The sequence below is a fragment of the Nyctereutes procyonoides genome, unplaced genomic scaffold (assembly GCF_905146905.1).
Source record: "Nyctereutes procyonoides isolate TBG_1078 unplaced genomic scaffold, NYPRO_anot_genome, whole genome shotgun sequence".
Taxonomy (NCBI): Eukaryota; Metazoa; Chordata; class Mammalia; order Carnivora; family Canidae; genus Nyctereutes; species Nyctereutes procyonoides.
Window position 1 is genome coordinate 21,961,329 of NW_026575117.1, and position 112,084 is coordinate 22,073,412.

Consider the following 112,084-nt stretch of genomic DNA (forward strand, 5'->3'; position numbering starts at 1 on the left):
TGTTTTGCAAAAGCCATAGAAGGCAAATGGTCACCATGGGGTGGCTCCTGGGATCATAGGCTCTGGAGTCAGACTCCCTTTGGAAACTACCCCTCTTGCCCCACCTCAGTGCCTGTGCAGTTGTTCTGGGCATCAGTTCACCCATCTGAATGCAGATGGGGCATTAGTGATCCTAGCTGCAAGGACTAAACTAGAGTGTGTGTGACAGACTCCGCAGTATGTCCAGCACCGAAGGCCTTGCCTGTGACAGGATCGTGATCATTTCCATCCTTCCCCAGGAGGTTGGTCCCCTTCCCCACAGCCCCTTGGGGCCCCAGCCTCTGGCTCATCACTACTTGTCCTTCCTGCAGGCATCGGTCCAGTGCTGGGCCTTGTCTCGGTCCCACTCCTGGGCTCAGCCAGTGACCACTGGCGTGGGCGCTATGGTCGCCGGAGGCCCTTCATCTGGGTGCTGTCCCTGGGCGTCCTGCTGAGCCTCTTCCTCATCCCGAGGGCCGGCTGGCTGGCGGGGCTGCTGTGCCCAGATACCAGGCCCCTGGAGCTGGCGCTGCTGATCCTGGGTGTGGGGCTGCTGGACTTCTGTGGCCAGGTATGCTTCACTCCGCTGGAGGCCCTGCTCTCTGACCTCTTCCGGGACCCAGACCACTGCCGCCAGGCCTTCTCCGTCTATGCCTTCATGATCAGCCTTGGGGGCTGCCTGGGCTACCTTCTGCCCGCCATCGACTGGGACACCAGCGCCCTGGCCCCCTACCTGGGCACTCAGGAGGAGTGCCTCTTTGGCCTGCTCACCCTCATCTTCCTCACCTGCGTGACAGCCACACTGTTTGTGGCCGAGGAGGCAGCGCTGGGTCCGACCGAGCCCACGGAGGGGCTGGCGGTCCCCCCAGTGCCACACTGCTGCCCCTGCCATGCCCGCCCGGCTTTCCGGAACCTGGGTGCCCTGTTTCCCCGGCTGCACCAGCTGTGTTGCCGTGTGCCCCGCACCCTGCGCAGACTCTTTGTGGCCGAGCTGTGCAGCTGGATGGCATTCATGACCTTCACGCTCTTCTACACGGACTTTGTGGGCGAGGGGCTGTACCAGGGTGTGCCCAGGGCTGAGCCGGGGACCGAGGCCCGGAGACACTATGATGAGGGTAAGGCTGCAGCGCTGGAGGGCAGGGAGGAGGCTGCGGGGGGAGATCCCTCCAGCCCAGGGGAGGCCTGCAGTTGGGGCGGGCTGGTAGCTGTGTGCCTGGGCTCGGGTCCGTGCACAAGGTCCCCAGGGTGCCGGCCGCTCTGCCTGCCGTAGCAATAGCACCTTGGGCGGCTGCAGGGCGTTTACTCAGAGTCATTGCCCCAGTTTGACAGCAAAAGGCGAAGCTTCGGAAGCTTCGGTAAGGTCCAGGGGGAGTAGAGGAGCTGAGGCCGGGTGTCCGGTCTGCCTGGCCGAGCTTCGGTGCGCCCTCTGCTCCCCCCGCTGACTTTCCGCGGTCCCTGGCCCCAGACCTTCCACTCGGCTCACGGAGCTCGCGCGCGGCGCGGACACGGACCGATGGCGGAGCCGTCTGTGTTTCCCCTCACGCCCCTCGCCCCTCGGTGGCTGAGCACCGGCTGAGGCCCCCCACACCCCGGAGAACACCTTCCTCTGTCCTTAGCCGAAGGCTTGGCCGTGTTGTCTAAGGGCCGCGTTAGAGCACAGGCTTGGGTTGCTAAGGGCGAGCGGGTGTGGACCGCGCGGGAACCAGGTGCGGTTCGCAGCAGTTTCAGACGGCAGGTGGCAGGTGCCCGGCAGGTGGCAGGTGCCCGCAGGCCTGAGCCTTTCCCAGGCTGCACAGGCCTCCTCCTGCTTGGGGCCTGACTCCCCCCTCTGCCCCACCCACAGGGGTCCGGATGGGCAGCCTGGGGCTGTTCCTGCAGTGCGCCGTCTCCCTGCTCTTCTCTCTGGTCATGGACCGGCTGGTGCAGCGATTCGGCACCCGGGCCGTCTATCTGGCCAGCGTGGTGGCCTTCCCTGTGGCTGCCGGCACCATGTGCCTGTCCCGCAGCGTGGCCGTGGTGACCGCGTCGGCCGCCCTCACCGGGTTCACCTTCTCCGCCCTGCAGATCCTGCCCTACACGCTGGCGTCCCTCTACCACCGCGAGAAGCAGGTACTCGTGCCGGCCGCTGGGTGGAGCGGGGCGGGGGGCAGATGCAGCAGCCCAGGCCCAGCCCCGGGCCCAGGCCAGGCCCGTCGGAGCCGAGCCGCTGGCTAGTCCTTCTTGGATTGGAGAGGAAGCCCGTGTAGCCCAGGGCCGGAGACGTGGGCTGCGGAAGGAGGGTGTGGATTAGCTTCTGGCAATGACTTCCTGGTGTCAGGACTCTAGAGCACTTGAGTGGATGATTGCAGGAAATGCCCAATCCTTCCTTGGGCATCCTGCAGAGGCAGGCCGGCGGAGGCCCTCAGTCGGGCTGGGTTGCCCTACGGGCCGAGGCAGGGGCTGCGCCAGTGACCTCTGGGCACCTAGCCTCAGCGGCCGGAGTGGGGTGGAGTGGGGGCTGTTTGGTGTCGGCAGCAGCTCTCTGTTCAGGGAGGGGCATTGCGACTGACCCATGCCCTGCCTTGGTCTCCAAGATGGGGAAGGCTCCACACTACCCCTTCTCTTTCTGGTTCATCTTCTTTTTCTACCTAATTCTCTCTTTTCTTTTCCTGCCTCACATCTTTGTCTCCGTCCCCTTCCCCTGCCCCCACGGTGGATCTCTGAGCCTGGCATACCTGACACCGCTCTCCTGGCTGCTGTAAGTTGGGGGGCCTCCTTCCTGCTTGGCCCCACACTAACCAGCTCCTCCAGGGGCCCTGTTCCATGGGAAGTCTCCTGACCAAAGCTGTGTGGTCACCTGCGTCCCCTTCACTGGCCTCAGCCAGCTACAGCCCTGGGTGCAGAGCTCTGCCCAGTGGGTAAGAAGCTGGGGTGTCCTGAGGGAGGAGATGCAGGCCTGCCCTCATGGAGCTTCCAGATCGTAGGGAAGATGTATGTCTGCCCCTTGTAGGACGTGAATGATGTAGCAGAGATATGCCTAGCTAGGAAGGTGGTTAATTGAATAGGTAGCTGCAGGGGTGGGGTGTGTGGAGGGAGAGGCCAGGGTTTTGGTTGGGGTGGCCTGGTCCCTGAGACCCCTGTCAGCCCACTGATAACCTTCGTCAGCTTCTATTCTTCTGCTGCCCCAGTTGGGGCCTGCGGCCTGGGGGCTGGTGTCTGGAGGCCAGGCTGGGTCATATAGACTCGTGCCAGGGAACATGCTGGGGCTGGTCCTCCCCTCCGACAGAGGAGCATGTGTATCCCTAGGGGCCTCTTGAGGCTCCAGCCTCACTGGTCTTTCCGGGGGTGGCAGGCAGGGAGGACAGGTCCCATAGGCCCATTCCAAGCAGCAGTTGATGGCACCCTTGGCCCTATACACTGTCTGTACTTGCCTTGCCTCCTGGCTGTACCAAGAGCCGTCGGCTTCCCTTTTGAGCTCTGCCATGGGTCCCGGCTCTAGTGCAGCAAACTCGAGAATCTTTCTGTGTAAGGCACTAGCTGGCCCAGGGACAGTGGGGGATGAATTCTGGCCCCGTCCTTAAGCAGGAGGTTCTGGGCAGGGGCAGGCTACCCTGGTCTAAGGCGCACGGTGCATAGGAAGAAGGGCTTCAGCATTAGCATGGCTGGGCGATAGGAGTCTGGGAGATTCCTCTTGTTCCTCTCGTCCTGCAGGCTGAGTCTGCTGGACCTTCCCTGCCCTCATCTGGGACCACGGACCTCACAGTAGGCCTGGGACCCCGTGGGAGCAGAGCCTCTCTCTGCGAGGTCCAGAAGGATTTCCCAAGGCAAAATGGTGGGGGGCAGGAAGTAGGAGGCTTAGGAGAGCCTGTGTGTGGGTTCAGGTCACCAGGGGCCCCGCCTTTGGGTTTTGTTCCTCTGTTCTGACACGTCTCTCTCACTCGTCACCTGTCCTCATTCTGGCTTTTTTCTTTACCCCGGGTCCTGTTCCTGTTCTCTTTCTGACTTGTAGTAGGAGCTTGCCTGCCACTTCTGGTTCCAGGAGAGGCTAGAGGAGATCTAGACTCTTGGTTTCAGATTTGTCCCCTCCTCATCCCCTGCCCCTGCGGAGAGCCCTAACTAGACCAAGGAGGGTCTGCTTGGCTTTCTTGGCTTTCACCTGCTGCACAGGTGTCATTAAGGCCGGTTGCCTGGTTTCTCCCAAGCCGGGATCTGTTCTCGGAGCTGGGATCCTAATGCTTGGGTACCTACCTATCCTTGTTGCCATTTTTCTGCCCCATTCCCCAGGTTTTCCTGCCCAAATACCGAGGAGATGCTGGAAGCAGTGCCAGCGAGGACAGCCTGATGACCAGCTTTCCATCGGGCCCCAAGACCGGATCGCCCTTCCCCAATGGACACATGGGTGCTGGAGGCAGCAGCCTCCTCCCACCTCCACCTGTGCTGTGCGGGGCCTCTGCCTGCGATGTCTCCATGCGTGTGGTGGTGGGCGAGCCGCCCGAGGCCAGAGGCATTCCGGGCCGGGGCATCTGCCTGGACCTTGCCATCCTGGACAGTGCCTTCCTGCTGTCCCAGGTGGCTCCGTCCTTGTTTATGGGCTCCATCGTTCAGCTCAGCCAGTCTGTCACTGCCTACATGGTGTCGGCTGCGGGCCTTGGTTTGGTGGCCATTTATTTTGCTACACAGGTAGTATTTGACAAGAGCGACTTGGCCAAATACTCAGTGTAGAGTACTTCTGACCCACTGAGGACGGGCCTGCCTCCCCGGGTCCTGGCCTGCCCCCCCCCCCCAGCGCATCCCCAGGTAGCCTCCCAGGGCCAGGCCTGCACCCCTGCTCCCCCACCTGCCAGGGTCTGTGGCTGCCAATGTGGCATGGCTCTCTGCTGCCACCCCGTGGTGACAAGGTGCCGAGGGGCACAGGTGGGGGCCTGGGGCTTCCCCGTCTTCAGGGCCGGCTGAGTGTTGGTGGGCACAGGCTTCAGTCTGGACTTCTACAGGCGGGCCAGAAGGGTGGGGCATTTCACTGGCTCCGTGCACTGGAATGCCAGACTCTAGGGGGATTACCCAGGCCCTTAAGGCTCACAGCCAGTGTCAAGACATACCCAGTGAAGGGATTTGGAGAGCTGAGTAAACCACCTGGGGTCTCTCCCCTCCAAACCCCTTATCCCTTAGATTCCCTCGATGTTGCTCTTGCGTGGAAGTTTCTAGTGTGAAATTCCTCTGCAGGATGTGAGAAGGAAGTTATTTGTGGGTAAAAGTCAAGTCTGGTGGGGAGAAAGGAAGCCACCTGGCTGCCTAGCACTGCCTTTCTACTCTTCCCCCACTGCCACATTTTATCAGGACGTGGCTTGTTGGCTCCTGTGTTGCCATCATAGGGACACAGGCCTTTAAATATTTAACTTATTTATTTAACTAAGTAGAGAGGAATCAATTCCCAGCTCTGCCATCTTGGTTTCTGAGAGGTGATTTCCCCAGTGGGCCTGAGAGATGGCTGGTTTATTAGGCTGAGCATTGCCAGAATTGTCTTCCCCTGGATGATTGGTCTGGCCCCAGAACTGCCTAACCCGGGAACTTGGAAGCCCTGTTTACCCAGTGGATATCCCAAATCTCGTTACCCAAGGCTGGGGGAGCTGGGGACATAGGTGGAGGTGGGGCTCCAGGTCTCAGCTGCCTCCCTAGCCTCCTCTCCCCTCTTGGCTCAGCCTGCCTCCCACCCTCTACTCCCCTCTGCTCTCTAGGGCTAGGCTGATGAAGGAGCCGCCCACCCCTTTCCCCCACTGGCTCCACACCCCTCTTTGGGGCTGTTGCAGGACCAGACACACAGAGCGTGGCTCTGGCTCAAGCTTTTATTCGTCTCAGCCCCCAGGGCATATCTGTGCTTGGGGAATCTCGCACAGAAACTCAGGAGTACCCCCTGCCTAGGCTAAGGAGGTCTTATCTCTTGGGGGTTTAAGTGCCGTTTGCAATAATGTTATGTCTTATTTATTTAGTGGAGTAAATATTTTATACTGTATGTGAGCAATCAGAGTCTAATGTTTATGGTGATGAAATTAAAGGCTTCTTATATGTTTCACTGCCCCGTGTTTCTCTTTCCTGAGGGGGAAGGCCCAGATCCCTCAACCTATCCCTTAGCTTCCTTCTCAGTAAGGATCCTGTCTGGGCAGCCTCAGTTCCCAGGATCAGCAGCAGATGGAGCCATAGACCAGTACTCGTCCAACGCCTGGGGCTGGGCTTGGATGTGCCACCCCTTGGATTGGGAGGTTTGTTTGAGAACTGGGGCGAGGTCAGGCAAGACACAATGCTGGGGAGTGGGGACATTTTACTTCTCAAAGGACTCACAACGTGGCCAAAAAAATGGAACAAGCACCCTCTCTCAATAACAGCTATAGGAAGTAGGAAGGAAACTGGCAGGTGCCAGCGAGGATTTCAACATCACCGAGCCTTGGTTCCTATCTACTTCACCCTTCCTGCCAGGCTTAGGTTAGGTTCAGAGTCTTCCCTGCCATGCCACCTCCCTCCCCCTTCCACACTTGGCTGGCCTTCCTGTCCCCAGTTCTGGTGTGTAAAGTTAACACCTTGTGCAAGGACCAGCTTTATTGGGGGTGCCTGGCTGGCTGGCTCGGTGGTTATAGCATGTGACTCTTGATCTTGGGGTTGAGAGTTTGAGCCTCACACTGGGTGCAGAGATTACTTAATTTTATTTTTATTTTTTTTAGATATTTATTTATTGAAAATTTTATTTATTTATTCATGAGAGAGACACACAGAGAGAGGCAGAGACACAGGCAGAGGGAGAAGCAGGCTCCCTGCGGGGAGCCCAATGTGGGACTTGATTCCAGGGCCGAAGGCACTTAACCGCTGAGCCACCCATGCATCCCTAATTTTTTTTTTTTAAAAAGGACTAGCTTTATTTACTTTTAAGATGTTCTATATTCTAAATAGATAAAATCTTTCAAAAAGGAGGGGTGGTGCCTGGTGGCTCAGTCAGCTGGACATCTGACTTCAGCTCAGTTAAGGATCTCAGGGTCCTGGGATGGAGTCGGGCTCCCTGCCCCGGGGTTGGCAGGGGGGAGGCTGCTTCTCCCTCTCCCTCTGCGCCTCCCCTCTGCTCATGCTCTCTCTCTCAAATAAATAAATCTTTAAAATGTTCTATATTTTACTTTTATTATGGAAGATTTCAAGCACACATGAATAATGAGCCTGGTACAATCAACTCAATTTTAAACATTAACATCCTGCCAAGTTAATTTTCTCTACTCTCCTCCCCGACCCATTTGGGGGAGGTATTGTTAAAGCACACGGCAGACACAATTTCATTTCACCTGTGAATACTTCAGCATGTGTTTTAAGAAATAGGACTTTTTAGCAGCTTAATCATAACGCCATGAACATAGCCAACAAACAGCAATTCCTTATTATCACTGGTTACTCGACCCATGTAGAATTTTCTCCAATTGCTCAAAAATGGTGTTTCACAGTTGGTTCGTTCAAATCAAGATCCAACCAAGATAAATTGTGCCTGGTGGCTATGTCTCCAGTTCCTTTTCAACTGTAACAATTTCCCTCTTTTTATTTTATTTTTGTGCCATGCACTTGTGAAGAAATAGCCCTGCCGTCCTCCAGAATTGCCCATATCATATATTGGGTTACTGTATCCTCAGTGTTCTTGAACATGTTCCTCTTTCCCTCCTTTTTTTGCCTTTGAGCTGGTAACAAGATCCAGAGGCTTGATTAGATTCAGATTTGATCGTCTCATAGGGGCACAGGCCTTTAAATATTTAACGAACTTAAAAATGCCTCTGTATACTCGTCCTACATAATTTTGAAGCAATTTCAGACCTCCTACTTCATTCCGAAGTATTTCAGAATGTTTTTCTACAAGGTAAGGACTTTCAAACAAAAGAGGCATAGCCACATTACTATGATCAGACCAAAAAATAATTTTGTAGTATAATCAAATATCTGGTGTTCACATTTCCCTGTCTCACAATTTTGTATAGTTTTTGCTCAAATTGGAACCTAAATAAGTACCAGATGTCACAGTTGGTTGATGGGTCTCCTAGATCTCTTGTGATCCATAGATACCTCCACAGTTTTGTTTTGTTTTTGTAATTTATTAAAGAAACTGCATTGTTTTCCTATAGATCATCTGGATTTTGCTGCTAACATTCCCAAGGTGACATTTCACACGTTATTGCCTTTGTCTTTCCTATAAATTGGTAATTAAAGTTAGAGACCAGATCAGATTTGATTTTTTTTTTGTAAGAATACCTAATAGGTTTCTGTACTTTCATAGAAAGGAGCACATATTGCTTGGTTGTCTTTCTTTTTTGATGTTAGTAGTCACTGATAGCCTTACTTACAGCCATTATTTCATAAGCATGGGAAAACCAAAAAGTTCCTGACTCTTTCTTCATATTTACCAGTTTTTAAAATAATCAATTGATTCTCAAACATCCCTTATGATGACAGAGAGGTCTTTTCCCTCAGAGTCATTATGTGTTCTCGGATTTAAACATATTTGATGTGTTTCAGCCCTTTGCAGCTGTCCTCTGTTCATATTCCTCCTCCTACTGGCCAGTGGGAGCCTCTTCAAGTAGATTTTTTAAAAAGATTTTATTTATTTATTCATGAGAGACACACACAGAGAGAGAGAGAGAGAGAGAGAGAGAGAGAGGCAGAGACACAGGCAGAGACACAGGCAGAGGGAGAGGCAGGCTCCATGCAGGGAGCCCGATGTGGGACTCGATCCCGGGTCTCCAGGACCACATCCTGGACTGAAGGCGGCGCTAAACCGCTGAGCCACCCGGGCTGCCCTTCAGGTAGATTTCTGAGTCCTTCTGACACTATCATTTTTGGTTCTTGGAAGCTTCTTTGCTTTTGGCCACAACTAGATGGCCAGGCTCATCTTGCATATTTCCTGCCACAGACTTGGAACGAGTTATTTCTTCTAAGGCTCTCTGATTGCTGTTTGTGGGATAAGGTTTGTAGAGACCATAATCTCTGCATCAGGTGTGCCCGTTCCTGGGTACGTCATCAGTTTTCGGCCTTTCCAGTGGACAAAACTGAGAAATGTTTTAAAGGTAAACACATTGAGAGTTTACACTGATACTTCCGATTCAAGTTCAAGACTGTACACACACACACTTCTCATCTCTAATTTCTCCCAGACTGAAATAGGCCTGGTCCAGAGGCTTGTAGTGTGTGCATGTGAGATGTGAGAAGAAGCAAAAAAGAACTACCAGTTAAGCATCGATGTGGGCCTGTCTACCCTGGGAACATGAAACCTGGCCCACTGGACAGGTGGCCCTCCCCCTGACGTGTACCAGCTGTTTTAGAGTACACGGGAGGAGACAGGGAGGAGGAAGTTGGGGCTCGACGGGGCTCTTTTAGCACAAGCTTTCAATATTTGGGACCAGCTACATCAACTCACAGACACTGGGGCCTTGTACTGGTATCTCCTCAGTTTTTAAACTACATTCCTCTTGGAAACACCACCAATTTGCTAAGACAGGGGAGGAGAGAAGGGAAGAAAGGGGACTCTGGAGTGTAGGAGGAGATGCAAGTGGCCTCAAAGATCTCACAACTAACATTCCTGAGTCCTCTCCACATGACGTCTCAGACAACTGCAGCCTGGCTCGTGCCCTTAAAGACCGCTGAATGTGAGAGGATTTAAGTGAACCAAATGTACAGATATGTATGAGGCAGGGTAGGAGTGGAAAATGCAGAGCAGAAACTAGAGAGTTTAGAGGAGAGAAAAATAAGATTTTTCTGTGGCGGAGAGAGGAAGGGTCGGACTATTCTGCAGCCTGCTCTGGCCCCATCATGCAGGGCCCTGCCCATCTTCCAGAGACAGATAGAGCCCTGGGTCCTAGCCCATGGTCTGAGCCTAGGAATGGGGAAAAGGGGGGCTAAGGGGGATTCCTGAGGGGTGCTCCATCCTTTGTATCTTCTCGGGTCTTCTCTCTGGCCTGGGTTGCCTGTGGTTGCAGGGCCAGTTACAGTGGGATGGGGAGCAGGAGGTGTAGAGGGGGGATTAGCTGGTGGGCAGCTTGGATCTCGGGTTACTTCTTGTGCTGTTGGGGAAAAACCCCTTGGTTTCCAGGGTCCTATTTGATTACAGCAACCTGGCCAGTCTTATCAACACTGGCTGGAGGCCTGTTGGAGGCAGGGACCTTCTGACACCCAACACTGTCACTGGACCTCTGCACACATTGGGAGGCAGCTTGGCATGCCCTGGTGACCGGGTCACTTGACCCCAGTCTGCCCCTTACCTGCATGTGACTTCTCCATCCTTCTGTGCCTGGTGCCCCCTCTCCCCCATAAACCACTGAGCACTTTACGGTCCCCAGGTAACGTTCTCTCCTCCTTTTCATCAAATAGTGTTTGTCTACCTTCCCATGTACTGGAGTCTATGTTAGCCCTGGGTCTGTGCTGATGAAAAGCATGATGGCAGCTGGGATGGGGCTGTGAGGAGGCACACTGGGCGCTGCCCTCTGGCTGCCAGGAGCCCTGGGTCTTGGGGAGGCAGCAGGCCAGACCCACGGGCCACCCCACGGGCTGGCCTCATCCCAGCGACTTTATTCCAGTGACATGGGGACAGTGTTGGGGGCAGGCACTGTTAGCCCTCTTTCAGCAGCAGCAGAAGCCTACTGAGAGGGGGTGACTTGTCCAAGGGCACACTGATTCAGGGCCAGTTTTGTTGTACTATCACTGATTGCAAAAGGTGGAAGTGAGGCGTATACAAGAAGCCTTTGCACTATCCCTGAAGCTTTCCTGTAAATCTAATAGTATTTCAAAATAAAAAGGTTATTATTATTATTATTTTTAATGTGGAGGACTTTTGATCAGTCTTATCACCTCCTGATATGCACCAACCAGCCAGCTAATTAACCATGCCTGTTACCTGACAGATACACCTGGGAAGGAGAAGGCACCACAGTGTATACAATGAAGGCGGGGGGACCTGAAGGTGTATGAAGTGTGCTCCTTGCTCTCCGAGTTCTCCAATTTCCCTATGGGAAAATGAGACAGGTTCGGGCAAAAGTTACTTCTAACAGTACGAACAGCCTGACAACTACCAGCCAGACACAGGAGTGTAAAGGGGAGGCGGAGAAAGCACCACCAGGAGAATGTGGTTTTTTTTTTTTAAGATTGTATTTATTTATTTCAGAGAGAAAGAGAGAGAGAAAGTGTGCACAGGCAGGGGGAGAGGAAGGCAGAGGGAGGGAGAGAGGGAGACAGAGGAATAGGGAGAAGCAGGACCCCTGCTGAGCAGGGAGCCCGATGCGGGGCTCAATCTCGGGACGCTGGGATCATGACCCGAGCTGAAGGCAGATGCTTAACCTGCTGAGCCACCCAGGCGCCCCAGGAGAACGTTTTTCAAAAAACGACAAAGATCATTTCCTTCTTTGAAACATGTTCAATATGGTGTTGGCCCAATGAACACCTGAAATACATGAGCATTTTAATCACTTATATATACCGTCGCTCGGTCTTCACGCAGTAGTCATAAAACCACGGAGTCTTCTTGATTCTGCATCCGTACTATGCCTCATGTCGACTGCCTCATTGCTCACCTCACCGCCACTGTCCCGTCACCTCCCTGGGGGACTGAGACATTAACCACGCCCACCCCCCTCTCTTCCACTGCAGCCTGAATTGATCCCAGTGCACTGGACCACTGCCCACACCTGAGGGACACAGCAGCCTTGGGTGACTCACCTGCACGTGGCAGGGAAGCTCCTTCACGGGTGGCCCCGTCCACCTCTTCACCCCCTTCATGACTGCCCCAGCCTCTCAAACCTGCTCCGCTGCAGTGAGCTTCTTCCCACTGCTCAGCCAACCTTGGCTCCTTGCAGCCTGAGTCCCCTTGCCCCGCTACCCTCTCTTCATGGAAAGCCTCTTCTCTGCTACCGAAATTGTACTGCTTCTCCAACCCTCAGCGTTAAACATCTCCTTTCCTGGTCCCCGGAGCTTGATCACTTCCTCCTCTGGCTTCCCATTGCACACTACTCCTATGGCACTCATGCACGCTGGACAAAAGCTTATGTGACATATTCACCTGCTAATTCCTTCTACTAACATCTATTAAGCAACTAGCATGGGCCAGGGCTGTGGCAGGGTGAGAGATAGGAGCAGTCCCTACCGTTGGAGGTCCCCGACCAGTGAGAGGCTCGGAGAGACATGCAGAGGCAATCACAGTGTGTGTGACAGTGCTGTGTGGAGGGGACAGGGCCAAGGGAGTCACGGTGGGGTCCTAGCCCTGTCCGGGAGGAGGCCTGGTGCTGGGGATCAGAGAGGCTTCCCAGGAGAAGTGGAGTTAGATGAGAGCTGAAGTCAAAGTAGGGATCTGTTACCTACCACGTTCTTCCAGGTAGAAGGCTGTGTCTTATTGCCTTGTTGTGTCACCCCAAATCTAGATGGGTACCACACAGTAGGAGCTCAATACATTTGCTTGCTTGATTAAATGAATAACTGAACAAACAAAATGAATTGGCAAATGAAAACCATCTTACTTTTAAGCAAGTGGACAACCTCACCTTACTCTTGCTTCTGCTGGGTATAGCAAGAGGCCAGGCTGAAGACCAAGGCTGTGTTCTGGCTCTATGGATCATGTGGTTTATTGTTGCACTTTCTGTTGGTCTTTATTCATTTTTAAAATTTTTATTTATTCCTGAGAGACACAGAGAGAAGCAGAGACATAGGCAGAGGGAGAAGCAGGCTCCCTGTGGGGGAGTCCGATGTGGGACTCCCGATCCCAGGACCCCAGGGATCATGACCTGAGCTGAAGGAAGACACTCAACCACTGAGCCACCTAGGTGCCCCAACCTTTTTTTTTTTTAAAGCTTTTATTTATTTGAGAGAGTGTGTGTGAAAGAGAGAACACGAGCAGGGTAAAGGGGTAGAGGGAGAAGCAGACTCCCCATTGAGCAGGGAGCCGGACGTGGGGCTCCATCCCAGGACCCTAGGATCATGACCTGAGCTGAAGGCAGACACCTGACTGAGCCACGCAGGGACCCCCATTGATCTTTAGAGTCAACTTAGTAACACTGTGTGAGTGGTGACGAACTTTCCACAATTTTGAATGAATTTGTGGTTTTTGTTGCAGTATGCTACAGAAAGAAGTATTTCACTTAACTTATTAAGTCTAGGGATTTCATGAACAATATTTTTCTTAAAATGCTTTTAAGAACTTCTTAGTGGGAAAAAAGAATAAAAGGGGCACCTGGCTGGCACCTGGTCAGGAGAACATGTGACTTTTTGGTCATGAGTTTGAGCCCCATACTGGGCGTAGAGTTTACTTAAAAAATAAAAAGTCGTGAAGTGGAAGTGGAAAGAAGTTGTGGTGGTGACAGATGGAGGGTCAGGGGAAAGGTGGAGTTAAATACCAAGGATGGCCCTGCCTTCATGTCCAAAAGGTCAAAAAACTTTCCCATCTGATGTCTCTTATCACAACCAGGGCCAGGGCTCTTGGGTGACCATTATCTACTTCCACAATTAATTTTATGTGTCAATTTGGTGAGGCCTTGGGATACCCAGGTGCTTGGTCAAACATTATTCTGGGTGTGTTTGTGAGGGTGTTTTTGGATGAGATTAGCATTTAAATTTGAAGACCGAGTAAAGTAAATGTGGGTGGGCCCTGTCCAATCAGTTGAAGGCCTGAACAGAACAAAAGAACTGGCCTTCATCTGAGCAGAACAGAGTTCTTCTTCTGGACTGCATCATATTTGGGACATCAGTATTTTCCTACCTTTGGACCCAAACTAAAATATCGGCTTTTCCTGGTCCCTGAGTCTGCTGGCCTCCAGACTGGAGCCATACCACGGTTCTGGTTCTCAGGCCCTCAGACTTGGGCTGGAACCACCCGCTGGCTCTCTCCATCTCTAGCTCACCGATTCCACCTGCACATGGTGGGAATAGTCAGTCTCTGCAGTGGTGGGGGCCAGTTCCTTGTAACAAGTCTTCCTCTCTATATACATCCTACTGGTCGTGTTTCTCTGGAGAAAGATAACTAATACAAGGAGGTTTTACTAACACCAGACAAATCAGCGACTCATAGATACCAGAGCTGGAAACCTGGCACCCCCCGGCTGAGTGGCGTTCAGAATGGTTCAGCGTTTGACATACTGTCGTAGGCTGTCCTACAATACAGCCTCTAACGAAACTAGGCTGTCCCGAACTCCTGGCAATAGAATCGTTTACCTTTATACCAAGAAGGTTGGGAAAGCGCCAAAGTCTGCATGTGGCGTGTGTCCTGGCCGACTTCGAGGAGTTCGTGCGGTGAGACCTAAAGTCCTTATGAAATTGTCTAAAACGAAAAAACACGGCAGCAGGGCCTACGGTGGTTCCATGTGTGCCAAGTGTGTTCGTGACAGGATCAAGCGTGCTTTCCTTATTGAGGAGCAGAAAATCGTTGTGAAAGTGTTGAAGGCACAAGCACAGAGTCAGAAAGCTAAATAAAAAAATGAGGATTTTTTTTTGAGTGATAAAAATCAAAAAGCTTGAAAAAAAATCCACATACCCCCCCACCTATAGGTGACAACACAGAAGCGGCAGAAGGAAGGTTCTTCCCACTGCACATTTTACCAATCACGTTCACTTCCAAAATCCCTTTAACTGGAGACCATAATTAGAAATAAGACTTACGCAGCACCTGTGGGTGGCTCAGTCGGTTAAGCACCTGCCTTCAGCTCAGGTCAGGATCTCAGGGTCCTGGGATCCAGCCCTGCATCCATCAGGCTCCCTGCTCAGCGGGGAGTCTGCTTCTTCCTTTCCCTCTGCTGCTCTCCCTGCTGTGTGTGTCCTCTTTTTCTCTCAAATAAATAAGTAAAATATTTAAAATTTTTTTAAAATTTAAAAAAGAAATAAGACCTAAGATGCAAATATCCCTGGGAAGATAAGGTACTGACATGAGTTCATAATGGAACGTAAGTGCCTCGCAATGTTTTCTGAAGAGCACTTTTTCAAGGGGGAGTGCAGGGGTACAGGGTGAAAAGAACAGAGTTCCTGCCCTTTGGGAGGCCCTTGACCAGTGAGAGCTTCGGAGACGTGCCAAAGAGAGCTACGCAGAGTCAGAGGGGTTTGGTCCTCAAAAGTGAGAGGAGGAGGCACTCAGGACAATGGGAGACAAGGTCCAGGGAGGACAGGGCAGGACCACAGACCACACCTCCTTATTCCTTCGTTGAGGGCTGGCTCAGAGCAGCGCTGGCTCGGCTATCCTGGGAGGCTGAGACCGGACACATTTGGGGGATGCATGCATGGAGCTGGGCACATCTGGGGGATGCATGCATGCAGCTGGCCCCATCCTTAATGTCAGTGAGCTCACATAAAACTTCTGAAAATATGGATTTCTAGCAGTAGCCCTTGCATCTCTACCGAGATAACATTTTTAGGCGTACCGTCTGCCTTCGTAGTTACATCGGGATGTGTGGTGGGTAGAGTGGGTGGCAGGGAGTTTGGAGCAGTGAGGCAACCAGCAGCCTACTTTCAAACCTTATGTGCAATGTTTTTGCGTTCTTCCTTGTATGATACTTAGGATTGATTTTCTCTTTGGGTCAAGAGCTTGAAAGACAAAGCCCTTGTTCCACCCAGTCTGGCCAGTACAGTGACTGCTCCTCCTATTTAGAGCAAGGGCAGGGGGCGAGATGGGGAGGCTGCTTGCAGTCCCATCATGGGCGGGAGGGGTGAGCGAAAGGAGGGTGTGAGCAGCTTGGCGGGGAGGCCCCTGGGGAGGCAGGAGAGGAGGCTCCCGGAAGGGCTGCCCGGAGAGGCCGGGAATGGGGTCGTACCAAGTCCTACACAGGGCAGGGCTGGGAAGGGCTCTGGGAACACAGACTTGGAAAGTTAGAGGGGAAGTGGGTCACTGCGGAGGTCGGGGTTCCCTGCAGTGGAAGTACTGGAACACCAGCTGGACGAGCGAACGGTTGGGATCAGGGAGGAGAGTCACGCACACAGAGTGGTTGATCCACGCTACTCTGAAGCGCCTCTAACCCTGGGATTCTCTGACGTGAGGCTCTAGAGGATGGTCAGTCGCCACGAAGCGCGGGGTCTGAAGGGGTGAAAGCATGACCATCCATCCAACCAAACCTGTTGGCAGTAAGGAAAATGGGACATCATAGAGGCTATGAACGGGTGCACAGTCTTCTTCTTCCTCTGTTCCATACAGAACTAGGGTAAGGTGGCAGGGTTTGGCTAGAACCTGGGAGATTGTTCTCAGGCAGCTAAGGGGAATGTCTCAGCAGGAGGGAGACGGTGGGTAGGACAGGCTGAGGGGACTAGATGAAGAAGATGCTGGGAGTGAAGGGGCCTATGTTGTTGGTGGGGGGGGGGGGAGGAAGGGACTCCCGTGCCTCCTGCAGGTGCAGCCAGCACAGGAGTCATCTCATGCTATGGTCCAAATGTTGGCACCCCTCCCTCCTCAATGCATATTGCAAATCTTAATCCCTAAAGATGATAGTATTAGGATGTGGGGCCTTTGAAAACACTTAAGTGAGTGAGGCTGGAACCTTCCAGGATGGGATTAGTGCCCATGTAAAAGCAACTCCACAGAGTTTTCTCACTCCTTCCACCATGTGAGGACGCAGAGAGAGAGAGAGAGAGAGAGCTGTCAGCTATGAACCAAGAGGGAGGCTCTCACCAGAATTCAACCATACCGGTGCCTTGTTCTTGGGCTTCCCAGCCTTCAGAACTGCGAGAAATAATAATCCTGTGGTTTAGAAGCTACGCTGTCCATGGTACATTGTTATAGTAGCCTGAATGGAGTGAGATATTATGGAACATTTGATTCATGCAACTCCTCCCCCTCCTCCAACTCTGCCCAGACACCATGCTCACCAATTAGCATGATGGTCATATTTTGGCTTTTCATATTAAATTCTCTACAGGAAAGGTATGTGACAGCTTACCCCATCTTAGCACTTCTCTCGGGGTTAGAATTGTTTACTTGACAGTCTATTGCCCTTGAATGAATTTTCTTGTATCCCCCCCCTCTTAGCACAGTGCCTGGGACGGAGCAGGAACTCATGAAATACTAAGTGAATAAAGCCCGAAGAAACAATCACATCTCTTTGGGATGGAACATGGGAAGTGGTCAGGAGCAGCAGTGAAGTAGTGACATCTGAGAACTGAGAGCTCTTCATTCAGTATTTTACTAGGTCCCTGTTATGTGGCAGGCACAAGGCTAGGTAGGAGACACCAGTTTGTGCAAAGAGGACCAACACAGTGCCTTCAAGGAATTCCATGACATTCCAGGTGGAGAGAGCCACATTAACCAAAGGTGGCAGTGCTGGATGTGTCCGTGAGGCTGGAGGTCAGGCAGAAAAGGGGCCAGACTGGAAAGGGTCACTAATGAAAACGGGGAACACCAAAGGGTGATACGGTCTTTAAACTTTGCCCTTCACAGGTCTGCCAGGTTAGAGTTTGGACTTTATCTTGGAAGCAGCCAAGAAATCAGTTGTTGAACACTCTAAAACAGACGAGTGACACCGTCAAGTGCGTGTTTCTGAAAGCTTCCTTGTGGAGATGGGCTGGGATGCCTGGATCTGGGGAAAGAAAGCAGAAGACCACTGCAAGAGTCCTGGTGAGAGACAGTGAGAGCCTTGGGGACAGCCATGAAGAGGGGATGGGTGTGAGATATTCTGGAGATTAGACACAGATCATGGTGACCAGTTGTGTTGGAGGATGAGAAGGAAGGCATTGCTAGAGATGACAGAGGTGCCCAGGTGATGCTTCCGACTGCAGGTGGGAAGGAGGATTTGGTTCAGGTGGCAGGTATAGGTAATGAGTTCAAGTTGTATGTTCCGAGATGGAGGGGTTATGAGGACATCCAGGAGGAGAAACCCTTTAGGAAATTGGAGATAGGGATCCAGAGGTCAGGGGAGAATTCTGGGTCAGAGATAAAAGTTTGGGGCAGCCCCGGTGGCACAGCAGTTTAGCGCCGCCTGCAGCCTGGGGTGTGATCCTGGAGACCCGGGATCGAGTCCCACGTCAGGCTTCCTGTATGGAGCCTGCCCCTCCCTCTCTGTCTCTATGAATAAATTAAATCTTTTTTTTAAAAAAAAGAAATAAAAGTTTGGGGCTTTAACATTTGGATAGTGAACAAAGTCTTGGAGAGAATAAGGCCCCTCATGGGGAGTTCATTGAGGAATCATAATCCAGGGAGAAAAGCCCAAGGCAAGGATAGGACCTATTCTTCTGAGCTGGTGAAACAGAAGCCCAGAAAGAGACCAAAAACAGAGAGGGAAAATCACAGAAGCCAAGGGAGGCCAGCATTTTGGGGAAGGGACAGAGAAGGGACATCCGAGCCTGCTTTGGAGGCCAGGGGATGTTTACCTGAAGCGGGAGGTCTAAGCTGGGCTTGAGGAGGACTAGGGGAGGGTGGGTGGGATGATGCCTGAGGGAGCCACCCGTGGGGACAGCAGACAGATTCTAGAGACTGGAGAGTGAGAGGGAGCTGAGTGGAAGCAGCAAAGAAAAAACATTATTTTTTGAAGTTTGATACTAAAGGGAAAGACAGGGGTGCCTGGGTGGCTCAGTGGTTGGGCGTCTGTCTTTGGCTCACGGTGTGATCCTGGAGTCCTGGCATCGAGTCCTGCATCGGGCTCCCTGCAGGGAGCCTGCTTCTCCCTCTGCCTGTGTCTCTGCCTCTCTCTGTGTCTCTCATGAATAAATAAATAAAATCTTTTTAAAAAATAAAGTGAAGGATAGGATAGGCTGATGGTTGAAGAGGAAACTTTTCTTAGGATGGGTGAGACTGAACATGTTGACTGGCTGGATGGAGAGGTGACAGGCCAGAGGGGATGAAGCGATAGGAGGCGAAGGGGGCAGGCTCAAGCTTTGGGCACCCCTGCACCTCCCATCTGCACCTCTGAGCTGTGCTGGGTGCCCCTCTTGGCCTCGCTGATCTAGCCACTTGAGCACTTACTGAGCAGCTCCTGGTGAGGGACTGTCCTGGGAGCTGGGCTGTGATGGGGACTGCGACGTAGGCTCTCCTCTCAAGGCCTCAGTCTGACAGATGGAAAAGACAGAAGAAGAAACTGGAGGTGAGCATGGTGAACGCCACAAGCAGGGTCAGTGCTGGTCATGATGGAGACGGTGGGGTTCACCAAGCAGAGCAGGTGACACTGGAGCTGAGACCTGAAGTCAGAGCTGCTCAAGGCAGGGGAGCAGGAATATCCCAAACCCCCTCTGCTCTCCTCCAAGGCCTTATGCGCTCTGTGGAACCAGAGGATCCTCTCCCCTCTTTCCCTTCCCCCAGCACCGTCCTCACCGATATTTAACTAAATATTTAACTAACACCCTCTCCCATGTCAGAGTGGGTTTTAGCCCTTCATCTTTTAGAAAACTTCTCAGGGCAGCCCAGGTGGATCAGCGGTTTAGTGCTGCCTTCAGCCCAGGTCGTGATCCTGGAGATTCAGGATCCAATCCCACATCAGGCTCCCTGCATGGAGCCTGCTTCTCCCTCTGCCTGTGTCTCTGCCTCTCTCTCTCTCTCTCTCTCTCTCTCTCTCTCTGTCTCTGTCTCTCTTGAATAAATAAATAAAATCTTAAAAAAAAAAAAAGAAAAAAGAAAACTTCTCAGGAGAGAAAACTGATCTTGGGTCATCTTTGCATCTCCTGAAGTATCCAGTGCAGTGCTCAGCACCAGCTTAATGCTTAAAACTTATATATATTTTTTATGAAGCATAGCTTAATTCTTTTTTTTTTTTTGAAGTAAACATTACCCCCAATGTGGGGCTTGAACTCACAACCCTGAGATGGAGAGTTACACGTTCCTCTGACTAAACCAGCCAGGCACTCCCCAGACTATATTTTTTGCTAGGAAATTTTCTCGGGCTTGAGGACCACAATCTCTTAGTAAATTCTCCAGGGGGCCACTGGCAGAGTTAAAAGGGAAAAGGAAAGTAAGCATAGAGAGAAAAAGAAGGATGAGGGAGAAGGCTGGGGTGGCAGGCAGGCAGGCAGGAAGAAAACAAGTGTACACACTGTGGGAAGGGAGGCAGATCCGAACAAAAGCTAACCAGAGCTCTCTGCGCTCTGTGCAACCTTGTCGCCGGATTCTTCTTCGTGGGAGGAACCCCTTATCTCCCTTCACTCCAGGGCTCTCCCACTGGAGTCTGATTTCTTTTTTTTTTATTTTTATTTTATTTTATTTTATTTTATTTATTTATTTATTTTTATTTATTTATTTATTATTTATTTTATTTTTATTTATTTATTTTTTTGGAGTCTGATTTCTAGACATTTTCAATCAGTGACATGCATCACACTGCATTTACTGAGGAGCAGGGAGAGGCTGAGACAAGAGGTGGGGGAAAGCCCTACAGACCCAACGATTTCCCCATTTTCGAGGTGAGCCTCGACAGAATTTAAATTCCCTTGCCCTGAGAGTCTGGGAGAGGGAAGCAGGTGGCTGAGCCACACTTATGAATTGGGTCTGCCACTCTCCAGCTACGTGGTCTTTAGCATGGCAAAATTCATTTCGTTTCGCGGTTGGACAGATAAAGGGAGGCAGGAAAAAGCTGGCATTACGTGTTTCTGAATTAGCACCACGTCTTTAAAACTCCACCTCTCTCAGGAAATGTTCCTGAATGGGGTGGGAGGGGGTCATACTTCCCTCCTGCTCCCTGTCCCTTCTTGCCACAACACTGCAAGGCTGTAAGAGCCGCACTTAACCCCTTCAATTTGTCAGCCTGACTTTTCCTTCCGCATCATCTCTGGATCCTTAGCTGAAATTTTTTTTTTTGTCTATGTCAATAGGATCAAAAGAAATAATGGGTGAGAACTGGAAAATTGATGGAAGTCGTGGAGAGTAATGATGGTCTCTGAGGTGTCAGTGCCTCTGGTCCATGACTGAAAATACCTTAAAAAAAAAAAAAAAAAAAAAGAACAAAGCCTTTTTGGTGGTGCTTCCTCAATTAATCTTTTTTTGTTGTTCCTGAATTAATTTTAAGTGGAAAAAAATTCCAGCCAGTTATCATAAAATGGAAGCAAACTTCCAGCTTAAAATTTAGAGAAATACATATCCTACAATGAGTTAGTCAAACCCCCCCAGAATCTTACATGGTTACCCACAAGGTGGATTTTCAATCAAGTTACATCTTTTCCAAAGGGCAGTTAGGAAAGAAGTATTCAGTTCTGTTCTCTTTCTCTAACACGTATTCTGCATGGATGTGAAGAAAAGTACATGTATGGAAGATCAATAAATTGTTTTAGGTTAAAAAATATTACTGGAGGGACCTTGGGTGGATCAATTAAGATCCAACTCTTTTTATTTTTTTAATCTTTTTTTTAAAATTTTTATTTATTTATGATAGTCACACAGAGAGAGAGGAGGGAGAGACACAGGCAGAGGGAGAAGCAGGCTCCATGCACCGGGAGCCCGATGTGGGACTCGATCCCGGGTCTCCAGGATCGCGCCCTGGGCCAAAGGCAGGCGCTAAACCGCTGCGCCACCCAGGGATCCCTCTTTTTATTTTTTTAAACGATTCTATTTGACACAGAGAGAGAGCACAAGCAAGAAGAGCAGCAGATGGAGAGGGAGAAGCAAGCTCTCTGCTGAGCCGGAAGCCCAATGTGGGGCTTGATCCCAGAACCCTGGGATCCTGACCTGAGCTGAAGCCAGTTGCTTAACTGACTGAGCCACCCAGGTACCCCACAGCCCAACCCTTGTTTTCGGCTCAGATCATGATCTCAGGGTTGAGAGCCTGAAACCCACGTCTGGCTCCTTGCTAAACGTGGAGTCTGCGTGAATATTCTCTCTCTCCTTTTGCCGCCTCCCCCATAAAGAAAATCTTAAAAAAAAAAAAATTAGTGGAGGAGAAAAGAAGTAGATTGGGTGTAGATTCCAAAGAAGAACAGTATATGAAGTTATTTCTTAGGTGTATTTGAAACAGGTCATGAAATGTGTTAGATCAGTATATGCCCCAGGCAGGTAACTGCAATAAGTCATGTCTTGTCAGGTCCTCTCTGGGAAAACAGGGTGTTGTGTGAAGTTTACAGCTAGGGCTGAATGATGTTTCCATGAGCTTTTCTCATGGTCTAGAGGCCACACATACATTGTTCAAAGACTTTTTCATGAGTTTTTCTCTGGACCTTGAATACACTCTGATTATAAGTCTTATTTTTGGGGATGAAACTTCTTTGCCCAGAATAATAGTCTTGGTGTAGAGATATTTCTAACCATCATGCCACTGGTTGTCTTAGGTGAATTTTAGGGTCTTAACAAGTAATGGGGTTAGGAAATGCCGCCAGATTCAGGATCCAGCTAGCCTGCATTTTATTTTCAAAGGTAACTTTTCCTTTAACATTTCAAGTCCCACAAACATAGTAACTATTGGGCCATTCAACAAGAACCCAAAGCCCACTTTGATCAACTATCTTTTTCTTTTCCTCCATCCACCACAGACTACAAGTGAAAGGTACGAACAGCTTTTATTTTCAAAGATATTGAAAGTGAGGCCCAGAAGAGATAAATCGGAAGGATTTTCCCAGGAGGATCAAGCTTGGAGTTTAGGGAAATTGAGAGGCTAGAATTCAGAAATCTCCGAGTTTTATTCCTTCATGTCAGACATGCTGCAGTCTGCTTCTCATCTGTCCTGATCTGGAGCTGTTGATGTTTCCTCCGACTTCGTTATTTCTTCTTTACTTCATTTCTCTGTAAGATACTGCCTGGAAGACAGAACAGCCGATGGATGGTTCCACGCTTGCTCAGAATCTACGAAATATTTCTTTAGGAAAAAGGGACACAAATTTGGGGTAATGATGAGGCAGCAGCACTGAAGAGAGGCAAGGGGAAGTTGCTTCAAGAAGAAATAATCCTAAGTAGGTGTTACTGGGTTAGGAAATGTAATTACAGGGGCGCCTGGGTGGCTCAGCGGTTGAACGTCTGCCTTTGGCTCAGGGCGTGATCCCCCTGGGATCGAGTCCCACATCAGGCTGCAGGGAGCCTGCTTCTCCCTCTGCCTGTGTCTCTGCCTCTCTCTATCTCTTATGAATAAATAAAATCTTAAAAAAAAAAAAAAAGGAAAGAAAGGAAATGTAATTACATGAGGGGAATAAGGGTGGCAGGGTTGGGATAACCAAAACGGTCGGAAAAACACAATCGAGAGCCAGGTCAGGCAGAAAAACATGTATTAAAGTTAGATAAAATCCGCAAATTTCATTTGAGACAGCCCCGAGTCGCTAAGACTAGGATTCGAAATCTATCAAGTAAGAAAGTGACCAAACAAGGTAACAAAAAAGCAACACAGCCACCCGTGGCGGTTGCAAAAAAACCACCATCTGTTGTGTGATGGAAGGCGGAGAGAGAGGTTCTATATTTTAAGAATCTTGAGTGGGAAAACCAGGCACGTCAATAAACTTTTTTCCCCAGTTCACTAATCTGAAACTGACTTTCCTTTTAGTGTCTCTGCTGTCAACATGTCCTGTGTGTGTGTGTGCGCGCGTGTGCGTGTTTTAAAGTCAATCTATTTTTTTTGTTTTGTTTTTTTTTGTTTTTTTTGCTTTTTTTTTTGTTTTTATCTTTTTTAAAAGTCAACTTAAAAACACAGGCTCGCTATGACTAATTCAAGAACTCCCGAAGTAGGCTCTTTCCCCAAAAATAAACTGCAATCGGCAAGACTGTCAACTCCTCTAAAGCAGCGGGGATGCCTCCGTGGACCCTGGGGCCGCATCCGAGGTCTCCTGCCAGTTTGGGCGGAGCAGGGCAGCCTAGCGGAGCTCCGCAACCCTTAACCTGCGTCTGGCCTGAGGCTTAGGAGGAAATATCCCTATAAACAAACGTTTCCAAGGGTGCATCTTAAACAGCCTACCTTGATCCTTCTTCCTGTCTCTGAAACGGAAACCTTTCACACCGGAGGCCGAGGGCGCCGGAGTCTTGCAGATAAAAAGCAATGACGTCACCACTTACCGGGGGTGCCAGGAAGCGCCCGAAGCACGCTGCGGGCTTTATCTCGTTCCAGCGGCGCTGAACGAACGTGGTCCCCTTCCCCTTGGCACGAGGCACTGAGGTGCAGAGAGGGGCAGCGACTGCCTGCGGGTCGTACAGGGACTAAATGGCCCCAGTACGGGAGACCCACACCCCGGCCCTTCCGTCTCCTGCAGGCGGCGACCGGGAAGCCAGTTCTCGGAGGCGTCGCTCAGCGCTCCGGGCCCCGGCCGGCCGCGCACCCCTCTGCTGCTAACCTACCCCCGCAGTCTTCGGTACCCCGTGTGCCCCCTCCTGAGGGCCCCCATCTAGAGCCTGGGTGCGCCGCAGACCCTGCTGGGTGACTTCGGCACCGGGTCCGCTCCAATCCTCGCAACCCTGAGCCTCCGGCTTCTCTCCGTTTTACAGATGATGGAACTTCTGGGCAGTCAAGAAAGCTGAGGCCTCCCAGACGGTGAGGCGCAAAGCCGCGGCTGGGCTCCAGGTCTGACGGCTCCCGTCACTGCCCGGGCCAGGGCGCTAAGGGACCATTGACCGACGTTCATGGGGGAGGGGCGCGGGGGCGGGTTCGTGGCGTCCCGGGGGCTGGCGCTCGGGATGAGCAGGCTGCGGAGGAACCGGCGGCTTCGGGCACTCGGCCGCGGAAGAGCCGGGACTGGTGGCCCAGGACAGAGAAGCCCTCGGGCGACGACTGAGCGCCCACGGAGGCGGTTCCCGGGCCCCCGCCCCGCGGACGGCAGCCTGGGCGCTGGGGCACCGCCGCGCCCACGCCCGCCCCGGGAGGCCCCGACTGGCGGCCCCGCCCCGCCCCGCCCCGCCCCGCCCCCGGAAGTGACGCGAAGCGGCCGCGCCGCCGGGAGGGGCCCCGACGTCGCCGGGGGGTTTGAGAGTGGCGGCGGCCGCGGAGCGACTGGCAGGCCGGGCCCGGCGAGGAACGCCCCGAGCGCGCGCCCGGCGGGTAGCGGCCCTAAGACCCGCGCCGCCGCTGCCGCTGCCGCTGCCGCTGCCGCCGCCGCCGCCGCCGCCGCCGCCGCGTGCGGGGGCGGGGAGGGCGGGGCGCGAGGAGCCGCGGCGGGCGCGGCGGCGGCTGGCGATGCGGGCGGCTGCGGGCACCCGGCGGGCTCGGCTTGGCCGCCGCCGCCTTCTCCGGCTCCGCCGCGGGGGTCGCAGCGGCCGCCGCGCCGCCCTCGAGGTCCCAGCGTGAGGAGGCGGCGGGCGGAGAGAAGCATCGCGCTCGAGGCAGAGACCCAGAGGGAGCCCCGCGCGCGGCCTCGGTGAGCGGCCGGCCTCGCGCGCCTGTGCACCCCGCGTCCCCGCGGACTCTCGCGGCCGCCGCCCCGCCCCGCCCCGCCCCCGCCGCGAGGAGCTGGGGGGCCTCGGGCCGGGCCGGGTGGGGGGAGCAGGCGGCACAACAGGAAGTGAGCGTGGCGGCGGGGGCGGGGCGGGGCAGGGGGCGGGGCAGGGGGCGGGGCGGGCGCGCTCCCCGGGGACCCGGCCCCGCCCCCGGCCCCGCCCCCCGGCCCCGCGGCGCGCAGGTGGACGGCAGAGCGCGCGGGCCCGGCCTCGCCGCTGCTTACGCCCCGCGACGTCCCGAGGGGCACCGGGGCGGGGGGGGGGAGGGGGGACGACTTCTGATTCTCTGTAGTGACAGGAAGTCGGCAAACGGAAGTACAGTAACTCGGGGCTCGCCGAGGCCGCAGGAGGTCCGGCTCCTCCCCGGACTTCGATCTGCTTCTGCTCGCGGCGCGCGGGCGCCGGGTTTCTTGCGCCCCCCACGCTCGCTGTTCATCCGGTGTCGAGTTTCGTTTCGTGTCCTCCTCCTCGCCCGCGAGCCCCCCCCGGCTTTTGGCTTATATCGCACAGCTGCGGCGAGGCTCGATCGAAGCCGCTGTAGGGGGCGGCACCGTAGCTGGCCTCGGCCGGAGACGCGGGGTGTTGCTCCTTGGCTGAAGTAGTCGGAAAATACACGGTTGGCTTTTCCCCAGGCTGTTGCTCTCTGCAGTGCAGGGCATTGCCGGGAGGGCTGCAGTCGCTGGCGCGTCTCGCCGGTGGATCAGGATCAGGGCCTCTCCCCCCCCCCCCACCCCCCGCCGGCTCCCAGCCGCCGCCCCACTGTGCGGAAAACTTGGTGCTTTCGTAGTTAGTGATGTCTTCATCGAGGAGACCTATGATTCAGCCCCCCCCCCCCCCCGCTCCCCCCGCCCCACCACCTCCCCATCAGGAATTCCCTGCTCTTTGGTTTTATTTGAACACCAACATGCTAAAGTGAGGGCACCTGGATGGCCCAGGTCACGACCCCAGGCATCCCAGGGCCCTCGGGCTCCCTGCTCAGCGGGAAGCCTGCTTCTCCCTCTCCCTCTGCTGCTCCCCACCCCCACCCCACCCCCAGCCAGTTGTGCTCTCTGACGCTCTATCTGTCAAATAAATAAATAAAATCTTTTTTTTTTTTTTTTGATTTTTTATTTATTTATGATAGTCACACACAGAGAGAGAGAGGCAGAGACACAGGCAGAGGGAGAAGCAGGCTCCACGCACTGGGAGCCCGACGTGGGATTCGATCCCGGGTCTCCAGGATCGCGCCCTGGGCCAAAGGCAGGCGCTAAACTGCTGCGCCACCCAGGGATCCCAAAATCTTTTTTTTTTTAAAAAAAAAAAACCTGCACAAGTGAAATCTGTTACACTCTTAGGGAAACGTTGTCTTCAAGTTTTCCTGCCATGTGGCTGTACTTTCAATATTTTCTTGACGTAGGGTACTGTACAGTTAAGAGACTCCTGGTCGCTTTTTGAGAACGTCGATGATTTTGTTGTTTTTATTTCTGAAAGATTTTATTCATGAGAGAGAGACACGGGCAGAGGGACAGAGGCAGAGGGAGAAGCAGGCTCCCTGCAGGGAGCCCCCTGTGGGACTGAATCCCAGGACCCCGAGGTCACGCCCTGGGCTCAATGCAGAGGCTCGTCCACTGAGCCACCCGGGTGCCCCGAGAACGAAGATGATCTTAATTCAAAACTAGGCTTGATCTATAATTTGGTTTTGTCTTATTGAAGCAGCACACTGAATTTGGAGACATAGTATTTTGGTCTTAGCTGCTGTTTCTGAAAAAACAGTTGGGCTCTGTGGGTCACCACAGCAACTGGACTATGTGTGTTATAAACATGTTCAGGGTGGAAAAAGTTTCATTTACTAGAGACTTCCTTTCCCTAATAGCTTATTTCAACATACTTTCTTTCAGTTTACCTCTGGGACTGGTCTACCTTTGAAGGATTAAGGTAGGATCAGTTAGGTTTTCAACATTTAACTCTTCAATCACATTCTTACGTTTGCAACAGTTAAGTATTTCCCTCATTACACTTCTGAAAAGTTCTTCTAAAAGCATGCTTTTAGAAAACTTGAGTTTCTCTGTGAAGGAAAGTAAGGGTTTTTATTAATAAGTAGCTAGAATAAAAGTTTCTGTGTTTTTTTGATTCATCATCTTTTTAATAGTTGTGCTCTGGAATTTATTCTTTGATTCTCTTTTATGCCTGAGGAAATAATTGAGTTTTGTATTAATAGCACACTTTTAGGAACTGAAAGGAAGAGATTCAACTTGACTGTATACCCAGAGATTCACCAACTTTTCAGAGTATGGCCTGATACCAAAATTGAATGAATAAAATATTCCTTTATACTACCCATTGAAGATGTCCACTTTATATCTTTCTGTGAAGTGTTTTTTTTTTTTTTTTTTTTTTTTTGCAAAAGAACATTCTTTTCCAGTGCTTCATTCCAAAACCACAATGCCCTTTGATTCTAAACAACCTTCTATCCCAGCGGCACTGTAAAGTACAAAAAAAGCATCAGTATTTTCCACAACAGTTAGGTTTTGCCCTGAAGTATCAGCAGCAGCTCACCAGCATTTGACTCCATAGGCTCCCCTAATAACCAGAAGGGAAAATAGAAGCTGAAAGGTGAAATCTGAACCCCTATGGGAGCACACATTCTTTGGGGACCCTCCCCTTTGCCCAGTGTGGCACTTGTGTGCTCGTTGTGGAGATGTGTGCTCGATGTTGATGTGTGTTTCTGTCTTCACACGTATACCTTAGCCACATGTATACCTAAACCTGTGGGACTCAAGCATTATCTACATGATAGGTATTAAGACCCTAGGAATTTTTCCCAAAAAGAAATGGAATTACGGGTTCCACATTTGTGGTCGTTTTGAGATTTCAGTTCTTTGTCCTTTCTCTTTTCCCCTCCCTCTCTCTCTCCCCAACCTCTTGGTTTCCCCTTTTTTCTTTCTCCCTCTCTCTCTCTTACACACACTGATACCCTGATCTCTGTAAGCTTTTTTTTTTTTTTTTTAAAGTAGGCTCCATACCCTGCATGAAGCCCGATTTGGCGCTTGAACTCAGGATTCTGAGATCAAGAGTTGGTCACTTAACCAATAAGCCACCCAGGTGCCCCCCCCCCATGCATTCTTGATATGAAGATGATGTCTGGACACAGGGAGATACTTCTTCGGTTAAGCTAAAATTTACTAGGGAGTAGTTTTGACATGTGTAGACCAAAAAAGAATAATCATTTAGATGGAAAATATATGTAATGAAAAGGAACTAGGCATGAACAGATATCATTAGAAGACAAGGTCTCTGGTAAATTGAGATAAATGGATCCCTTCCCATACTTGATGGATCATAACATAAAACTACTCTTTTTATTTAAGTAAGCCCTGTGCTCAATGTGGGGCTTGAACTCACAATCCCAAGACCAAGAGTCACGGGTAGCCAGCTACTGAGTCAGCCAGGTAACCCCTAAAACTATTCTTTTAACTCAGTTTAAGTGAGGCTGTGGGAAAGATTAGTGGGCACTGTTATGTCGTATTACAGTAACACCTTATTTGTAGGCCATTATCACTTAGTATCTAATTGTAATACTTTTTTTTTGCAACCAGCTGGTAATGTGATTGCAGTTATCCACCTAGGGAGTGGTTCTCCTGGTGAAAGGAGTACATGACTGTGACGAAAGAGACTTGGCTTATTTATTTATTTATTTTAAAGATTTTATTTATTCACTCATGACAGACACACAGAGAGAGAGACACAGGCAGAGGGAGACGCAGGCTCCACGCAGGGAGCCTGATGCAGGACTCGATCCCAGGTCTCCAGGATCACACCCTGGGCTGAAGGTGGCGCTAAACCGCTGAGCCACCCCGGCTGCCTGTTAGTTTGTTTTTAATGATAAAAGTCATCTACTTAAGTTGTACAATACAGTGGTTTTAGTATAATCAAAGAGTTGTCTAGCCACCTCCACAGTCTTTTTTTTTTTTTTTTTAATTTTATTTAATTGAGAGAGAGTGAGCAGGAGCAGGGGGAGGACAGAGAGAAAGGGAGAAGCAGACTCTCCATTGAGCAGGCAGCGCAACATGGAGCTCAATCCCAGAATGCTGGGATCATGACCTGAGCCAAAAGCAGACACTTAACCTACTGAACCACTCAGGCGCCCCTCCTCCACAGCAATGTTAAGTTTAGAATATATACATCACCCCATAAGCATTCACTCCCCATTCTTCTTCTCTCTACCCAGCCCCTAGCAATCACTGATCTAATGTGTCTAATACATCTGTCTGTTTTGGACATTTCATGTAAACAAGTACAATATGTGGTCTTTTGTGGCTGGCATTTTTCACTTAATTTTTTTTTTCTAGGATTTTACTTATTTATTCATGAGAGACAGAGAGAGAGGCAGAGACACAGGCAGAGGGAGAAGCAGGCCCCATGCAGGGAGCCCAGTGCTGGACTCAATCCAGGGACTCCAGGATCAGGCCCTGGGCCGAAGGCAGGCGCTAAACTGCTGAGCCCCAGCGATCCCCTCACTTAGAGTTGTTGAGGTCTGTCCATGGTGTAGCGTGTACCAGTATTTTAGTCCTATTTCTGGCTGAATAATATTCTGTGTAGTTATACCATATTTTGCTTGTCCATTCATCGGTTGGTGGACATTTAGTTTCTACTTTTTGGATATTACTATGGAATAATGCTTCTGTGAACATTTCTGTACAGGTGTCTGTGTAGACATGTATTTTCAATTCTTTTGGGTATATACCTAGGAGTGGAATTGCTGGCTCATATGGTAACTCATATGCTGGTTAGCTTCTTGAGGAACTGTCACACTGTTTTCCAAAGTGGCTATACCATTTTATATTCCCACCAACAATGCATGAGGGATTCACTTTCTTTACATCCTAACCAACGCTTGTTGCTACTGTCTGTCTTTTTGTTTATAGCCATCCTAGTAAGCTTGAAGTGCTATTTTACGTGGTTTTACTTTTTTAGTTCCCTAATAATTAATGTTGAGTATCTTTTCATGAGCTTATTGTCAGTTTGTGTATCTTCTTTGAAGAAATGTCTTTGTACATTCTTTTCCTATTTTCTAGTTATAAGAATTATTTTTAAGATTTTATTTTTAAGGAATCTCTACACCATCATGGGGTTTGAACTCATAACCCTAAGATCAAGAGTTGCATGCTCCGCTGACTGAGCCAGGCCAGGCATCCCTAATTATAAGAATTCTTGGGGCACCTGGGTGGCTCAGTCAGTTGAGTGTGTCCAACTCTTGATTTCGGCTCAGGTTACGATCTCAGGGTCCTGGGATTGAGTCCTATGTGGGGCTCTGCATGCAGTGGGGAGTCTGCTTGAAGATTTTTCTTCCTCTTCCCCTCCCCTGGCTCACCCACCCCCCTCTCTCTCTCAAATAAATCTTTTTTTTTTTTTTAAAGATTTTATTTATTTACTCATTCACAAGAGACCCAGAGAGAGACAGACAGAGACATAGATAGAGAAGCAGGCTCCCTGCAGGGACCCCGATGCAGGAATCGATATCTCCACCTGGATCACGACCTGGATCATGTCCTGAGCCGAAGGCAGACACTTAACTGCTGAGCTACCCAGGCGTCCCAATAAATAAATATTTAAAAAAACTCCTTCATGTATTTCTGATACCAGTCTCATAATTGAAAATATTTTCTTGGGTAGCTGGGGTGGCTCAAAGGTTTAGCGGTTGCCTTCGGCCCAGGGCGTGATCCTGGAGACCTGGGATCTAGTCCCACGTTGGGCTCCCTGCATGGAGCCTGATTCTCCCTCTGCCTGTCTCTCTGCCTCTGCTCTTGGCTCTCTGGCGCTCTCTCTCTCTCTCTCTCTCTCTCTCTCTCTGTGTGTGTGTCTCTCTCATGAATAAATAAAATGTTGTGTTAAAAAAAAAGAAACTATTTTCTCCCATTCTAAATATTGCTTCTCACTTAATGATATTATTACAGCAGAAAAGTTTAAAATTTTGATGTAGCCCAACTTACCTATTTTTATAGTATTTTAATGGAATTGATTTAATTTGTTTACAAGTCCTATTCTGGTCCATTGAGATCTCATTCCTAGATAAGAAAAGGAAGGTTTTTTGCTCTTGTGTGTGTGTATAGTTCATTTATGGGCTTCTTAGGATGTTTATATATATGTTTGGCCAGAGTTTTTGCCCTAAATAATTCTTCCTAATAAATGGGGTATGGTTTTGAAGTTTTATGAGGAAAATAACTTTGTGAGAGCATTTCTTTGCTACCCTGTTCCCTAAACCAGTGGTTATCAATGGGGATGATTTTGTCTCCCAGAACATTTGACAATGTCTAGAGACGTGTTTGATTGTCACAATGGGGCAGGAGGTGCTACTGGCATCTGGTGGGTCAAAGCAAGTAAAATACACGGGACAGCTTCCAAGAACCAAGAATTTTCTGGCCCAAAATATCAATAGAGCCAAAACTGAGAAACTCTGGCCTAAACAGGGAGAGCCTAAAACCTGAGATATTGAATGATTTTTTCATTTCATATCTTGATAATCAAAGGCCACTCATCAAATAAAGGAGGATCTCTAGGGGCACCTGGCTTGGCTCAGTTGGTAGAGCATGCGACTATTGATCTCAGTGTCCTGAGTTCAAGCCCCACATTGGGCAGAGGAGCCTCCTTAAAAAAAAAAAAAAAAAAAATGTATCTAGGCAGATGGAATCCCTGTGGGCAGAATGGTGACAGAACTTGTAAATTAAATCAGGGAGCATTTTACTGAATTTTCAGTGCTGCCAATTTAAATGTAAATTAATTTATGAGAACGGAAACTATTTGGAGGAGAAATGCCAGTGGAGCAGAAGTAAATTATTCCCTGTATCTTCGGGCCACCGTGAGACACACACATACTCCTGGCAAATAAACCAAGTTGGTTGATTTAAATAAATACTAAAATGGTGATCTCAGGGGACAGGACAACGAGCTTTTCAGATAAAACTCAGTAGCAGTGGTACTCTGGTGATCGGCAATCATCAGACTGCTCCTGTGACTTATGGAACGAACTTTATCTCCCCACGAGACTTTTCTTAAGCACTGGACTTGCCTAAGGATTTGGACTCTGGGTCCAGATTGCCTGGGTTTAAATGTCAGCCCCACCATTTACTTGCTCAGCCTCAGACAAGTGGCTTACCTCTTTTCTGATCAGTTTTTTCAAATGCAAAATGAGGCTGCAACAGTTACCTATTTTGTAGGATTGTCTGGGAATGAAAAGAAGTAATACTGTTTGGAGTACAGTGCCTGGCATGTGGTGTTCCATAAGTGCTGGCTGTTAATATTATTGTGTGTCTTATCTGTGTGCCTCTTTCAGCTCATTGCTATGGACAGTGCTATCACCCTGTGGCAGTTCCTCCTTCAGCTCCTGCAGGAGCCTCAGAACAAGCACATGATCAGCTGGACCTCTAACGATGGGGAGTTCAAGCTTTTGCAGGCAGAAGAGGTGGCTCGTCTCTGGGGGATTCGGAAGAACAAGCCTAATATGAATTACGACAAACTCAGCCGAGCCCTCAGATACTATTATGTAAAGGTAATTCACATCCACCTCAAAACAAGAATTCTCTCTTCTGTTGAGGTTATGACGTACTAATGTTCTGGTTTATTTTTAAGCCTTTTTAAATTGAGGCATAGTTGACATATAACATTATATTAGTTTCAGGTGTACAGCATAATGATTTGAGATTCGTATACATTGCAAAATGATCACTGTCCTGGTTCATTCTGATCTAGTTTATTTTATAACTTCAGCAGTTTGGAATTAGGATGAAACATGTAAATTGTTCCAGCTCTATTTCTGCAATCCCACTCCTCATCCTATTTTATAATTCCTAATTGCTGTTGTCTTTAAAGAAAAAATGAGTATAGTGTTGGAATAAGGAAAAGAAAATTTGAGATTGTTGAGGATAAAATAAACATTCTTGTGTCTATCATAATTTAAAAATTGTCACATGTATGCTTGTTTTTTAGCTTTACTTAATTTTTACTTTTGAGGTTAACCCAGAGAACACAAATTAATACTTTATTATTATTATTCTTATTTTTAAAGATTTTATTCATTCATTCATGAGAGACACAAAGAGAGGCAGAGACACAGGCAGAGGGAGAAGCAGGCTCGCTGTGGGGAGCCCAGTGTAGGACTCTGTCCCACGGACCTCGGGATCATGACCTGAGCCAAAGTCAGGTGCTCAACCACTGAGCCACCCAGGCGCCCCCAAATTAATACTTCGAAGAATAGCTGTTAGTACACAGATTTGATTGCTTGGTTCAAATTTATTTTTTGTTTAATTTCTCATTATTTTGGATATGTTCTTGGGCTCTGAGGTGAAAGGAATGGTTCAAATGGATAGAATTAGAATGAGAAGCTGAGATCTTAATTTCTTTAACCTTTACCAGCTTTCCAGAATGGGGGTGGGGGGGTGGGGGGGTGGTGTGAAGTAAGAAACAGCTGGAACTCCGGGAGGAAGTAGAAGCCCCAGCAGAAGTAGTATTCTCTTCCTTTGTGCTTACCCAGGATGTGCATGGCTGGTACCTTTGGAACTGTTTGAGACCGCAGTTCGGTGATTTTTGACTTCCTACAGATAATGTGATTGGGCGAGTTAGGCAATCGAAATTTGTCTTACGTAACATCATTTCAGCTACTTGTGAGACAGTTAAATGTTCTCAGCTTATGCTCCAGGGCGCTAGGACCTGGGTTTGGTCTGGCTAGATAAATGGAGGTGATTCTGAAGCTCTTAAGTGAACTCCTTGCCAAATCGAGACCCCCTATTAGCTCAGCTTGTTTGTGAGCTGTGGGCGCGCGTTTACCAGAAGGTATAACGTGCTTGTTTCGTTCATCTACAGAATATCATTAAAAAAGTGAATGGTCAGAAGTTTGTGTACAAGTTTGTGTCGTACCCAGAGATCTTGAAAATGGACCCCCTGACCGTGGGCCGGGCCGAGGGAGACTGCGAAGCCCTGAGCTGCGGCGAGGTGGGCGGCGGCGCCAGGGACCCCGAGAGTGGGGGCCGGGAGAAGCCCCCCCAGCCCGGCGCCAGGGCCTCCAGCCGCAACGACTATATACACTCCGGCTTGTATTCTTCCTTCACTCTCAACTCTTTGAACTCCTCCAACAAGAAGCTTTTCAGACCCATAAAGATCGAGAGTCCAGCTGAGAAGCTGGCAGAGAAGAAGCCGCCTCCGGAGCCAACTCCGTCGGTCATCAGATTCGTAACGACCCCTTCCAAAAAGCTGCCGGGCGAACCTCTTGCTGCCGCCACGTCCGGCGGCCCCAGCATCTCTCCATCTTCAGAAGAAACCCTCCAGGCCTTGGAGACTTTGGCTTCCCCCAAACTGCCCTCCCTGGAAGCCCCGGCCTCTGCAGCCAGTGTCACCGCCGCCGCGTTCGCCGCCCCGCCCCTCTCCGCCGCTTCCCCCTCTGTGCCGGAGCCGCCCAGGACCCCCACGCCGCCGCTGAGTCCTAATCCTGACGTTGACACGGACATCGATTCCGTGGCTTCGCAGCCCATGGAGCTTCCAGAGAATTTGTCACTGGAGCCTAAAGACCAGGATGCGGCCTTGCTGGAAAAGGACAAAACAAGCAATTCTTCAAGATCCAAGAAACCCAAGGGGTTAGAGCTGGCGCCCATCCTCGTGATCACCGGTAGTGACCCAAGCCCACTGGGAATACTGAGCCCCTCTCTCCCCACGGCTTCTCTTACACCAGCGCTTTTCTCACAGGTAACTGACTCTTTTTAGTGCCACCGATGTTTGCATTGACTCACCTTTTAAAACATCCAGAATTTGTAACCTCACGTTCTCATGCTGTTACCTGGGTCTGTCTTAGAAAAGTGGGCTGGGACCCGGTTCCCTGCGTAATCAGTGAGAGGTTTGGAGTAGCATCGTAGAAGAATCTGTTGTCTCTACAAGCAAATAAATATTTTTCAACTTCCTCCTAAAGCCAGCTATTCTCTCTCTCTTTTTGGTCTTATAAAACTCATTGGTATCTTATAAAAAAATAGTGATAACATCAAAAGCTAGAAAACAATAAATCCCAGGAACCTAAGAAAACCTCCTGGTGTGATGTTGAGTAACAAGTTTGTAGAGTTATATTAGTTATTTCTGAACTTACTCATCTCCTATAATATTTATATGTATTTATTTATTTATTTAATTTATTTAAGAGAGTGGGAGAAGGGGTGGGGAGGGAGAGAAAGAATCTTTTTTTTTTTTTTTAAGATTTTATTTATTTATTTGACAGAGAGCAAAAGCAGAGGGAGCAGCAGGCAGAGGGAGAGGGAGAAGCAGGTTCCCTGCTAAGCAGAGAGCCTGATGCAAGCAGAGAGCCTGATGCGGGGGATGCAGGGCTTGATTCCAGACCCCCCCCCCGCCCCCCATCATGACCCAAGTTGAAGGCAGGCACTTAACTGACTGAGTCAACTAAGGTGTGCACTCCCTTTTTAAAAAGTGAGCAGAGTCCAAAGTGCTGAGCACAGAGTCCAGCATGGAGCTCAATCCCAGGACCCTGAGGTCATGACCTGAGCTGAAATCAAGAGTCGGATGCTTAATTGACTGAGCCATGTAGGCTCCTCCCCGTAGCATTTTTTTTTTTTAAGATTTTATTTATTTATTCATGAGAGACCCAAAGAAGCAGAGACACAGGCAGAGGGAAAAGCAGGCTCCATGCAGGGAGCCTGATGTGGGACTCAGTGCCAGGACTCCAGGGTCACGCCCTGAACTGAAGGCAGACACCCAGACTCTCAACCGCTGAGCCACTCAGGTGTTCCCCCTCACCCCAATAACATTTAAATAGACCTCCCATTACTAAGGAGAACTGCGTTTGTGAGTTAGTTACCAGTTCTTTTTTTTTAATTTTTTTAAATTTAATTTTTATTTATTTTTGATAGTCACACACACAGAGAGAGAGAGAGAGAGGTAGAGACACAGGCAGAGGGAGAAGCAGGCTCCATGCACCGGGAGCCCGACGTGGGATTCGATCCCGGGTCTCCAGGATCGCGCCCTGGGCCAAAGGCAGGCACCAAACCGCTGCGCCACCCAGGGATCCCACCAGTTCTTTCTCTGCACTTGACCAGATTGGTTTCTCTATTTGGGAAAGACCCTACAAAACACAAATTACAAATATTGTGCCATTTATATTTCTTAGGTTGTAAAAATAATTTCTGAACTTTTCCTCATGATAAAATTTCAGAGATCCTTAGTGGAGAAGAGGACAGTATTTGGGTTTAGGGCTATGGATATATTATTATGAGGTTGAAATGTAAAACTGGCGAGTCACCTAGTGATCATTTTTGTTTTGCATATTGCAGACTCCCATCTTACTGACGCCGAGCCCCCTGCTATCCAGCATCCACTTCTGGAGTACTCTTAGCCCTGTTGCTCCCCTGAGTCCAGCCAGACTGCAAGGTGCTAACACACTTTTCCAGGTAAATCACCTCTAAGTTTACCTCTTGCAGTTGGGGCCTGACACATGAAGAAAGAGGCCAAAAGGCAGTGTGTCTTCACTCTTTAGTCTAATCATTATAAAACTTGCGTTTAATAAATATGCTTTCCAAGGGTTAGTTGGTTAGTTTTCCAGTCAGCAGACGGTTCCAAAGATATTCACAGCAAGGCTTCCTTTTCCTTTTTTTTTTTTTTGAGATTTTATTTATTCATGAGAAACAGAGAGAGAGAGAGAGAGAGAGGCAGAGACACAGGCAGAGGGAGAAGCAGGCTCCATGCAGGGAGCCCGATGTGAGACTCAATCCTGGACCCCAGGATCATGCTCTGAGCCCAAGGCAGGTGCCAAACCACCGAGCCACCCAGGGATCCCGGCTTCCTTTTCATTCTTTACTGTTACATACATTTCAGTTAGACCAAGAATTGTTCAGTACTATAGTAGATTTTGAAACCACCTGATTTCTTTGTCATTTTAAACGCTAGAAATTCTTCTTTTTTGAAAAAAAAATACATATATGTGTGTGAAAATTTGTGCATATAAGTCTCTTTTATAAGTCTCTTTTACATGAGGATTTTTTTTTTAATTTTTTTTAATTTACTTATGATAGTCACAGAGAGAGAGAAAGAGAGAGAGGCAGAGACCTAGGCAGAGGGAGAAGCAGGCTCCATGCACCGGGAGCCCGATGTGGGATTCGATCCCGGGTCTCCAGGATCGTGCCCCGGGCCAAAGACAGGCGCCAAACCGCTGCGCCACCCAGGGATCCCACATGAGGATTTTTGAAAATGAAAACTTTTGAGAATGGCATATCAAATACTCTGTTTCTCACTCATTTAGAATTGATGTTTATTAACATTTTATTTATTTATTTATTTTTAAAGATTTTATTTATTTATTCATAGAGACACAGAGAGAGAGAGAGGCAGAGACACAGACAGAGGGAGAAGCAGGCTCCATGCAGGGAGCCCGACATGGGACTCGATCCCGGGTCCCCAGGATCACACCCTGGGCTGCAGGCGGCGCTAAACCGCTGTGCCACCGGGGCTGCCCTTATCAACATTTTAAATATGTATTTAAAAAAGGATATTGTATACCCTTTAACCGAGATCATAGGGAAGGTCTTACAGCTTTTAACCAGTGTTTTGGCCCAAGCATCTAGACTTTAGAACTTGTAGAGTTTGTTTTGTTGATTCATTCACTTACTGGTAGACTTCCTTGTATTTTGCAATTTAACTTTTTATTTGTTCTTTTGGAAAAAAAAATAAAAAAATTAAAAATCTTTCTACTTCTACATTTTTTTTCCAAAAAGTGTTGAGAATGTCTCATAGTTTATTTTTTACATTTTTCCTTGCTTCTCACAGATAATTGAGTTCTAGAGTGATCTGAGACCTTAAACTGCACAGTGCTCGTGCAGTTTCAGCGTGGACTCTCCCTATAGAATTGATCTTAGAACACATGATGGGGGTTCTGTTCTAGCAGAGCATTTATGCATCAGTTATAAATAGAGTTAATTAATGGGCATCTCTTTCTGGACCTCTTTTTGACAGTCTGATTTGCTTTGTAATTGAATTATACTCTATAGTGCATGAACTTTCTAGATATTTGTGTGAAGTTAAACGTAAAGCTGTATACCTTAGGCTCTGAGGGAAAGTTTGGTTTGTTCTTTCCATCAAGGTAGGCCAGAGAGTTAATATTTAACATGTAGGACAGTTTTTTTCTTTAAAGTTTTTGTTGTGACATCACATTTTCCCCTGATAAATGGTTACTACCTTTGTACCATGAGCCATTGCATGCAGCTTTCATGTTCTGCCGCAGGGACAGAAAGTGAAAGTTGGGGTTGAGTAATAGGATGATAATGTGTTTTATTTTCTTTCTCAGTTTCCTTCTGTACTGAACAGTCATGGACCGTTCACTGTGTCTGGCCTGGATGGACCACCCACCCCTGGCCCATTTTCCCCAGATCTGCAGAAAACATAACCTATGCACTTACGGAATGAGAGAACCAAGAAATAAAGAAAGAGACATTCAACGTGATTACATTGAAAGTGAGCGGTTAATAGTTCTACAATGCTAGTGATAGACTATTGTGATTTTTGCCATTCCCCATTGAAATGCCTTTTTAAGATTCCCTTTGAATATGACTCAAGTTGGACTGTATATAAAAATGCCTTAATTGGAGTCCAAACTCCACCTCCCTCTTCCTTCCTACCTTCACTCCTTCCTTCCTTCCTTTCTAAGTATTTTGAGCTTCATGTTAAAGAAATTTTTGGTGGGGTTTTGCAGCCAGCTATGCTTTGCAAGAGCAGTTAAGAACAAAGTTAGTCCTTCTGCCTTATTCAGACCCTTTGGCCAGGAAAACAGTTCTGCTTTAAGCATATTATTTGAAGAAGTGTTAAATACAGTGGCCATATCTTCAGGACCCAAGTGTGTTCTGTGGAATAATGAAAAGTGAGCTGTGTATAAGCAGTGAAGGAAAAGGAGTCATTCCTATTTACACAAAGTAAGATTGGAGCAATATTACTAGATTCTATTTTGCTGTGAGCCTAACATAGGTAAGCAACTCCACAAAAAGGCATCTTATTTACCTTTATCACGGTGGATCTCTTAGCTCTCTGTGTGATCTTGTCTGAACCTGTGAATGGAGCATGGAGCCTAGTCTGTTTCAACATAGGAAGATTTTTTAAACCTGGGGTTTCAGACAGTGTTTGCAACAAGCAGTGAATAGGGGACCTCATCTCCAGCACAGAAGTGTTATCTGCTCTCTGGGCTACTGCCTAGATTATAACCCCATGGTACACAGCATGGTAAGTGATAGCTTTTAGGATGAATCTGGGTTTTGAAGTCTGGAGGCATCTCTGAGTAAAACATTCAACTGAATGACTTGAAACAACATGTGGGGCTTTCCCAGTTAGAAGAGACTTTTTCTTCTCTGTTCGTTTTACCCTGTTTTCCACCGCACACTTACCTTCTTTTAAATTTAAGGTTGTTAGTGGTTGTGACTGTTTTAAAGATGTAATTAGGAAAATGAAAAGCAAAGTGAAACCTCCAAATCTACGGTGAGGTAAAGATGTGCTTATTTCTTTGAAAAAAAAATTTTTTTTAAATTAGCAACAGAATTTGTTTGGAAGTGCTCATACACAGGGATTGGATTGTTCACATCAGTAGTGAGAAGTGTAGGCCTTCATCTCTTCATCACGTTTATAAAATATGATCATATGGTAATCAGTGGTAGATACAGATGGATTTGTGATTGATACCAACATCGCAGTGGAATCTTCTGAAAAACTTGGCTTTTAGAGTCTAGGATTAGATTATATACCACCACCACAACACTGCCCATTTCTTACCTTTTAACTCTAGAAACATTTCTATAATCAAGTCACATAAACTAAATGGAATGAAGGAGTAAGGATTTGAGGGCTCAAAATGACACCGAGACAAACCAGCTTCTTTTAGATGTATAATACTCACTTTATGTTTCTGTACAGTGTAGAGAAGCTGTAGCATGAGACATCCATGCTAGGTTAGTAGCCTTGGAGGAACGATATTCAGGGAGCTGTCTTTATGTTTGTAGTGTTGGAGACCTGTTAACGGTTCATTTGTGGTTATCAGCTGAGAAATCTGTTGTTGAGGTGCGCAGTAGCAGTGATGAGGGCAGTGTTCCGTAGTGATGGGGAACGGATGATGGCCCTTGTCTCCCACACTGTGTCATTTACTTTGCATGCTTGTTTGAAATCAGACCTCTCAGCAGCATTTTGGGATAGTTTTATTAGGTTATTAGGTTAATGAATATTTTGTACTTCAAATGTAAGTATCGATGGCTTGATTTAACTAGATATTTAAAATTTTGAAAGCACAAAAGTATTTTATCTTTTTGAAGTAAAGGAGCAAAGCCATTGGTTGTTTTCATAGACAATATCTTTGAAGATTAACTGTCTCAGCACAGGTGCCTAGGGACCAAGGACACCATTAAAACTCAGTACTGGCAACTTCCTAGGAACCAGTGTTACCGAGTCCTCTGTCTGTAAACCTACCCTGGAAGCCTCCGAGAGGTGTGGGCCTCAGGATATTGATGATCTGCTTTCTCTTCGAGATCAATTGACATTGAGACGTGTGTTGTGTGTGTGTGTGTGTGTCTGTGTGTGTGTGTATGTATTTACTTTTTTAAATGAAAGTTTACAACCTTAGCTCAAGTGTATGAGGCAGACCGTTCTGTTTGTAAACTACCTCTTTCCTGGAAAAGTCTCAGCTTCATGTTTTTTGGAACATCCAGAGTTGTTCTTAGCATCAAAAGGTGACATACCACTTAAGATCAATATTCACTGGAGACTTCTGTTTGCTATTAGCTGTTATCTATCACGAATCACTTTGCCAGGATGACTGCTGGTAGGTAAAAGCAATCTAACTTAAGGTAAGGGAGCGGTTGAATGAGTTTTTGAGACATCTGTGATTGTCTTAGTTTTTCATCTGCTCTGGCTCATATCTACTTGTTTGTATGTTGGGGAATGTTTAACAACCAGGCTCTCTGAAGGGGGGAAAAAAAAAGTCCTCAAATTGTAGGATTTGCTGATTTCCATGATGTAAATGACCAACCCTCCTACCGCACCTGATTATAAGCCACTTCCTTAGAGTTGAGAAGGAACGAACACAGGGCCGCACACTCAGCCGGCAGCCGCCACATTCTTCCATCCTAGGGTGGATCTTCACATAATTTCTAAAATAATTTTTTTCTTGTTCATATGCTGATTTTTTAAGATACAAAATTAAAATCACATGTCTAGCCTCAGTAATTTTTTTTTTAATGGTTTGTCAGTGCTTTTGTGATGTGATACTCCTCATGGTGTATTTTGTGTGTTCTAACAAAGGTAAAAACTTCCATTAATTAAAAGAAAACACATCCATAGGGGAATAATCCATAAACCCTTAAAAAGTCAACATAAGCTTTTAGGGTTAAAATATAGTTTTAATTTTTCCACATTTTGATGGCTAAAATATGAGTATAAATTTTTTCTTCAGATTTTGATGGGAAAAGTAAGCCCATGAGCCTGTGTATACATAAACATATGTATATATGGTGAAAGGGTACTGGATTTTTATTAACTGGAAGAATTCCTTGATGATATACATACTGTAATAGAGATCCAAAAAGTCAAGTCTGAAACAAACAAACAAACCAAAAAGTCAAGTCTGTTGAATCTATTCACCTGGCACAATTTCTAGTTTTCTTCATACTGTGTGTCACTCAGGCTTGGAGGGGAAAGGACATCAGAGGTTTGGGAGGCAGTGGCCGCCACAGCAGGCTGTTGGTAGTACCCCTGCAGGCCCATTCGTAGCTGGCATTTGTGAGGTCTGGCCTTAATAACCTTGTTTCATTCTGATCTCAGAATGTGTGTCAGGACTATGAAGTTCTAAAGGCAATGTTGTATGTTCCTAAGGAGCATAAGCACCTGGAAGCACCCACTGGCATTTTAGAAAAGCAGTCTCCAGCCTTTCTGAACACACACCTTACTCAGTAGAAGTTTTTCAGCACCAGTTTCCTATTGTAAAATCATACATGTATAAATTAAGTTGTAAACCATTGTGTGAAAGTCCTTCATACATTATAAGACATACACAGAAATAGGAATTAAGAATGATATAAAAAGGAAATCCTGACTGGAAGTTCTGTCTTTTCTTCTTGGCCCAGGGCACTGTCTTGTGCACCCTCTGGCAGCATGGCCTCTCTACCTTAAAGACCACTGACTCAGGATACTGTTCGCGGTCTGATCTTGAAAACAAAATGTGGATGCTTTTGTTATAACATTTAGAAAATTCCTTTACATGTTTGATCTGATTTTCATGTAAAATCTCTAGAAGTTCAGTTTGGAAATTTTCAGGAAAGGTTGTCTTCAACTTCCTGAAATTCTATATTCTTTTTTTAAAAAAAGATTTTATTTATTTATTCATGAGAGACACACAGAGGCAGAGACACAGGCAGAGGGAGAAGCAGGCCCCATGCAGTAAGCCCGATGTGGGACTTGATCCCTGGGCCTGGGATCACACCCTGAGCCAAAAGCAGACGCTCAACCACTGAGCCACCCAGGCGTCCCTATTAATTCTTTTTTCCCATTACCCAAATGTTTGCCAGAGGTTTGTGCATATTATTTTTGACAGCCTACTGTCTCTTTTCTCTCCAAATTAGGTATGACCCTATAATTGACTTTTATTTTGCTACTCTGCTTATAAACTTCTTTTGGCCTTATTAATGTTATATTTTACCAACAAATTCTGAATTAAGTTGCTTTATCCTAAAATATATAACCACCTTTGTTTTCTTGCTGTATTTTTAAGTTTTGATTTTTTATTTGTTGGAACATTTCAGCATCTGAAGAAATACTTTCCTTGGTGGGTCAGTGCTACTTACCACTTCACTTACATGTATGTATTTTAGTTATCCATGCCAGAAATCTAGAATTGTGCTCAGGTGCCGCTCTCAGGTGTGTAGACCAGTGTGGAGACAAGTGCAGGTGTCTCGGTGCAGAAACGTGGAGCTCTGAATGAATCACCAAACCAATGGGAAAATGAAAAACACTAGTCACCATGTTATCTGAGGGAATGATAGAACATGTTATTTCTAAGTGGAGCTTAGAAGTTAATTGTTCGCCCCACAGTAGGGAAATGGAGGTCAACATTAATTATCTTTCTTTAGCAGGTACCCTGACCAGAGAATGGGTTCTATGGAAAACATTTTACTAATTATCTTCTTGGTTTGGGGTCAAAAAATAATTGTTACTGTTTTTAATGCTGTAGGCATTACCTGAAACAAGGTGCCCTGTTATTCCTCTTAGGTCATCAGAATTCTGCTTACTGAAGTTTAAGTTTTAATCTTAGAATCTAGAATTCTTGTGGGCGGTAGTGTATTAAGCAAGAAAAGAAGGTGGTTTGATTTCATTTCTCGTACTTGGTGGAACCTGTTAGCACAAAAGTCATGTTTTGACCTGTAAACAGAGCAGTCTGAAAGGTGAGTTGTTGATGTGGTTTAAATGTTCCATTTGAAGCTGCCAGTTTCTTCAGGCTTTTCTGAAAAAAAAAAAAAAAAAAAAAATTGTGATAGATAGAGAGCCTGCCAGAAAATGGCAGTCGCTGGGATACTGCCATTTATCCTGAAAGCTGGAAGCCCGGAGTGGCTTGTGTGAGTGGGGAAGTGTTGGCTTTCAGGCTTTCTGCAGAAACCAGGACATTCAAGCCTTTGTTAACATCATTTTAAATGAACCACCTAACAAAACTCATGAGGGATACAACCAAACATAGTAAGACTCTTGAACTCTGTTTTTTTTTTTTTTTTTTTTTTTTTTTTTTTAGTATAATACACATCAGAAAGTTTTGTAAGGTTTAAAATTTTAAGTATGTAATTGGGAGACTAGAGCATTACCTTCCAAGTCATTCTGGTGTATCAGCTGAGTACCTGTATATGTGTGGCTATGCTGATGTACTGAGTGTGTGCATGTGTGTGAGTGTGTGTGTGTAAATAGATCTTTCAGAGGGAACATACAGTTTTCATCCTCTAGGATGGCTCATAGACTATTTTATACTAAAACTTAAAAAAAAAAGGCCGCACTTTGCAGTTGCCACTTTTAAAAAATTAATGCCTTGCACATTTCATTTTTTTAAATCCCTAGAAGCATAAACCTTAAAGACTAAGTTGCTTGCCACCATTTTAGAACTAGAAGGCTGCACATGACACGTGCTTGAACAAAGCCGTGTTGACTTGCTCTCCCACACATACATCCCTGCGCAAGTGAGGAGTTCATTTCCTAACATTTCTACACTTGCACTTTTGTGTAAAATCCTCATTATGTTGAGGTCTAACTTTCAGAGACAGAGTTTTATACTAAGAGTAGTATTTCTAAAGTACAGATTTGGCCGTGAATTGATGAAATGGTGGGGGAGTTCTGGCACTGTAGCCTAGTTTATCCTTCTTAAATTGTACATAAGAAGCATTAGCAGAAACCTCAGAATCTTCTCAGCTTTGCCTTGTTTCCCATCTCATAAGGGCCCATTCTGACTCTTGTCCCTCTTAAGGATTATGAGCCGTGCTAGGACAGGCTTGGGATCTTCTGGACAGGGGTGATTGTGCCCTGTGGCCGGGCCAAAGTTCTAGCCAGTAGAATCACTCAAGTATGCCTAGAATAGAGTTCAGGGGTGGGAATGCCACAGACTGGTATTAAATCACTTGGCACTTTTGGGGGGCACCATTATTAGCACTGTTTTGTTATTAATAACTGGAAGCACTTAATGATTATTTTGTTTAATTTTGACCTAAGGCTATTGAGGGTCAGAGAAGTAATGTTTATTTCTCGTTTATGTTTTCTGGAATTAAGACTCTTTGGAGAAGAGATAAATGGATTACCTAATGAGCCATTGCTTCAGGCTCTCTGTAAGGTGTGCTCTATTGGCTAGGATGTTTTAAAATCATTTACAAGCTTTGAATACTGTGCTTTGTAGAAATGTATGGCTTTTTAAGTGGCTTGCAGTTGAATGGAGTACACTTAGCTTTGTAAACTCTCCACTTTTCTGTTTCTTTTCTGTTTACTCCTTGTTGCCTATTAAGTCTGTTAGGCCAGGGACATGGTCCCTTCTAAGACATGTCATACTTTCTGTTTTCAAGGGCAGTATTACCAAGGCCTTTATATGTACATTACATTCAGTGCTTATGTGAGAAGTAGCAATGTGTTATGAACTTCCCTGTTCACAATTAGTGAAATTAACTGATGCGCATATATGTAAAGATAGAAATTAATACAATTACATTTTTTGATCACTCGCGGCCTATTTATTTGGTCTGGCCATTTGATTTTCCTAATCACAGTCATACTGGTTTCTGCACTCTTGCCTTCATGTAGTTTCACTGACCTCTGTGGGTAGGGAAGACTAAATATGAAACACTCAGTCCAGTCATTCCGCTACTGGTAGCTTTGGTTTGAGGTGAATACAATTTTTGACTAAAATTAGAATTTTACACTTAATTGACCAGATAATCTAGTTGGCTTAAAAAAAAAAAGCATAAATTTGCATCTTGAAGAACAAACCAATAATTTTCTATGAGCCCTACTGGATCTTCAGGTGTGGCTATCACTTGAAAGTTGAATGTTATTAAATAGTAAACATTTGGTTTTCATCCACCCCGTGTCTGATGCAGAAGAAAAGCATAGTCCGCTGTGGCATTAACACCAGAGATGAGTATTCTTTTATGTCTGTGTCTTAGTTCAGGGTATATGGTAATAAGATCTTGTCAGGGTGTTTTCCTCCAGCCTGTATCAACCTGACTGAGAAGACGGTTCCTTCATTGTTTATTTTTCCCCTTGTTTGTTGAACTCTCTCTCTCACAATGTCCAGTATCCACCGCTCCTGTGTATGTGGAACGCTTCTGTGTAATGCAGATGCACACTTGCCCAAAGGAATGAAGGACAGGTAACGTGTCACTAATAACCTGTCTTAGGTTCGGTGTAATTTACATTAAGGAGACCTTCAAAGTATTAAAATCACTTTTTTTCTTCTTTTTCCCAAAACCACAACTAAAATGATGGTAGCTGCTAACATTTATTAAAATCGTACTGATTGGTGTTGCAGCCGGAGAGAAGCTGCTGTGTCTTCTAGCTCAGCCATCTGACCTAGCCTATCCGGGGAACAAAGGGGTGCTGTTTTAAGGTCCATTAGGATTGACTATAGCCAGAGTCTCGGATTCTGTTTGAATGCAGCCGAGAACCTTCACACAGAGCATAGGGAGGTGAGGAGGAGGATGTGCTAGCACTTTGAGGGCTTTGTGATATGCTGCTTTTAAAAGAGAAAAGTGTAGCTAATACTCAGTGCATCTCCAGATATAGTGAGGGGTTGCTCTGATGACCAATCAGGTGATAGTTTTTTGTATCCCTTCAAGTTTTATGCAAAAATTTTGTTAAATTCTGTATTGGTGATGTGCGTCTTTTTAGAAAGATGATATGTTAAAAACAACTATTTTTATGCAGAAACTGACAGAGGAATTTGCTTTGTATAATGGCAAGCCAGCTTTAAGAAAGCACTGTAGCAAATTTACTGAAGTCCAAAACTCTATAGATAATGTTAATAGATATATGTGCAACTAGATATGGACAACAATTGTATTTTTTTAAATAAATATTTTTAACAAAATGACTTTTGGAATTGATTATTCTTCTCACATCCATTGAGGTGGCCTCTGGATTCTGTGTTCATCCGTGCTAAATAGATAAATGTAAGGTAAAAGTTGAGTTTCCCAGTGGTTATCATTAAAACCCAGCCTTCAACAATTTGATACATCTCTACATTACAATATTTAAATACTGAGTTGGGGGGGAACCCTGGGTGGCGCAGCAGTTTGGCGCCTGCCTTTGGCCCAGGGCGTGATCCTGGAGACCCGGGATCGAATCCCACGTCGGGCTCCCGGTGCGTGGAGCCTGCTTTTCCCTCCGCCTGTGTCTCTGCCTCTCTCTCTCTCTGTGACTATCATAAATAAATAATAAAAAAATAAAAATAAATAAAATAAGTTTTAAAAATAAATAAAGACTGAGTTGGGATATAGGTGGTGGAAAGGGGAGACTGTAAAATGATTGTTGACATAAAAAGGAATTTATGGGAAAAAATCTTGGGAAATAGGAAATCTCTTATTTTACTTTTGAATTTTAAAAAATATAATCAGATTCATTCTAGCCCTTGTGAGAAGCATGCTTTGCCTATTTCTGCTCTAAGCATTGTTTCTTTGTGTAGTTTTCAACATAAGGAACCGGAGACTTGAGTTCATGAAGTAAATGGAATGAGGTACTTTGAGAACTGAGTTGATACAATCTCCATGGGGAAAGTGGGGTTAACAGGTGGCACACATGACATCACAGAGGTCTGTCTCCCATCTCCAGGTGTGGATGACAAGATAGAGTCAGTGTTCTCTGAGGACAGCAGTGAAGCGTCCCTTCAGGTGGTGGGGAAGCTGTGTTCAGGTGGTTGAGTAGGAACCACTTCGGATGACTGCTGGATCCTCCTAAACCACTGTGGTCAAAATAATATTACCTGAAACAATAGTCTCATGAGATTGATTAAGTTTGGGAAATGGGGTCACCACCTCTTGGAGATTCAAAATGCATATTAGAATATTAAAGCTCGGGGGATCCCTGGGTGGCTCAGAGGTTTAGCGCCTGCCTTCGGTCCAGGGCGTGATCCTGGAGACCTGGGATCGAGTCCCACATCGGGTTCCCTGCATGGAGCCTGTTTCTCCCTCTGCCTGTGTCTCTGCCCCTCTCTCTCTGTCTGTGTCTCTCATGAATAAATAAACAAAATCTTAAAAAAAAAAATATTAAAGCTCTCAGAAATCCTTCAGTAGGGGATCCCTGGGTGGCTCAGTGGTTTAGCACCTGCCTTCAGCCCAGGGTGTGATCCTGGGGTCCTGGGATCGAGTTCCCCATCAGGCTCCCTGCATGGAGCCTGCTTCTCCCGCTGCCTGTGTCTCTGCCTCTCTCTCTCTCTCTCTCTCTCATGAATAAATAAAATCTTTTTTAAAAAATCCTTCAGTAAAAAAGCTTGTCTGATCTACCATTTTCTAACTTTTCTGATTGTTGACACATCCTCCTGAGGGGCATAATGTCCATTTTTTAATGACTTTCTGTATTTCATAGATGCATCTAATGACAAAATAATAGCCTAACATTGGGTAATTTCCCAGGACTTGTGTTACCAGTTGTGAGCTCTCACAATGATGGTCCCTAGAAAGCCGTGTGCTCAGGGCAATGTGCCCTGTTACTGGAGTCCCTGAGGGTGACTTCCTTTGGGATAATCTTAAGAGGATGGTGTATAATGAAAAATGAAACAGGAAAGATAATTTCTGCCAGATGGAGAGCATTGGTGTCAAGGTTGTTGCTGGAGCATCACAGCTGATGGGATTCCCATGTGCTTTGAAGACGTCATCGCTGCCAGAAACCCTGCTCTTATCAAGGTCACTGTCCATGCTGCCCAGTCCAGTGGTTGATGTTTAGCCCTCACGGTGGCATTGGCTACTTCTTCCTCCTTGAGATGCTCTTCATGAGGCCTTCCAGGAGACCACACCCCTCCCGAACTTCCTCCTACTTCGTGGCTTCTCTCACGTGCTCTGCTGGGATCATATTCTTTTTTCAAACCTTGGTTTGAAGGTTGGCAAGGCCCAAACTTCTAGTCTCCCTACGTTCTCTCTCTAGGCAGTCTTCTTCTTCAGTCTCAGGGCTTTAAGTGCTAAGTGTATGTGACTGTGAAATTTATTGTTGGGCTTGACTTTTAAGCTCTAAACTCTTGCACTTACCAGCCTTCTTGATATCCAGGATAGCATCAAAAAATGAACATGTCCGAAACAACTCTTGAGCACCACCCCCTCCATCTGCCAGTGGACAATGGAGTAACTCAGGCCACATGCCTTGGGTCATCCTGGATTCCCGTGTTTCTCACACCCATGCCCAATCCATCAGCAAATTTGGACTTCTCAAAATATAGCTTGAATCTGATCACATTCGCTATTTCTGACGCTACCAACATTGTCCAAGCCACCGTCCTGTCCTACGAGGTCTAGGCAGTCGTGCCCTTGCTGGTGTCCCGGTCTCACGTCTGTCCTACGGTTTCTCCTCCACACATCGGCCATAGTATTACTTTGTGTAAATGAGACCACGCACCCTGCCTGCTCGTAACTCCTGGTGATCTCATAAAAACCACAGAATCTGTGCTCCTGCCCTGGCTTGTATGATCTGGCCCCTGGCTGCCACTCCCACCTGTTTCCGACTCCTGACCCACCTTCCTCACCACACTGAAGCCCCACTGGTCCCCTTGCTGCTCCTCAGGGACAGCACGCGCTGCTCTCGCCCTGGTCCCTGCCCAGTTGGCTCTTTCTCTGGTCCTTGGGAGTTGCTGTTTCTGCATTGTATAGGTCCCAGCACAAATGGTGCCTCCTTATGAAGGCTTTCCAGAACATCTCTGGACAGTCCTCTTCCCACCCCCTTCCCCTGCTGTATTTCCTCGGTGGCATTCAATTATCCTTCATCCTGTGGCATGTAGTTCTTACCGTCCATCTGTTTTCTACTGCGGTGTAATCTCTGCGAGGCAGGGACTTCTAGCTCATTCTCTGCTGTATCTCTGCACCTAATCAGAACACAGCCTTGAACACAGCGGGTACTCAATACGTCTTTTTAAAATGAATAAACGAATCCTCTGAATGACCTCGAAGTCACTCTGTCTTCCTTTAGTGAGTCTGGCATCCAGATGGATTAGATTCCAAGCTGGGGATAGAAGGCTCCTGCCGCACTCTGAAACGTCAACACTCTTAGCAGAAGGAGATCAGGTGAAAAGCCCTACTTGCCCTGTAACTGATTCTGAAGCGTCGCATTAAAACCTACCTGCCTTCTCCTATTCTGATTATATTTAAGAGGGAATAGTGATTCTTAGTCCTGAGAGTTGTTTCTCCTAAAATATCGGCCGCGTGAACCTAGACTTTGAGAGAGCCCACTCTTTGGGAAATATCTGATCATTTGTTTCTGAGCTTCATATGAAAGCTCAATTGTCCATAATGGATAACACACTTATTAAATTTAAAATATTTTATTTCAGGAAAGATACACTTAGATTTGTTTCAATCTTGTTTTCCTATAGTCTTAAATTAATCATGACATCTTAGATTAAGCCAATGATTCTTCTTTGTAAATCTGTATAAAAAGGATGGTGTGTGTGTGTGTGTGTGTGTGTGTGTGTGTGTGTGTGTTTTAATTTTGAAAAACCACAGGAAAAATACAACCACTTTCTTTTTGTCCAGGTCAGTCACTCACTCCGGTTAGATTGAACATTTAAGTCTGCAGCCATCAAATACTTTTAAGTATTTACAAATATAGTTAAAACTACACCCCTAGACCATCGGCTTTCAAAAGAATTTGGATCTGCTTGACTTACAATAAATATGTACCAAACATATGAGCCATTTTGAAGTTGCTAATGAGGTCTTAAAAATAAAGATTGCTAACATTTACTAAGCAGTTTCTGTGTCAGGCAAATGAGAATTGCTTCAAACAAAGTTACTTAATTCTTTCAGAATTCCTTTGAGGTAGGGTCAGTTCCTTTAGAAATGTCACTTGGATTTAAAAACAACAGCAACAACCAGGCCGGAAGAGCATCAGTGATCTATCTGCCCAGGGCCATGCAGCTAGAGGGAGAGGCCAGGGCTCACACCAGGGCTGCCGGAGTCCCTTGGGCACACATGGTGCTGGCAGGTGGAGCGGCTTACAGGACAATGCTACTGATCTGCGAGACCGCTGAGACCAGCTCCTGAGAACCTTGATCCTCTTTTTCTGTTTGACCACGTACATTTGTACATACACAGGAAAACTGCAGGTAAATGCATGTGCTGTCACTGTGATAGCCACTTCACTGCTTCCGGACCCCTCAGCGCTCTTACCCTCTCCAAGCGGCAGCTCTGGACTCTCTCTGTGCTGCTGGGGGATTTGCCCTGGGCAGGAGCCTGTCCTCCTCAGGATCACTAGGCAGTCCCAGCTTTTTGTTAAAGAAAACAACTTGACGTGGTATAAAGAGCTTTGTGCCCTTCTATAAAAGATGTCGAGTTTAAATTAGATATTTTGGAGAAATTCTTAGTGCCGTTTCTACACCTTTTATAAGCACTGTCAGCGTCAGTAAAGAAGAACAGAATCTTCGTCCCGTTCTCCCAGATGACTTCGGGGCCGGTTAGCACTGTTGTTAGCAGTGGTATGCCGGTAGATGTTTCCACCCCCGGCTCTCTGGCGGCTGGAGGTGGGAGGAAGCCAGGATGGACAGCTTTTGCCAGGTCCTGTGGGGGGAATACCCCACCCCCAGGGCTTATCTCAAGCCACCAAACACATGATCGCTGAAAGTGCTGCTGGGAAGAGATGCACAGAAGCATACCTTTCCGCCACGCAGATGCAACACACATAAATGACTTTAAGGAAGTGATGGGTTTTGAGTGGTCACTACCTTCGTCTTTAATGTAATTAATTGTAAGTTTCTATAATTTGATTTTGAACAACGGCCGTGTTTCACAGCCAGTTCTCAAAATGAAATTTTACCAATCTGCTGTTGATAGTCTGAGCTAGCCCAGCATACCACTGAATTAGGGTCCCAAAGACAGCAAGAGTCAACTTTTCCTTTTGATGCTATAGATTTTAAATGAACTATTGATATCAGCGACAGGAATTTGCAGGACTTTGGACTCTCAAAAGGTAAAAAGCAACATCAATCCTTTGAGCATGCCAGGGCATAAACTTGGGGTTTGTTTTTGACTAATTTAAAATATATCTACATCTAGCAATGATCATTGAACTTTACAATTTCAACCTATTCTTCCAAACTTCAATGAAAAGTGATTTTTAAACCCAGGCAGGGTGTGGTCCATGCAAGAGGTGGCCAACGGAGTGAAGCGTATGGCTGTCTTCTTCCTTCCCATCTGGGTATCCTGGACAGTTGTGACCAAAGGTCCGAACCAGGGAAGAGGAAGGGAACTTGAACACCCATCCAGTAGACGTCTAATGATTTGCCCTGGGAGGATCCAGGTACCAGAAGTCAATTTAATCTCTTCTACCCAAGCAAGGATTAGCGGAGAAGATCCAAGCCAAGGCGTGGAGAGATGGCCTCCACCGCCACCCCCAAGCATCTTGAACACTTCAGTCCTGGGCGGGTGTGCTCAAAAGGCCGGAAGTCTTCGCCGGCCCCCTTCACCCAGCTTTACCTCTGGTAGCACTCCAGGCTTTCTATTCCTAGGGCTTTGTCCTGGGTAGGAACTACAACAGGAAAAACAGGTAGCGTGTTGTAGCGGCGTTTATGAGCTGTAGCAAGTATTCATCTGAGAGCTTACCCAGGCTTTTGTTTCTCTGCCATTCTATGGCTCCTCAGGGAGCCAAGCAGAAAGTCAGACTTACTAGTTCTGGCAAACCATCCGTTGGTGGAGGAAGTTTGTTGAAACTAGTGTCTAGGACTTGGGGTATAGAGGTTTCTTTCTGTCTCCCACGAATAGGGAACTCATTAGGTGTTACTCATTGCATATTTAACAAACGCTTCTGGAACCTAAGTGAAGCCTCCATGCTGAGTGCCAGGCTAGGTACCTGCCCCCCGAGAGGGGCGCAGGGTAAGGGTACAGTGTGTGCTAACTACGGGGCCCCCATTATTCTTCTGGGCCTTTACACTGAGTGGCCGCCTGAGAGATAGGATTACAGATGCCTGTCCCTTCCACTCTTTTTTGTGATATTTTTTTTGCGTTTATGGAGAGGATGAGGGCTCTGCCTGGCTCCTTAAGAACTGGCTCCATGCACAGCTGATATACTTGCTGGGACTTTGGGATCTTTGGGCAAAGGCAGGGAGGCTCAGGGTTATGAAAACAGCTTTGGGACTCCCCCTCCCTGGGGTCTCCAGGAATGAGACTATTCTTAGGAGGCGCCTCTGCCCTGAAAGAGCTTTCCTTTGCCACTTGGCCTAAAGGATTTCTTTTTGAAAAAGAAATCTGGACCGGAGTCAAAATCCTAAACTGCAAAGAGGTGGCCAATTAGGCTTCTGGGCTGCATTCCAGCCAAGGAGGCAGACTCTGCCCTTCAGGGCCCCACATGGGCTGGAAAGAGATTCTTGGCCCGTGGTCCCATGGCTTGGTGGGATGCAGGAAGCCAAGCTCACAATCCATGCCCCTCTCCTAACGGAGAAGCCATGAGTCAGCCTATCCCATTCCCTCCTGCCCTCAGAGTCCAGCCCGGACAATTGCATGGCACAGCAGGAAGAGAGGGAAAGGAAGCTGTAGAAAAATAAACATTTCCTTGCATTTTACTTGGAACATAATGGCATTTGTGGCGTGCTAAGATCTATGGCATCTCCCACAGCCTCACCCCACTCTGTTTTCCTCCTCTGTGGGGAAACAGATTCTTTCCTTACCTGATGAGAGTCCAGGGTGCATCCTGTGGAAAAACAGGAGCAAGATATAGAAGGTAAAAGCCAAGCAACCAAAGATCACGCCACAGACCAGGAAACTATAGCTGCCCTGAGCCTGGAATATCTGCCAAAGGGGAAAACACAAATACAGACCATCAAAACCTCACATGAAGGTGTACTGGAGGAAGCAGCTTTCTCTGACCTCTGGCAGGTTTTTCAGTCAGGTGGAGGGCCATCACGCCGATAGGCAGGATCATGGGTAGGTAGGGGGGCTGTCTTGGCAGGAGTCCTGCTCTGAGGCAGGGGTGAGACCTCATGACCCCTGCAGTCCCTGGAACCTTCTGAAAATCTCCATATTTTTCTTTAAATTCTGATCATACTGTTTCTGTGCCTACAAGGCCTAACCAGAACTTTGCAAAGGATTTTGTATATGTATCTTTTTTTTTTTTTACCGTGGAAATTTTTTTTTAAAGAATTCATTTATTTATTCATGAGAGACACACAGAGAGAGGCAGAGACATAGGCAGAGGAGCCCTGTGAGGTGCCCAATATGGAACTCGATCCCAGGACCCTGGGATCATGCCCTGAGCTGAAGGCAGACACTCAACCACTGAGCCACCCAGGTGCTCTGGAAAATTTAAAGCACAGGCCAAAGTAGTTTATGGAACTCCCATGGACCCATCAACTGACGTTAGTGATTAGCACCAATTTCCTCTGTACCCCTACACTGAAGCAAACCCCAGACATCACATCATTTCAGTGCAGCTCTTCCCCCTCCTGGCAGGGCCCCAGAAGAGGGAAGGAGGTTTGTGATGAGGGACATTTGGGAGAGACCGACAGACCTAGGTTTGTATGTCCCATCACTTATTAGAAGCATGACCCGCCAAGGGCAAGTTGCTTGTTTATCTGACTTTCAGCATCCTCCTTTATAAAAGGGGGATAACAATATATGCCTTAGAGTCTTCAATAAAAAGCAGATGTATTTTTTTTTCCTGGTGAACAGAGGAGACGTGGGGATGTCTGAAGAGAAGTGGGTGAGCTGGCTGTTGATCAGGGCAGACTTGGGCAGGACGGCGGGCCCCGTGGAGGACGGCCAAGGCTGGGGGAGGTGGGGTGGGGACGGCAGGTTGAGAAGGGGTGGGAAATGAACTCCCGACTCCACTGAATCCCGTCCCAGGCTCTGGGAGCGAAGTGACATTCCCATGGGGCCCTGCTGGCCCCACTCCCAGACAGGCCTTGTGTTTGCATTGGACTGTACCCCACATCCCTTCACATCTCCAGGTCCCACATTCGGAAGTTCAGTGTGCAAGGCTGGCTCAGAAGCAGAAACAGGTAACAGACGGAGGGGGCCCTGCCTGCTGAGTGGGACCCTCGGGGAAGGGATAGGGTGGGCTCGGAAGGTGGCTGGCCGCTTCTTCCCACCTGCTCAGAGGGGGGCTCCCCAAATACCGGCCCCTTCCTCTAGGGTCTCCCACATACCGAACCAACCAGCATCTGGAGGACCATCTCACCAATTCCTGCCCCCGTCACCAGCACCGTGGTCGCACAGCCTAACCAAAAGAGAAGGATTTGGGTTAGTAAAAGCAAGGTAAGGAGCCAGAAGTCGGCTGGTATGAGCCCAGTTATTTCTGGGAAGACTCTGGAAAATGGTATGACTGCCTAAGAGGACTACTTCGAGTTCCTTAGATTTCTCAGACTTTAGTCCTTAACTTTGCTTTGGGGATGGTAGGTCCTGCCGTCACTATGCTTTCACTGTCCCAGGACCTTCAAGTACTCAGGGTTGTCTTCAGGGTAAATTCCAAGTTGCTCGGCCTGGCATTAGGAAGGGTCCTTCCCAATCTGACTGCAACTGACCTTTCCAGAAAGCTTTTCTGACCTCCTCTGGCCAGCCCTCGGCTCTGGGCAGACCTGCGTCCTCACTGCCCTGGCGCTGCACTGACCGGCCACACCTCTGCTTGCTCCGGCAACGTGGCACAGACCCTCCGAGTCCAAGCTTCAGGGTCAGACTAGGGTCTGGGGTCCCGAGCCCAGCTGTGTTAGCTACTAGCCATGAGATTAGGCCACTTGTCCCTCTTTCTGTAAAATGGGCATGAACTCCTCCACAGGGTGGCCCTGCAGGAAGTGCCATGTGGTACCCATGTGGTTCTTGTGTGGGCACACGGGAAACTGCCTTGGGGAGAAAGTCCACACCCATTCAAGTAGTTTGCAGGGCCCTTTATACCCCATCCCTGCTGAGAGCTCAGACGCCTCTGAACCTGCTCACAATCTACCCTCCATACCCTCCAGCGCCGAGAAACCAGCTTGCTTCCTGCCAGGTTCTGACACGTGCGTTCCCTGCCTTCTGAGCATTACTCCTCCTCCTCTCCATCTGCCAAGCTCCTGTTCACCTTTTAAGTTCCTCCTTTAGACCTCCCCCAGGCCCTAAACCTGCATGAAGTTGCTCTTTGTCTGTCTCCCTCGGCCCCTCCAACCTTTTCCTCCTTACCCGGCTGCCTGTTTGCAAGGCAGCCTTCCCCGAGGGGCTGCAAGCCCATGAGAGCACACCGAGCCTTGAATTTTCGTTCAGTGGCTACACACTATTAGCCCAGTGGCCAACCTATGGTAGGTGCTTGTGTTTTTTGAATAAAACAGGATCATCATTGCCTACTTTGTGCTTCAAGTTCCTCTCTTGGTCTGGCTTATATTTATACCTAGCGCTGTCTCTGCTGTCACAGTGTCCCCTGCCCCTGCCCCTGCCCTGCCCTGCCCTGGAGCACCTTTCCTTTTTCCTTTTGCCTTTCCAAATCCTGAGCCAGTTCACGTCCTATCTCCTCTGTGAAGCTACATGGGGATTGAACACTGGTCGTTCCCTTCTCTGAGTTCCAGGAGCACCCGTGCCTAGTCCACTCATTCATTCAAAAACCCGCCAGTACTTTCTGTGCACGGGCATGAAGCTAAATGCCAAGAGTACTCAGGTGATCTGAGCTGACATGTCTGCTGAGCACCTGTGAGTCCACTAAGCCGCTAAGCCAAGTGTTCTATATCTCCCCCTCAAATGCACACACAATCCGATAGGTGGGTATGTGCATCCCCATTTTGTAGGTGAGAAAACCGAGGCTAAGAAAGGGGAACAAAATGGAATCGTACAAGGTCACAAAGCCAGAAAGTGTGCAGGCAGGACTGGCGTTCGGGTCTGCCAACGACCTCAGAGCGCACGCTCTTGCCTTTGTCCCCTGCTGGTGCCCACAGGGAACACGTCATCGAGGAGAGGACACAGATAACAGGTACAAAAGTCGTGAGGCTGGTCAAACACGAGAGGCAAGTACAAAGGGGAGGGGCACATCTTTCCAGGGGAGATTAGAGAAGCTTCCAGAAGGGGTGGAGAGAGAGACTGGAGTAGGCAGGCAGGTGCAGGGGCGGGTGGCGTAGAGCGGGCGCTGCAGGCAGGGAACGGCAGTAATTCACAAGGCCAGGATGCAGGCCCTGGGTGGGAGCAGGGTGAGCGGAGGTGTGACAAGTGCTCCAGGGGATTCTAATGTGGCACCGGCACTGAGAACCACCAAGGCAGGCAAACGTGAAGGGGACAGGTGGGCACCTGCCGAGGCAGGGAAGTCGGTGATTAGAAGCTGGGCACCGTGAAGTGTTCCAAGCAGGCACGGGACGGGGAAGGCTGAACGAAGGCCGAGATGGTGAGAGAGGAGAAGTGGATGGATCTGAGTGATCACCTGCGAGCAGAATCAACCAATCCCAATTATTGTTATTACACTCTAACATTTGGCTTAGCTAATTAATTAATTTTTCAGTAGGCTCCACACCCAAGGTGGGACTTGAGCTCACAACCCCAGGGTCAGGAGTTGCATCCTCTCCTGACTGAGCAGCCAGTAGCTCTATCCTCCAACACGGGCCGACTGCTTAAAACGCGGGGATCTTCTGTGTGACGTGTGACGCTTAATTGATGATTAATTCACTGCTTCACTTAGGCGCTTGGGGTTTGGAGATCATCCTTAGGTTTCAAGGATTCAGGCTCCCACCTCTCCTAGTGGGTTTAGCTCTAATTGCTCTGGCCACCCCCACGCCGCCGCCTACACCCATTTCCGCCACCCCCTCCTCCCCTAGAGAAATCACTCCTCTTAGCGTTGGTTTTCCTTCACCCTAGGGCACTCTAGTTACTTCTAAGGGTAATGCTAAATGTTCACAACATAATTATTTTTAATTAACTCACTTTTTAAAAAGGCCTTTGCTATATGAAGTTGGGAAGCTACAGAAAGCGGAGGGAGATTCGTGGAGAGAATCTGAGGCTTCCGACATCAAAGAACCCCACTGTCACAACCCCAAACCCAGGGTGGAGACGCTGCCCTACTCCTTCGGCCTCCAAACATATCCACAAGAAGAGCAAAGCAAGGAGGTCCTCTTGCTGATAAGTTATAAACCCCTTTCCTAGACCATAACTCTCCCTGTGCAACCTGCTGGTCTTTGAACTTGGAATTTTTGTCACACAAAATGCCAGCTGTGGGCCAGCAGACATCGCCACCCGGAAACGAAAACAGGAAAGAGAAGTGTACTGCTTCTGCGTGGCCTGACGTCACATGACACAGGTACGGTGTTGAATGGGGAAAGCCACGTGGGATAGAATGAGCCCACTCATGAACCGGGAACCGGTTCCCACCAGTCAGGAGGGGAAGCACGCCTTGCTGGGAGGAGGGGGGCAGCGGCAGAGCTGGGATACCACGGAGAGATGGGGCGTGGTGGGAGCAAGTGGTTCGGGGGTGGGGGTAGCTCTCCGCTCTGCGCACCTGCACACCTGGGCACCTGCACACCTGCACACCTGCACACCTACCTTTGTACTGCAGGATGTCCTCGGTGTAGGCCAGCATGCTGGGGAAGGTGCTGCTGAGGAACAGGCCCAGGCTGGCTGTCCCCACGAACAGGAAGGCGACGTTGTAGGAGAAAACAAGAAGCACCAGGAAGGTCACCACCACGCCCACCTGTAACCGCGGGGATGGAGGAGATTAGCAAGGAAGGGGTTGCGGGGCGAGGGGGATCGCCGGGCTTCAGGCTCCAGACTCGGCAAGGTCCTCCCTGACCCCAGGGCAGCGCTGCGTGACCAGGACGCCTCCCTGTGGGCTCCACGGGCACTGCGCCTCGCAGCCTCGCTGCCTGGTGCCGCCAAGGAAGCCCTGGGAACTAGGACAGCTCCAGGAGGAGCCACCCAGACCGCGGGGCACATGGCCTGCCATCCACGCCGAGGAGCGGAGGAGCGTGGCGAGGGGCACCGCCTGGCCCAAGGCCCTATCTGGGAGCACGGGGAGTTCCAGCCAAGGCACCAGCTCTCTGCCCTCCACTCTCATGGAGAGGAGCTGCTTTTCTTGCCCTAAAAGCCATGAGTTCCCAGAGGAAGCCCAGGGGTAGCAGGAGAGGCTGGCGGGGCTGGGGGTGGTAGGGAGGGTGGGTGGTGGGGTCCCCACCGTCAGAGAATCCAGGCACACCGCCCAGAGGGAGGGTCAGTGGCTGTGGCAGCCTCCCCCAGGTCCAGCTCAGACGGCCCTGAGCAGATTCCACCCCCTGGTTAGAGGCGCCTGGGATGAGCTCAGGGACCAGAGATCTTTCTAGTTCAGCAAGGGTCTCTGTCACAGGGGAATATTTTTGTTTGATCATGCTTTTCCTAAATTCTTTAAAAATGTTTTTATGTTAACATTGAATAATTTCTTTTTTTAAAGATCTTATTTATTTGACACAGAGAGAGAGAGAGAGAGAGAGAGAGAGAGAGAGAGACAGCACAAGTGCGGGGGTGGGGGGCAGACAGCAGAGAGAGAGGGAGAAGCAGACACACAACTGAGCAGGGAGCCTGATGTGGGGCTCGATCCCAGGATCCTGAGATCATGACCTCAGGTGCCCCAATATTGAATAATTTCTATGCAAAATGCCTTTGGGAAGAAAGTCAGGCAGCTCGGCACTGGAGGCAGAAGACTTAGGTGCAAGTACCAAGTCTGGGGCTTGAAGTCCTAGATCTCTCTGACTCCAGCCCCCAAGTCTGCAAAGTGGGTTACCAAAGCTCCACTGAAGAGTCGTGGAGAAATGAAGCAACGCAGGGGCCATGACCCTAGGCAACTATCAGTCTTGAATTTGTGTGTGTGAGCCTTCTCTAATGTCTCCAATCATAAGGGTCCGGAAGGCCATGGAAAATCATGGCTTTCAGATAAAAATCTCATGGCTGAGTATCTCTGTTTCTAGAAACAAATAAGATAAAATTATAGAGCAGAGGGCCTGAAGGTGTGTCAGAAACCACCTCCAGCCCCAGCTGCACCCTGGCTGAGCCAGAGGACTGAAGGGACCATCACCCCCCCCCCCCGGGTAGATCCCAGGGACCCGCTGCAGCTAGAGGAAGAGCCAAGCAATTGCAACCCCGGGGCCCCCTACGCTTCACCCGTCTTCATGGGCCCTTCAGTCTCCGCTGCGAGATCTCTGTCTGAGACGGGGACTCAGGGCTTGCCGGCAGAACGCTGCCCAAGGCGGGGTACGCTGGAGGGAACTCTCCTGCCCATGGAGAAGCAAAGCGAAAGATATCTCTTGCGCGATAAAAATGTGAGAACAAGTAGACAGAGCTGAGGTTCCAAATATAACGTATTTCTTTGGCACAGAAAACGGCCCCATTGCCTCGCTGCTCTTTCTTCCTCCTCTGCTCAATCTTTACATGTTGGCGCCGCCCCAGCCTCTTCTGGCTCTTCTTTCTCTGCATTCCCTTTTGGCCCAGCGCCATGGTTTCAAATATCTCTACGCCCAACCTCTTAAATCCATCCTTCCAGCCACGACCTGTCTCCGAGCTCCAGACTTGCACATCCTCCTGCCCCTCCGACAGGTGACTGGCTGACTAGCAACGTAGTCTCGACGGAACGTGGCTTTTCCTCCCCCCAAATCTCCTCTTGCCCACGTCCATGAATGGCCTGCCCATCCGCCCAGTGGCCAAAAGCCCGGTAACTACAGGAGTCCTCAATGCCTTATTCCCTCCCCGCCTCCATTCAGGCCAAGGGCAAGTCCCATCAACTCCACCCAAGAAATGCTGTAGACTCTTGTGCCTCTCCAAACCCATCCTGACCACCCTCATCCAGCTGCCACCACCTGGACTGCAAGAGGGGCTCCTCGCTGTCTCCGTGATTCACTCTTGCCCCTCCTAGATCTCTTCTCGCACACGACAGGGGGGGTGTGCTTTTATTTTTTTATTTATTTTTAATTTTTAAAAAACATTATTTATGAATGTATGTATTTATTTGATAGAGAGAGAGAGAGAGAGAGAGAGAGAGCGCACAAGCAGCGGGGGTGGCAGGCAGAGGGAGAGGGAGAAGCAGGCTCCCCACTGAGCAGGGAGCCCAGTGCAGGGCTCAATCCTGACCTAACAGACTGAGCCACCCAGGCCCTCCCCCTGGAGTGTGCTCTTAAAATACAAAGCAGATCATGTCCATTCCCTGTTTAACACTGTCTACAGGCCTTTCTCCCACTTTGAATAAAACCCCAAACAAGACCTTACAGGATCTAGCTCATGTCTGCTTCCCCAACCGGCTCTCTCTCTCTGCATCCTATCGCCGGCCCTGCCCACCACAATCCCACCCAGCTAGCTCCCCCCTTGGGACCTTTCAATCAGCAGTGCCCTCTGCCCAGAACACTCACCTCTCCACCCCTCATGGTGCTGGCACCTTCTTGATTGTCAGCTCGCAATGGGTGTGCCTGGGGTGGGACCAGTGCTTTGACGGTGGTGCTCTTGCTCCCCCTCCTGCTGCCTGGCCACCCCACTTACAAACCATACATTTCCAGGCAAGCCTTGAAGAGTCACCCTGAAAATCTCTAGGCCTGGGGGAATTTTAAGAACACCTCTCTTATTTTTATTTAGCCTGGGTGACAGAAGACAGAGCCTGCCCAAGGCCAACTAGCAAACTCCACCAACCAGCTCTCCTCCCCGTCAGTGGAGCTCTCCCATCTGGGCCAGTGGCACTCAGCCTGCTTCCCACCTGCCGGCCAACCTCATCGTGACCCTCCAGGCCAGGGCACACTCACACCCTCCCCTGCCCATCTTCTTCCCTAGCTGACTGTAAGCATCCCCAAGGCAGAGACCCATTGCCTGCAACTCAGCACGCCTGCAGTTCCCCACAGACCCTGCACAAACTGCATATTCATTCACCAGGAAGTGATTGTGGAGACCCAGGAGAACACAGAGCAGGGTGACCATTAATTTAAAAATGACAGGAATGCTCGGAAGAAGTCAAGGAAGTACTTTTTGACAGTGGGTTGGGCTACACAGAAAGGGAGCGACTGCCCAGTCACTGGAGATGTTTAAATAGACCGTGGACTCCCTGGAGGGGATGTTAGAGAGGTGATTGGAGCTCTGGAGGGAGTCTGGGCTAGATGGCCTTACAGGAATCTATAATCTAGACCCTTTGTCATTGACGGTGACCTGGACGCATCTCAGGACAATAGTCTAACCCTACCCCTTGCCTGGACCCCTGCCTTCCAGGCAGGCCAATTCCCTGCCTGCCATCCTACATTCCAGTGTGGCTACTTAAGAAGCACCTGGAAAAAGAAGAAGAAGAAGAAGAAGAAGAAGAAGAAGAAGAAGAAGAAGAAGAAGAAGCAGCACCTGGGAGAGTTTCAAAATGCTGCCCAGAGACGGTGATTTCTGAAGGACGGGGGCGTCCCTGGTCTCCACTGGCCAGAGGGCTCTGACCCACGGAGCCTCAAGGTGACACAGGAGGACCCAAGTCAGCACATGTTTTGCCTGTACTCTTGGTTGTCCACTGGGATCTGTTCCACTCACAGTAGTAATCACCTCCTGCAGCCCCTTTCTTGATGGTACAAAATCAGAGACCCACAGGGGGAAAGGGACTTTCTTTCCCAAGGTCACACAGATAGGCTCCACCTTCTGGATTTCTGTTCCCTCCTCACCAGTGTCTCTCTCTTCTGCTCTCTTCCCTCTACTACCTTCCCATCCTGCTGGCAGACTCTAGTCCCGATCAAATGTCCTGGGGCTGTGGTGGGGCCAGGACAGAATGGTCCTCCTGCGTCTCCAAGAAGTAAAAGGAGGCCACTTACCACATTGATGAAAACCATGGTGGCTGGCTTCACTTTGGAAGAGATGGGAATAGAGATGAGCCGACCCAGGGTGATGAAGCCCCAGAAGAGGCTGGGGAGGTAACCAGCCACCTTGTGCCCCACAGAGAGCGGTTTCTCCACTGCATAGCTGTACACAAATGCTGAATACTCCCCCTGTGGAGAGACGGGCCCTGCTGAGCACACCTGCAGGGCATCCGGACCCTCCAAAAAGGAAACCTAGGTAGGGGGCAGGTGTGCTGAGGGCTGAGGGAGGACAGGTCCTGCTTCTAGAGGTTCAATAAAAGAAAGATGGACTTGAAGCCAGGACACCCGCAGGCCGGAGCTGAGGCTAGGACCTATGGTGCCACAGCTTACAGACTGCACCTGCCCAGGGGGTCAGGCCTGGGGATGTGGGGGGTAGGGAGGTGGGTGTCTCCAGGTCTCCACAGGGGGTCCTGAGAGGTCAGGGCCTACAGGGCACTGCTCCCACCCCTCAACCAGAGCAGAGTTCCACCGCAGGCCTGATTTAGGAGGATCCCACAGAAAGTTTATTGTCGAAGGAAGGGTACCACAGCTGAAAATAAGGTGTGTAAGAGTGTCTCATCTCACAGCTGAGCAGTGAGCGGGCAGAGAGAAGTGAGCTGCCCAAGGTCACACAGCGTTGAAAGTCAACCAGTACTGGCACGAGTATTTTCCACTGGGTCATCTCTTTCTTAGGACCTTCTCTCTGGAGAGTCCCTGATACGGCCATCAATTAATCAGTCAGCCATTCAAAGGTATCTGCTCTAATTCTAAGAGACTTCTGGAGAAAGACACTAAATCGTCTAACAGAGGTCACTAATAAAATACATAGCTGGGCCCAGAGCCTGCCTGTAGCTTGTTTACAACATGGCTTGAGAAGTCCAGGTTTGGAATGTGTTCCAGGAAGCAGAGTGCCTTCAAGTTTACATGGCATGACCTCTACCTGGAGGAACAGGGCTCTGCTCCTTTATTTGTTTATTTTTTTAAAGACTTAATTATTTAATTGAGAGAGCTAGAGCACATGCATGAGCAGGGGTGGGGTGGGGGGGTGTGTGGGGAGGGCAGAGGGGGAGGGAGAAGCAGACTCCCCGCTGAGCAGAGAGCCAGACTCGAGGCTCCATCCCAGGACCCTGGGATCCTGACCAACGCCGAAGTCAGACACACTCAACCAACACTAGCCATGCAGGTGCCCCTGGGCTCTGCCCCTTTTAAAAAAGGTGGGTAGCCCGCACTTGGCAGCAAACCAGAGAAGCCCCTATCCAGAGAGTTAAGGAAAACTTTATTTCCTGTCTTTAACAGAGGGCTGGGACAGAAGACCACAGCACCAAGGGGCTGCGAACAACTCTGCAGCCCGTGTCCCCCAGGACTTGTACTTAGTTAGCTTCAATGTTTGATTCGACTGTACTACAGGCTTGGTCCCCAGGAAACCCTGGTGCTCCCCTTTCTCTTGCCACCCCCAGCTCGAGTCTCAGGGCAGACAGGCCAGCTCACCGTCATCCCATCGGTCATGAACAGGACCAGGGCGGCTGTGATGTGGATGGCGAAGAAGGAATAAGGGGCTCCTTTGCAGTTCTTTCTCTGGCAGCAGCTGAACAGGTCCTCGTGCCCTGGATGGGACACAAGAACAGGGAGAGTCTTAGTTTCTGCTCCTTTTCCTCTGCAGGCCCAGGGGGAGCGGCTGGGAGGTAGAGAGCCCGGCAGAATGGGGACCACTTACTGCCCCCCACCTTCTCTGGCTTCCAACCACCTTCCAACAGCCCCTGCCCATCTCAGTCCCGGGGGAAGCAAGACTCCAAGAGAGCCAGGAACTTGCCCCAGGTGACGCAGGCAGGCTTAGGCAGAGGGGAGGCTGGAACCAGAAGCCCGCTGCCCCTACTCTCGACCAGGTTGCTCCATGACCTCACGAGACCATCAGGGGCCACGGTTCGTCTCCAGCCATCATTCCCTGTGACCCGTGTTCACCCTCCGGGGCAAGGGAAGCCTCGGTGCGGGGCTGTGGGCATGGAAGTTCATTAGAGCCCCCACCTGGGTGCGGCTGAAACTTTGGGGGCAGGGAGGAGGCATCTTCCTTCTCAGGAGGCTGGGTCTCCAGGGCGAGCTCATCTGCAGACAGGAGCAGGGGCCTCCTCTGAGGGCAGCAGGCCAGCAGCCGCTCTTTGGACAGCAGAAACAGCACAGCCAGGGGCACCGGGAGCTGAGGGGTGGGCAGAGGGTCAGGAGAGCCCTGGTCCCATCAGGCTGTCCCCTTCCCGTGCCCGGCCCGCTGCACACGCCTCCACCTGGCCTCGCGGCATGTGCGCCCACGGTCCTGATGGCACACAGCTCTTTTCCAAGTGTCCACTCACAGGCCGGCCCTGGCTCATGCCGCCAGGTGTGTTGACCCAGGGCAGGCTGTTTTAATTGCCGCCCAACCTAAACCACATCCGTTTTCCTGAGGACAGCTCCTTGTCACATGCAAAACTTGGACTCACACCAGGCCTCCGGAGCAGGAGGGATGCCAGAGATAAACTCGTTCCTAAGATCCTCGTTCTGAATGGTGCCAAAGCATGGCCCCCACGCTGCTTGGTGCTGGTAGGTCATGTGACACTTTACAAAGACAGCTTGCTTTTGTTCACTATCCCCATTTTCCAGACGGGGTGACTGAGGCTCCGAGGTAGCACTCGGTCATAACCAGTTACAATGGGAAGAGACCAGACGGCAAGCTGCAGGCCCAGAGGGCGTTGGTGCCTGGTCACACAGCTGACGTGCAGCAGAGCCCAGGCACCCCAGGTTGGAGCCCGGGCACCCTGACTCTGTCTGGGGCCGACGCCACCTCAGGGCTCATCTGGGTGATGTTATCTGCCCCCTTGGAGGTACGGAGGCTGTCCGCAGGGGCTTCGTGTCCAAACTGGAAAGCAGAGACATGCACAGCTTTTGATTGACAGATGAGTGCTCTGAGCAACACGCACACACAAGCCCAGCGTTCCACGCACTATTTACACTGAGCTGCTTGGGTTTCGAGAACCCCCCAGAGCAATGAGAAATGTCTCCTGCCTCTGCCGTTGCCTGGAGAAGCCTCCACCGCCTCCCTCAGGTGCCCTGCCCGCATCTAACCACCTGGCTGCCAGGAAGCGCTTCATCAAGTCTGACCTCTGCCCTTCCTGCCACAGCCTCATCCCGATTCCTTTCGCTCAGGAAAGAGAGGCAGCCCGGGGAGCTGCAGAAGCTCCCTCGGAGGCCTTGTGGGGGGCCCCCTCCGGCCTGCCAGTGAAGCCCCTGTGGAGGCAGGAGGCAGCAGGATTTGTTTTCCCAGGATTCTGGACACCGCCCTGGTGCAGACACCTTGGGAGCCTCCCTCCACACTCAGAGATGAGTCCAGGTCAGACGCAGCGCCCGGACAGCACTGCAAATCAGGCCCCAGTGGGAGGAGACAAGCCCTGCCCTCAGGAGTCCTGGTCTGACGGGGGAGACAAGCCCTCCTGCCAGTCCAGTCCGATGGGGGAAACAGGAAACCATCACACAGAGGCCTGCAATGGCTGGATGCCAAGGTGAAGGCCAAGGGGAAGCAGCTGTACAACAGCCTGGTCACTGCAGAGGGGCTTTCCAGGGAGGCGGGTGGTGGGAAGGACTCCACGGGGGATTGGCTGGTGTGGGCCGGTCAGAACACACCCTGTCTTTGTAAGTAGCCCATTCAGAGAAGGCAAGCTCCACCTCAAGAGTCAGAGAGTGCTGGGTGGGCTGTGCGTGTGTGCGTGTGTGCGTGTGTGTGTGTGTGTGTGTGTGTGTGAACATGCACAGCCCCATTCTCTCCTCTGGTGGACTGTTTATCTTCAGAAACAAACCAATATAAAAAGTCCGGAAATCCTGCTGCAAACAAAGTGCCTCCAGTCTACACCTTGAGGGGCAAGAGAAAAACATCCCTCAGCTTAAGCTGGACCTTCTGGCTTCCTGGTGCTGGAGTCTCAGCTTCGACATGGTACTGGCGATTACTCCTTCCCCTTGCAGGTGGCCCTTGGAAGCCACAGGCCCAGAGCTGTATCGTTTTCAAAGCAATGATTGGCATGGGCAGAAAACAGAGCAAAAGAGGGGCGAGCGTTTTTGAGAGCCCTGAGTGAAGATTCTAGTACAAGGAAAGGGAAGTTACAAAGGAGAAGAAAGGGAAAACAAGCACCGCCAGGCACAGAGACAGGAAGGGGGTTTGTGCGGGGAGTCAGGGTTCCAGTCTAGGCAACGTTTTCCTAGCCACTTACCAGGCCCTTGCACCAGGGACAGTATGACACCCCTGCCCTCGTGCTCAGTGGGACTGGATGATCTCAAAGACCCCTTTCATTGCGATATGCACCCCATCGCTTTGAGGCCCAACAGCAGCTGGGTGCCCCAACCTAGCCTGCCTGCCTCCTGGAGCACACCGAGGCCCCAAGTCGTGACAAGCCATCAGGTGCCTCCATCACCCAGGGAAATGGTCATCTGGAATACTCCACACCTCCGGCCCAGGCGGGCCCAAGCCAGGAGGCCAGGGCCACTCCTGGTGTTCCTGACAAGTGCTTCCCAAGCTGGAGAGAGGGCAGGGGAGTCTCCCTGCCTGTGCCTCTGGCCCTAGCCTGTGCTACTCTGGGGGCCCTGTCTAGGGTTGCAGAGCACCAGAGCTTTCCAGCCAGAGACAGAGTCAGGCTGACAGGGGAAGATGACAGCTGGGGTGCAGAGCGGCCTCAGTAACTGACGCCATCACGGCGAGTGGTCGCTCTGCCCCAGGGCAGCCTTGGTGTAGGCAGGATCCCGGAAGTTATCGTGTCCATCCCCTGGCCTTCACAGGAGCCCACCTCACAGCAGGGCACCGGAGAATCCTAGCGGCGATGAAGGACCCGGGGAAGAGCCTACGGGTCCTACGGTGCGCCGTCCCAGGATCTACTTCATCTGGCCTCAGAGGAAAAGAGCTGGTTTCCCCTGGAGTCTCAGATGGCTTGAAAGTTAACCCTGATTCCATCATGCTGAACCTGCTCACGGCGCTACCTCCCTTGAGATCACAATCATAGATTGTCACAACTGAGGACCTTCAAGATGTCCTCCTGCGACCTTCGCATTCGGATGCATCCCTAAGGGACTCAGCTTCCCATGCTCTTGCCTTCCTGAGGGCACATTCAGCCCAGCAGCACATTGCTCAGAATCAGAAGAATCTATGCTGGGAGCTGGTGCGGACTGGCATGTGTGGTTGCCCACTTGTCCCCACCCAGCCCTGCCCTAGTGGCACTCACGTTGATCAGGGCCATGATCCAGAAGGCGTACGACACGCGGGTCCTTGCTCCATCCTGCGGAGGCAGCCTGGAGAGCGACTGGTTGGACCAACGCCACGCCTCAGCGTGGTGCTGGCCCAGGACCCTGGACGCATGGAAGAGGTGGCTGCCAGAGGTGCTGTTGGCTGTGCCGTTGGCGGGCAAGCAGTTGGCCTCAGACAGGAAGGGGTCGGCAATAAGGGGGCTCAGCAGAGCACCAAAGCCCACAAAGAAATGGAGAACCTGGGGAGAGAAGAGAAGTGGTATGGGTGGGGGATGGCCCAGGCTTCATAGCCCATCCCCCCCCCGTGCCCCATCTGGAGAGCCCCTGCCTGGCCCCAGAGGGGGGAGCAGAGAAGTTCCTCTCAACCACTGTCTTGGCCCTGGGATAACGTGGTGACAGTGGCGATTCCCATCTCTCCCACTTCCTTCTTTCCCAAAACTTAACCGCACCCAGCTACCACCCCAGAGGGAAGGGGAGCTTTTGATAAAGGGAAGGACTGGACAGGAAGAGAAAGACAGAGAGGGGGATGGAGCCAAGAAAGCAGCAAGAAACCCTGCCATCATGGCACTCTCCAGTTCACAAAGAAGCTCTTCTCCGGAGCACCTGGATTCCTGTGACCACTCTGCACAGGGAGCATGACCTCATTTTAGAGACAACGAGACTCAAGGCCAGAGAGAGCGTCCCAGTGTGGCCCAGCTGGTGGTAGCCACACCGAACTGAGTCCCTGGTGCCCTTTTTGCACCATCACCTGGCCTATATGAAAAGACACCCAGCCCCAGGGAGGGGACTGGGAGAGGTGAGAGCACCCAGGGACCCCCCACCCCCGTGGCTGCCCACCACCCAGCCCCATGCCCGCCTGTGGGCTCACCTGAAGGAAGATGGCTGAATCCTTCTGGTAGATCCTCACCAGTTGCATGTTGGCCACGGTGTCGATGCAGCCCATGGCGAGGCCCGCCAGCGCCATGACAGAGGCCAGCACCGTCACGTCTCGACAGAAGGGGATGACGGCAAACACCAGTGAGATGGCCAGGGAAGATGTGAAGAGGGCCCATAGCGACTGGGCCAGGCTGCAGTGGTAGAAGGGTGAGGTCAAGGGGCTGCCTAGAGCCTTCAAATCAAGAGCCTCCTCCATGGCCTCCCTTGGCTGGACAGCCTTGGAGAAGCCTCTGGTGGAAGGGGGGAGGGGACTGTGGAAGAAGCTCTGTCACTCACTAGAGGTTTGCAGGCGAGAAGTTTCTTGTGCCCTGGTCTTCCCAGGTAACCATCCCTCCTCATAGGGTGGCTGTGAGAACTCAAGAAACCGTGTGAGGTGGCACACCGTGCACACCTAACAAAGCGTAACCGCTACTGTTTTACTTACAAGCAATTTTAAATTGTTTACTGACAGGGGTGTCTGGCTGGCCCAGTTGATAGAGCCTGTAACTCTTGATCTTAGGGTTGTGAGTTCGAGCCCCACGCTGGGCGTAAAGATTACTTAAAAAGAAAGTCTTTAAAATAATAAATAAGGGGCCCCTGGGGAGCTAGGTCTGTTAGGCGTCTGTCTGCCTTTGGCTCAGGTCATGATCCCAGCGTTCTGGGATTGAGTGGGGAGCCTACTCCTTCCCTACCTCCCTATGTTTATGCTCTCTCTCTCTCTCTCTCAAATAAAATCTTTAAAAAAAGGAAAATAATAGTTTACTTATAAACTATAATATACAAAGATATTTCTGTCCCTCTCATGGATGTGCGAGGGGAATCCACTTTGAGTGTCTCTGGGTACTGTGCCATATGCACCAACCTGGAGGTGGGACGGGGTAGAACCCGAACCCCCCACCCCCACCCGCACCAGCTGGGCTGCAATGCGCTCTCCCCACACAGGAAGGGCAAAACGGCCAGGCCCTTTACAGATGTCAACTAAGCCACCTGAACCAAAGCTCTCAGCCAAGGAATTTGGGTAATTTGGCACCCTTCCTTCCTCCCTCCAGCCCTTGGGCAGAGATCTTGGCTCCGCAAGTTTCTGGAAGGGAGGACTGGTGGCTGTCCTCACTGAGAGGTGTCTGGTAGGTGACCTTCCCGCAGAGGAGCCCACAACAGGCAGGCTGAGGGCCTGTTCCCGCACAAGTGGGCGAGTAGACGGACCGTCCGGGGCTCCATCAGGGTCTTGTTGGTACACCCTACCTAATAACCAGACTCTAAGGAAAGAAGGATGCCTTGTATTTTCCAGAACCACTCTGAAAGACTGATGTGGGTAAAGGACATTGGATAGCAAGAAGGTTCTGGGGACGCCTGGCTGGGTCATTGGCAGAACACATTACTCCTGATCTCAGAGTTATGAGTTCAAGCCCCATGTTGGGCCTGGAGCTTACTTTAAAAAAAAAAAAAGGTTCTGGAAGAGAGAGCTATAATTTTCAGATTATGAACAGTTGTTCTGGCTGCTGGACCTGAAAACGGGGCAGGGGCCTGTGGCAAGAAGACTGGTCTGTTGCCAGCACATTAGGGCAAAGAGAGAGGCCCCCAGGAGAGCTCCCAGGCTACATCTTTCCCCAGAGGTTCTTGCCTCTGACCCCTCTGGTTCTGTGCTTGGCCTGTCTTTGATCAAATCCTCTGTCAGAAGGGCTCTGCTGATAGCACTAGTTCATTATTTTTTCTTATTCTCAGACTGATCTCTTGGAGAGATCACTGATCATGACCCCTGTCTGTTCCCAGCTCTGAGCAGGAAGGGGGGACTCCCATGACCTTTCACCCCAGCCACTAGGAGGAGGACAGGGAGGATGGTGTTGTGGGGAGGCCTGTTCGGGTCTCTCCTGGCCCCAGTTCTACCTGGCACCCCTGCTCTGCCGGCCCCTGGAGCTGAACGCCCAGGCTGCGCGCTGACCTTCCTGAATATCTGCCTCCCGCAACCTGGCCTCAAGTCTCCCTCTGCTCCCTGGCACCCAGCAGAGAGGGGATGCCCACATTTCTGCAGGTGATGAAAATGGCTGGCTTCTCATGATCGTTCACTCTGTCTTTCCCTCAGGCAGCCTGACTTCAAGGATGGCAAGTGGGTCCTCTGTCTCCCCCTCAACCATTCTCCCTGTTGAACTGGCACATGGGATGGGGTGACCTTTCCACCACCTGGCTCACCAGTCTGCAGTAAAGCGTGGCTGCCCCTAGCTAAGTGCACAGACCCTTGAAGAGTTAACCCATCATCATCGTTGCCCTGCAAAACCTAGATTCATTAACGTGGTTAATGATCAGTTCTGTAGAGGTGCCCTCAGTCGGTTAACTGGGTTAACTGTCTTCCTTCAGCTCCGGTCCTGATCTCAGGGTCCTGGGATAGAGCCTGCATCGGGCTCTCTGCTCAGTGGGGAGTCTGCTTCTTCCAATTCCTCTTCCCCCTGCCCCCCACCCCTGCTCATGCTGTCTTTCAAATAAACAAATAACATCTTTGGAAAAAAAAATCAGTCTTGTAGCAAAGTCCGGAGGGAATGGGACCTGGGATCAGTCAATGAGAGTGGAAAGAAGACTACGGGGAAAAAAAAAAAATAGCAACTGACATTTGTGTACAGGCCCAAGGCAATAGGCTTTGCAACTGTGCCTGTTTGAACCACAAGCAAACTAAGGCTGGGAGAGGCTAAGACAGAAGCTGACAGTCTGGACTCAAACCCAGGTTTTCTGTCTTGATAATCCCTACACCATGCTGCTTTTCCATGGAGGAGGGAGAGAGAGAATAAAAGGGCTGGTGATGGGCCACAGACCCAGGCAGGCCAGAGAGAGGGGCAGCCAGGAGGGAGTGGAAGGCCAGAGTCTGCAGAGCCTTGAATGACAGGCTTAGCGAGCAGCGGCGAACAGCTGGCATGGCGAGAACGTGAGCCCCAGTGGTCCCTCTGCGGGTGTTCTGGAGGCTCCAAACACTTCATCTTCTGACTGCTGGCTCCGTGGCAAGCTTCCCGAGGCGTCTGCCGCAGCCTGTTCACTGCGGAACCCCGTGCCTGGCACCGGGCTTGGCCCTGAGCTGGTGCTCCATCTAGGGCTGCTGGCTGTTGCTAGTCAAATGAGCAAAAAGCTTGAGGAAGGCTTGTCTTGTCACCCACACAGGATGGCCTGGAGCCTTAGGAGCCTGACGTGGGAGTTGTGATGGGTGACACAGAGACAGAGGGAGTCAAAGACAGAGACAGAGAGACAGAGGCAAGAGATGAAGCCTTAGCTAGGGCCAGGATGCCAGGGGGGCAGTAGGAGGCTGGAGAGGTCGGGGTGGAGGGGGAGGGCCACGGTCACAGTGGGCTGCCCTGTATAGGCCTTTCTGCTCTCCCATTTGTGCCTTTTCACCTTGTCTTTCTGGAGGACACTCAATGCCCCCAGGGAAGATTTTTGTTCCCAGGCCCAGGGACAGGCAGGAAAGGATGAGACAACAGAAAGGAGAGGCTGGAGGGAAACTGGCCTGGGAAGGCCCTTCCTGCATCTGCTGCCAACCCCTAGGGCGCGATTTGAGCCTGCCGCCTCGCCTACAGCTCCGGCTGGGGAGGGCGAAGCCCATCTTGGGCCTGCGATTCCTGGGCACTGGGGGTGGAGATGTGTCCCCATTTCCTGGGGACAGCTGCAGCACAGGAAAGCTTGTGTTTTAATCCCAGCAAACTGCCTGCCCTCCCCGCTTGCTTCGGCAGAGCTGTGCCTGGGCTTTCCAGAACTCAGCCTGAGCACATTTCTCCAGAATGGCATATGGCTGCCAAGAGAAAAGAAGTCCCAGATACATCCCAGAGCCAGACTGAAATACACTAATTGGCCTGGTCACTTAATGGTTTTGGTCAATGGCCCCTTCCAGGAATGTGGGTAATTGAAAATTATGGAATAATGATGTCAAAACAGCCTTGGCACCGCAGATGTACTAGGATTTGTAATCAGACCAGTCCTCGGTATAAAAAGTGTCAAATCACTATGTTGCACGCTTGAAACTCATATAACACGTATGTCAACTGTACTCCAATAGAAAACTAAAAATTAAAAGAAAAAAGACTGGTCCTAGACCTAACTCGCCACTTCCCAGCAGGAAGCTCGGGGCAAGGCACTTACACATAGGCCCCCTGAGCCTCTACAGGTGAGTACCTAGCTCCTTGCTAGAATGGGGATCGGCAGCTCTGCCTTCTGAGGCTGCCAGGCGGTGTCAGTGCGATGTTACAGTCCTTTGCTCACTCCCTGGGATCTTCCCCCGGCCATCAGCCATCAGCAGCCCCTTTCCTCAATGATGCTCACCCCCTCTCTGCCAGCAGCCAGGCCCAGGGAAGTACCCTCAGCAGCTCCCAGATTCTCCAGCCAGGCTCTGCCTCTTTGTTCCTGCTGCAGAGCCTGCTGGCCTGGGGTGACCAAGGGAGGTTGGTTCGGGAGCTGCTATAGTGGCATCAAGGACCTAAGAGTCCTGCCTCTTATTTTATAGATCAGGAGCCGTCCCCAGATGGGGGAACAGAACCAGGATCCAGTTTTTTGACTCTCAATCCACCATCAGGTCACTGATCTTCCCTCCCCTGGTCCCAGGTTCAGAGGTTAATTAAGGCCAATTAGAGAGGGGACCTCACTCCCCCAAGGCCTGGGGAGATGCAGGGACAGCTTGGAAAGTCTAAGGAACCCTTCCTTGGAAGCCTGAGAAATGTCCAAGTTATTCATTGATGGCTCCACGTGGAAGGTGAAGTGGTGGAGGGAGAGCAGGGAGCCAGGTCCTCCCCCAGCCTAGCAGTGGTTCCACTGTAGGTGCCTGAACCACCAGTTTGCTGAGTGACCTTGAGCATGCTGCTCCCCCTGCCAGCTCAGGTGCTCTGCTTTACCCAGAGGGTACATGTGATCACCTTGACCTGGCCTTGCCAGGGTGCTGGCTCTGGCCCTCCTGTTTCTGTGATAAGAGGAGGGGCTGCCTGGCTCCAAACCAGGGGAAGGGCTTAAGCGATAAGATGTCAGCCAGTCCTTCCTGCCCTCTACACCCCGGGGTGGGGAAAAACGCTGCTGAGGACCAGTCCCTTGCCACCTCGATGTGGGGGGACCCCAGGATGGGCACTGACATTTTCCCATCCTTACCTTGGGGCATCCCCCTGCCCATCCTGATAATCTTCTTCCTGGAGGGACCAGGGAAGAGAGGTGCCCTGAACCCAGGAGAAGTCAGAGGCATCCCTGCCCCCTCTCCACCCCAAAAGGAGTAGGCAGCTTGCAAGAGAGGAGTGGGGGCTCGGGACAAGAAACCAGGGGTCAGGGCACACCCTGAGAGCTAGGGCAGGCTGAAGACTACGGCTCCACATGGCCAACTGGGAAGAGGTAACTTAGACGGAGCAGGCCAGGAGAGGACCCCCGGAACTGGTCACCCCCACAATGATGCCCCAGCTCGCTCAGGGCCCTGTGTTAAGGCTGGGGAGACTCAGAGGGAAGAGGAGGAAAGCCTGTCTTTGGGGAGATCCCAGCCTAAGGCAGGACTCAGGCCCTATTAGACTTAGGTTGGGGCTGTGCCCTGTGTGTGATGATATTTCTGGCCCGCTGGGGTGCAAGCCCTGCATGTTGGGTGGACTTGCAAATGGGTCAGCCCAGAACCCTTTTCCGATTACTGGCATGCATGGCTCCCTCTTGTCATTCAGGTGTCAGCTCAAATGTTACCTCCTCAGAGCAGCCTTCCCTGACCAACTCTGTATTGTCATCCTCACCCTTATTTATGTCCTTCATTTCACTTACATGGTGCTCCAGAGCCTAAGCTCCATGGGAACATGGACCTTGTCCATCATATTCACCCTGAGAATGGGGTCTGGCTCAAAAGATACGTGTTGGATGAGTGAATTAAGGGGTGGGATGAATTTAGAAAATTTTAGGTTTTGAGATTTTTCTTCATTTAAAAAATTGAGGGCGCCTGGGTGGCTCAGTCGGTTAAGTATCTGCCTTCTGCTCAGGTCATGATCTCAGGGTCTTGAGATCAAGCCCTGTCTCAGGCTCCCTATTCAGCTACTACTTCTCTCTCTCCCTCTGCTGCTGCTCCTCTTGCTTGTGTATGCTCTCTCTCTTTCTCTGTCAAATAAATAAACAAAATCTTTTTTAAAAATTGAGATAAGGGCACCTAGCTGGCTCAGTCAGTGGAGTGTGAGACTCTTGATCTTGAGGTTGTGGGTTTGGGAGTCATGCTTGGTGTAGAGGTTACTTTTAAAAAATTTTTAAATTAGGGCAGCCCGGGTGGCTCAGCGGTTTAGCGCCGCCTTCAGCCCAGGGTGTGATCCTGGAGACCCCGGATCGAGTCCCACGTCGGGCTCCCTGCATGGAGCCTGGCTTCTCCCTCTGCCTGTGTCTCTGCCTCTGCCTCCCTCTCTTTCTGTGTCTATCATGAATAAATAAATAAAATTAAAAAAATTTTTTTAATTATCTCAAAAAAATTTTAGATAATTTACATACCATAAAATTCATCTATTGAAAGTGTGTGATTCAATGGCTTTTAGCACGTTCAGATCTGGGAACCATCACCACAACTTAAGTTTACAGCATTGTCCTCACCGGAGAGAGAAACCTTGTACCTGCTAGCAGTCACTCGCCACTCCTGCTCCATATCCTAGGAACCTACCACTCTGCTTCCTATATCTACAGTCCCCTTCTGGACTTTCATAGAAATGGAGCCATACAGCATGGGGTCTTTTGTGCCTGGCTCCTTCCACTTAGCATGATGTTTTCATGGCTCCCTCATGCTGTAGCTTGCATAAGAACCTCACTGATCTTTCTGGCTGAATACTATTCCACTGTATAGGTGTACCACATTTTGTTTGTCCATATGTCTACTGATGAACATTTGGTTTGCTCCCTCTTTTTGGCGTTATGAATAATGCTGCGATAACATTCCTGTAGAAGGTTTCGTATTGACATGTTTCAGTTCTTTGAGGTATATACCTAGGAGTGGCATTCCTGGTCATGTGGCAACTCCCATGTTGAGATGAGTTTTTAAAGCAAGAATCGTGTCTGGGGCCAGACCACCAGTAGGCTCTCAGCCCAAGTTCGCTGCATGCTGAAAGGTAGACAAGCTGCTGGGAGGGAGAGACAGAGGCTTTCTAGATGGGACACCAACCAAGGACCCAGCTCAGAGGACAAAACTGGCTTTTGTGTTGTGTTCCAGGGACTTCAGGGGCCAGCATCTTAGAAAACCAGGTTTGACGGTGGCCTGGGAAACCTTGTGTGGAAGACTGGATTTCATGTAACAGGCAGGAGGGAGTTAGAGCTGGGTCTTGGGCAGGGCAGGACTTGTAGGAATTTGGGGAAAATTAGAGACAGAGAAGGAGACAGTGAGTAGGACAGGGGAGAACTCAAGCCTTCAATTAAGAGGGCACATGCAGGGGAGAAGCCAAGGTGAGGCTGGGAGAAGGCTGAGGAAGGTCTGAAAGTCATTTACCTACCCTGATGCCTTTGAGATAAAGGGGTCTCCCGAACTACCCAAGGTGGTTAGACAGGTCCCCAAGGAACCAGGAAAAAAACACCCCTAACCTTTTATCTAAATACCCCTTTCTCTTTCCTATCTGACAAAGCACATACCCATACACCCTGCCAACCAGGTGACTGTGTTCTTCTCCTCTCTGAATGGCTCCCTGCTCCCGATAAGCAAGATATTTCTAAGGAAGTTTTAATCCAGATTCTTCTGACCCCAGTTGCACCTATCTCCCTCTTAGGCTGCATGTGGCTGCTTCCCTCAAGATCTCTGTCTGTGCTAGAAGCTGGGGGCGGGGGGAGGAGGGCATAAGGGATGGAGGTGGGGGACTGATCCTACCCTGAGTAGAGAGCTCCTGTCCTGTCCCCTTCTAACAGCCAAGGCCGTCTGCATGCAGATCCTCCAATGCATGTCCCTATGGAGGCTTCCAGAAACCCTTTTCAGCCCTGGTCCTCAGTCTGGGCCAAGCACTAGGCAGGACTTGACTTGGGCCGCCCCATGCCTCTCCCTCGAGTCTGTCCACAACAGCTGGCTCTTGCCATTTGTTAAACCAACTCCCCCAACCCCCCTCACAAGTACCAGCCTGGCCCACTAGCCAGTAATCACTTAAGCTGAAAAGTACTGGGGTGGGGGAGGGGAGGTTGGGGGGTGAGGAGCTGGGAATATTTGCGTTTGAACTTGTGGTGAGGCCCCAAGGTGTCAAGCTTTAGTGGCTGGTTTCGGGGCTACTGGCAGTTCTGTTTGTTTTCAGAAATGGGGGATTGTGACAAGCTATCCAGTCCTAGCTAGGTAGTGACTCCCGTTGACACACAAGCCACCCCTGTGACAAATCCTTCATTCCCACTGAAGTCCACTTTGCTCTTAGCCAAAGGAAAGGCTTCTTTATGGCATTTTGTTTTGCGGGCAGGAGGACTGAGGTTCAGCATCTAAATGTGAACCTGAACTGATAGGACTTATGCCCTCCACCCCACCCTACCCCCACCCTCAGATCCCAGCAGGAAGCCCCAGAGGCCCACAGTTTCCTTCCCAGGAGCGGCAGCTCAGGAATACTCAGCCCATATGCCTGTGCCTGGTGAGGACCGGGTATAACTTGTCCTCTGCACAGTTCAGGCTGACTGCTCATAAAGCAAGAGTCATTTCCCAAGTGCCTGGTTCTAGAAACAAATACCTGGATTCAAATCCCAGCTTAGGAGCTGTGTGGTATGACGTGGGGCGAGTGTCTTAACCTCTCTGTGCCTCAGCTTCCTTAGGCACAAACTAGAGATGTTAGTACTACTCCATAGGGTTGTGGTGAAGATAACTGAATTGATACAAGTGAGGTACTGAGAACAGTGCCTGGCACTGAGCAAAACTGAGTGAAATTAGTTATTACTGTTCCCAAAATCATTTTTCTTTCCTGTGAGCTGACTTCCTCACCCACGACCCTTTCCACTGCCTGTTCATAGCTCCTGGTTGGGTAAGGAGCCCGGACGGAGGTGCGGAGCAAGTGAGGAAGACATGGCCCAGTTGGGCGTGTATCTCTGTTGTTTTCACAAAACCTGGCACACCAATCTGCCATTTAGAATTACCCTCATTGCCCCCTTCCTGTTCTTTGCACTGCACGTGTTCTTAAAAAGTTCAAGGTAAGGGAGCTTTTGTAAGTCAAAATACTTTTTAAAAAGAAAGCAAGCAAACAGAAAAACACCCTGGTAGATTTCTAATTAAACCTCTAGGCGGAATCTGGAAGGATCTTGAGCTTTTGCGAAAGACTTTCTGAATCCCCCATGCATCCAATCCTATACAAAACCCAGAGAAAACCCAGCGTGCACAAGACTTGCTTCTTAAGAGGATTCTTCCATTTACAAGAGAATTTGACCCTGAAGATAATCGCTCTTTAATCGGTACTGTTTTGTCCACTGGGTGCCGTAAGGTGGGGTCTACCTGTATGACACCTGTGCTCTCTCCATCAGCTCCAGGAGCAAGGTGGATAGGAAAACCTCTCCTCAGGGCACGGACACCGGCTCGGACACCGGGAGGAGTGAGCCGAAGGGGGAGAGCAATTGGCCCAGAATGCACTCCCTCGACCCCCAGATGTTCCTCTGGGGTCGCCTAACTCTGGTTTTGTTCCTGGGCCGTCTGCTTACTTGAGTCCGTGCAGTCCAGAAAACCACCCAACCGGGAGCTGGAACCAGGGAAATCTCCAGCAGCCTCCAGCTTGCAAGTCATCTATCCCCTGCTTTGGGTCTGTTTTCCCAGCTGCACTAGGACAGCCAATCCTGCTGCCTTTCCAGAGGGCTCTGTGGGGGCGGCCCCATCCAATTTAAGCCTGGCGATCCAGGCTCCGCAGTGGTACATGCAAAGGGACCTCTCCCGGGCCACGGCAGGCAGAGTCCGGGGCCCTACCCTGGCGCAGAGGCCAAGGAGGAGTAACACGGAGTGGGGGGAAGTGGAGGGGGACCCCGGCAGCAGAGATGGAGGTCGCAAGCTCAGCCTGAGACACCCCACGCCTCCCCTACGTGGCCCTCGCGGCGAGGCCCGAGTGTCTCAGAGGCAGAAGGGTTTGGCCTCCGGGGGCCCGTGCAGGAGCCCTGCCTGTCTGAAGCAGGTCCCGCGTGGCGTGGCGCAGGACCCAGCAGCCCCGCGCCCACCCCGGGGTGGCGGGAGGGAGGGAGGGACGGCGTGTGCCAGCCGAAGTGGAGCTGAGGGTCTGAGTGGACCCCGCAGCCCGCGCCTAACCCAGCACGCCCCTGGGGAGACACTCCCACTGTCCTTCCACCTCACTTCCACTCCGCCCCCGGCAGCAGCGGCGACACCCACAAAGCTCGGAGCGGGCGCGCACGGGGGGCCCTCCCCGCCGCCAGCTCCATCACCGCGCTCCCCCCACCCCCACCCCCACCCCCACCCCCACTCCCCGGGCTCCGTGAGCGGGGAGCGAAGGCAAAGGAATAATCCCCAAGTCACCTTCAGTCTCCGGAGAGACTTTTCCGGGGAGAGCGGGGGTGGAGGAGGGAGCAGCCCTCCGGCTCCGGCGGGGCGCGGCTGGCGGCTGGAGGCGCGGGGACGGTGGTCGCCGCGCGCCCGAGGGTCGGGGGGGGGGGCGCCGGGCAGCCTCAGCCCCGGGAGGGGGAGCGGGGGCGGGTAGGGCAGGGGCTCGGCGGCCGCCAGGGGCGGGAAGGCAGGGAAGGGAGAGGAAGGGCAGGGAAGGGCCGGCGCGGCCGTGCCGAGGAGCGGCGGGGCGGGCGCGGGGCGGGCGCGGGGGCTCGGGGCGCGCCGGGCACTCACGTCCTCTTGAAGACGCCCCCGAGGGCGCTGCCCAGCAGGAGGCAGAGCTGCTGCGAGAAGAAGACCCAGGAGATCTGGGGCAGCGAGCTGTGCGTCTGGCAGCGCAGGTCCAGCAGCGTGGGCCCCAGGAAGGCGATGCACAGGCCGAAGCTGAAGAAGACGCTCCAGTAGGTGAGCGTGGGCTGCAGGTGGCGGCGGAGCAGCCCCGGCACGCGGCCGTCGCGGCCCATGGCCCCGCTGCGGGCTGGCGGCCGCTGGCTCCGCGCGCCCGAGCCCGAGTGCAGCGCCCGCGGGGCCCGCGAGGCCGGCGGCCGGGGAGGGCCGGGGAGGGGCGGGGAGGGGCGGCCTGGCGGGGGGCCCCGCCCTCGCGCCCGGGGAGCGGCGGGGGCGCGTCTGCGGGGCGCCGGCCTCCCGGGGCCGCCCGGCCCGCGCTCCCCCCGCGGCTGCAGACCCAGCGCCGGCCGCCCGCGCTCCCGCCCCCGGCCCGCCTGTGCGCCCCGCGCGCCCCCGCGGCCGCCGGGGGGCTGGGGGCGCCGAGCCCGAGGCGTCCCGGTGCTCGCGCTGCGAGTCCCAGCTCGGGGGGACCATCCCCCCAGACTCCAGCCGGGCCTGGGCTTCGCGGGGGAGGACCGACTCTGGGGGCGGCGGCTGGACTCCGGGGGCCTGGCAGCGCCCCCCCTTCCCCCTGAATGGATGGCAAAATCTCCCACGTTCGTTCTCTTCTTGGGAGACTGTATCCGTGGCTTTCGCTAGAACCTCAAGAGGGAAAGCGCTTTGGAGAGAAAACGGTGGAAGCGCGCGGTCCTGGCTAAGCCCTCGCCGTGCGCCGCAGGTGTCCCGTCCAGGCTCCGCGGGCCTCCCTGTTCCCGGCGGGGAGGGGAGGGGAGGGGAGGGGAGGGGAGGGGAGGGGAGGGGAGGGGAAGGCAGCGCCCGGGAGAAATCCCAGGAGGAAGTCGGAGGCCGGCCTCCAGGGGTAAAAAGATTTCTGGGGGAAAATTCCGTCTTTTTGCTGGAAAAACTCGGACGGGATTGCGGGGTGAGAGGGGTCAGTGCGCAGACTGGTAGTTCTTGCGGGGGCCTGCGGCTGACACGGCCGGACCCTCCTCCCAGGAGGCCGCGGAGCTGCTGGGTCCCGTGTGGTCCTGCTTCGGAGGGAGCCGGGGTTCCTGCATTGGCCCCTGGAGGCCGAGCAGTATTTGCAGAGCGTCCCCTCTGCTCAGCTGTTCTAGTGGCGGCAGGAGCCGGGACATCGTGCCCACGGGCCTCCAGGGGGACCAGAGCTGAAGAGGCTGAGGACGTAGGAGGGTGGATGCTCTCATGACAACTTGGCATCAACAGAGCTAATTAACTTCTCTTGGGGGCACTGATTTCATCTCCCAGTGGCACTCCAGCAGCTGCTCCACTGCCCCCACCCCCACCCCCAGACTCTGAGCACCTGACAGCAGAGTCCCAGGGTCTCTCTGGCTCAGTGGGCTGGAAGGTAAGAACAATTACTTATTCCGTGGTGGTAACGGCGAGTCCACACAGCATTTGTGATTCAGTGTAAAGTTATCCTCTGGAAAACAAAAACAAAAAAATAAATCGTAACTACAAGCGTTTGGACCCTTCATGCCGTTCTCACAGAATTCTAGAACCACAGAAGCTCAAAGTCGGAAGGAACCGCCTCCAACTTGAGCCCCCTCTCCCCTCTCCATCACTGCTGATAAATGTCTGTCAGTCCTGCTCTTGACTGATACCTCTTACTGTCGGGGACCTTACCTATCATTTCCTGTGGGTCTTCTTCCAGTGTGGGTCAGCTCCAGCTGTAAGGAAGGGTTTCAGGCTCAACTGAAACGCCCCTCCCTATGTCTCCCCACAGCCACCCACAGGACAAGGCTAATTGCTCTGGGCATGTTAGTCTTTCAAGCACATGACCCCGCCCTAACACTTGGCTTCTTCAGCCCAAACACCTGAAATTCTTTCATGATTTCCTTGGATGCTATTCCCTAGATATATCACCCTACTGGTTCAGCTCCTCCAGCCACAATGGCAGTGACCCTGGTACAGTGGGGCAGCCCACAGTGTCAGGGGCGCTACAAGCATCCTATAGCTTGATCTGGGTGATGGTTACACAGATATAAACATATGTAAAAATTCATTCCATACAAACAAATGTACGCTTAGGATTTATGTCTTATAGTGTACACAGGTTACGGTTTGATAAAATAGTAAAAAATAAAAATAAGTAAACAAAAACAAAGTGAGGGACGCCTGGGTGGCTCAGCAGTTGAGCATCTGCCTTCAGCTCAGGTCCTGATCCCGGGTCTGGGGATTGTGTCCCGGATCAGGCTCCCTGCGAGGAACCCGCTTCTCCCTCTGCCCGTGTCTCTGCTTCTCTCTCTGTGTCTCTCATGAATAAATAAATAAAATCTTTTAAAAAAAAACCACACAACAAAAACAAAGTGAGACACTCTATTGTGAATGCGATACCCAGCCTCCTTAGGATCAGAAAGGCTGCCTTCTTTTCTTCTTCCTTTCTTTCTTTCTTTCTCTGGCATGCAGGCCCCTTGAGCTGGGACAAGCAGGCAGGGAAACAAGTACAGCAATGAGGTACTTTCTGTCACGGGGATGGTTTGAGTCCTGCAGGCGGAAGTATGTCATTTTGCCTGGGAAGGCTTCGTTCCTGGACTGGATGTGGAAGGATGGGTATGTGAAAAGGTTTTGCTCATTTTTTCTTCTTTTTCTTTTCCATCTTCTCTATTTTCCAATATCATCACGTTGTCTACCTCTTTCAGGAATCTTTTCTGGAACAATCCAATCCAACCCCCAAATTCCAGCAAGCCTCTGATCCCCTCCTTGCCCCGTACAATCTTCCATGTCAGCTGTTATATCCAGGGATGGTCAGCTTCCTCTTCCTGCCACCCCTGCCTCCCCTGCAGCCAGTTAAATGGTGAGTTCTTAAGGCCTAGGGCTATATTTGCCACGTTATATTATATTTACTAAATCTCCCCACCCCCATATGTGCCTCACAGAATGCCTTGCAGATAGCAAGTCCTGGAAAAATAGCTGGGGAACTGAATTATGTGCCCATTGCCTTTACAATTATTTTTGGTTTTTCATTTACATATCTTATCTCCCAATGATAAGTTCCCAGGGACAGGGGGCTGTCCCGTATTTCTTCTGTGTCGAGGATCCAAATGTCTAGCCCTAGCTGGGCACCCTGTGGTCGGTCGATCTTAAATTTTAACGACAAAACCTTGGATGGTCCCTTAGTCACCCTCGGATTTCTCTCCTTGCACATTGGAAGGAAATGATCCCTTTCCCCTAGTAGCTCTGGAAAGCAGTCTGAGGCCCCCAAATAAGGACAGATGGACTAGATTGGCAGAAAGGATCAATGGGAGTGAAGGGTCCTCAGGCTTTTGCCGACTAGAATCTGTTTATTTGCCTCAAGGGTTGCCTCCTCTGCGAAGCTTTCCCTGACTTCCTTGGGGCCCTCCTTGGGGGCCCTTCCTAAATCATTGGTAATCATCCGTTGTGTTGCCTCTCCTCCAAGGCAGGGGCCATTGGGTTTGTTCTTCACCAAGTCCCAGGATCAGCTCCTTGGTGAGAGGTGTTTGCACTCTACTGACTCCCACTTGCTCCTGGAAGTTGATAAGCAATAAATGCCCAAACTCTTTAGTGCATACAACCACAAGTACACTTTGTCTTTGTTCCTGTTTTTGTTAGAATTGAAAACCTTAAATATTAAAAAAATATACAAAAAGAAGAGTTTTGATTATCACAGCCTAGAGGGGGCCACTTGGGCTTGGGCCTGATTTCATGTTTGGCAAAATCCTCTAAGTAACCGTGGGCCTGCTTTGGTCCCCAGTGCTCTCTGGTCTCTGCTTCCCAGACTCTGAGGAAACCAGGCAGGAGCAGTCCAAGAAATCTCTGGTTCAAGGTCATTAAGCACATCTACAGTTCCTCTGGCCATTCTGGGGAATGAGGCTGCCCTTCCCCTACTTCACAGCCCCCACATCATTGCCTGCTGGCCAGAGTCTGGAGAATAGATTGGCAGGCTCTGTCTGGGGTTGGCATGGGGTGAGTGGCAGACAACCTGGTGCCAAGGACTGGACCTAGATGACCCAGCTACCCTACCCCACATGAATGCAAACAGCAGAGATGCGCATGTCTACAAAAAAGTCTCCTTTGCCAAATATCTGAATGAACCTAGTTATCGGCTGGCATGGAGAGGTGGGGGATGGTTACTGCAGGTGCCAAGGGGGATAGGAGAAACAGGAGCAGATGAGATGGCCCAGAAGCATCTTAAGAGGTAGACCAGTGGCCACATGCATCCTGGAGAGAATATTGCATAAGACCTAGCATTTAGCTGGTGCTGAGGATATGTTAGCACTTAAAAGTGCTAGTTAGGGGCAGCTCTGGTGGCTCAGAGGTTTAGTGCCACCTTCTGCCTGGGGTGTGATCCTGGAGACCCGGGATTGAGTCCCACATCAGGCTTCCTGCATGGAGCCTGCTTCTCCCTCTGCCTGTGTCTCTGCGCCTCTCTCTCTCTCTGTCTTTCATGAATAAATAATAAAATCTTTAAAAAAAAAAGAAAAAATAAAAGTGCTAGTTAAAGCTAGCCTAACTTTAAGGGTCGGAAGGAACCTCTGAAATGATCCTTCCACTCAGAAACAGAAGCCTGCTTAAAGGCTGCTGCAGGTAGCCATTCAGCCTCAGCTTTATTATGGCCAGGCTGAGGGCAGGCTGTGAGATGTGTGAACAACAGCCTTGAATTCCTCCTCTCTAAAATGGGAAGAATAGAGGCACCTGGCTGGCTCAGTCGCTAGAGCGTGAGACTCTTAATCTCAGGGTCGTGAATATAAGCCCCATGTCCGCTGTAGAGCTTAAAAAAAAAATAAAATGGGGAGAATAATCCCTCCCTTGCTGGGAGAAAATGTAGACAGAGTGTAATACAGGAGCTTATTCTCATGAATTCTCATAAATACAGATTCTAAATAAATCCTCTTCTTCCTCCTCCTCCTTCACAACAACAGCACAAATCGTTCTCCTGGTTTTATACACTAATATAGTGGCTAGCAAAGTATGTCCCTAGACCGGTAGCATGGGTATATCCTGGAAACTTGTTAGAAATGAGGATTCTCCGGATGCCTGGGTGGCTCGGTTGGCTAAGCCTCCGACTCCTGATTTTGACTCAGGTTATGATCTCAGCTCAGGTCATAAACTCAGGGTTTTGAGATTGAGCCCTGCGTCAGACTCCAGGCTGGGCGTGGAGCCTGCTTAAGATTCTCACTCTCTCTCTCTCTCTCTCCTTCTGCCCCTCCCCTTCCTGCTACCACTGCTCACACTCTCTCTAAAAAGAAAGAAAGAAAGAAAGAAAGAAAGAAAGAAAGAAAGAAAGAAAGAAAGAGAAAGAAAGAAAGAAATGCACATTCTCAGTCCTGCCCCAGACCTGCTGGATCAGAAACTCTGGGGGTGTGTCTCAGTAATCTGTTTTACTTTTTATTTTTTTTTAAGAATAATTCTTTTTTTTTAAAGATTTTATTTATTTATTCATGAGACACACACAGAGAGAGAGACACAGAGAGAGAGAGAGAGAGGCAGAGACTTAGGCAGAGGGACAAGCAGGCTCCCTGCGGGAAGCCTGATCCAGGACTCGATCCCAGGACCCTGGAATCATGACCTGAGCCAAAGGCAGACTCTCAACCACTGAGCCACCCAGGTGCCCCAGTAATCTGTTTTCGTAAGCCCTCCAGGATATTCAGATGCAGTACAGTTTGAGAATTATTGCTTTAGAGCCAGAAAGGAAAAGTCTAGTTCCCATTCTACAGAGAGCCATTCACTATTTGAAGACATTCTTCACGTTCTTCTTAATTTTCATTGTCCCCAGCAACATCCTCCTCACTTCCTTCAGCCATCCCTCATTGGCCATGTTTTCCAGACCTTTTGCCATATTTATCTCCAATCACATCATGCTCTGATTGTTAGTGACCCTCATAAAAATGGGGTCTCCCAGCACTACCCTCAATGCTCCCAAGTGATCTAAGCAGCACATGGTGCAATGGGTTCACTGCCTCCTCTTCCCTAGAAACTTTGACAGCTATTTGCTGAGTGCCTGTTCTGTGCCAAGCACATGATATACAGTAACTTTTTGTTTACATTTTTTGCAAAGTAGACACCACACCCAAAATGTGGCTCGAACTTACGACCCTGAGATCAAGATTTACATGCTCTATGGACTGAGACAGCCAGGCACCTCTTATTTACTTTTTTTAAAAATTGAGGTTAAACTTACATAGATTAAAATGTAAAAGTCTTAAGTGAATAAACTGAATTTTTATATGTGTGCTTACCCAGGTGAGCACCACCCAGATCAAGACATAGAGTATTTCCAGTACCCACCCCCAGAAATAATAGTGTGTTTGCTGAATATTATGTCTCTGAGAGCGTATATGCCACCATATATACACCATCATTTATTTGTCCCATCTGCTATTAATGGACATACAGGTGGGTTTCCAGTTTGGAGCTATTTATCTATAAGGCTGCTGTGAACATTCATGTACTTGTCTTTCGGGGGACGTAACCACTCATTCTATTGAGGATATGCCCAGAAGTGAAGTTGCGAGGTCACAGGATTGGTTTAACTTTAGGAGATGCTGCCAAACAGTTTCCCAAAGGGATTGTACCAGCATACACTCCTGCTAGAGTTCCAGTTGCTCCACATCCTTATCACCAGTCGTGTTCATTTTCACCCTCATGTTGGGAAGTTTGCATCTTAGAGGTTTTCATCTGCATTTCTCTAATAACAGGTAATGTTCAGTATCTTATTACATACTTATTGGCCACCTGTACATCTTGTTTTGTGAAATGCCCCTTCAAATCTTCTGCCTACTTTTTTTTTTTTAAAAAAAAGGTGTATTTATTTGTTTGAGAGCAAGAGAGAGTGAGAGAGCTTGGGGTGGGGTAGAGGGAGAAGCAAGGGCAAAGGGAGAGACAGAGAATCTTTTTTTTGTCTTTAAGGTGTGCACTTTATTGAACTGGTCTCAAGGCAGTGTACAGGTAAGCCCTGGATGCCTCCATGCCTCAGCCCCACTCCCAGGGAGACCAAAAGCCCTCATAAATCATCAACTGGGGGGACAAAAAACAGGTGCCATGACGGCAGAACATTCAAAATAAAACAAAAAGAACAAGTATTAAGGCAAAGATTTAAAAAAATTTGGACTACATAATTTACACAAAAGCAATTCTATCCCCCTCCCCTGTGTGAACTCGGGGGAGGACAGGCCCTTCTCTGCAGGGAGAAACGGGGTGGCTTTTGGGAAGGCAAAGGACTTCTGTAACAATGCATCTCATGATATTTGGAATGACTATTAAAAAAAAAAAAGAACAATGTACAATCAAAGTCCTTGGCCACATTGTAGAACTCTGGGTATGCTCGCTCCAACCCACTGCTGTCACCTTCACTGTTCCAGTTTTTAAATCCTGAGTCAAGGGCAGCCCGGGTGGCGCAGTGGTTTAGCGACGCCTTCAGTCCAGGGTGTGATCCTGGAGACCCGGGATCGAGTCCCACGTCGGGCTCCCTGCATGGGGCCTGCTTCTCCCTCTGCCTGTGTCTCTGCTTCTCTCTCTCTCTGTGTCTCTCATGAATAAATAAAATCTTAAAAAATAAAAAAAAATTAAAAATTAAATAAATAAAAAATAAATAAATCCTGAGTCAAGCGCCCAAAAAACCAAACCAAAACAAAACAAAAATCAAAAATCCAAAAACAAAAAATAAATAAATAAATAAATAAAGCCATGCCAATCTCATCTTGGTTTCTGCGCAAGTTAGGTTTTGTCAAGAAAGGGTGTAACGCAACTAAATAGCAGTCTGCCTGGAAGCATTTGCGGTGGACGATGGAGGGGCCGGACTCGTCGTACTCCTGTGCTGCTCCACATGTGCTGGAAGGTGGACAGTGAGGCAGGATGGGGCCCCCGGCCCACACAGAGTACTTGCGCTCAGGGGGTGCGATGATCTTGATCTTCATTGTGCTGGGTGCCCGGGCAGTTATCTCCTTCTGCATCCTGTCAGCAACGCCAGGTACGTGGTGGTCCCACCAGACAGCACCGTGCTGGCATAGAGGCCCTTGCGATGTCGACGTCACACTTCATGATGGAGTTGAAGGTAGTTTCACCGATGCCGCAGGATTCCATGCCCAGGAAGGAAGGCTCGAAGAAAGCCCATCGGGCAGCTCACGGCTCTTCTCCAGGGAGGAGCTGGAGGGCGTGGTGGCCGTCTCCTGCTCGAAGTCCAGGGCCACATAACACAGCTTCTCCTTGATGTCACGCACGATTTCCCCTCGGTGGTGGTGGTGAAGCTGTGGCCACGCTTCGTGAGGATCTTCATGAGGTAGTCCGTCAGGTCCCGGCCAGCCAGGTCCAGGCGCAAGATGGCATGGGGGAGGGCGTACCCCTCATAGATGGGCACTGTGTGTGGGGCACCATGTGGGTGACTCCGTCACCGGAGTCCATCACGATGCCAGTGGTGTGGCCAGAGGCATACAGGGACAGCACAGCCTGGCTGGCCACATACATGGCTGGGGTGTTGAAAGTCTCGAACATGATCTGGATCATCTTCTCACAGTTGGCCTTGGGGTTCAGGGGGCCTCGGTCAGCAGCACCGGGTGCTCCTTGGGGTCACGCGCAGCACATAGTAGAAGGTGTGGGGCCATGTCGTCCCAGTTGGCAACGATGCCGCGCTCTATGGGGTACTTGAGGGTCAGGATGCCTCTTGCTCTGGGCCCCATCGCCCACGTAGGAGTTCTTCTGGCCCATGCTCACCATCACGCCCTGGTGCTGGGGGCGCCTCACGATGGAGGGGTCCTATGAGGTAGGCATTATTATTCCTTTTTTATGGATGAGGAAACCGAGGCTCAGGAAGACAGAGTAACTAGCCCAAAGTCACCCAGCTGGAAAGTATTGAAGCTGAATTTTGAGACCACTCCAAAGTCTGGATCCTCCCCATGATGCCATCTGCCTCTCACATTCAACTCCTACTCACACACCCAAGCAAGACATGTGTATGGGCTTATAGCTGGTGACATTGCCCCCCCCCAGGAACTACTATTGAACCAAGTCTTCCTGTCTTGTCTATGTGCTGTTGATTTATTGAAGTCCTTTTTTTTAAATAAGGATTTTATTTATTTATGCCAGAGAGAGAGAGAGATAGTGAGAGAGAACACAAGCAAGGGGAGGGGCAGAGAGAGAGGGGAAGCAGGCTCCCTGCTGAGCTGGGAGCCCAAAGTGCAGCTGGATCCCAGGAACCCAGGATCATGACCTGAGCCAAAGGCAGATGCTTAACTTACTGAGCCGCCCAGACACCCTGGGATTTATTGAAGGATTTATTGAAGGATTTATTGAAGTCCTATGCAGTGTAGGACTTGGGCTATGTGGAATAATGGGAAGAATATGGACGCGGGAGCAGGACAGACCAGCACTAGGTTCTGGTCCTGCACTCGACTCTGTCAACTCTGGGCTCGACACTGTAAGCCCAATTTTCTTCAACTGCAAAACATCACATCCTTACAGTGTTGCGGTGGGATGAAATGAAGGCACACTTGAGCCTCTGGGAGAACACCAAGTACGGCGCCGCCTACGCTTCTAAGTCACCTTCTCCTACCCTGAGCCTCATGTAATTTCGATTTGGGCTTCTCCTCCCTGCCAGCACACTCTGGGTCTCATCAGCCATGCAACGGAAGGGCTATTCCTCCAGCTGCTCCCAAGTAAGGATGGCACCTTACATTCTTTTTTTTTTTTTTTAAGATTTTACTTATTCATTCGTGAGAGACACAGAGAAAGAGACACAGGCAGAGGGAGAAGCAGGCTCCATGCAGGGAGCCTGACACGGGACTCGATCCCAGGGCCCCAAGATCATGCCCAGGGCCGAAGGCGGCACTAAACCGCTGAGCCACCCGGGCTGCCCGGCACCTTACATTCATAATGTATGGCTACTAACAGTCATCCAACTCATTGAAAAAATATTGAACACAATGCACCATCCTCCACCCTCCTAATGAACTTTTCATTCAGGGCTCAGGTGACCTATTCATCGTGTGGGGAGCCCCCGCCCCATCATTGCTACCCCAGGTGCCTGCATCTCCACATACCACAATTCCTTGTGATCACCAGTTGGGGTGTCCTTGATGCAGATCAACTGTCAGCATCCTGAGGATGGAGATTGGGTCACACAATCCTTCTGTCTCAGGCACACAGCCCAGCACCTACCTGGTACATAGTAGACATTTGGAAAATACTAGTATACGAATTTATTTATTTATTTATTTATTTATTTATTTATTTATTTATTCATCTTTTTTTTATTTTAATTTATGATAGTCACAGAGACAGAGAGGCAGAGACACAGGCAGAGGGAGAAGCAGGCTCCATGCATCGGGAGCCCGACGTGGGATTCGACCCCGGGTCTCCAGGATTGCGCCCTGGGCCAAAGGCAGGCGCCAAACCGCTGCGCCACCCAGGGATCCCCTAGTATACTAGTTTAAAGTTTAATTACTATAAGCTTGAATTTATGAATAATTTCCAAGGCAAGAAATAATATTCATGGAGGATTTCATGAGGAATGTACAGTTCCTCTCTTAGTAATTATCAGACTTGGCTATAGGTTAGAATCATTTGGAAGCTGAAGAAAGCCTCTCTGTTGGTGGGGTCTTATATTGGTATCTTGCAAAAGTTCCCCAGAGTTTTCTAATGTGCAGCCGAGGTTGGAAACCACTGCTCCAGAGAATCTACACTCTACCACCGGGGAATAGCTCACATATCCTGGTATACCATTTCGGCCCCACAAGAAAGTATATCCCTATTGAATTCTACTGGGGCTTTCTGCCCAGCTTGCGTGACCCTATGCTATGTTACTGGAGTTATGGTGGAGCTAGACCCCTATAGGAAGATGCGCAGGAGAGATTTCTGTTGGGCATTAGTACCAAGAAGAGCTCCAATTCTTCGGAGCATCCAGCTCCTTTTCATCCTGTGGATTCTGGGAATCATTTAATTAACACTCTTTCCAAGCTGATAGCAGCTGCTGGAAAGCTCATGGCCAAAGTCATGGTCCATCTTTATCACCTGTACAGAATTTTATAGTATATGTATCCTGTGTTGACTTTATTTTCTGTCCTTTTATCCTCCTTTACTCATTTTTTCTAACTTTTTTAGGAGATATAATCCTCATTCCAAAAAATTCACTCTTTTTTTGTAGTTTCATTGTACATTTGTTTTTTTAAAAAAATATTCTATTTATTTATTTGAGAGAGAAAGAAAGCAAGAGAGAGAACAAGCATGCACGAGGTGAGGGGCAGACTCCCTGCCTAGCAGGGAGCCTGATATGGGGCTCTATCCCTGGACCCCAGGATCATGACCTGAGCCGAAGGCAGTTGCCCAACCAACAGAGCCACCTAGGCACCCCTGTACATTTTTTTTTTAAAGAAAACAAAAGCCAGACAAACCCAAGTTGTCTAGGCAAATAAGCTCAAATATTTTGGTCATGTCTGACATTATAATCTTCTATGTATGTCTTTTAATTAAAGTTATTTCTATATGCCTCATGTTATCTGATGTGATTAAACACCACCTATTCAGGGCACAAAGCTTTTCTAAGTCAAAACAGAAACCATCAAATTTTTACATTGTAGTATAGAAACAAACAAGCAAGCTCTAGTCTATGCAGAAGTGTTAATGTTCTTATTTTTCAAACCTTATTTCTCAAAACTCATAGTAGCCCAAAGAAGTTTAATGACACTGGTCTCCCGTTTCTTTTTCGGTTTATGTAATATATAATAAGAGAATTTGCAAGAATGAAGTGGTGGATACATATTTGTTGTCAACGTATAATTTGGGACACAATTTTAAATATTTAGTTTACAGATTAACTTTGTACCTTGTCATGTTTTGGCCTATCTGGTCTTTGTGGGATTGATATGATACATATACTTGGGGTCAAAATCCATAGTATCCAGAATGTTCTCAGCCATCTGGTTCCACTACAGGGTAAAATTAGACTGGAAATAAGACGATGTTACATAAAAGAGGCTTCCTTTGCCTAATCTATTTCCCAAGGGCTCCATTTATAAAGAGTACAAACCAGAAATCCTGTGCTTTACTGGATTCTTTCCCTGGTATCAGTTTGTTGTTGAGTTTTAGTTTCATTTTTTTACATGGGGCCAAAAGTACCTGTCCTACCACTCATAAGAGTGATTTTGGATTTAATGAGATTATATCGAAGTACTATATGTGCTACAAAACATAAACTTTTATAATGGCAGCTACTTTGTATCGAGCATCCTCAGTTCAACTATCCAACAATTCTGGGAATAGTAGTGGAAGCTTTACATGTAGCACACTCTCTCTTAATGCTCAGCACAACCCTGCATGGTTATTATAATTATATTCAATGTATAAATCAGTTAACAGATACTCAAAGAGGCTAGTTGATTTGATTTGCTAAAGTTGAATAGCTGGAACAGAGAAGAGTCCAGATTCAACTCAATATTACTTCCAAATAGAGCCTTTCCTTTCCTTTTGGCTTGGAGCGAGCACATTATTTCACATCCTTAAGAATAGTGAGTAAGAAGAGAGATAGATGCGGGTCAGTGTATAACCTGTCCCTCCAGCAGAGCTAACAAAGAAAACACCTTGATAAAATCTATACTTGGACTTTAAAACAGGCCACCTGAAATCCCTGGGCTTCATACACTGTTTTTACAGTTTTTATGTATCAAATACAAGGTACAAAGTAAAAAAGAGATGTTTAAGAAGCAGTAATACAGTATGCCATCTTAGCCTGATTCAAACCTAGATTTTTCACAAGTTCCGTTCTAATCATATTGTCACACACATACACTCAAATCAATAAGGACACAAAACAGGAATAAGGACTTCTTTTGCTTTGGAAAACAATCAAGAAATTAGAAGATTTAAAATGCAGAAAAAACACATTTTTTTTTCATCGGAGCTAGTAGGCCATCATTAGGCATTAAGACACATTTTTTGTTTATAAACTTAATACAGCCATATTTTTACTTTATAAAAATCAAGTCTCCCAGTAAGAGTGTTATTTTGCCACACTAATCTTTAAATTCCATCACTAAAAATACACACCAGTTCCTAATCTCTTGGAACATTCTGCAGAACAGATTTTAGCCACTAGAATGAATAGCTGCTCAGGAAAACAGCACTGTTTCAACTGTGATAGAATTTGGTAGTCCATATTCTTGTCTTCCAGTAAAAGATTTCATGAGCATAAACATTGGACTCCTTGTGGTTTCATCGATCGAGAGAATGGTTCTGAGCAGCTTCTGAGCAAACATTTCTTAACAGATTGATCACAGACTTGGGGGCATCACTCCTCATAATGGCACTGCCAGACACAATCAGGTTAGGTCCTGCCTCTGCACATTTACGGATAGTGTCAGAACCTACTCCACCACCGATTTCCATGTCCAAGGACAGGAACTGAGTCTTCAATCAATGAACCTTTAACAGCATATCTTCCATGAATTTCTGCCCTCCAAACCCACGTTCCACTGTTATAAGCAAGGCCATATCTATCTGATTAGCCCATGATGCCAAATACTCAACTGTAGTTCCTGGTTTGATGGCAAGGCCAACCTTCAACCCATTCTCCTGAATGTCTTTAATCGAAGCCCTGGGTTCTGGGTGGCCTCAAGATGTATATTGCTTGGCTCCTGCTACAGCCATTGGTTTTACCCACTGTTCCAGCCTGGATACCATCATGTGCATATCAAAGAAACGGTCTTGGCCTAGTTGCTTTTGGAGTTTTTTTTACCACAGGATGTCCAAAGTGATGCTGGGAACAAAATGCCTGTCCATTATATCCAGGTGCAAATAATCAGCCCCAGAGTCCAGCATCTGGAGGCACTCAGCCCCTAAATTGGCCAAATCGCTGTTAAGGATGGATGAGCCAGTCTTGCAGCCAGACGCCATGGTGTTGGTTCCTAAGAGCAAGTTACCCCCCCAGTCCCCCCCATGAGACAAAAGCGTTGCCCTGACTGGCTACGCTGTTTTATCTCCTTCTTGGTAGAGTCTTACGGACTAAAATCCTCTCTTTTAGCTTATTTTTTTTTAAGATTTTATTTGTTTATTACGAGAGACACAGAGAGAGAAGCAGAGACATAGGCAGAGGGAGAAGAAGCAGGTTCTCTGTGGGGAGCTCAACATGGGACTCGATCCCAGGACCCTGGGATCATGCCCTGAGTTGAAGCAGACGCTCAACTGCTGAGCCACCCAGGCATCCCTAAAGTTCTGGGTTTTTTTTTTTTAAAGATTTATTATTTATTTATTTATTTATTTATTTATTTATTTATTTATTCATTCATTCATTCATTCATTCATTCATAGAGACACAGAGAGAGAGAGAGAGAGAGAGAGAGGCAGAGACACAGGCAGAGGGAGAAGCAGGCTCCATGAAGGGAGTCTGACGTGGGACTCATCCAAGGTCTCCAGGATCCCGCCCTAGGCTGCAGGCGGCGCTAAACCGCTGCGCCACTGGGGCTGCCCCTAAAGTTCTGTTTTAAAGTGTATGATTCAGGGGCCCCTGGCCGGCTCAGTCGTAAGAGTATTTGACTCTTGGTCTTGGGGTTGTGAGTTCCAAGCCCCACATTGGGGGGGTTTACTTAAATAAATCAATTAAAAAAATAAAGTGTATGAATCTGTGGTTTTTAGTATATTCACAAGATTGTGTGACCATCACCACTACCTAATTCCAGAACATTTTCATCACTCCAAAAAGAAACTCTATCCCCATTAGCAGCCACGTCCCCTCCCCCCTCTTCTCAGCCTTTGGCAACCACTGTCTACTTTCTTTCCTTATAGATTTCCTTATTCTGGACAATTCGTAGACATGGAATCAGATCATATCTGGCCTTTTAGGTCTGGCTTCCTTCATTTAGCATGTTTCCAAGGTTCCTACATGTTGTGGCACCTTAGTACTTCACTCCCTTTTTTTTAAAAAAGATTTTATTTATTTATTCATGAGAGATACACAGAGAGAGGCAGAGACACAGGCAGAGGGAGAAGCAGGCTCCGTGTGGGGAGCCCGATGTGGCACTCGATCCCAGGACCCCAGGATCACGACCTGAGCCAACGGCAGATGCTCAACTACTGAGCCACCCAGGTGCCCCACTTCACCCCTTTTTATGGCTGAACAATAAATTCCATTGTACGGTTGTACTACATTTTGGTTTTGCATTCATCCGCTGATGGACATTTGGGTTTCCACTTTTTGGCTATCATGAATCATGTTGCTATGGACATTCACATGCAGGTCTCCATGTGAACAGGATTCAGTTCTCTTGGGCATATACCTACCGGTGGATTGGCTGGGTCACAGAGCAACTCTATGGTTAACTTCCTGAGAATCTTTTTCTCATGGAAAATTATTTTTTATCTTGTTGTACTGTATGCCTCTCTGTAAGCCTCTACAAATCCCTCTTTTTTGGAACAAGGCAGAGTATAAATAAATAAATAAATCCCGAAGCACTCCCAAGCCATCTGTTTAATAATCTGTGCTAGAATTTTGCCAGGATTCTATATTGAGCCATTTGGCCCGTAGTTTCCAGAAATACCTTCTGTCTCTTTGTGAAAATCAGAACATTCTCTCACCTCCGATGTCCTCATCATTAATCCGGGTTGTTTTTCCCTCCTACCTGCAAGGTATTTCATGACTTGGGTGTCAAATTTCTTTGAGCCTGGCTTCTAGCACTCGTGTGAGGCACACGAGCTCCCATCGCCTGCCTTCTTGTCTACCTTGTGATGCAATTACATGTTTATATCCAAGTACTTCCTGCACATGGTTTTAACTATGGTTGAACAGAGAAGCCTACAGTAAACGGCCCTACTACCTCATCCCTCCTACCCTGCTAGTCTCACTGCTTGGAGGCAACCACTTCTACCTGTTAGTCTGGGAGTGACTTCCATGTTTCTAAATAATCTGCTTATGCTGCTGTTTCTGTATTTCTCCATTTTAGACATCCTCCATTGATTTTTTAGCTGAGGAGGATAGGGATTTAGTTCACATACATCATCTGTACAGCCCTCTCCCGCTGTCCTCCCAACACGGTGAGAGAGCTGTTTTTATTCAGTTCCTTCCAGTAAAATGAAAATAAATCTGTTCGTTACTTGCTGTTTCAAGTAACATATTTATATCTTTATTTCCCATCCTGTCCGCTCTTGCTAGTTTGGACTCACTATTTTGTAGGCGAAGGATCCCATCACTCCTACCTTTCCCCTCGGGCTCTCCTTCCCAACTTTGTCTTCTGAGCATTTACTCGAAATGCTCAACGTTGCTAACACTATATTCTAATTTTCTAACCATAATTGTCTTCGTGCTTTGCCTATAGGTTGGTTCTAGATGCTTAAATCCAGTAAATAACGTTTACATTTGAGACAAGGTAAAAATTGTTTGTGGCAGAGCCAGCAATGTCTTTTAACTACGTTTCCTTTCATTTGTTTTAGTTTATCCTAGAGTTTGAATGCCTCTCTTCCTCTTCCTCTTCTCTTCTTCTCTTCACTTTACATAACCATTTCTTCAAGTTTGTTTTCCAACTTTTCAGCCTATCAAATATTCTGTGTATGAAGCCCCACCCTTTCTTTACCCCAGGAACTCCTCACACAGAGTCCTCTCTCTTATGCTCTAATTTGGGCGAGTTGTCTTTTTTATTGTTTATTTATCTTTTTTTTTTTTTTTTTTTTAGTAAGCCCTATGCCCAATGTGGGGCTCAAACTCACAACCCTGTAATAAAGAATCCTGTGCTTTTCCAACAAGCCAGGCAGGTGACCCTGGGTGAGTTTTCTGTCACATGGTTGTCCACCTAGGACTTCTTCCTTTCACTGATGCCCTGGCCTGGTCCCACTGTTTTCCCCTTCTTTCCCCCTTCTCTTCCTCCCTCCCTCTTTTTTTCTTCTTTGTTTACACTCTCATTTTCCGGCACCCCATCTTCAAGTAATTTCTTAAGACGAGGCTTATGGTACATGGATTTTCTGAGTCCCTCATTTCTGAAAGTGTCATGGTGCCTCCTCACACTTGAATGGTCATTTGTTTTTTTTAAAAAAAGATTTATTGGGATCCCTGGGTGGCACAGCGGTTTGGCGCCTGCCTTTGGCCCAGGGCGCGATCCTGGAGACCAGGGATCGAATCCCACGTCGGGGTCCCGGTGCGTGGAGCCTGCTTCTCCCTCTGCCTGTGTCTCTGCCTCTCTCTCTCTCTCTCACTGTGTGCCTATCATAGATAAATAAAATTTTAAAAAATTATAAAAAAAAATAAAAAAGATTTATTTATTTATAGACACAGAGAGAGAGGGGCAGAGACACAGGGAGAGGGAGAAGCAGGTTCCTTGCAGGGAGCCTGATGTGGGACTTGATCCCGGGTCTCCAGGATCACACCCCAGGCTGCAGGCAGCGCCAAACCGCTGCACCACCGGGGCTGCCCTTGAATGGTCATTTGAATGGATATAGACTTCTGCATTAAAAATTGCTTTTTTCACACAATGTCAAAGCCTTAGCTAATGGGAATCCTGAGGCCAATCTTATTCTTTCATTTTTTTTAAGATTTTATTTTTTAAGTAATCTCTACACCTAGTGTGGGGCTTGAACTCACAACCCCTATATCAAGAGTTGCATGCTTCACCTACTGAGCCAGCCAGGCACCGCTAATTCTTAATATTTTTCGATGTAAACTTTTTCCCCTCTAGGGAAACTTTTAGGATCTTGTGTTTAACATTGCTATTTTAAACGTTCGTCATGACAGTGCTTATGTGTGGATCTCTCATTCACTTGTGATTCTTGATGGCTCCTTTACATTTGAAAATTGTGTTCTTTGGCTTTGGGGAGTTATTTTGTTTTCTTATTTTAGAATGTCTTCCCTTTCATTTTCTTTGTACATTTTTCCTGGATAGACTTTCATCAGAATGATTCTATAATTCTCTACCTTCCAACATCTTTTATTTAAATCTTTATTTCTACAATCCTATCTTTAATTTCTGGTAGCTCATACGATTTTCTTTTTTTCCCTTTCTTTATTTTATTTTTTAAAAGGTTTTATTTATTTATTTGAGAGAGTGAGTGAGAGAGAGAGAACAAGAGTTGGTGGAGGGGCAGAGGGAGAGAGAGAGAAGCAGATTCCCTGTGAGCCCAATGCAGGGCTTGATCCCAGGACCCTGAAATCATGGCCTGAGCTGAAATCAAGAGTCAGACGCTAACCAACTGTGCCACTCAGGTGCCCCACTCACACTATTTTCTGGTTGCTTCTTTCATAGCATCTTGTCCTTGTCTGGGGATGCAACACCTCCACAAATCTCCCTGAAAATATCTATTAGTTATCGAAAGTTTTCTTGTGTCTTCTGTGTCTGAAGTTATTTCTCTTTCTTGTGGAGCATCCTCCCCTATGTCCTTACCTTTGTTTCCTTTTCATACCAGAGGCTTCTTTTTTAAGATTTTATTTATTTATTCATGAGAAACACAGAAAGAGAGGCAGAGAGGGATCCCTGGGTGGCTCAGCGGTTTGGTGCCTACCTTTGGCCCAGGGCGTGATCCTGGAGACCGGGGATCGAGTCCCACATCAGGCTCCCTGCATGGAGCCTGCTTCTCCTCTGCCTGTGTCTCTGCCTCTCTCCTTCTCTGTGTCTCTCCTGAATAAATAAATAAATAAATAAATAAATAAATAAATAAATAAATAAATAAATAAAATATTTAAAAAAAAAAAAAGAAAGAAAGAAAGAGGGGCAGAGACATAGGCAGAGGGAGAAGCAGGCTTCCCACAGGGAACCTGATGTGGGACTTGATCCCGGGACTCCGGGATCACACCGAGTCAAAGGCAGATGCTCAACCACTGAGCCACCCAGACGTCCCATACCAGAGACTTTTGTTAAATGTCTGATGGTCTTTGTCTTTCCATATTTAAGAGTGAGGCTGGTAGGTCAGTTGGCAGACTTCATTTCCTTTAGGAATGGAGCCTGGGTCACAAGGGGGGCTCCAAATCACAGAGGTGGAAGCCCCTTCTTTGGGGTCATTGAACCTTCCAACTGGGGATGGATGCCTGGCTGCCCTACGCGTTTCTTAGGGATCTTCCGTCCCTGTGTGTTAGCCAGTCCTCCTCTCTTCAGCCCTGGCTGCATCTCCTGCCTCCTTCCTCCACACAGTCCAACCCCATGGCCTCACTGTGGCCTGAGCCCTGCTGTGGTTCTGCTGGATGATGTGCAACCTTCTCAGCTGCCTCCCACTTTGGGCTCCCTGTCCTCCCTCTTCATCAGGGACCACTCTTCTCTACATCCACCCCTACATACTTGCTGAAAATGTGCATCTGTGCTGGCCTCCCTCCTGTTCTCTTCCTTGTTAGGAAAATGTACTTTCCTTCATTGGTTTACTGTCAGTTTGGGGGGGGGGGTCACAGGAGGGATGACAAACGTGTGGCCAGTAGTCTGTCTTAAAACAGAAATCTTCAATTCTCTTGCTCTTTTTTTGTTTTGTTTTTACTTATTTATTTTTTTAAGTAATCTCTATGCCCAATGTGAGGCTCGAACTCACGATCCTGAGATCAAGAGTCACATGTTCCCTCCCCTGACTGAGCCAGCCAGGCGCCCCCTTAACTCCTTCTTAATGTGTCTGTTTTGTTCTTCACATTGAAGGTCATTCTCTTTAATACAGGAGGATGAACCAAATTCAGTTTCGTACTTATAATAAATATCTCAACACTTTTGGGACCTGGAGGTTCCTGAAACCTGAGACCCTTCCTTCCTTCCTTCCTTCCTTCCTTCCTTCCTTCCTTCCTTCCTTCCTTCCTTCCTTCCTCTTTTACTCATGAGAGACACACAGAGAGAGACAGAGACACAGGCAGAGGGAGAAGCAGGCTCCCTGCAGGGAGCCCAGTGAGGGACTCCATCCCCAGACCCGGGATCACACCCTGAACCAAAGGCCGACACTCAACTGCTGAGCCATCCAGGTGTCCTTCCTTCCTCCCATTTGGTTGTTTTCTGTCCCATTTGTCACTTCAAGTCAGATGCAGTTTTCCCCCTACCCCAGCACCCCATCATCCTGTCACCCTATCGCCCCATCACAGACCTCTGCACACTCTCATCCAAATGCCCACTCGTGTCTCTGTCCTGATAATTCTAGGTTCAGCACGGTGTTGGAGCCGCAGCTCCAGCTCCATCCACTGTCTTTGTTGGGCAGTTCCAAACCACGGTTTAGTCCTGGATGGGTTTCTCCTGCTTGATGGCAGAGCCTCCTAGCCTGCCCTGCCTTCCCCAAAAGCAGGTCCAGGCTTCTGGCCCTCCAAATTCACACCTGTTTTCATCCTTCATTTACATCAAAAGAGGAACATATCAGAGCAATTGATGTCACCTCTGCAGAGGCTATTTGGCATCAGCCATCAACATTGTGACTGTACCTGGCCCCTGACCTGCAATTGATCATCATGGCACTTCTAGGAGGTTATCCCGCACGTAGAGGTGTTCTTTTTTTTTTTTTTTAAGATTTTATTTATTTATTCATGAGAGACACACACAGAGAGAGGCAAAGACATAGGCAGAGAGAGAAGCAGGCTCCATGCAGGGAGCCCGATGTGGGACTCCATCCCAGGACTCCAGGATCAGGCCCTGGGCCAAAGATAGAGGCTTAACCTCTGAGTCACCCAGGCATCCCTAGAGGTGTTCTCATGCAAAATGACACACGGTCAAAGTTATTTACTGCAGCACTGTTTATCTGGGTGGAAGACTGTGGACCACCCAAATGGTTGAGTGGAGGCAGAAATTAGGTATATCCATATTATAACAGGATATTGTGTAGTCATAAAAATGAAAAAACTCTTTATGTATTGACACAAAATAGTATCAAAGATATACTTAGTAAAAACTGGGGGATGTAGAGTAAGTGGCTAACACTTGGGTAACATTTATGTAAGGGAGGAGAAAAAAAGACAGGTTTATGTTGTCTATGCATAAAGTCCCTGGAAGTTTACCACAACATTCACTGACTCCTTTTTTTTTATATATATTTTATTTATTTATTCGTGAGAGATACAGAGAGAGAGGCAGAGACACAGGAAGAGGGAGAAGCAGGCTCCATGCAGGAAGCCCGATGTGGGACTCAATCCCGGGACTGCAGGATCACGACCTGAGCCCAAAGCAGATGCTCAACCACTGAGCCACCCAGGTGTCCCCATTCACTGACTCCTAAGAGGGGACCTAGCTGGTGAGGGATGGGGTGAAAGGGACATTTTCACTATATATTCTCTTGGACCTTTTGAGCTATGGAACACATGAAAGTGTTATCTATTAAAAATAAATAAATAAAATTTAAAACTCTCCCTTTGTGTAATCTCAATTTAGTTTTTTAAAAAGTCACATAGGGGTACCTGGCTGGCTCAGTTGATGGAGCATGTGACTCTTGATCTCACAGTCATGAGTTTGGGCCCCACATTGGGTGTAGAGATTACTAAAAAATTGTTTAAAAAAAAAAAACAAAAAATTGGGGGTGGCTGGGTTGCTCAGTGGGTTAAGCGACTGGCTTTAGCTCAGGTCATGATCCCAGGGTCCTGGAATTGAGCCCCATGTCGGGCTCCCTGCTCAAAGAAGAATCTGCTTCTGACTCTCCCTCTGCCTGCCACTCCTCCTGCTTGCATGTTCTTTCTCTCTCTCTTTCTCTGTTAAATAAAGACATAAAAAAATCTTTTTTTAAAGATTTTATTTATTTATTCATGAGACACAGAGAGAGAGAGAGGCACAGACACAGGCAGAGGGAGAAGCAGACTCCCTGCAGGGAGCCCAATGCCAGACTCAATCCCTGGACCCCGGATCACACCCTGAGCCAAACGGAGATGCTCAATCGCTGAGCCACCCAGGCTGCCCAAGAAGTAACAAATCTTAAAAAACATTATTATAGATAGCTTTTATGTTAACCTATATTCTGTGAATTCAGAACATGTTCTAACAATCTAACATGAGGGGCAGCCCATGTGGCTCAATGGTTTAGCGCCGCCTTCAGCCCCGGGCGTCATCCTGGAAACCCAGGATCGAGTCCCACATCCGGCTCCCCGCATGGAGCCTGCTTCTCCCTCTGCCTGTGTCTGTGCCTCTCTCTCTCTCTCTGTCTCTCATGAATAAATAAATAAATAAATTTTTTTAAAGTCCTGTCTAAAAAAAACAATCTAACATGAAATGTGCATTTTGCTATATTAATATGCCTGTATGTTACATATTATATTTATCATGCATATCCCCTTCTTAAAGCTCTCTTTAGGGGTCCCGGGGTGGCTCGGTCGGTTAAGCATCTGCCTTTAGCTCAGATCCTGATCTCAGGATCCAGCTCTCTGCTCAGTGGAGAGTCTGCTTCTCCAGCTCCCTCTGCCCCCCCCCCCCCCCCCCCCCGCTTATGCTCTCTCTTTCTCTCTCTCTCTCTTTCTCTCTCTCACTCTCTCAACTAAATGAATAGAATATTTTTAAAAATTTCTCTTTATAAGAATCTGAAGGGAAAACATCACAATGTTAACAGTGGTTATTTCTGGGTAGTTGGCATATGAGTGATTGTCAATTTCTTCTTTTTCCATTTACTGTTTCTCTCCCAGTTTTTTGTGATAAAGATACATTGCTTCTAATAATCAGGAAAATGTCATGTCGGTTCCTCCTCCTCACTGTTTGCAGAGTAAAGCCTGGCTCCTTCCATATGCTATCGAGGCTGCTGCCTGCATGTCCATCTTCCTCTGTTGCTCCCCATCCCTCCCCTGATCCCCCTCCCCCCCCACCGAGGATTTGTCAACCCTAAACAAGACCTCTTGACTGTTCTTGACTGTTCTCCTCTGGTTCAGTAATGCGACCCAGCCCATGCGGCTCATATGTCCCCCCTCCCAGACAGAATCAGTGGTACCCTCCTCTGTGACCTGGGTCCATCTATCATCTGCCTCTGGACTGCATTACTCATGCGTATGGCTCTTGTCCTAGGAGTCACCAGGCTTCCAGGTGTAGCCCAGCCCTGACTCACTGTGGGCATCTGGAGCATGTGGGCCTAACAGCCATTCCCTGCTTGCTTCTTCCACCTTCTGCAAGGTGCAGGTGCTGAGAGAGTTACCTGCTGGCTGCCGTCCCCACATCATGTTGGTGTCTCCTTTCTGCGTATCAGTTTCTGGGATGTGAACATGGTGTTCAGCCTCATCTGGCCTCAGTCCTGGTTCCTCTCCTAGTGGGGTCACCTACGTAAGCAGCATTCTTCAGGTCGGGCCACATCCTCCATACCCACGATGGCTACTGGCCCGATCCCCCGTGGTCCGACGTCAGGAGAAGGAGCTCTCCCAGGATGCCTAGTGGTCTTCAGGAGCCTGAGGAGGCCCCTTGCTCATGTCCTTGGAGAAAGTGGGGCTGGGAGATGAGGCAACATGTGTGGCAGAGACTTACACACACACCCCCCCAAGGAGCCTTCCAGTCTTCCTGCCTGCCTCTGTCTGGAGGGACACTGGCCAGAAGGGAGGAGATGGGAGCAGGAGGAGTGACTGGAGCAGGGCCCATCTTGTCACCTGGAGAACTTGAGTCTCTTGCCATTTTGCAGAAGTTCCCTGTTTCCCAGCGTGCATAGACCCAGTGGTTCACAAAGGGCCCCCATGTGCTCCCATCCCTCACCGAGCCCACCCCCAGCTCACAGGACAGCTGGACATAAAGGAAATGGCAGAGGGTAGATGTCAAATTCCTTTCCTGTCCATATATGCCCTGGAGTAAGGGATACTCTTACAGACTCACCCCTAATCCAGCCACTGCTGCTCTCACCCTTATTCCCAAGGAGATTTCCCTAGAGGATGAGTCCCAGCCTGAGAGCCTGGACACTGGCTCCCTTTGCAGCACTGCCCTCCGATAACAGCACCAGGGCTAAGGCTGGCTGTGGTAGGCACACAGCCCTGGACAGACACGGACAGTCACCTACGCAGCCCAGTGTTCAAAATCCTTCCATTAATAAGCACTAATGGCTAATATTTACTGAGAACTTAGTAGGTGCAGGACATGTTCTGAGTGCCTTCCCTGTGTTAAGGAAATAGGTACGGTGACTACATCTGTTTTGCACATAGGGAAACCGAGGCACAGAGAGGGGAAGTAGGTGTCCCCAGGTCGCTTGGCTGGTGAATGTTTTAGCCAGGGTTTGAACCCTCTGGCTCCAGAGGCCTGTGTCCCTAACCACAAGGCTAAACTGTCGGGGAAGAGGTTCTCTTCCAGGTGGGCAGTGCCTCCTTTTTGCAACTCCTGTGAAGTGCAGATATTCCTGGGGAGGGCCCGGTATGCCTCTTTCACCTTCTGCCTGTGAATTGGCTTTACAGATCCTTCCCTGAGGAGGAGTTGGCTACAGCCTGAGGATGGCCCCTGGGCTTCTCAAAGGGTGTGGGCTGGGCAAGCGATGGAGCCTCCACAGAGGTCATGAGTGTCAAGGAAGAGGGGATCAGTCCTGCGAGCTGCCTGAGGGTGGCGGGGAAGAGAGGGCGAGCACTGAGGCCCCTCACCTCAGCAGGGACAGCAGCAGGGAAACAAGGTGAGGAAAAGTGGGGGTAGAACAGGGAAGGGCTCAGGCTGACTCCTCAGAGCCCACACTTTTGGTATGACCTCCCAAAGTGGAGGGAAGGGGCTTGAGAATGGATGGACAGGGGAGTAGACAGACGGACAGGGCAGAGCAGTGAAGGCGAGGGACCGGCCGGACCAGGGCTTCATAGTCCTTCGGCCGTAGGCTGAGCCCTGACCCTCCCAGGATGCCCCAGACCACTGCATCAGAGTCCAGAGTCACGGTTCTGAACTCCAACCCTCCACACCCAACCCAGCTCTTAGCTCCGCAACAGAACGAAGTGGGTCTGGAGCACCTGGGTGGCTCAGTCTGTTAAGCATTTGCCTTGGGCTCAGGTCATGATCCCAGAGTCCCGGGATTGAGTCCCCCATCGGGCTCCCTGCTCAGCGGGGGGCCTCCTTCTCCCACTGCTTCTCCCCACCCCCACTGATGTTTTCTGTTGCTCACTTACTCTTTGTCTCAAATAAATAAATATATTAAAAAATAAATAAATAAATAAATATATTAATTTTTTTTTAATTTTTATTTTATTTATGATAGTCACACAGAGAGAGAGAGAGGCAGAGACACAGGCAGAGGGAGAAGCAGGCTCCATGCACCGGGAGCCCGATGTGGGATTCGATCCCGGGTCTCCAGGATCGCGCCCTGGGCCAAAGGCAGGCGCCAAACCTCTGCACCACCCAGGGATCCCTATTAAATTTTTTTAAAAAGAAGAAAGAATGAGGTTGGTCTGTGCCAGCTGGATGCTCGATGTTGGGTGCTGCCAGGAGCCTTCTGTTAGCATTGCCTAAAAACCTAGAAGAAGCTCCTTCCACCACACATCTGCTGCTGACTATTCAGAGCCCATAGCATGCTCCCTGGGTCTTCACAGCCATGTGGGGAGGTGGCCCAGATGAACCTCATTTGGCCTGTGAAGACTTGAGCTCAGGGAGGTGTGGTCACTTACCCAGGATTCAAACCCAGAATGCCACACACCGAGTGTAATACTCCTTCTGCTAACCCACAGCTGCACCCCGGGGTTCCCAGCCCATGCTGTAGCCTCGGGGCCTTCCCGGGTTGCCTGAGCCTCCTTGCCTTCCAGACACACTGGGCACCACTTCCCAAACCCCTGTTTGCTTCAGAATTGCCTGAGGGGTGGTTTTTCTTTTTTTTTTTGAGGAGTGTATTTTAGATACAGATCCCTAGAGTTCACCCCACAGAGACTCTGACTGTGGAGGTCTGGGTTGGGGCTCAGGACTCTGTATTCTTAGCAAAGCCCAAATAATTCTCAGAGGAGATTCCTGCTTGCACCCAGCTCTGAGAAACCTGTACCACTTGCCATCTCAGGATCTCCGAGGTGTCTGTGCAAGCTCTTTCCTATGGCAGGGGTCCATGAACATCAGAGGGATGAACGAGGACCCCTTTATCCCTGATTTTGTCACACAGGTTCCTCTTGTGGGTTTAAAATGTTATAAAGAGCAATGGGAGACTTTTCTAGGCTGCAGATTGGTTGTCTTCTTAGGTTCCAGGCTGCCTCCCTGGGTTTCACTCCTCAGGCAAGGGACGCGTGAGGTGAGAGGGCCACCCCCTGAGGACTTGGCAGGGGCCTGAGGCTGTGCCCACATTTTCAGACCAGACTGGGGCTCCCTTTGGCTAAAATCATAGAATGGAGGCCAGACCCCAACGTAGTGTTTCTCAACCTGAAGTGGCCCAACCACTTCAGAATCACCTGTGTTATTTGGCAAAAATGCAGATTCTTGCCACACAACCTTGCCTTATTGAATGAGAATGGAGGATGGCGGGGTGGGATGGGGATAGGGCACACAGGGACAGGGCCCAGAACTCTGCATTCTTGGCTAACACCCCAGCCAATTCTCATTTATGTAAATGTTTGAGAACTCCTGCTGTAGAACATGGACTTTGCAGTGTCACAGACCTGGGTTCAAATCTCGGCTCTGCCAAGAAATAGCTCTGTGTTTGTGTGTATGTGTCGTCCAGAACTAATTCCTTAACCTTGGCAAGACTCCATTTCCTTATCTATAAGAAGCGGATTACGACGTCTGCCCCATGGGTCTTACTGTGAGGATTAAATCAACCTGTGAGAGGACGTGGATACAGAGCACCTACACGCCGGAGCCTCTCTGGAGGCACACCCAGCCTAGTGGTGTGGTAGAGAGAGGGATGCATCAATAAATACCTTCGCTGGGAGTGGATACCCAGCATTACTCATCCACCGCAAACGCTGAGCTGCTTTAACACATTTCTGACCTTGTGCTTCCTGTAGGGTGAGCTCGACAAAGCTTTTCAAAGGTGTCTAGATGGTTCCCATCCTCAGATGTGAGCTGTCTCAAGGTGGAGTCAGGTGGTGTAAACAAAATAACCATTCACTTTGGCTCCTCTGGCCAAGCCTTCCATCCACCTCCACCCCACTGTTTCCGTTCCACCTGACACTCCCAAACCCCTCGTGCTGGGGGAAGCAAGGCCCTCTTGGCAGCCAGCATGTCAGCCGAGGTCCCTGGGACCTTAAGCCTGGCAGCTGGCTGCCAGGAGCAGGGAGTCATCTAGTCTTCCTTGCCCTTGCTCCCCCAGTCTGGCCGATCCAAAGAAATGCCAACACTTTTGAGAAGCTTCAGTCATTCATAACGGGTCAGTTCCCTCCGGAAATGTTCCCCAGCTCTGCTGAAAGCCAGCCAGGCGGCTCAGTGACGTCCAGCTCTCAGCCTACACAATGGGCACGGCCGAACAATGTGGAGAAGGAAAACATCCCGCCTGTCCTCAGACTCACATCCTCCTGGGACCCCACCCCACGCCCACCCCAGGGCTCCCAGAGCTAGTGGGGGAGGGCGGCGGCGGGAGGAGAAGGAGGGGTGCCGGGAGGCCGCCCCCCCAGCAGCTACGGAGGAGGGAAGGTAAAGAGCAGCTGAATTCTGAACCAGCTGGGCGAGTCAGATTAGAAGTCCGATCTGCTTGTTCTGGATCCCTCTCCAGCGCTGGGGCCAAGGGCTCAACAGCGCCACGGGAATGGGTTAAAATCCTCGCTGGCTGACAAAGCAGTTCAGAGGGTAGTGAGGCAGGTAGGTGGACCTGTGGAGGCCTTGCTTTGTCATGTAACTAACCTGTGCCAGGTATTGAACCTCCTAGGGCCTCAGTTTCCACATCCATGGAATGGGTGTAACTGTGCCTGCCCTGTCGACCTCACAGGGTGTTTTCAGAGCAAAATGGACTACCATGCGTGAAAGTGCCACAATCATCGCAAAAGGATTAATTGGTCGCCAATGGCTGTCATTGCCCGAACAAAGCAGTTGGGGTGGGGTGGCATGCCTGGGGGAGATCACACTGGAGACCCCGGAGAGTTTAGGATCTGAACCCTAGGAAGACACCTAGCAGACACTGGAAACCTGAGTACAGAACACAGGCTGTCAGAGGTGTCCGGGTGGCTTAGTGGGTTGAGTGGTTTAGTGTCTGCCTTCTGCTCCACTTGGGTCCTGATTCCCACGTCGGGCTCCCTGCTCAGCGGGGCATCTGCTTCTCCCTCTCCCTCTGCCCCTTCTTCCTGCCCCTGCTCTCTCTCAAATAAGTAGTCTTTAAAAAAAAAAAAAGGCGGCACACAAAACAACAACAATACAGGCTGTTAGAATTTCTAGATAGTCAGTTTGGGGCTAGGACTGGTGGAAGGTGGGGGTGTTGGAGGACTTAACCTAGAGGTCACATTTCCATATGAAGCTCTATTCTTACTCAGGTTGTATATATTTGGGTGGCCTTTTGGGTGATGGAGCTTGTGAGGGACTGAGGCCCCCTGAAACCCTTGCATCAGCACTGGTGTAGCCCTACTTGTTGCCAACAGAACTGAGCACATAAAAAGTGTTCACAGGGTTGACCAAAGAGGGCTTCCTGGAGGAAGGAGAGTTTGAGGCAAGCTTGAAGGAGGAGAGAGGGAAATGACTCATACAGAACATCAGAGTGTAAACAGGTCCGGTGTAAAATCTGGAGCAGGGAGGACACTCTAGGGCATCCAGGACCCCCTTTCAGATAAGGATGGGGATATTGAGTCCCCAGCAGTTGGAAGGCACCTGCCCACGGTCCCGTGAGTCTGACTGAGCTGGAGCTGCTGAAGGAGGAGAAGTCCAGACAGAGGGGACGGGGACAGATACACTCTGGGGTTGCAGAGGCTTGAGGGCGGAAGCTCCGCAGGGAAAGGCGGGTCCTCGGGCTAGCAGCAGGGGTGCAGAGCATGCAGTAGTTGCTCAGACACTAGCTGGAGAAAGAGGGTCAGAGCCGGGCCTATGGGGGCTTGGGAACCCTGCCGTGGAGATGACAGTAGGATAGTCCAGGGCATGTTAGAACCCCTCTGTCCATCCCTCCAACCCTCAACCCCTGGGCCCACGGTCCTCGGAGCATCTTGGAGGTGAAGACAGAGGGACTAGAGTCTGGAAACACCTAGAAACAAGATGGGCTTTACCTTGTGACTGTAAATGAGCACTTATGCCTAGAGGTCTGAGCTCAAGGCAGGGGTAGCTTGGGGGGCTCTCCCTGTTGCCCGGAAGGGGAGGGGAGGACTAGAGAAGAGGGGATTCCAGCAGTTTCCTCTGGTATCAGGAGTCTCATATGTTAATTCATTTTTATTCGCAACCTTGAGCGGGATGGAGAGGGTGGAGGTGCCACTCATGGCTTGCAAAACCCACAGGTACTGCAGAGGCTGAGGGAGGGGAGGAGGTGGGAGAGAGGCTTCCAGGGCAAGGACCCCAGGCAGGCTGCTCATACCCTCCGGGCTTATCACAGGGGCATCTGTGAGGTGCAGATAACGAAGCCCACTTCGAAGCCAGTATTGTAATTTATGCAATTGGCTTATCTCTCTGTGACCAGAGAGATAAGCCTCTTCCTTGAGGAGAGAGCACTGTTTACTTATTTCTAAATCTTTAGTGTTTCACAGACTTGCTTGGGCCAAGGAGATTTTTAATAACTGTCTGTTAAAGAAAAAAAATATATATATATGTGTGTGTGTGTGTGTGTGTATTTTAAAGATTGTATTTATTTATTCCTCAGAGATACAGAAAGAGAAGCAGAGACACAGGCAGAGGGAGAAGCAGACTCCCTACGGGGGAGCCCAATGTGGGACTCCATCCCAGGACCCCAGGATCACGACCTGAGCCAAAGGCAGACACTCAACTGCTGAGCCACCCAGGTAGCCCCCCCCCATATTTTTTTTTTTTTAATTTAGGTAGTTTGTTAAGCTTACAACACTTTGTGTAACAGAGATATATTAGGATAGGGACAGGGCGATTCTCAAACTCTGATGGCAGTTTGGGAGGACGGGTGGCTCCCCACGGACAGAGGAGTTTTTCTCATTCCTGTGTCCCCACACAACCCTGCCTCCTCTAGCAAGAAACTTTTGGCCTCTGGTACCGAACTCGACCGAACTCGCGGTGCAAACAGAGGGGTGAGCGGTGCCTACCTGCTGCCATCCTGGGAACAGCACTAATGCTTCTTTCTATGTGGCCGATACATTCTGAGTGCTTTCCATGTGTCAGCCATTAATCCCCACGTCAGTCCGACGATCACCCTATTTTACAGATGGGGAAACTGAGGCCCAGAGCAGCCATGTGATGTGGTCCCAACAACCAGGAAGTTGGGGAGCAGGATTCAAGTGGAGGCAGCCAGGCATGAGAGCTCCACTCTTGACCTCTGCACTGCACTGCTCTGTTGCTCATCAATGCCAACCTTCTGCATGGTCTCATATGGTGGAGCTGGCCAGTCAATTCCATCACCAAGTGGAACTGTTGGTCAGAGGTGCAATCGTGGGGGGGCTGAGGATAACCTCTCAAAGCATGTGCCCGAGGCAGGAAACAGTACTGGCCCCTAACCCCCTGGGCCCATCCCCTCTTCCCCAAGGCAGCACTCCCACTGTCATTAGCTCCAGCTCCTGGCATCCCAGGTTTGTTCACTACCCAAACCCCAGAGTCAGTCCAACTGGGAGGGTGGCCTGGCCCCCTGGAATCCATGCAGAAGGGGGTTTGCAAACCAGAATCACGGTGCACCACATTTTTCTCAGCTACTCCAAGCAAGGCTTTTCACCCATGGGCTGTGCCTTGCTGCCCTGCTTGGCAAAGTAGAGACCCAGGGAACAGGGCCAGGCCGGGCAGAGACCTGGCTGACCCCGAGGTGGTGCCTTCCCCTGCAACTGGTAAGACTTATCAGAGGCGGTGCACACACCCTGGGGTTCCCAACAGGTGCTCCCTCAGCCTCTGCTTCAGTACTTCTAGGGACAGAGCACTCACTACCTCCGAAGGAAGCCGACCCACATTGAGTGACACTTTGACCCAATGCTTTTCTTGTAAACTTTCTTCCATGATTACTTCCCCAGCTGCATTTAAATCTCCATGGAGACAAAACCTGGAGTTGAGGTCATCTTCTAAATAGAATGTGCTTAATACCTCCTTACTAATGACTGAGATCTTATCAAGGGTGAGGAAAGCAAGAAAAGAAAAAAGTGTCCAGTTTTAATGCCAGGACTGGGACCCCCTGGGGGAGGGAGCTGGAATTCCTGCTGTGGGAGAAGGGGGTGGGCATGTGCAATGCGTCTACACCACCGTTTACTGAGCACTTGGTGCCCAACCCCAGGCTGGCATGCTCTCATGAATCCTAGAAATCCTGCGAAAAAGGGTGTTGCTGCTATCTGTTTTACAGAGAAGGAAACCGAGGCACAGTGAGGTTAAATAACATGCCCAGGTGACCCAGCAAGCAAGCAGCAGAGATGGGATCTGAATCCAGGTCCGTGTATTTTGGAGCCCTGGATGTGCGAGGCTCCTTCCCAGGAACCCAGGACCCAGCTGACCTCCCCTCCATGGAAAACATAGGTGGCATAAGAAAAGGTTTTGTCGTCTCTGAAATGTAAAACACACAAAACAAAAAAAGAACTTGGTAAATTTTAGAAGAATGACTGAAAGACAACTTCCCTTCCCCCAAGTAACTTAGATCTCACAAAAGGAAGCCAAGACCACATCCTAACCGACTCTGAGACTCTGAGACTCTGAGCTCCCCCAAGTAGGGTCTAAGCCAGGGTCAAGTTTGTATCTCGAGTACTGGAAACAGAGCCTGGCCCAGAGTCAGAAACCTTCAGATGAATAATGAATGAGGGAGGGAGGAGTCAGGAAGATAAGGACCTGGGCTGGAAGCTCCAAGCCTCGAGGAGCACTGACTGCACCCAGGAGGGCTGAGCCCCAGGAGGGCCACGCACACTCTGGCTGAACCCTGCCTGCCCGCGGAGGAGACGGAGGAGGGCAGGGCAGAAAGAGAGGGCGGTGGAGGGAAAGGGGAGAGAGAGAGGTACCCAGACGGAGGGAGGAGGGAGAGGAGAAAATGCTGATGGGCAGGGAAGGCAGAGGTGACGCCACCTGCCACGGGAGCTGCCCTGGGCCCTGTCCCTCTGTCTGAGGAGGGCGGTAGGCTCACCGGAGCCGAGCTCTGACCTGGGAAAGGACACCAGCAGGGCGCTGGAGCAGGAAGCGGCCCGGGGTCCTATGCTGCCCTTCCAGTTGGCAGATGGTGGGACCCCCAGAGGGTCCAGAGGAGGAGCTGGGTGATGGCAGGGGTCTTGTGGGGGTGGAGGGACAGTGACTGTTGGCTAACCCTCTGGTGCCTGTGGCCCCCGATGCTTGTAGATGACTGGAGGGCGAGGGTGCTGCTCCCAGTCCCCAAGATCCCAGAAGTGGATCCTCGGCGTAGACAAGAGAGGCAAAGCCCGGGTGCCGGCCGCCCACATCTACCCAAGAGGCAGGCAGTGTAGCACAGAGCATGGCACTGCCCAGGGGGGCAGACCTGGGTTCAAATACGGACCAGCTGCTTATTCTCCGCGAGGCCAGGCTCATCCCAAAGCCTCAGCCACCTTCTCCAGGAGATATGATGGCAGCCCCACCTCACTGCACTCCGC

At 49.6% G+C, this 112,084-nt stretch overlaps 4 protein-coding genes, 2 long non-coding RNA genes and 2 pseudogenes across 14 annotated transcripts in view; 4 read left to right on the forward strand and 4 right to left on the reverse strand.

Moving 5' to 3' along the window:
* Positions 1-6,064, forward strand: part of SLC45A3 (solute carrier family 45 member 3) — a 21,881-nt gene extending 15,817 nt beyond the window's left edge. For 6 of the 7 annotated variants that reach the window (XM_055333973.1, XM_055333975.1, XM_055333971.1 and 3 more), the window contains 3 exons: positions 351-1,133; positions 1,862-2,127; positions 4,282-6,064. In XM_055333973.1, the coding sequence (XP_055189948.1) occupies positions 351-1,133; positions 1,862-2,127; positions 4,282-4,719 (1,487 nt within the window). In that variant the 3' untranslated portion in view covers positions 4,720-6,064. The remainder of the gene's footprint in view (positions 1-350; positions 1,134-1,861; positions 2,128-4,281) is intronic. The other variant, XM_055333976.1, reaches the window with a different exon arrangement.
* Positions 6,065-14,095: 8,031 nt separating this feature from the next.
* Positions 14,096-14,506, forward strand: LOC129515352 (60S ribosomal protein L34-like). The gene has a single exon (XM_055334218.1). It carries the CDS (start codon positions 14,101-14,103, stop codon positions 14,452-14,454), a length of 354 nt encoding a protein of 117 aa, XP_055190193.1. The 5' UTR covers positions 14,096-14,100; the 3' UTR covers positions 14,455-14,506.
* Positions 14,507-22,406: 7,900 nt separating this feature from the next.
* Positions 22,407-24,718, reverse strand: LOC129515242 (uncharacterized). Its single transcript, XR_008665543.1, has 2 exons — positions 23,903-24,718; positions 22,407-22,662 (listed from the first exon to the last, which is right to left on the reverse strand). It is a non-coding gene; the product is annotated as an uncharacterized LOC129515242 (long non-coding RNA).
* Positions 24,719-25,002: 284 nt separating this feature from the next.
* ELK4 (ETS transcription factor ELK4) lies at positions 25,003-46,868 on the forward strand. The gene is made up of 5 exons (XM_055333991.1): positions 25,003-25,194; positions 32,583-32,798; positions 34,109-34,984; positions 36,571-36,687; positions 38,577-46,868. The coding sequence occupies exons 2-5, from the start codon at positions 32,592-32,594 to the stop codon at positions 38,673-38,675; spliced, it is 1,299 nt and encodes a 432-aa protein (XP_055189966.1). The 5' UTR covers positions 25,003-25,194; positions 32,583-32,591; the 3' UTR covers positions 38,676-46,868.
* A 3,817-nt stretch (positions 46,869-50,685) lies between these two features.
* Positions 50,686-79,898, reverse strand: MFSD4A (major facilitator superfamily domain containing 4A). Its single transcript, XM_055334181.1, has 10 exons — positions 79,606-79,898; positions 68,830-69,028; positions 67,940-68,200; positions 64,734-64,902; positions 64,200-64,315; positions 62,688-62,861; positions 58,447-58,594; positions 55,110-55,180; positions 53,634-53,754; positions 50,686-52,498 (listed from the first exon to the last, which is right to left on the reverse strand). The coding sequence occupies exons 1-10, from the start codon at positions 79,833-79,835 to the stop codon at positions 52,443-52,445; spliced, it is 1,545 nt and encodes a 514-aa protein (XP_055190156.1). The 5' UTR covers positions 79,836-79,898; the 3' UTR covers positions 50,686-52,442.
* Positions 53,765-58,594, forward strand: LOC129515328 (uncharacterized). Of its 3 annotated transcripts, none has more exons than XR_008665569.1 (4): positions 53,765-54,962; positions 55,096-57,298; positions 57,843-58,204; positions 58,460-58,594. It is a non-coding gene; the product is annotated as an uncharacterized LOC129515328 (long non-coding RNA). The 3 variants fall into 3 exon arrangements; XR_008665568.1 differs by having other exon boundaries at positions 55,096-55,218; XR_008665567.1 differs by having other exon boundaries at positions 55,096-58,204.
* A 753-nt stretch (positions 79,899-80,651) lies between the features above and the next one.
* LOC129515216 (actin, clone 302-like) lies at positions 80,652-88,425 on the reverse strand (annotated as a pseudogene).
* Positions 88,426-92,898: 4,473 nt separating this feature from the next.
* On the reverse strand, positions 92,899-93,579 carry LOC129515393 (ribulose-phosphate 3-epimerase-like; annotated as a pseudogene).
* Positions 93,580-112,084: the final 18,505 nt, after the last annotated feature.

What these genes read in the sequence shown, in the direction of transcription:
- ELK4 (XM_055333991.1), top strand. Translation starts at nt 32,592, where the DNA reads ATGGACAGTGCTATCACCCTGTGGCAGTTCCTCCTTCAGCTCCTGCAG. An exon ending in TCAGATACTATTATGTAAAG is followed by an intron (nt 32,799 to 34,108) that starts GTAATTCACATC and finishes GTTCATCTACAG; the next exon opens with AATATCATTAAAAAAGTGAA. An exon ending in CACCAGCGCTTTTCTCACAG is followed by an intron (nt 34,985 to 36,570) that starts GTAACTGACTCT and finishes TGCATATTGCAG; the next exon opens with ACTCCCATCTTACTGACGCC.
- LOC129515352 (XM_055334218.1), top strand. Translation starts at nt 14,101, where the DNA reads ATGGTTCAGCGTTTGACATACTGTCGTAGGCTGTCCTACAATACAGCC.
- MFSD4A (XM_055334181.1), bottom strand. Translation starts at nt 79,835, where the DNA reads ATGGGCCGCGACGGCCGCGTGCCGGGGCTGCTCCGCCGCCACCTGCAG. An exon ending in TCATGACCGATGGGATGACG is followed by an intron (nt 62,862 to 64,199) that starts GTGAGCTGGCCT and finishes GTCTCTCCACAG; the next exon opens with GGGGAGTATTCAGCATTTGT. An exon ending in GCACCCTGGACTCTCATCAG is followed by an intron (nt 52,499 to 53,633) that starts GTAAGGAAAGAA and finishes TTCCTGTTGTAG; the next exon opens with TTCCTACCCAGGACAAAGCC.